Source organism: Python bivittatus, unplaced genomic scaffold (assembly GCF_059951505.1).
Source record: "Python bivittatus isolate LINGU-HERP-01145 unplaced genomic scaffold, Pbiv_v1 ctg000120_np1212, whole genome shotgun sequence".
Taxonomy (NCBI): domain Eukaryota; kingdom Metazoa; phylum Chordata; class Lepidosauria; order Squamata; family Pythonidae; genus Python; species Python bivittatus.
In genome coordinates this window covers 3883019-3985358 of record NW_028277037.1, presented here as the reverse complement: position 1 = coordinate 3985358, position 102340 = coordinate 3883019, and the positions used below count along the sequence as shown (strand labels likewise).

The 102340-nt window shown below is 38.9% G+C and overlaps 2 protein-coding genes across 3 annotated transcripts; one reads left to right on the top strand and one right to left on the bottom strand.

Moving 5' to 3' along the window:
* Positions 1-8021: 8021 nt before the first annotated feature.
* Positions 8022-62820, bottom strand: UPF2 (UPF2 regulator of nonsense mediated mRNA decay). Of its 2 annotated transcripts, XM_088134858.1 has the most exons (23): positions 62742-62820; positions 54410-54789; positions 53174-53953; positions 43041-43201; positions 42644-42841; positions 41096-41245; positions 39785-39847; positions 37737-37840; positions 37023-37108; positions 34850-34958; positions 33235-33348; positions 32772-32888; positions 32003-32188; positions 30629-30832; positions 28923-29198; positions 27231-27414; positions 23054-23193; positions 21670-21774; positions 17824-17922; positions 16188-16355; positions 14246-14387; positions 13423-13543; positions 8022-9317 (listed from the first exon to the last, which is right to left on the bottom strand). In XM_088134858.1, the coding sequence occupies exons 2-23, from the start codon at positions 54769-54771 to the stop codon at positions 9308-9310; spliced, it is 3879 nt and encodes a 1292-aa protein (XP_087990984.1). In that variant the 5' UTR covers positions 54772-54789; positions 62742-62820; the 3' UTR covers positions 8022-9307. The 2 variants fall into 2 exon arrangements, with proteins under 2 accessions (XP_087990984.1, XP_087990985.1); XM_088134859.1 differs by lacking the exon at positions 39785-39847.
* Positions 62821-66000: 3180 nt separating this feature from the next.
* On the top strand, positions 66001-100325 carry DHTKD1 (dehydrogenase E1 and transketolase domain containing 1). Its single transcript, XM_088134857.1, has 17 exons — positions 66001-66234; positions 68723-68878; positions 69265-69476; positions 71150-71344; positions 73259-73528; positions 74824-74995; positions 77579-77777; positions 86142-86454; positions 88096-88180; positions 90479-90618; positions 91597-91747; positions 93035-93141; positions 94490-94654; positions 95044-95126; positions 97063-97232; positions 97528-97613; positions 98550-100325. The coding sequence occupies exons 1-17, from the start codon at positions 66036-66038 to the stop codon at positions 98649-98651; spliced, it is 2805 nt and encodes a 934-aa protein (XP_087990983.1). The 5' UTR covers positions 66001-66035; the 3' UTR covers positions 98652-100325.
* The last annotated feature ends 2015 nt before the right edge of the window (positions 100326-102340 follow it).

Genomic DNA, 102340 nt, shown 5'->3' with positions numbered 1-102340 from the left:
GCCTGAAGGTGGTTTTGAAGATCGACTTGGCATTTAGAACCATGTGTTTGGGTTTTTTTATTATTAATTTATAATTAATTAAATGTATATCTCCCCTCTTATAACATGTGAACTCAAGGCATACTGTTTCCTCTTCCTATTTTTCCCCACTGCATTTTAAAAAATATATTTTATTAAGAATTTTAATTGCAGTAGTAAAAACTAATACAAATTAAACTTAGAGAAGGAAAAGAATGGAAAGAAAGGATAGAAAGTGCAGGAAAAAAGAAGAAAAGAAGAACAGAAAGAATATAATAAAGAAAAAGAAAATAAATATATAAAGAAGTGACTTTTAACCTTCATCACAAGTATAAACAAATTTAATAAAATTTAATAACACTCTCTCTCTCTCTCTCTCTCTCTCTCTATATATATATATATATATATATATAAAACTATCTATCTATATAATTTTTATTAAGAATTTTTATTATAATAGTAAAATCTAATGCAAAGTAAACTTAAAGAAAGAAAAGAGAATAGAGAGGAGTAACAAGTGCGAGAAAAAGAAAGAAAAAAGAGAAGAAAAACAAAAGTAAGAATATAATAAAGAGAAAAGAAATATATAAAGAAGTGACTTCCAACCTTCATCACAACAAGTATAAACAAATTTAGTAGCTCTTCACCCTCTCTAAAGTTACAAACATTTATCTCTTCCTCCCATATCCCATCTCTTATCTATAAACAAATCCATAAAAACTTCATCTTTTCAGTCCTGGTGTCCACAGAAAGTCCATAAAGAGTAGCTAGAAGTAGCAACATATCTTATTTTAACTTTGATCAAATAAACCAACTTTATGTTCCTTCCTTTTAATTATAAGTTTTAATCTTTAGTTTGTTCAAATATTGTCATAGGATTTGATTTCTCTTCATTTCCTCTTTGTCCTATCACAGAGTTTTTCAAGGTTTTAACAAGCCTCTTTTCTAAATCCAGTAGGAACAAAAATTACCCAGGTCACTCTCTTGGTTTGTCATTTGTATTTCCCTTTTAAATTTTAAAACCTCAGCCAATTTCTTTTGTAGATCCAGTGAAACATCCTTTTCTAAATCATTCTCTTGGCCTGTCAGTTGTAAATCCACTTTCAATACCATCTCTATCTTGTCAGCTAAAATTTGTTCTACATCTGATATTTCTTCAATAACATCTTTTGGGCATAGTCTATCCATAGAAGCAGACATCATTACTGACATTGTTGATATTGTAGCTACTATTTTCTGATTCCATTTTTCAAAAGTCTCCTTCAGTATTTTTCAGTTTTGCACCAACTTGCAGGCCTGTATATATTTCCTCTACCTAAAATCTTTAGTCCCCTCTAGTGTCCAGTTTTTGAAATCATGAAATTCTTTATCTATGTTATATCTTTTAAAAACCAAAACAGGATCTGTTTCCCATGAGAAGCTGTTTGTACTTCATAATTAATTCCAAAATCTTATTGTAAAAGTTTCAATATTCCAATTTTATCTAGATCCTTAGTCCATTTATAACTTTCTAGGATCAAAATCCTATGTAGCTTTTTGCTGTCTATTTAAGATTCTTTAAATTCTTAAGATTAAAATTTTCTTTCTTTCAGCATTAAAGGCAAACCCACCCGGTGTTTTCAAACTTGTCATTCCAAAGGTTTCTTATAGCTTAGAAATTGCTCATTAACTTTTGTAGCTCCAATAAGAAAAAATTCTCCATGTCATTCTCTTGGTGTATTGTTATATTTCCATTTTAATTTTTAGAACTTCAGCCAGTTTCTTTTGTATATCCAGTAAAATATCCTTTTCCAGATCATTCTCTTGGTCTGTCATTTGTAGTTCCACATTCTGTACTTTCTCTCTTATCAGATAAAATTTGTTCCACTTCTGTCATTCCTTCGTTAACATCTTTTACTCTATCCATACAAGCAGACATCATTACTGACAGTGTTGATATAGTAATTATTAACTTCTGGCTCCATTCTTCAAAGATCTCCTTTAATATTTCCAATGTCATAAGATTTTGTGTCATTTTGTAAGTCCCAGTATTAACTGACATCAGGCATGTACAGTGGTACCTTGGTTCACGAACTTAATTCATTCCGTGACTCTGGTTGTGACCCGAATTGGTCGCGACCCGAATCAAATTTTCCCATAAGGTTCAATATAAATACAGTTAATCCGTTCTGACCCCTCCGAATTTGGTCGCCAACTGATTTTGGTTGCGACCCAAATCAAATTTTCCCATAAGGTTCAATGTAATTACGGTTAATCCGTTCTGAACCATATGTATTTTTTTTTTTAAACCACAAAAATATGACACAAAGTACAGTACGAAGAGAGAGAACGCTAACCTTGCTCGACGCGACTTCTGGCATGGAGGACAGGAAGGCAGGTGGGGAGGCGGTTATTGCTTGGAGGGAGAGTCCCCCTCCCTACAGGAAGCCACGACCATGTGTCACGGGAGGGAAAATGGCCGCGGATCCTGTTTGTCACCCGATCCGGCGTTCGCGAACGGAAGCAAAATTTTGCGAACGGTGCTGTTCGTGACCCAAATTGGTCATGAACAGAAGCATTTGTGACCCGAGGTACCACTGTATTCTTTTTCTCTTCTGCTTAAAATCTTTAGTTCCCTGTAGTGTCCAGTTTCTAAAATTATCACTTATCTTTTGTTATGAAGTGCAATAACCAGATTAGCCAAAATAAGTCAATTTCCCATAATAAATTGTTTATTTTTAATTGTTAGTTCCAAAATTTTATAGTAAAAGTAAATTTTTCAAATTTATCTGGACCCTTAATCCATTTATAACTTTCTTAGATCAAAATCTTATTTAGCTTTTTGCTGTTTATTTCAAATTGTTTTAACTTCTTAAGCTTATAATTAATTTTTCTTTTGTTCAGAGTTGAAGATAAATTTACCCGATGAAGACTTTAAACTTGTCATTCCGAAGGTCTCTAATAGCTTTAAGATAGTTAATAGGCAATTTGTGAAAGTGATTAGAAAGTGAGGTTTGCGAACTTAGTGTCTCTTACCTTAAAAGACTTTACCTTGGTTGCAAACAAGATGGCTGATCCTGTCATCTCTCAGCACTCAAATCCATGGAAAACTGCTGTCCTGCGGTCTCCTCATGAGGAGCAGCCATCTGGAGCACATGTGGGTGATCTCCTATCCTCTCCTTATCTGGAAAGATTCCAAGGAACTGGTCTACTCACTGATTCCTTGGTCTTTGCTGTGGTCAGTGGCTCCACTTTTGCATAGCTGTCTTTGGTTCACCATATCTCCCCCAGAAGCCCCCCACAGCAACAATCCTTGAAGCTTCGTTCAAGTTGAGTTTCACGTGTGGTGACTACATGACACAAGCAACTCCCTGTAATTTTCTTGATAACAATATGGAATTGGTTTGCAATTGCTTTCGTCTACAATTTTGTTTCAACTTCTCAGTCCAACCTATTGATCTGGGATTTCTTTTGTTGCCTATAAAACTATTTGCAGGTACCCATGAACCCATCAGGAGTTAAGCTGGACTTGTGGGAGATTTTAACTTAATGCTCTGCATCATACTGCATTTGTAATTGAGAAAGCATTTTTCTACCTTTGGAGATTATCTAAAGACCAGCGGACCCAGAATGCTCTGAGCATTTCTGCTGGCATTATTCAAATTGAATGGCCTATATTTTAAGGAAAATGGAGATAGGATGGGTGATTATTTGAAGGGCTCTTCGTAAAAGGGTTTTTCTTAGGCTTAATTATATATTTATTTCTGTTTTACCATTGCTCGCAGGAATTAATTACCTTGAATAACCTCCTCTGCATTAGTGAATAAAGAACTGAGATAAGATGCAGAAGCAAAAGTATGAAAAACAATAATATGAGTGGTTGTGAAAAGAGAAGGAAAAAATGAGAATACAGTGAAAGGGAGAAGAAGGGAGAAGGGACAAAACATCAGAGTTTTAGTTTTAAAACTATTGTCTAGATTGTCTCCCATCTCTCATTAGTTCTCAGCACTATGAATTTTATGATACAGAAATAGCATCTGGCTATCATTTCTCTATCAAGGCTGCCCCTTGGTGGCTAGATGCTGGAACATCTGAGTGGAAGAAGAATGGACTTCTTGCATTCCCAGTTTCAGCTATATCTGTCCCTCTCTGCTGAAAGAAGAGGCAATTTTTTAGGTCTCCAGCTTGGGACTGGATTTACAGTTTGGTGAGGGGGGAATGGAAAAATTATCTCATCGGAAGGCATCCCTTTTTAACACCTCCATACAAAGTGGGAGCCAACGTCATAGCATAACTTCTGTGTAAATGATGTTTGGAAAAGCCATTCTCTTGTCTAAAAAGGCCATCAATCACTGCTTCCTTCCTTCATTAGTGTAAACTGAGATCTGAGAAGTGGGAAAGGGAAGCCTTAGCAAAAATCACAACCTTTTTAACTTCGGTCAGTGTGAACTCCCTTCAACAGAAGCTATTGCAGTTTAGAATTCCTGCCCTTACATAGCAACTTTCTGGGCTGTTATGTTATGGACTAGATCTTTGAATTCAGTTGCTCTACACTTTGACATTCTTCTTCTACAAATTCATTAGGCCATCTTCCCCTGGTGAAAAATACAGTCAACCTAAAACTCAAAGTTGTTAGATTAAGTCATCTGGATATCTTTTTTTTCCCATGCTGACATGATGCTGATATTAGGATTGGTTAAACCAGTAACATCACTGCTAGAGCAGAGAAATGTGGGAATTGATGCAGCGCAGAAACTTCTTGTGCGTATGTGGGCCAAGAAGCATTTGCAAGAAACACAAGACTATTTCCCACAGCACTTGAGGAACAGTCAAAAAACCATGTGAATCTGCTGATAAATGCAAAGGCAGGACACATTGGTTTGAAATACCAAGTCATGATTGGATTCAGACATGATCAAGTAATAACCATCTCCTGCTGTAAATATTGCATCATTGGCAGTACACAATCTTCAATGAATGTATCAGTTCTCTTTCGATCAAACTCTATAGTGATGCCCCAAGATCCCTAGAAACATTATGTGAGGGGCGGGGCAGGGGGAGATTGGATACCCTTGATTCAGTGTTGCTCTTGTTTTCACTGTAAAGTTGCTAATAAGGCCCCAAACAGTGACAGACTTGTTATTTCTGCAGTTGGCCAAGTGAACAAATACTCTACGCCTTCTTAACCTCCCAGGTTGGTACAGCTTTCAACAACCTGGGCTCCCTAAGCAGCTGTCTCAGCATCTGAAAATGATTCACTTTTACAAAGGAGAAGAACCTAATAAAAACATCTCTAAGTGCTTCCAGCTAAGCATTTCAGCCATAGGTATCCATTCTATGATGAGTGGAGAAAAATTCCAAAAAGACTAGGACACTCTTAGCTGGCTAAAGGAGACATCTGGAAGCTGTTATCTTTGCACTGGTGTGATAAAGAACCACTGGAAGGATGTCCATATTTCTGCATCTACGATATTCATTTCTTGAGTCTTCAAACAACTGCAGATAAATGACAAGCATGCATTCAAATGTGAAGAACTATTAAAGGTTGGGTCAGCTTCTGTACACTTAGGGACATGTCTCATTGAGACATACAATTTGACCAGGGATGTATAAACTTTACATGCTACTGTATTTCACTCCTTTATACATGTATACACTCCTTGAATGCAGCCTAAGTATGTAGGTCCAGAAATATTTCAGTAAATGAAGCTGTACTGATTTCCAACAATGGTAATTAACTTTGGGGCCTCCAAAAGTAGTTTCCAGCTACTATCACTGCTATCTTGCATGGTAAATAACAAGGGAAAGAGTGGGAAGACACTAATTTACCAATTTGCACAGCTCTTCCCATTTTTCTTTGAAACAAAAGGTCTTACATAAGGTATAGACCATTCAAAACTAACAATTGTTATCTATACCACAAAGCTAAACTCGTTTATCATGGAGAAGCAGCTTTTAAATCCTACTTAAAGAAGCTAAATGTGAAAACATGTATCTTGTGATTAGACCATGACTTTTTTTAATTAGGCATTAACATTGACAATTGACAGTAACCTCAGTGTTCTGAGTGCCAATCTTTATATAACAAGTGTAATTAAATCATCACTATCCATGCACAAAATCAGGAGTTTGGTAATACATAAGTTATTTGCTTTTCTGACTAGCAAAAAGTATTAAAAGGCATCAGCTTTCGCGAGCTGCAGTTCATCAGATTCATTCTGAAAACTTATGCCATTTAATGGCATTTGTTAATCTGAAAACTCCTGATTTTTTGCTTCCATAGATAAATGGGGCTCTTTTCCTACAATATTCATGCACATAGATCAGAAAAGAGTACTCTATGGTTGCAGCAGCAGGGTTTTTTTTTTTTTGGAGGGGGGAGGAGGGGAGAGACATATAATCCCAATGAAACAGCCCACGTAATAGTCAGTATGCTCAGAGGACAGACCATGGCTATCATTAACAGCAGGGTGACATATTTAGAATGATACAATTTTGATTTTTTTTATAGTCCTATCAATTTCCTTTAAAAAGATCATTCCTATTAAACACTCCAATCAGACCTACTCTTTCCACTTCTTCTAATAATCACTCCATGCTGTAACCAAGCTGTTTCAATCGGTTTAGGGGGAGGAAGGGCCCATGCAACCGTACTTTTCCAAAACATAGGATTCCTTTGTACATACCAATTACCTTGTCATCTTTATTCCATAGCTATCCCCACTGAACTGGTGAGTTGGCTATTAAAAGGAATGATTTGCAGGGAGGGCGGGCAAGGGCTGAGTTCTTACGGATTTTCAAGATTGTCTTTGCTAAATTTACACATGTATTATCCAGATGGGAAAATCCCTCAAGTGCAGAGGTTCTACGTAGCCACTCTGAAGACTTCTGCCACACCTCTGCTGCTTTTCCAGGTCTCAGCACACCCAATACTTCTGTTAACTGTAAATGGGCCGTGTTTGAACTTGGCCTCAAGAATGCCTTCATGCAACACTTAATTTAAAAGTTACTCTGGGGACAGAGAGCAAAAGGGCGAGTTATGAAACACGAGCCAAACACTATTTGTTGCCAAAGCCAAGTTCACAAAGACAGCTCAGAATAATGTTTTGCACATTATGATTGGTTAGCTGCTCAGCTGGTTTAAACAAAGGGAATAATATATTCAGCAAAGATCAGTTCTGGGGATTGTTCCACCTGCTTTTAATAGACGCTTGGAATTTGTAGAACCTAGAAAGCAAGGCCTCATGTGGCGTTCCTAACGGGAAGGATCTTGGAGGCCTGCCTTTGCAATGAGAACCACCTGCCAAGTGTGATCCTAGCACTTGCTCTGTCTGACGGCCACACTAGATGAAATTAAGTGAGCTAGGCCTAAAGGCAGGACTACCCTATTGTATACCAGCAGGAAGTACAGTACTGAATCATTCTTTCCATTCATTGGAAACTGAACATTTCATTTTTCAATAGAATCACATTTCCAAGTATTGAATTATAGCAGCAAAATCAGTATTTGTTCAAACTCTACAACACTTTGGATTCAAAGGCAAAAAGGAGCAGCTGCTCCTTTTCCCCCAAGAGTCATGGGAATGTCCAAATTCAAGTGAAGCCCGCACATCATAACACTGGGTCCTAACAAAGAGGATCCAAAAATCAAAAGAGTGCAACGCAATGCAAATGTGTCAGAATAATTTATTGGAAAACAACTATGCAATAGCTTTGACAAAAAGGCAACTCTCCATTAGTACTGCTTTCCCTCTTAAGTTAGTAATTAGTTTGCCTGAATGGCTCTTATGATGAAATAAGTACCATAAAATGTATCTGTGCCCTTCACATTGACTTATCACAGACAGCTTTTATGTCCAAGTTTTTAAAAGAGGCAGTGGGAAGATGGGAGGTTTAGCTCAGAAACATCAAGTGCAGAACAGTTTGCTCTCCTCTGCTCAAAGAAACACCCATCGCTTTTATGCAATAGATCACTGCATGTTAAGCCCCCGCCCTCAAATGGGACACAGAAAGACAAAGAGCCATTCTAAATTACAACACTTTATTGCAGCATCGGCAAAGATCAGATTTCTGAAGCTGGTGAAGATCGGGTGGCATTTCTGACTGTGTGTGTAATATGCAAATGTGAAATGTTACAAGTTGTACAATCTCATTTAAAATTCTACATGCAGAACTCAACAGCGGTAAAAAGAATTTTAAAATAGCTAGGAAAAAAATTTAGTAGCATACAGATGTGTTCTTAAACTGAATGTACTATACTACATGAAAGCAAACAAAAAAAAAAAGAAAAGAAAATATCCCCCACAACTATACTAACAAACAAGATTGTCAGAAACTGACCAAGAAACTTTATTTCAATTTAGAAAAATAAAAATTCTACTTCTGCCAACTATTTTTTTTCCTTTTTTTTTTTTTTAATATGTAGACACAGAGGCTTATCAACCCATGAAAGTCAACAGAACATTCAGCTCCACTTCTTGGCATCTGTCTGTCATGCTGACTGGCACATTTTGGTTTTCAATGATGCTTTAAAGAGCTCCTCTAGATCCTTGTTCTTAGGCTGGTGTCAGGCTGTTCAAAGCAACTTTTGGTCAACGCTCTCTACCTTCCCATCTACCTGTGACCTTCAGTAGATCGTCCCACTTCCTTGTATCTGGCTCCTTTCTTGTTCTTTTCCCCCTCCCCCTCTCTAACACACACACATTATGGAACAGACTGGTTTCCTCTTAGAACATAGTCTTCTAGTAAGATATCTTGTGTTTTGGTAAATAGTTGCTGTTTCGCTTATCCTGTGTGTTGGGGCTTACTAGACAATAATTACCTCTTGCTCTATCACTTCTCTAGTGCAGATCTGGAGCCCCCCAATGAACATTCTCCTGGCACACCATGCTTCATTCAGTGAAAATGCCACTCTTACTAGGTTTGATTTTCCCCATACTTAGCCACCAAAACTGTCTCTGTTCCAGCATAATCCATCTTATTTAAGTTGCTCTTTGTTGTAACTGAACTGCTCACCGGTCAAGTTAACCATCTCATTTATTTACTTCCATTCTCATGAGAAGATTAACCCTCACATGGTTCTGTAACAAGATGCTTTTTGTTTGTTTGACAGGCCATGACTGGAAGCTTCCACTATTTCTGTTTTTAATAGAGGCTGGTGTATCTGCTCTATGGCCCCAGCCTGTCGATTCTGAACTCTCTAGACTGACATGCTCAGATGTGTCCGCTGCTCTCGTTTAATTGCTGGAGGACTCCACTAATCCACAACATTGGAGATACAGGACCTAATGAAATGACGCTTGCTGCTGGATCAACGTCTCCTGGCAAAGAAAAGAACAAAGGAAAAATGTCTGAGTAGTGAAGAACTAAGTTACATTAGTGCTTAGGGTTGTCAGTAAAGGTAGTCCTCGGGTTACGATGGTAATTGGGACTGAAATTTCTGTTGCTAAGTGATGCAGTCATAAAGTACAACGTGCTATCCTGGCAGTCCTGGTTACCATCATTACCCTAGGACCATGTGGTTGCTAAGTGAGGATCTCACTATGGGAAGAGAAGGGAGTCCCAGGCAAGCAGGCCAGTGGGTGAGAGCTGCGGGTGAAAGCTATGGGCAGGCGGGCAGATACTACGGCCAGGAGCTACAGAGCGTGGGTGGGCAAAAAAGCGGCAGGAGTGACTCCCCCCCAGCTTCCCCATTGACTTTGTGGGTATGGGGGAAGTTTGTAGGAAGCCAGCAGGGAAGGTTGCAAAGGCAATCATGTGACCATAGGATGTTGGGACCGTCGTAAGCGCAAGCCAGTTGCCAAGCACCCGAATCGTGATCATGTGACTGCAGGGGTGCTGTAATGGACGCAACTCCAAGGAGTTGTTGAAAGTCCCCCTTGAGCGCCATCATGACTTTGAATGGTTGCTGAACAAGCGGTGGAAACCTGAGAACTACCTGTACTGCAACTGGGCTCTTTAGAAGACCCCTATTGTTTTATTTCCTCCCCAAACAAGTATAAAGTCATCAAACATGAAAATCAACTATAATCAAGATTATACTGCAGTTCAATAAATGTTATTTAATACTGCTCCCAGTTGTAACCGTTAGGGCTAGAAATATGGAAAAATGTAAGGGGTTCAGAGTACAAAGTATCCTATTTCAAGGAGTCAGAAAGAAGGATAATTTTGCTGTTTTAAACTTTTCACCAAAACTAGCAGAAACAAAGCATCCAATATAAATCTGCACCGTTCATGCAGGGCACTCAATACAGTTTATTTTCAACAGAATTTTTAGATACAACAGAAATAGGTAAATGGCATGTTGTTTTGGGGAGGTGTCCAACACGCAGAGACATTTCTATATGCACACCTCTTGTAGTTATCTTAATCTGGCTGATGCTTATGCTTTGATATGGTCAATTGACTAATCAATAAAGTATACTGATACTGATACTGTATCAGTTATCTCAACACAACTGAGATTGCACAAGAGGCAAGCTAAAAGCCCCCCAAGTCATCTCCTAGCTGCTGCTCCCTCCACTGTTACAAGAGGATCACAGAGAAATACCAAAAAGGTTTGGTAACCACAGAATCTCTCAATGCAGAAGCTAGACTAGGCTCTATGGTGGCTGTTCTTTTCAGAAAGACCACCTTTCAGGAATCAACAGCAACTACAAATGCAATTCTAATAAAGCTGGAGGTAACGAAGAAGTAGGTAAGCAGACATTTGCCTGATTTACTGCAGAGAACAGTCGAAGTGAAAATCATAATCATGGGATCTTACGGAAAGTTTTTGTCTCTAAGCAAGTAAATCTTATTTTTAAATGTGAACTGGAACCAATCTGGTAATACCTGGGGGCCTAAAAGTTGATTTCTTAAATAAAAGCATTGATTTCACTTGGCTACTCTACCTGTGCCACTGATTCCTAGAGTAACTGCCTTCATATTCTATACTTGAACCTTCCTGATCCAAAACCCACTTTTCTTTTTGTATTCCGTGACTAATATCAGCTTTGGAGCTGTCTGTTCCCTCTCTCACACCTTATCATATTAAAAAAATAGAAATGGCAATGTAATTGAGAAGCAAGTGTTCTACTTTCTTTCTGCACTGCATTATCCTGTGAGCAGTTAACTTCTTCCACATTTTCTTAGAAGTTCTGTCTTTTTCTTATGAAAGATCCAATGGACAGCAACTTTCCTCCCTCCTTTTCACTCATATTATTTGATACCACCGTTGTTCCCTTAATGAAGGACTACTGATCTCCAACTGCCTAGGACCAGGGAATTCCAGGGCTGTAGACTGACTAGGAAGTCAAGAAAGCATTGTAGAAGAATGCAGTGGCCAAACTACTCCTGTATTGCCGCTAAGAAACCTGCATGGTTGTATCCATGGTCTACCTGGTATCAATCTCGAAAAGAGACTTGGCCTTTTTTTTTTTAGTCATAAGGCAATAGATTCACAAGTATACACTTTTAGGAGAAATTTCTGGACACAACTGACTATATATGCCTTTTATTTTTCCTAAAGAGGACTGGGAAGAAATATGTATGGGTGAAGCAGTATAAATCTCATTAGGTGGCTTAGACAGTTTCTAAGCTCCATCCCACCATCAGCAAGAATACAAATGTAGATTTTAAAAATTATTCCTAGTGTTGGAAATAACAAGAACTGATTTAACCACAATATCCTAAGTTTCCTCTGATCCTAGCAGTTAGAGTTAAAAGAGCCCACAACTGAATTTCACAGATGCCTTGGATGAACCGCTTTTTCATCAAGTACTCATTCAATCTAAGTTCATGTAATTTTGAATAACTTTTCTCCCTCGGGTAAGGCCAATTTCTGGGAAGTGGAGGATGAAATATTGAAATGTTTCTAGTGCCCATTCAAAAGCAGTTGATCAGTTAAGAGATTAGGCAATATGAAGCCTCCTCATCTCCAGTGGTAATTCATCAGCTATAGGTTTTTGGAGGTAATGCTTTTCTTCTCAATAGCTAAGCAAGAGGGACCTCCCCCTTTCTTTTCTTTACTAGTAGGAGAGGGAGAGAAAGTCTGCATAAGGTGTTCTGAAAACTCTGCTCAGGTTTGTATACTGCCTGCCTATCTAGGCATATTTTAACACACTTGATATTTATTTTTATCTTTCTCCTAATAACCTAAAAGCTGGAGTAAGATACATTAGTTCAAAAGGCTTTTCATCCAAAGAACACTAACGTGCCCCTGTGGTTAGATTCTTGTAAATTACAGGAATTAGAGGTAGGCAAGAATATTGTAACAGAGGCCTTCACTATTAGAAGAGAATATATGTAGCTCAGGGATGAACTGTGGAGTCCTTGGGGTTCTCTGAGCTTGGCTGTTTTCTTGCAAATGTTTCGTTACCGGGCTAGGTAACGAAACATTTGCAAGAAAACAACCAAGCTCAGAGACCCCAAGGACTCCACAGAGGCCTTCACTGTCAGAACAAAAGGGCAAACATATAGTAGTGGTGATATTTCTGAAATATTTTTATATGATCATGCCTCTAGCTGGAAACATGAATTATAGTATATATGTGCATATCTGCTCAGAGCCTGTATGGTAAGATTACTTTAAGGCTGAAACATTTCTGCCTGTTCTCATTCCTATCACACTTTAACCAACAGAATGTCACAGCAAATGCAAGGGATCTGCTTTTAAAACTAGAGGTGCAGGACAGATCCCCTGTAGGAAGTCTTCCAACCAAAGAAAATGGGAGAACCTGAAGAACTTGTAGATCTTGGAAGGAGCTACAGTGTGACTTACATGTCAAGAATGGCTTCCACCTTGTTCCAATGAAGAAGACACAAATCCCCCCTAGTCCTGAGCCCACTGTCATGGCTACTTCTAAAAGTAAAAGCTCACATAAACTTCTAAATTATTTCAGATAATTTTTACATTGTTTTCACTCTGAAAAGCAGAACATTTTTTTTTCTCCCAGTCTCGTATTGCCCCTATTCATTTCAGTAATGTTTCCCAAAAAAAAATAAATAAATAAAATTTCAACCTGTTAGTGATTTCTGCTCTAAGGTTTTCAAGACAGACCATTTGGTTCCAGCAAAAATGTCTTCTTGCTTAAGGATATAATCCCCTTATAGATTAAAAGACTTTTCAGTTCCAAAATCAGGAGTGGTGGGAAAACTGAAAACCATGCAATAATCCTACCTTGTTCCCGGAATTCTGTGAAGGAATGGTTGGATGAAGGCCGCGCTCGAGGATATAAGCATTCTCTTAGCCCCCAACAGGAGCGTGGGAAGTTTAAGATGACACTGGCACCACCTTAAGGAATTCACGGTGTTTTGGGTTGCTGGCTTGGGAACTTAGGTTCAGTTTGGAGAGATTTCTGTCTTGAGGTGGAAGCTAATAAACGCAACAGAACTGTATCTGCACTGTCTTGGGGAGTTCTTTGGGCTGAACCTGACAATTCTTACCTTCCACCAGTTTTAAAGATGAGGTCAGCATTAGGTGCTCCTTTTGGATGCTGGTAACGAGGTCGCCGTTCTCGGTTCGTATTTGCTGGAGCTGGCCGCTGAGCCAAGGACTGCATCATTTCTGCGGATTAGATTTTTAAGAAATAAATTGAAGGGTGACGGAGTGCATAGTTCATTCTAAATTGATAAGAATGTCAGAGAGATTTACAGCAAGACTCTTAAGTTCCCAAATTCCTTCATTTTTCAGTGAAAGAATCCTCAAAAATGTCATTCTGTGAACAATTAAGACTTCTTGGACAGGAATTTGCAATATTTGGGAGGGGACTAATATCTCAGCTGTATTTGAAACAATTATGACTAATAAATGATTTTCAAGTTGGATCAGCAAAAGGTAATTTTGAAAATGAAAACAAAGCATGCCTGTAAGTTAGGCACATGCTTTTACTGTTTAGCAGAGCCTAAAAGAATAAATTTCTTATTGAATGGGCAAATGGTGTTCCACAGTACTTGCTAGAAATTTTAGCTGTTTGGGCAGCCAACAGCAGGTACATTTGTAAATCTCTATGGTGAAGGGCACACAAGGACTTTAAAAATACCTTTCAATAATGCCCATTCCAAATTACAAGAGACATCTGTTTGATTTTTATTTGAAGGACATCTTTTGATCATATTGATCCTTAGGTGTTATTTTTCTTGTGTATTTTGGAGCAGCCATATGTACATTTGTATGCAGGAACAAAACCAACCCAAGTGCATTAGAGTGTGGGAAGGTGATTCTCTGAACTGCTTCCTATATATAAAAGACTTAAAAGTAGCTTCATACCCTGATAGTCCTCCTGTTCTTGCCGTTCATTGATGTCCAATGTTAGTTTTTTCATTCGCATGCGTTCCTCTTGCTCAGCTTGTTGTTGATTCCAGTGATTTGCAGCCAGTTGGGAAGACATCGGTACATTCAGGATTTTAAACTGAAAGAGCAGAAGTCAGTCTATGAGCCCAAAGAAAGGAAGACAACCCTGACTAAACATTGCCTACAAGGGCAAGTGAAGAGATCCAAGTATTATTCTTTAATTTCCACCACTACTTGTCATCGTACAGGTGCAAGGTATTTTGAGAACCATATTTTGAATGAAGATGTGTGGATAAGAATGCAAAATCAGGCCATTTAATTCTACTGAATTACATGAAACAGAGGCTCATCTGGGAAAACCTATTAACATTTGCTTTACTCTGATAGATGAGTAAATGTATATTAAGGGGGACTTACAGCCACATCCCAAAACATAATTTTTTGGAAGTTAATCCCACTAATTTTTATATGTAAATAAAGTTACAACTTCTCCATTGAAAAGCTATGCATGGCCAGGAAAACAAAGTGTGTCACTATTTTCTTGTTGTCTAAAATATTAGGTATCCACATAATACAATTAATCTGAAATGTTTCATATTGTCATTGTCTTGCAAAAGAAGGACCAACTCATGTAAAATCACTGCCCAGAGTCATTGAGAGTTGGGCAGCATACAAGTTGTTGTGGTTGTTGTTATTATGGTTGGTTGCACAGTCATCCATTATCATCATCATCATCATCATCACCACCACCATCATCATGAAATCACAGCTGCCAGTGTCTTAGCTGGTGTTGGCCTTCATTTGCATTGAGTTCTTCCCAAGAACCTAGGTGTCGTAATGTATCGGCGTAGTATACGTGCGGATCCAAGCAGGGTGGCCTCTTGTAATTGACAGATGGAAATACTGTCAATGTGCAGATTTTCTAAGTGCCGTCCAAGGCTTTTTGGTATGGCACCCAGTGTGCCGATAACCACTGGGAATACCACTGCTGGCTTATTATTATTGTTGGTTGCACAGTCAGCCAGATGTTTAGACTGGATTTGGCATTTTTATCCACCTACTGAGTCCTTCCCAAGGACCTGGGATAGGCAGATGTTGTTTGATGGTGTTAAAGGTATCGTCGCGGGACATAAGTTGTTCCTAGTAAAATTGCCTTTTGCAATTGACTGGTTGTGATTTTGTTAATGCCGATGATCTTCAAGTGGTGCTCCAGATGTTTTGGGATTGCATACCCAAGGTGCCTATCGCTACTGGTACTATCTTTGCTTTCTTTTGCCATAGTCATTCTACTTCTATTTGCAAGTCTTTATATTTTGTGATTTTCTCTAGTCCTTTCTCTCTTATCTCCTTTAGCATAGCTCTCATCCTCGTCAGAGCATGCAAGCCCCACAACCACGTCAAGGTAGCAGGAGCTGAATTTTGAAGCATCTAAGCAACATTTGCTCTTAATCTAACCTAACATGCAAACTGCTACAACATAATTAAGGCAGTTATGCTGCTTTAATAGCAATTTCATCATTTTCACATCCCAAGAGCATTAGAAGAATATCTCTATTAAGGAAAAAAATAATAGACATGCTCCTGCTTGAAGCTTAAATCAATAAACAAGTGGGGGGAGGGGACCTGCAACTTTTAAAAAGCTTTCACCAGGCTAGTGAAATAAATGAACAGGTTAGCAGGCATTCTAAGGTAAGCAGCCTGCCACCACAGTTCTTTGCACCGTTTCTTCCATTTCAAAAGGGGAAATTACAACAATCAGCATCTTTGAAAGAAGAAAGAGACTGCTTTCTGCTCACTGGGGTTCCTGCAGTGCCCCCATGTCCTTAGTGTCACTTCCTGAATCCTGCTATCAGTATTTTGGATAAAGAAAATGAGGAATAAAAAGAGCAACATTAATTTAATTGAGGTCTATCCTTACCTGCTGCTTGTTGCCTTTCCGAGTTAACATGACAAAAGGCATTGTGTCTCCAGACTCAGATTCCCCCTCCCCACCCCCGAGCGGTGGTCCTTTCTTCAGCTGACTTTTGAGATGCAAAGGAATGGCAACATCTAACTGATGCACTTTCACCGACTCTCCACTTCTTTGCTGCAAGTGCAAAAGAAAACACAGCTTGCTGAAAGGTCTGAGTACCAAGAGAAGGTAATCAGAGTGAAGGATTACAGCATTCAGTTCAAAGCTACTTTACACCCTATTTTGTTTAGATCTGTGTTTTTCAAACTTGGCAACTTTAAGATATGTGGACTTCAACTGCCAGAATTCCCTAGCCAGCACAGCATTCTGGGAGTTGAAGTCCACACAACTTAAAGCTGCCAAGTTTGAAAAACACTGGTTTATATCTGTGTTTCTCTGTATATCTAGAAGTGTGAGGGTGGCAAACATAGGGAGGCAAACAACTGTATTCACATCAAGAACATGCATAAGGGAGCCATGATTTAGGAGAGCTACATGCCAAGCATTCAAATCCGAGACTGCGCTTTACAAAATTTGCGAAAAAACAACACATTACTCCGATTTCTTTCTACTAGTGTCTTGAGACTCACCAGACTCAATATGTTCAGTCCTCATAAACAGCATAAAACATTTTTCATTTTTAAAGGAAGAAGGCAATTTGGGCTAACTTTCAGAGTTTCATTCTTGCTGGCTTATTGCTAAGCACAATTCGAAGAGCTGGAGTTTAACTACAGAATTGTACTTTACTTGAGACCAAAGTAATGAAGCACATCGTCCTTTATCACAGTATTTGAATGGACCTTAATATCTAGAAAGGAGGCTTTTTTCTTAATGCCCCCCTCCAGCCCCCTGAGTGGCAACTGTTAAGTGAGCCTGCTAAGATGTTATCATTTACAAAAAGTTCACCTAAGACTATTTTGCTGAAGCAGGGGGGTCTACAGTAGGGGAGTCAAAAAAAAGGCAAGATGATAGCCACAACCATGTAATCAAAACCCCACCCTTTTTGTGTGTCTGTCGCAATACACGTAGAAAAGGGTGGGGCTTCAATTGCATGGTTGTGGTCACCAACTTGACTTGTTTGACCCTTTCCCTGTAGGAACCCCTGTTCAAGAAAAGCAAAACATTTCTATTGTACAAATTAGAAAGTTTTCCTCACGTTCTTGTGGGGGAACAGAGAGCCTGCTGATCCCTAGTACAGTGGTTGGTTGGGTCAACCACAGTTGACGGAGTACTAGGATTCAGAGTCAGCACACTAAGATGTATCATGTATATCTCATTACCAGCTGAAAACAAAAGTTTTAGTGGCTAGTAGCAACAAGTCACTAAAATTGTGGGTGTGCAAAATTCTTTGCTTTGCACTATCTGAGCATGAAATTTCACCTGCCCACCAGTACTTGGAGTGCACACTGCTGGCTTGAGTACGAAATGGCACGCTCTAAATATCTTGGAAGTTTTTGAGCTTGAACAGCTCTGTTTCAAGCATGAGACACATTCAAAATACTTGAAACAGCCCATTTCACACCTGAAACAACAGTTTCACAAGAAGTAGGGAGTTTTGTAAAACAGAACACTGTGCACACTTGTACTAAAAATTAATCCATACCTGTAAGTTTTCCAGCATCATTTTATCCAACGCCTGAATAAAATCTTCATCTTCAGCACATGGGACACGTTTCAGTCCACCTCCTTTAATCATTACCTCCTGATATAAAAAACAGCATCATTATGTGCTTTCAGTTGATGTATATTTTCTGCCAGTGGGGAGTGGCAAACAGACTGGATTCCTCCCATAAAGAAATTATCTGGCCCCATTCACAGGGCTATAATGCTTTCAAAATGTATCCAAGAATGCATTTTAATGCTTTGGTTTCTCAAGTAATGATTCAATTATGTGTCTCACAACTAAAGGTGTTCTCTACTACATGTTTCTTACTGTTTTTTAGAACAGTAAACAAGCAGGAAAAGGTTACATGTGTGACAAAATGATATCATTCCCAAGTAAACCTCTAATAGGGGAACTAGTCATTGCTAATCCAGATCAGCGTATGTGAGTGACAAGGAATAAGAATGTCCGAAAAAAATATTCTATACATTTGAAACAAAGATATGCATTTTGCTCAGTGTGAAAAGGGAGCATTTTTACATTCTTTTTAAAAAAGTGGCAGGAGTTAACAAAGGATATTACAGTTAATACAGTTCGTTAGAAAGAAATTGCTGAACATAACAGACAGCTTTTTCTTCCAGTTTTGAGCTGGAAGAAAAAAATCAGCACTGGGGAATGATTTCATTTCCAGTGTTAGTCATAGACTATATCTAATTATTTAAAAAAATCCAATTCAGGCACACCACTGTACCTTCTATCAGAATCCACACCTTGAATATACTTTGTTCTCCTGAAATCCCCAATTATTAGATATATCAATAGAAGAGAATATATGTAGCTCAGGGTCGAAGTGTGAACAATCAACAACATCTTCAAAGGAATAAAGTTCACAAGGGAAGAAGAAAACAATAACACACTACCCTTCCTGGATATCCACATCAGCAGAGGAAATGATGGCAAATTAGAAACACAAGTCTATCAAAAAACAACCCATGCTAACCAAGTGCTCCATTGCTAAAGTAACAACTCAACCTCCCACAAGAGGAGCTGTGTAAGAACATTATTCAGACGAGCGCAAATGCATTGCAGCAACCGAAAACAGCAGAAAAAGGAAACAGACCACCTATACAACATCTTCCAACAAAACGGATACCCACGCAACTTTATCAAAAGGTGCCTGACCACTCAATCCACTACTGCACAACCAACACAAGCTATGAAAAGGATAACACTGCCATACATCAGAAATGTCTCAGAAACCACCAACAGACTATTACAACCACATGGCATCACCGTAGCATACAAGCCAACTAAAGCCCCCCAAAACAACCTAAGTATATAAACAGAGAGCAAACCCCATTCCTTTCTAGCACTGTAGATGTTACCTACAGTGGGGCAAAAAAGTATTTAGTCAGCCACCAATTGTGCAAGTTCTCCCACTTAAAAAGATGAGAGAGGCCTATAATTTTCATCATAGGTATACCTCAACTATGAGAGACAAAATGAGAAAAAAAATCCAGAAAATCACATTGTCTGATTTTTAAAGAATTTATTTGCAAATCATGGTGGAAAATAAGTATTTGGTCAATATCAAAAGTTCATCTCAATACTTTGTTATATATCCTTTGTTGGCAATGACAGAGGTCAAACGTTTTCTGTAAGTTTTCACAAGGTTTTCACACACTGTTGCTGGTATTTTGGCCCATTCCTCCATGCAGATCTCTAGAGCAGTGATGTTTTGGGGCTGTCGCTGAGCAACACAGACTTTCAACTCCCTCCAAAGGTTTTCCACGGGGTTGAGATCTGGAGACTGGCTAGGCCACTCCAGGACCTTGAAATGCTTCTTACGAAGCCACTCCTTTGTTGCCCGGGCGGTGTGTTTGGGATCGTCATGCTGAAAGACCCAGCCACGTTTCATCTTCAGTGCCCTTGCTGATGGAAGGAGGTGTTCACTCAAAATCTCACGATACATGGCCCCATTCATTCTTTCCTTTACACGGATCAGTCATCCTGGTCCCTTTGCAGAAAAACAGCCCCAAAGCATGATGTTTCTACCCCCATGCTTCACAGTAGGTATGGTGTTCTTTGGATGCAACTCAGCATTCTCTCTCCTCCAAACATGACGAGTTGAGTTTAGACCAAAACATTCTACTTTGGTTTCATCTGACCATATGACATCCTCCCAATCCTCTTCTGGATCATCCAAATGCTCTCTAGCAAACTTCAGATGGGCCCGGACATGTACTGGCTTAAGCAGGGGGACATGTCTGGCACTGCAGGATTTGAGTCCCTGGCGGCATAGTGTGTTACTGATGGTAGCCTTTGTTACTTTGGTCCCAGCTCTCTGCAGGTCATTCACTAGGTCCCCCCGTGTGGTTCTGGGATTTTTGCTCACCATTCTTGTGATCATTTTGACCCCACAGGGTGAGAACTTGCGTGGAGCCCCAGATCAAGGGAGATTATCAGTGGTCTTGTATGTCTTCCATTTTCTAATTATTGCTTCCACAGTTGATTTCTTCACACCAAGCTGCTTGCCTATTGCAGATTCAGTCTTCCCAGCCTGGTGCAGGTCTACAATTTTGTTTCTGGTGTCCTTCAACAACTCTATGGTCTTGGCCATAGTGGAGTTTGGAGTGTGACTGTTTGAGGTTGTGGACAGGTGTCTTTTATACTGATAACAAGGTCAAACAGGTGCCATTACTACAGGTAACAAGTGGAGGACAGAGGAGCCTCTTAAAGAAGTAGTTACAGGTCTGTGAGAGCCGGACGTCTTGCTTGTTTGTAGGTGACCAAATACTTATTTTCCACCATGATTTGCAAATACATTCTTTAAAAATCAGACAATGTGATTTTCTGGATTTTTTTTCTCATTTTGTCTCTCATAGTTGAGGTATACCTATGAAGAAAATTACAGGCCTCTCTCATCTTTTTAAGTGGGAGAACTTGCACAATTGGTCGCTGACTAAATAGTTTTTTGCCCCACTGTAGATGGGTAACGAAATGTCTGCAAAACAACCAAGCTCAGAGAACCCCAAGGTCCGCATAGTATTAGATATATGGATGGGGACCAGAAGACATTGTACTAATGCTCCAGGTGTTTTCACCTAGCTGTCAATGCAAGAACAGAATGCTGCCCTGGATAAGCCTCTGAATTAAATTTGCAGCACTCTTTCTATCTCAATGTAATTTAGTTCCTTAGATTCAGTTGTCTTCCCCAGCTTATGTCAGGCCAACCCTTCCTTCTTTGAACAATAGTTTGTAGCAGGAAGCATTAGAAAAACACCACTGTTCAGCTCATTGTTTTGAGATAAGCTTTCTTTTGACATATAGCATAACTCATACAAACATTCCAGCTTCTATGGTCAGTTCCTTTAAATGTCATTTTAAGGCAATGTGACCACTTCTGTTAAGTACTGTTTCTTTCTTTTTACTCTTCCAATCAAGATATCTCTTCCATGTGAAAACAGCACCATCCATTCTAATGAGGGCACCTTATCTGCATAGGGTAAGCTAAGGAGAGAGTTTACTGGAATCTTATCTCCCCAACTCAGAGACAATATTGGAAATAAAATATTAATAGGTGCTGTTCTACCACAGCAGCACATGGTTGATGTGAAAGTGGTCTGTGGCTTTGCTTCCTGATGTTTGTCTGGAGATTAGCGATTATGGCACTCTACCTACCAACAGATGCTGTACTCAAACTAAAACTGTTGCTAAGGTATTATGTGTTTGCAGCTGTTTTTCATATAAATGAGAAACCAAAGGAAACTCATTTTTCCCCAGTAGACTAACTTTGTCTATATGCAGTCTTTTTAGCACTAAATGTTGTTAAAGAAAAATACATACCGTGTTCTCTTCATCAGTTTCATTCTCCTTATTAGAGTCGGTGAGATAATCAGTATTTTCTTCTTCTTCCTCTTCTCCTTCATCATCATCATTCTCTGAGCCCTCCTGAAAGATCAAGAGCTTTAATGCACAGCCCTAAGTCTTGCTTTAACGTGAGTTATACAAATTACAATCTTCAAAGCTTTTGTGTACAAACATACTTGTATGAACTTAATTTTAAGATATTTTAGCAATCATGTCACTGTTACTTCAAAATTCACTCTGAACTTAATTATCCAGTCCAGTTGTTCAGAAAAGGACAATGTTCCCACCGAACATGATTAAAAATTATCCAGCTATCTGTCTGCTTTTCTTAAGAAGATGACGGAATGATGGTGGAATCCAGTATCTGCTGGAGTGGGCAGCTATAATATAATGAAACAAGTAAATAAAAATAAACTACTTTATGTGAAACAGAACTATCCAAGATAGATAAGGCTGACCCTGGGTCAGGGGTCATCCACAGGGTTCCACCACAGCCAAACTATGCAGATAATGGGATCTGTGAAAAATAAGTACAATGATGGACATACAAAAGCCTGTCCATCATTTCACACTTGTGTAAAATATGCCAACTCTCTGTCCTCTGAAACTACTTTTCCATGGTTAATATGCAAAACCATGGACAAAGAAGGCCACCTCTACTTTATATCAAAAAGTATTATATTGCTAATATTATTTATCTATGTTTACAGCAGAGGTAGGCAATTTAAAACTTTCCCACATGTCTAGGGCCACATTTTACAGAATCTTTTGCTGGTAGGGGCTGATGGAAGTTATTCTCCAAAACGTATAGAGGCAAATGCTCTAAAGCAGGCAAAATGGAAGAGTTCTAACTATGACAAGACTATTGGCATTCATAAAGACATTCCTGGGCTTGAACATCATGTCTTTATCTTCTACTCTCTATCACTCCTAACAGAAAATCAGAACAGATGGGATTCTAGTGAAATCTGCATACACGGTTCACAAAATCATGAATATTCTCAACTGGATTTCAGCAACTCTATCCCTCTACTTAATAAATTATCATAGCTGAGAGAAGAGAGTCCACAGGGTATGGTTAAAAATGTCAAGATGGCAGCCACCATGGTGCAAACAAATTTCCACCTTTTTTCTAAGTGCACCTGGACTTTTTTTAACCATATTCTGTGGACACTCTTGGCAGGGATGAGCTTGGACTGCTCCTTCTTGCTTGCCCAAATTATATACATCTCCTCAGTTGTGGTGAATAGCAGGCCTTAAACATGAGCTATTTGTTTGTGAATTTTGAGCAATTGGCTAACAGCTGTATTTCCCACTCTTCCAAACTGTATTTGATAAAGTTAAGAGGAGAGAGAATCACCTCTTCCTCTGGTTCATTTATTTCACTTTCATTTCCAGATTGTTCTTCGATCTCTACTCCACCTTCCTCTTCTTCTTCATCCTCCTCCAGGTTCTCTCCCTCAGTCATCGAATCCTTAGAGTCTTTGTCATTCATAAGACCTAAGGGGGAAGGAACAAGAAACAATTATGAAGGCAGGCACTGGGAAAAATCCAAACATTATGGTCTAATGCTTAATTATAAGGAGCACCACTGGAATCAATGGGACTTACCCTGAGATACACCAAGTTGCAAACTTTTTTATGTTGAAATCACTATTATAAAATAGAATACCCCCAAAAGCCTTTGGGCCTTCCTCATATTAATTTCTAGAGCACTTCTGAGGACGTACCATTTAATCCTAATGCTTCTCTGGGTTATAAACCAGCCTTTCAACCATATACAGTGGTACCTCGGGTCACGAACTTAATTCGTTCCGCAACTCTGGTCGCGACCCGAATCAAATTTTCCCATAAGGTTCAATGTAAATACGGTTAATCTGTTCTGACCCCTCTGAATTTGGTCACCAACCGATTTTGGCCGCATCCCAAATCAAATTTTCCCATAAGGTTCAATGTAATTATGGTTAATCCGTTCTGAACCATATGTATTTTTTTTTAAAACCACAAAAATATGAAACAAAATACAGTACAGTGCAGTACGAAGAGAGAGAACGCTAACCTTGCTCAATGCGACTTCTGGCGTGGAGGACAGGAAGGCGGGTGGGGAGGCGGTTATTGCTTGGAGGGAGAGTCCCCCTCCCTACAGGAAGCCACGACCATGTGTCACGGCAGGGAAAATGGCCACGGATCCTGTTCGTCACCCAATGCGGAGTTCACGGACGGAAGCAAAATTTTGCGAACGGTGCTGTTCGTGACCCGAATTGGTCGTGAACAGAAGCGTTCGTGACCCGAGGTACCACTGTAGTTATTTAGAGTCTGTCACCTGTGAAAAGCATGAGCCTCAGTGCCAACCATTCTCTCTCAGTGGGAAACTCTGCTTGACCACCAATCCCCCAAAAGTTCTGGATTCAGGAGAAAGAAGACTTAAGGATGATTCCTCTGCTTAAATTAAATTCTCAGCCAGTTTTTAAGCCCAGAAAAATGAGCAAAACTGAGAAGAATAGGTACAAATTTACTTTTTGAACACTTATCCAGCTGGACAGTTTCTACTTTTCCCACTTCTAAGTAGGAAAATTTTAAGTAATTTTAAGGAGAGCATATTTGAAAAATTGTTATAAACCTTAGATCAGCAATTTAAAATGTTCATATTTAAGTTTTTTTAAAAAATATTTTAATACTGAAACGTAGCTTTCAGGTTCTAACTACAATTGATACTGGCATCTATTTCTGAAACCAGAGGTAACATCTCTGATCCGTTTTGTTGAACAAGATTATATTTCTTTTTGGCATCAGGTTATTTCACAACCTGCTCTCCCATTTTCCATCTTTCCTTAATACTTTCACAAGACAGTGTAATAATGACTTTGATCACCTTGAGGAAATTATTTTTTAATACTTCTGCTGCTGTCGCTAACATGTGCAGCACCTGCTTGGTTGAAGTGTGGAAGAGATGTCAAGAGGAACTAGCAGACAAATGGTTTGTGGGAGTTGGCAAATGCCATCTTTCCTAAAACAGCCCATGTAGTATTCTGTCGTGCTTTATTTTCGGAATGTAATTTTAGATTCAGCTTCACAGTTCAATTTCTCCAGTATTATACCTAGGAATATAGTTCCTTTCCAAATGTCACACTGATTCTAAGACTCCAAATTTCCCAGACTTGTCTTTCAAGTAGAGATCTGCCCCTTTTTTTACTGTTTTTATTCTTCTAGATGGTAGCTTGCATTGCTGTGCAACCATGCCATTTGCAAATAGTATCTCCATTCCACTTCTCCTTATACCCTATCTATGTGCACTAGCACACATGAAAAATCACAAAAATCCATGTACAGCACCTGTACCAGCTCATGCCATTTGTGGGCAACTTGACCTCAATGAGACCATCACTAGTGCTCAGTCCCTTCTCCCTCTGGTCCAACCTGCACAACTGTCCAGAAGGAGAGGACAAGGCAAGTGAAGGGTCTCACTCCTTTTCCATGCTGCTCTCACTGTTTCCACACTTGGAGAGCCCACAACAGTATGGAGGAAAATGAAGGCTCAAGGCTTGTAAGATTAGCAGATGATCCCTGCTGGAATATGGGCCTCAGCAGAAGCCAAATATTGCTACCAATAAAGGATTTGTGACGCAACTGAACAATTGTAATTGCAATTCAATTACCCAAAGATCTGCTGTGTATCAGTAGCACTTCAGTGAATTTTTTAAAAAAGTACCTAAAGCCTATAAGATGGGATGAAAAACCAGTAACTTTAGAGCAAGAATTTCATGTATATTTTTACTTATATCTGTTGCAAGGATGGTTGGAAGTCAATTCTTTTCTTTTTCTTGCTTTCTGCACTTTAGATCTTTATTCTTTTTCTAATTTTTTTCTTTTTTCTTTTTTTCTTTTTCAATATTCTTGTAAATTTTTACATGTTTCTTTTAAAATTTAATAAATTTATTATAAAAAAAATAAGATGGGATGAAAAACCTGAGGATCTCAAGATATTGTTGAATTGAGCTCCCGTTAGCCTTCAATACAGGCTATAGTGACTAGGTGTTGATTGGAGCTGATCATCAACAACATCACATTATTCAATATTGCTGTAAGCAAAGATGCATTTACAACTATAGATTAAATGTACATTAATTAAACAAAAGAATGGAATTCAGTGAGAGAAAATCCATAGAATGATAGCAAGATGGAACATCTGCTCATTCATAACAACTTAGCAATGTACGAAGGTTATATGATAATTTTAGGGGACCAAACTGAGAAGACATGTTCTAGAGAGGAAAGGCAGTTGGATTTCACTTGTTGGACTATTCAAACAATGAAATCATGCCAGTCAAAACCCAAAGTTTACAAAATGACAACCTTAAAAGTGAATCGCTAGAGAGTCTAAACTCAGATAAATGCCACTTTTTTTTTTTTTTTACAGATAACATTAAAGAAAAAAACCTCTTTGCTACTTTACTATAGCTAACAGGTATCCAATAAATTTTTCCTTTGGAATAGGCTTTGCCCCCCCCATCCCAAAATAAAACTTGGAAACTATAAAATCCAAGTTGCATGTTCAGTGCATAAATCCAATTAGAGCATCCATGACAAATGATCATCTAGCTTCCTCTTAACCATATTAAGAATCCATCACCTCCTACGTAATCTGTGTGTGTGTTTGGAGAGGGCAAATGAATAGGCAACAACAACAACAAAGGAAATGAATTACTAGGAATTGTTTTCCTACAACCAGAATTTGCCTTCCAGTAACTTAAATCCACCATTTTGCATCCTGCATTAAGGAAAAACAGAGAGAAATATTGATGTTATATGTGATACCCTTTCAGTATCACATATTATCATAATCTCCTCAACTTTCTTGATTCATTGCACCAACAGTATTCCCACAATCTATTAAGGTAGTTCCTCAATGAAAAAAATAAGGTAAAACCAAGATATCAAAGTTGGTTCTAGATGAATCCAATCTGATTTCTGGTGACTACCACATCATTTTCAGCATGCTAATGGATTAATTGCTTTCTAATGTAATCTAGAATCTTCCCAAGTGTTATGCCAAGATGAATGGTCTCCTCCTTTTGGAAAATAAGGACATTGTTTGCTCTCCTCCAGTCACTTCATTAGTTCTTCAGGATTTCTCAAAGGAACTACATAAAGGTTTGCTCAGTTTCTCTGGTTCTGGAGATTCAAGCTTATTCAAAGTAAACAAATATTCCCTAACATGTTTCTTTCAGTCTCAACTTTTAGTTCTGGCCTTCTTCACAATCCCATAGTGGAATATACATCTTCTTGATGAAGAAGCTGGCCCAGAACAGGAAATTGGATTGGGGGTCATTATTTATCAAATTGGTACACTGAAAGATCCATATAGCTTCATAGCTGCTTATAGCATCAGCTATTAAGCACTTTTTCCCCAAGGAAACATAGGAAAATTCAAACCCACTTACCCAGAGGCATCTTAAAATTATAAACAGTGCTATAAAAATGTAAAATACCAAAGCGGGAATTTCAAGCTCCTTTTGTGCTTGATGTAGCAGTCTTACCTAGTTTGATTAAGAATTCCCTTTCCAGTTCTTGTACCTGCCTAACAGATTCTTCCAGAGAATTGCAGAGTTTTATTTTTGGTCTCAGCAGTTCTAATGTATCACTGATCATATAGTCAATGTCTATAGGGAACAGGTGATCTTTTGTCCAAACGTCCAGACTTTTCTTCCACCAAACATACCTCTGAAAAAACAAAGATCACTACATAGTAAATACACAGCTTCTCTACTTAGTCCAATCACTTAGGAGCTCATTTCAGCAAGTTAGTTAATTTTTAAAAAATCTTGTTATAACCTGATATAAAACAACTGATCACATCAAACTTATTCTGTAAGTAAGTGGCCATTTATTAAGAACAAGAACTATGCAAAATACTTTCCACTTCCCTTTTCTGAATAAGCAAAAAGCAACATGTCACAAATTTATATATTTATGAATAAATATTAATTAATAGAATTAAAACAGTGGCATAGTTCTTCCCATTCACACATTCCCCTTGTCTGTATGATACTCCTGACCTTTTTGAATCCTAACAGCGTGTCATGGGCACGCTCACAATGTGCCTGCCATGGAGGAGAGATTTCCCATTCACAAAACGTTTGCCATGGTGGGCACTGCTCATCCCAAAACTTATATTTATCAGAACACAGATTGCCAACGAGGTTCCCTGGCAGCCTTATCTTTTTCTTCTTTTTTAATAGCACACAGGTACTCTTCCATATGCCAGTTTCCCATTTAATGTTTTAAATTAAAAAGATCTGGACAAACATTCAAACTGTTTAGGTGGGGCATGACATCTAGCATCTTATTGCCTTGGAAAATATTCATCTTATTTTAACCAGCCTGTTTCCTGAGAAGAGTATAATCATCAAAGTTCAGGTTTTTGGATTTTATAGAGGTGTATACATCCACCTGCTTCCAATTGTTTGTATCCAATTCCATTGGGAATAGCAGGCTCCCTCCAGAATGTTATCTACAGGATTCTAGGAGCAGGCCTCCTCAATAGCTGCCCCCATGTTTTGAACAGGATTCTTCCCACCCCCGAGATTTGTTTTGCCCCAACATTACTGGGATGTTAGGAAAGCAATCAAAACCTGGTTATTACAAACTACATTTGTGTTGTTAAACCATTGTAACGTAAATGGCATGTGACATTAGATTTTCTTTATATATTTGACTTCTACTATACCCTTGCGGGTTTCTCTCAACATACAACCTTACTTTCTTGATTTGCATCCCTGGAAATGCAAAAGTGAAGAAGAAAGAGAAGATGATAGCCCGCTTTCACCATTATTGAAACAATTATACTATTCTTTCCTCAAATATTCAGTGTTCCAATTCTCTTACTTCTTTCATCTCTTCATTAAACTGTGGTTTCTAGGTCCTTTACCAATTTATTTTCCTTATCACTCCCTACATCTAAGATACTCTTTCTGCTGATACCAAGTCAATAGGAAATCTTATAAGGGTTGGAACGAAACCAAAAGACTGTCTATTTTACTGAATGCTCTCTTATTTCCTTGGCGTATTCCATTTTCTTTCTCCCTCCCTTCCTCTCTCTTCATTCTGACTAACTGATTCAACTGTGCAATTCTATCTAGGTCATTCTTGTCGATTTTATTCAGCATGGTACGTAGAACAATGTATAACTTGTAAAGACAAAGTTGATCGCAAGGTTAAACTTATCCTACCTGAAAATAGGCCAAGAAGCAGTCCAGTTTCCGCTTGCTAGATCCCCTGTCAAAATACTGTCCACAGGTGTCAAGGATGGTGCAAACTAATCTAATTCGAAAAAGGTGCTCTGGAGGATCAAGGAGACTTGCTGTGCCATCAGAGTTCACACCAAATGACGTAAAGGAGTACAGAGTTCGAAATATTACTGCTGACTCTACCATTCTGTAATTGTACAGCTCACCGAGGAACTTAGCACTGCTGATCCTCCGTTGATTAAATTTTGGCTGATTAACCTTCAGATGAACAAAAAGCAACTGCAAGGTTAACATTCTCTTTTTCTGTTACTGGGTGAGTTTAAAAAATAATAAAGACAAAAATCAATACTGCTTAGATAAAGACTTACAATCTTTTCTTCAGTAGACTAGAACTGCCTTCTCTTTAAATCTCTATATCATGAAAAATGCAGTGCTTTGTAAGCAACAAATCGTAATAGAAAATAGGGAATAAGATGTGAATCCTGGCTTGAAATACTTGGAGCTGTTGTCCCAAAAGATTTGCAGAGCCTGAGGGTGGGGTAGACGGGTGTATATTACAGATTTTCATGACAAACCAGCCTGACAAGGCATACTGAAGTTTAGTATGCAAAAGTCCTTTTTTGTGTGTGTGCCTTAGAGTCAGTGTGGACTCCTTACAACAGCTTGGACAACTTCCTGCAGTTTTCTTGGCAAGATTTCAGAAGCGGTTAGCCCTTGCCTTCTTCCTAGGGCTGAGAGGGAGTGACTGGCCCAAGGTCACCCAACTGGTTTTGTACCTAAGGCAGATCTAGAACTCATGGTTTCCCAGTTTCTAGCCTGATGCCTTAACCACTACATCAAACTGGCTCTTGCAAAAGTCCTTATAAGGAAGATTCTCCAGCACTCAAGCAGCTAACGTGTATCTCTATCAGTCAACCTGAAACTAGAAATCTAAACTCAGTATCTCACATGTCAACTAACTGAATCCTGGACATAAAGCTGGAAGTCTTAACTAGTAAATTATGTTAGAGAAAACACTAACATAGTACAGCCATGACAATTTGTTGCCCAAGAAAAGGCTATTTTTCAGTGGAGAAGTATTTCAGTGGAAAAGAATTTAACACTCACATGTTAAACCCACATTTTAGCAATATGTACACAACTATAATGTGCCTGCCCTAATCTGCAAACATACTGCTCTCAATCTCCTCTGTTTGGAAAAATGAACTTCTATTCAGCTTCACTTGAACAGACCCCAAATGTATGTACCAACCAAAAACAGTGGTTTAAAAAAGAACTCTAGTCAACTGGTAAACAAGACAAATAGAAAGCTACAGTTTGTCCGAAACTGTAATTGAACTGGCATGAGTTCCAAATGAGGACACTGCTAAGTGAAACCATAACAGGTGGGATAAAACTTTTTTTTTCCTTATCACATAGGAGCCACCAGGGAGGATGCAAGATCAAGGCTTTTCTGATTTTCTGTTTATTCACATAGCAGAAAATTATGTTTTAGCACTACAAGAGAATGTGGCCGAGATGCTACTTCACACCAAGAATGAAGTTATTTAGAACTAGTTTAAATCTCTCCTTTTGAAAAGCACTTATATATATCATTTATTATGAGAACACAGTACTACAAAAAAACCCCACATAAATATACTTCAGCTTTATTCCTGTAGTTAGAGCAACTTTTTAAAGTACTTTACCTCCATTCCTAGTCGAATATCCTCCAGAACACCGTCCACAACGTGAATTCCAACATCCTCTTGGTAAAGTACCAATCCAGCTAGAAGATTGGCTACACAGTGAATGCTATTATATTTCACATTCCAAATGTTGATCATACAGCATATAACATAATCTTTCACTTCATGGTCATGCCAAGGCAATTTGCGCATCTGTCTCAGGACCTAAGCAAAATTTTAAAGAACCTTAACTAACTCAGAGAATAAAAAAAAAAGATTGGATATACAAATCATTAAGTTGGTTGTTAGAATAAAACTTAAATTTAATGGACCATCTGGGGGGAAGAGGCATCCATTAAATCCAAGCTAATGTAATTAAATAAGCTGTGCAACCACATAGCTGAAATTTTTTTTACATTATTTATGTCACTTTACATCATGATATAAAATTGCTACAAATGAAATAAATTGCATCAGTGGTCCTGAACTGTCCAGGGGTGAAGTGTGAAGTAAAATTTTGTCTGTTGTACCCAAAATCTGCTGAATGGAGGTCCAGAGAATTAAGATTTGAGCATTTTCAATAATATTCCAAAATGACCACACTGTTTTAGGTATTTGTTGGACTATAGGCAAATCCTGCTATCCGCAGACAGCCAATTCAACCCTCAAACTTTAATTCAAAAACTTTTCAAGAGAAGTGTAAGATTTTTTAAAAATGTGATTGCCCTCAGTGAACAGTGGTTATTACAAGCTTGTGAACAGCCACTTATTTGTGGCAGGTAAGGACTATCCACAAAAGGAGCTGTTTAAGGTGCCACAGACAAATAATGTAACAAACAAGCAGGCTTACCAAATGGTGCAGGCTAGTATGAATGTAAGCTTATCTGGAGAGCCAGTTTAAGAACTGCTGCCTTAACTTACTTGTTGAATAAGCACATTGCTCCAGAGAATATAAATATTAAAATTAATGCAGAAACTGTGCAGGAGAACTTAATTATCTATAAGAAATCTGAGAAATATTATTTGATTCAGAATCAAATGCTGATTCAATGTTGTCATTTGAAGCTCTACTCAACATTTAGGTTAGTCATTGTTTACTTTTATATATCTGGTTTCCACCTTCAATCTTCATTTTCAGAGTGGACCAACATCCTTTAATGATTACAAAATAGTGAGAAATAAAAAATTAAAAATAATCGATTTAGCCAACTGCCCAGTTTCACCCACCCCCTGAATAAGGGCTAATCTCCTACCTTCATACTTCATAGTATGAGGTATGAGGGTGGGAGATGGTCAGTGTGGTCCCACCCTAAGGGCTAATCACCCACCCTCCCCAGAATAAGGGCTAATCTCTCTCCATATTGATAATGACCACAGAGGAAGAAAACAAGGAACCTTTTCAGTAGTGACTTTGGAGAGATCTTTATAGAGGAGTTTCCGAATATATTCCTGGAGAGGAGGGCGTTTCTTTTTCACAGTTTTCTCTGCTGGAGGAGGGTTACAGTAATAGTAGGCATTTTCTACCATTGTGACATAGCGCGCATCAAGATGCATTGCTTGTTTCTTCCGCATCATTTGTTCCTAAAAACAAGAGATGAAATAATTCAGGGCAGACAAGCAATGATTTTAATTAGACTGGTTTTGATAAGCCTCATGGCCATCCCTCTCTAACCAACTGAGATGCTTAAAAAAAAAATATATACATATTACCAATTTACTATGAGATATTAATTCTTTAACCTGCACCCTGCCAACTGTCAATAAGAGCGCCACTCTTATGTACTCAACCAGAGGGACTGATAATATAGGAAGGTGAGACACCTGCAATTTCTCTCTGAGATTACTTACTTCTTGTGCCCTCAAAACACAGCTTATAGCCAGCTATCCAATCGTAACATTTCATTCTAGCCCTGGAATCCGTTTCTGTGCTTACCAGGATGATGAAGTGCTTCCAATAATATGAAGTACAGTAGGTGTTACAAATAAAGACCTGCACCTGAAGAGACCTCATTTGTGGGGCTGTCCCTCTTCAACTTCCCTAAGTAAATCCTAAGTACCTATACACTCCATGAGGAATATCTGTACCATGCCTAGTTTTTCACTCCCCAAGAATATTTACCATAGAGCAAGGCTTTTAAACATGTCTTTAAAATATAATTCTTACCAAAAGAACACTGGTTCTCAAATGGGAGTCTGGAGATCTGAAGAGGAATCTACCGCAAGTCTCTAACAAAGTACATGCCATTTCAATGTGGTGATGAGAGAAGTCGGACAAAAGCATCTGCAAAAGTTTGCATCACAGTTTAAAGGTATTTGGGAGCAAAACATTCATGCATTGTGAGGTGTTCGTCACACACTGTATTTCTTTTAGTTGCCAGGAAAACTTATTCTGGGTCACATGTAAAGCATGGTGCTACCATGTATTTACATATTTCTATTCCAACTCATAATGCTAAATCTTAATATTAAAAAAACCACAGACACAGAAATGGTTACATGATGAAGCATCATTACAAACAATTCTAATTATGCGTACCCTCTTTTGCCATTTTAAAAGTCTATCTGGAAGGATAATAACCTCTAGTTAGTCATGAAAAAGGGACATGATCTGATAAATAAACACTAACCTTTAAGCAATGCAGTGTGTCACTTTTGGAGAACATTTTAAACTTAGTTAGCTCGCCAATGAATCGCACTGTCTTGTTCTTCGTTTCAATGTTGATCTGGTCCTTCTTTCTCACCTGAAGACAGGATTATGGTTTATTTTCTAGATGTGGCAATGTACATTTTGTTACAAACAGCCACAAGTTCAATCCACCTAATTTGAACTGCATCAAATGTGAGCATTCTTGTTTGTAGAACAAGCTTTGAGCTAGGGGCTGCCTTTGCAATGGAGGACCAGAACTATAGTAGCAAAATATTTCTGTCTCTCCATTCATGCTCAGATAAAGTTAGTTCCCTGGCACTACCATATAAATAGTGTTTAAAGGCTGAATAGCCAGGATCCAAAAAATGCTGTGCACAGAGGCTCACCTTTAAAAGCACCCTGTGATTTGACAGAGGAACTGCTGTTTAAAACCAGGAGTGTACAAAATAGCCCTTGGGGTCAAAGCAAATAGTTGCATCCCCAAAGAAAGCTAACAGATTGTCTTTAGGAAAAAAAACATTCAAAGTTTAATTACAAGATTCAACACTCCTTCATGCCTGAAAACCAGAAATTAAAACCATTGCTTTTACTTTTTCTGTTTCCAATACATTTCATAGAAAGCTAGTACAATTTTCACTTGGATTTGATCTGTCGAAACATAACAAAACATGGTCTACAGCAATAATACAGAAGATGTTATGCTCTGACACTCACAATACAGAAACCAAAACAAACTCGTGCCCCCTGGCTTATTCATTACTGACAGAGATCAGATCTGACTCTGATAAAAAAAACGTTAGCGATGGAGCATTGCTACTATCAGTAAAATGTCTCACCGCTGGATAAAAAAATAGATGGTTACAACAATAAAGGCTGTAAGCAGCCTTTACAAAATGTTTTTGAAGTATATAAATATATGGTGGGCATGACAGCTTATTGCAATGCACTCTGATTTTATGTAGCAGTTTACAGATGTTGTTTGTTTATACAGTACTGCTTCTGACTTATAACAAACAAAAAGAATTCACAGCCAATTGATCGTTATCTTTTGGAATACTAGTTGGATTCCCCTTTCCCCCATTTTGGTCTTTCATTTATGGGTACCATATAAGAAAATACTTGAGAAGATTACAAATTTAAAAAGCAATTGCTGCTTGAGTCTTTTATGGCTTAGCCCAATGAACATGCTGAAAAAGCAAGTATCTAAAAATTTAAACTGCTTGCCAGTTCTGCTTATGAGAAACCCAAAGGATCTGCAGTTTTTCAATTGCTGTTCTCATCATTTACGCAAAGACTGCAATTTAAGAAACAGGGCCATGTGGCAGTCGCTATGGTGGGTAGCCAGGTTTGGGAACTCTTTGAAAATCAGTAATTTCAAAGAAGTCTTTTCACATGAAAGGTTCAGAAATAAGTTTGCTCATTAATATATGCACGGTCAAACTTCAGGGTTATATAATAATAGTTTGTACTTTAATTTATGAAGCATAAAAAATATTCTGCTATAGCATGGCCTTATACTGTAAGTTTCACTGCTATTATCCTAGATGTTTTGAAGTGTGGGCAACTCAATCTACGCAAAACCAACAGAAACATACATGGAATCTGAAGTCACCCTTCAGCATGGAACAGAGATCCTCTGCTACATCAGACATACAGGGATGCAATGTGCCAACCAGTCTTGCATAAAAAGGCAGCAAATCTAGCCTGCAAATAAAGGACAATGCGTGTGTAAAGTAGTATTTCAAAGAACAATTAGGAATCCCCAACTGTTTTTTAATCTCATTTTAATGTATTTGCAATCTAAATTCCAAACTAGATGTTTTATCTGCACATGGAGGTTGGCCCAGATTCTGAGTATATGGAGCTACAGGAGTAGGAAGAGAAGAAAATGGCATAATCCCTAGCACCAAAAAACTTTGTGTTCCAATAGCACAGAACCAAGATTACTTTCTAACCTACTGAATCCTGTCTTGTCAAATTCAGTTTCTGAGTCAGTCAGATTCTAATTTAATAAGAAACATATATTACCACCTATCTATCCAAGTGAACAGGGAAAGGGTTGAGCCCTGTGGCCCTCCACGAAGCAGAGTTCTAGAGCTGGACCTCTTCCCCCCACCAACACCAACTGGAACTGGCCTCACAGCAGGAGGAAAATCACTGAAGGATCGTGCCCCCAATTTCCAATCCCCTAAGGTAGCCCAAAAGGATACCATGATCAATGCTATTGGAAGGCACTGAGAGATCAAGGAGGGCTAGGATGGATGGACTATCTCCATCCAGGTCATCCACAAGCGCAATCAATGCCATTTCAATAATAAATAACATTTCCATGAAGTGTATGAAAGATAGTTCAAATATATGTAGGCCTAAGCCCTTTCAGTGTATTAAGATAGTGGCAAGAACATAGAGCTTTTCAGGTGTTTTTCCAGCCCATTTCTTGTCAGTTAGCCACCATGGCCTATGAAGCTGAATAATGAGCACTCCACTCCAACAACTAGAAGGCCACAATTTGCCATCCCTGTATTCATATGCAATATAGTGAAAACCAATGAATTGAAGTATATGGCATAATACATTTCTGTTTTCAGCATACAGAACACCACACACAGTTCTTAATACAGTATTTCAACATGAATATTAGGGTACTTATTTATATTACTGGTAAGTTATCAAGAAAGTGCAACAATTGTGTTTTGTAATATTAAGGAGTGATTAAGAACATAATATTCTTAATCACTTTCATTAAATAACCATTACTTGAATATTATTCTCCAAAAACCTCAAGGCAATATACATAACACACCTCCAACTTTATTCCCACAACAACCATTTTGAGTAACTTAGGCTGAGAAACAAACAGTGATTCAAAGTCACCCAGTATATTTCCATGGCTGAGAACAGACTGAAATCTGAATTTTTCCTGTCTAAAAGCTAGACACCACATTACACTGGCTCTTAGCATCTTGGTGAGATTCTGAATTAATCTTGTATTAAGAATGAGTTAACTATATTTTTTTCCAAGTCATTTATTATAGCCCAAGTCCCAGGACTAATATATAAGAAAATACAATCAAAACCACTACAAAACAAGAAAAGATTAATGTTTGAACAGGAGCTACATTACAAACTGCCCAGATTTTCCAATGAGTTATTCCAAAGATTTCACCAAGAATGACTTCAAGAACACATCCAGTTATTTTGCATGGCAACTATACAGAAATGGTTTGCCAATGCCATTTTCTAGGAATGTTTTTATTTTGTAATTTATCCTACACTCCTGGAATTCTATGGTGGTGCTAAGCACTAATCTAGTCTGATCTGATTTAGCTTCCAATTCCAAACAAATTCAGGCAGACACTGCTGAGACAAATAGTTATACAGAGGAACCCCTTGTTATCTGTGGCAATCCCCATCTTTTAATCATGGGTATTAATACCATGGAGGAGGAGGAGGAGGAGGAGGAGGAGGAAGAGGAGGAGGATTAACATAGTCAATAGACATGCGCATATGTGTAAACAAAGAATAAGGCCAAACCTGTGGATACACAACAACATTTATATGTATACTGAAGTCTATTCCTTGTCTAGCAATTGTGGAAATCCAAAACCGTGTATGACCAGGGCGGTCTGTATATCATTCTTAAAAATTAATGCTTTTAAAATCTGAAGAGGTTTATGAGAAAAATTTGCTGTCTATCCCAAATTCATTCCACACTTCTCTTCAGATATTAGACCCAACTTTAAATACAACATTTAAATCAAGGCTTACCTCTGCCGAGGAACTATGAAAAGAGCCCGAACTAATTTCCTTCTGTTAGCCTTCGTGTTCATATTCATGCAAAAATCCATCGCTGCCTATAGAAGGAAGACTAGACTTGAAATCTGAATTTGAAGCAAGGAACCAAGAAAACTAATAATAAATTTGCTTCTTAATATGCAGGTTGCTATCATATTCCAGTTACATGTTGGAGAATAATAGGTTCTTCCCATCAACAAGAGATTTCTGGCTGAGGTCAAGCCTATAGTATCATTTTGTTCAGCCATTAATAATCCAAACAAATTTTAGTTCCATTTTATCCACCTAAATTTCACATTCAGACATCAGAAAACTCTTAAAATCATTGTTAGGACATCTTTTAACAAGCTGTCAAGTTTCCTGCATTTGGGGGAAATCAAAGGGGTCAGAATGCAATAGATGAATCTCAAACACCTTGATAATTAAGAGTATTTAATTTAAATCCAGTCACTTGTTGTATATGCAGGCAGTGAACATAGACAAACTCACACATTTGATTATCAGTTCACTGGCATGTGGACATTTATAAAAGTGGAACTTAGTCAATATTCATCTCATTTTTATTATACTATATATATTTCTATCCTTATCTTTATACTTCGTTATTGTCAACAGAGCAAATATACATCAACAAGAAAATTTTATTACATAGAGTCGGAAAGTAGAAGTATTAGATGCCAATTTTACCTTGTCTATTAGATCTCTATTTACACAATTTGGGAGCTGTTGAAGAAAAGCATCTACTATAAGTTTTAGGTGTGATCCAGTACTGGCTTCTTCATCTTCTTGTTCTAGTCAAGTATTAAAAAAGAAATAAGCCAAAAGCAGATAAACAACTAAAATATAACATTTTATAAATCTCTCTTCAAGAATTACATAATCACCACAGGCAGGTGAATCATGGTTTTTCAGTGGGAAAAAAGTAGTTAATACCTAGTGCAGCCTTAAAAGGGGGTACAGAAAACAAAATAGAGAAATGGATTTGAAATTAGTACAGTAAAAGAGAACAGAGAATTAATGCAGTGACCCCTAAGAACAGACACAAGGCAAAACACACGCATAAATGTGACTAGAAAGGAACTGATAGATGAAGACAAAGTGACCATGGATTCATTTTTGTTTCTGTTTTCTTCCTAGAAGAAATCAAATATACAACATGAATATTTTAGGGAATCCATTTCCATCTAGAAGGTAACAGACTTGTAGATTCCTTATTAAATCTCCAGTTTAGTGTCTTCATCCATTTGTTGGTTAATGTTCTACAAGGAGAATACCCTCCTAGTATGGAGCCTGTCACCAGTCCCCTACAGGGTTCTTGCAAGGTAATTCAAGCTAAGAACTGTAAAGCACTTTGCACTTTAGAAGGGCTACATGAAACAATAATAAGAACATTATTATTATTATTTTCCTTAAAGCTGACTCCACCATGGATATTAGCCTTGATTTCTTTCTCTTTACTTGAACTCCAATTGTATGTACTTAGGCTATTTTGTATATGATTTGTCCGACTAATAAACCTTTTACTTTGAAATGTAGTTGGCATATTTCAACAACTTAAGGTTATCCTAACAGCAGAAGTATTTATAACTAAGGAAGAGTGAATGTTTTTGTTTCAGTCTCTTGTTTAGATAGCAATTTGCACTCTCGGTACACTAGCCACAGACCTGACTTTCACTGAGATATCTGTATAATACATTGAATTCTCCAGCTAGCATACATTTATACCAAGGGGAGATGGCTAGATGCTTGTTTCAGGAAGTATTACTTTATTCCATATTCTCAGACAGATCTAACTCTCTCCCCCTTGCACTGATTCTATTGATACATAATGTAGTCATATCAAGTTACACTTCCATTTGCCAACTAATGAAATAAAACAATACACGCACTTCAGTATTTAAACTGCATGTTGACACAGGAAAGTGTGTTTGCAAATTCTGACTTTGTTTTAGGACATGATCCCTTTCTTTTTAACCCCCTAATTTCTTATTCCTAGACCTGAGGAAAGGGAAGGGTTTTACTCCCTAAATTCCTCAAGGGTTCAGAGATACTCTGCAGCCTGTAGTGGTCCTATTGTTTTAGATCAAAGTATTCATACAGCCTATATTGACTGAACTATTGTGAAAATATTTTCATAACTCAAGAGAAAGCCACTGGATTTTAAATGACTGCAAAGATGGATGAACTCAAATTAAACAACTGTAATTAAAAGGCAAGTTAAATATAGTTAGTATCACTGGTTTTCATTTCTTTCTGATGAGCTCTGAGAAATTTATTGGATGAGCAACTGTTCCTGAAACTGAAGAACACTTTTCCTACATTTTGGCTAATTTGTTATAATTTGTGTGTTTTAATTTAATTATGATACTAGCTTCTGGATACTAGCTCAGAGAAATACATTTATACATGTACATAAAACTTAAATTAAAAGTTCTCCTCAACCAGAAAACCTAAAAGTTTAAGCTCACTACGGAGCTGAAACTCATCAAGAGGACCTGAATTTTTTTTTCTCTATCATCTACTCTGCTGAGGAAACTAGTGCAAACAATATCCATCTTAAATAATTTATCTTTTTGTTTCTAGAAAAGTCCTATTGAGTGCATTTCTGCAACTTTTCTGGTTACAAGTAATTTGACATTAGCCTTTCTTCCTGGAACTTCTATCTAGTCCCTACCCCTTACAAGCTTATCTACTTCAAAACACTTTCTTCTTCTTAGTACCACCTCAAAACTCACTTCTTGCAGCTTGCTTTCCGTCACTATTTTCAGCTCCGGTGCTATCTGCTCCCTGTTTCTTGCCTAATCATGTTAAAAATAGAAAAATATTTGAATATACCCATAACACATTACACGGAAGTAAACCTTTATTATGAGCAATTTAATAAGTAATTGCCTGTTTGCCTTTTTGTATACATTAACTTGTATCCAAGATTATCTTACTTATTATTACAACAGTATGCAGTGAATATTTTAAACCATTTGGGGCATTAAGAATATATTCTATGCCATTACAAACTAGGTAAAAATATACAGGGCCATAGAGCACGTCCATAAAGTGAATCTCATATGAGAAAAAAATTACAATAATTGATCTTATAATGGAAAAGGGAAATGTTTACACCTTTTACTCAACTTTAGTACTTGTTTACAATTGTAAAGGAAATGCACTAAACAGAAGGGAACAAGATAATACTTCTCATGTTCATAGAAATGACTCATCTTTCTCACATGCAGACACATGTCACATTACTGCACCTTTAACCATACAAAGTGCTTTACAAGCCATCTCATTCACCCTAACAACCCTGTGAGGTAGGTGACAATGTATTTCATGTTCATCTTTGAAAGAATGTGACTGAAGCAAGGCTAGAAAGGGAGCCCACAATTACTAATCCTCCAACTGCCATAGGTTCATCAAGGGGTGGCACTTGTCTTGATTAAAAATGTTAAGGATATTATTGAATAGGTCGCTATGCCTAGAATGTCACATATACTTCAACATGCAAGCATTATATGTGATGTATACACATAAAGAAACCTAATGCTCAATCCATTGGGTTTGAGCAGTTATCTTAATATGAAAATATGATATTGTTTCAATAAAAGCAAACAAATGGTATTTGTTTTCCTTAGCAATATATTGTTTGAAATTGGAAACAATTATTGGCCACAATTCTCAGTGGAAAAATGATTCACTGCTCTATAATACAATCATTAAACAGATGTCTGCTCCCACACAAAAGCAGCAGAGGAGATGCTACCTTTTCATTATTAACTATAACCCTTGCCAAGAGGATTTTTTCTACTCCCACATGCAGTACAACTGTTACGTTGTTGCATCACTGACTGTATATATTAGGAGTACTAAATAGCAGCTTACAAATGAAACTACTATTGTTCAGGGTTCAAAAGTTCCCCCAAATTAGCTGCATTATGGTAACACATCCACACGGCTATGCATATCATTAAAAAGGTGTCCATACTGTTTAATTCCATTTATACAAATTAATAAGAAATTAATAACATGCTTTTCCACATCATTTTTACCTTGTTCATCAAGAATCTTTTTTGTGAGATCTTCTGCTTCATCCCCACAATCTAAATCAAGGGTATCATCATTAATATCCAAATTTTCTAGATCCAGTTCTAGATCTTCAGTGCCAGATATATCTTTATTTTCCTTAGTTTCTTTTAGTTCTATTTCAAAAAGAGTAAAATAAATGTATTACTTTGCCCTTCAAATGGCTTATACTGAACTTTTGTATTTTTCTGATGAAAGTATAAAGCAGAGAGATATAGATGAAATAATGAAATCATTTATCTGGCCCTAGACATTTTCATTTTTTAAAGAGGTTTAAAGCACTCTTACCCTATTCCTGTCAGAAAATAAAAAGTTGGTACTATTTTAAAATAAAAATAGAAAATTGGCAATGATCATATTTACACATGGCATTAAGCTATATTGTGGTTTGTTTAAATCCATTCGAAACTATCCATGCTTCGGTATATGCCACAAACCAGTTTGAGATAATGGTCTATCACTGGCTTATGGAATCTGGCTTGTTCACAAAGTGTCTTATTATCTTGTATATCTTTATTTATTTTCAATTTGTTTCCACATATTATTCAACTGGCCTACCAAGAAACAGAAGCAAGAGGAAACAATGGGTAGGAAATTCAACCCCTTTAAAAATTCACTTTCATTCAGAGGAATTCCTTTTGGATTTGAGGCTGAATCGCTGGAGAACTTCAGCTCATCTATGAATGTAATTAGCTAATAGTCAATCACAGCAATAAAAAAAAACTGCTTTATTTTATTCAGTGATGACCGAACATTACTGCTTCCTAGACCATCGCTACACAGAATGGCCACTGTCCAGTATACTGAGAATACTCCATACCTCCTCTTGGAAAACTAGCATTTACTCTAGTAGAAGCTAAAAATAGGTATAAATTAACAAATATAGTTATAACTCTCTACTCAAAATAAAGTTTGAAAAAAAGGACAACACTATACTGAGAAGGCTTGGAAAAGTCCTATTCACTAAGCTTATGGATGCCTCCAAGCAACATGGGCTAGCTATAGTAATAGAATACAGTAGTAGCCACTGCATAAAAAGTTACTGATGTAGTAGGAAAGGAACAGGAAATACTTCAGTAAGGTATTCTGTTGTCATCTCTTCAAAGAGATTAGGAAAGAGTTTGTTTTATTTTGGCTCAAAATATTCCAGGATTTGCCAAGAATTGCTTCAGCATTTTTCATAACCCATTTCCACAGTAAGTTCCATAGTAGCAAGCAGGTGCCATGACCTACAAAGGCTGTTAGAACATTGAAACAAGCCATGGTTTGCTTCTTTGTCTGCGAGCCACTATTAAAATAAGTACGGCCTCTTATTGTACCGTGAACCACTATTAATGTAACTATGTTTCATCACTGTATGCTAATATAGCCATAATTAATGTTATTGTTAAAAGCTAGAAGACATGCACGTACTGCTAAGCTAGCATAGCCATTCTAACCCTAACTACAGCTCAGAATCAAAGTCTACCCCCCTTTCCATGACATTATCTCAAAAATAAAGCCAAATACTGTACCTCTAGAGTCATCTCTACCAGAATCTTTGTTTTGAGAACATTTTTCATTATCTTTGAACAAGATAGCTGGCACAAATGCTTTTAAATCAATAAGGTTCTCATAGAAGTTTCTGGCATCTTCATCTTCCCAGATTCCCCCCTCTAAATCATATTCGCCAGGTTTGCCAGGAGTAAAAATATCAATGCCAGGACCATGTTCTGTAATTTAAACATATAAAAGCATTAAATAATTCAATGAAGCAGAAATTTCAGTTATAATCTTGCCCCCAAATTCCTACTTCAATGTTAAAGATATAAATTGGGTCAAAATCAGTGGGGATGTAAGAGTCAGCAAGGGTTGACTATTGAAAGAAAGGTAGCAATCTTTGTCAGTTTTCAAACTACAGAATTTACATACCTTCTGGCACTGGTTTGTCTTGGGGAAGATCTGGCATATTTTCATCTAGGAGATCAGCTAAAGACTGAGAGTTTGCCAATAACTTCTGATAAGACATAGCAAATTCTTCATATTGTTTATGCCGATCTTCACTCAATTCCCCTTTAGAATGTAGAATACGCCTAGAAGAGCATGTGCAGTCCGGAAAAAAGCAAGATGAAAAGACTTTGCCAACATTCCCTTCAAATCCATTTAATTCCAAATCTAATTGTAAATAAGCTATCAGAACTACAATTTTTAATTCCTTTAACAAGAAAAAAACTAGAATAAAATGCATGAAAAATATTGACCAATAAATATTCAGTTATAAAATACTGAACATACACCAAAACATACTCACTCCTTATAGAACAGACATCTTTTCCCATTTCTTACATTCTTAATTCTCTCTCTCTCTCTCTCTCTATATATATATATATATATATATATGTAAAAGCACTTTATACAATTTAATTATTAATATATACAACAGTTCACAAGAAGAAAAAAAGCAAACTAGTAAATGCAGCCCAAATCACTAAATAGTTCTCTAAACATAACTCCTAGAAGTAAAACGCTAGTTCAGATATAGAGAAATGAATTCTTCAGACCACTGATAAGAGGAAAAGTATCCTTCTAGTCTTGTAATATTGCAACATAAAAGCATACAATACCCATTTGTTTTGTCCTCCAGCTTGTTTCAAACCTATTGATAAGTTATTGAAAAGAACAAAAACACCTTCCAAAACTAGAACCAAATGAATGTATGAAATAACTTACATTATAAAGGCAGTTACTATACACATGACATTATTGTACAAACGTTATACTTTGAATACTAATTTTTTTAAAAAATACAGTAAGCTGAACCCACTAATCTCTTCCTTAAAAGGCACATAAATATCCTAGTAAATGAGGATATTTAATTTGTTAAATTAATCATAATTTCAATTGTATAGAATATAATCTAAATTTGTCTTGCATTGACATTTTGAATGGCCAATTCCCCTTCAGGGAAGGGACAACAGGTAGATGTCCCACCTTGCTGTGACCAGTTGGCATAGCACTTTGTCAACAAAGTTGCTCAGATTTGCCAGTCCTGACTCTTCATGGGCAGAATCAATTGTGGTGACCAGGACATCTGGCCAAGTTATCTGGGACTACTTCTGGCCTGTGAACTCTAATGAAATGGACAAAGTACTGTTTTGGTTATCCCCACCCACTTGTGGGCCTGATCCTTGCCCCTCAAGGCTCCTTAGGGGCTCTGGAGATGTTGTGCCAGACTGGATCCAGGAGGTAATCAATGCCTCATTGCAGGAAGGGTTAACACCAATTCTTGAAAGAGGCTGTGGTATGCTTCTCCTTCAATCCATCCATATTTGATAACTATCATCCAGTCTCTAACCTCCCTCTTTTGGGGGAAGTTTACAAAGATCAAGATCAGTGGCCATCAACAGAGCACGCTATAGAAAGCTGTCTTTCTTAACCCTTTTCAGTCAGGGTTCAGCTCTGAGCACAGAACCAACATAGTACAGGTTATTCCTATGGATTATCTTTGTTATGACCTAGATGGGGGAACATCCATCCTGATTCTTTTGTACCTCTCAGTACCTCACAAGGATTGTGGTATTTTTTACATTCAAGTGAGACTATACTTTGTTACAGCCAAGAGATTTCATCTGGATTTAAAAAAATAAATAAATCTTCCATCTTTGTTCCAAAATATAACAGATTGTCACATAAATACAACTACAACATTTTATAACGTCCCAATTTGGTTTCTGTACAACTGAGGAATTCTTCTAAAGTAAAGAATACTTGGCATCTGGATGCTCTCTTAGTAAATGATAATAAATTTAAAAAGCAAATGGCTATTGAATGTCAATATTTAAAAATGAATGAGATTCAGCATCCTTTTATATTGCATGAATGATACATATGACAGGGAAAATGTTTTCTTAACCTACACATAGTAAGAAGACAATGCATTCTTAAGCCTCACTGTGTCTACTCACTAAGCAGCAGGTAAACATATTTATACTTAGAACTTCATTTGGTTTGAATTAGAACAAAGCTAAGACCAGCACAAGAAAGGAGGCACCACAAAGATTATTCTATCAATAATTGAGGCATAGAAGGACACAAGGAAGAGCAATGCAAGGTGCTAAGAGTTAACAGTGGAGTGAAATAAAATAATGCAAAAGGGTTCAATAATATGACAAAATAATTATTTTGTACAGCTCCCTAACAAGGCCAGTGGTTTGAGGTGTGGCAAGAAAAGTCAAGAGAAAAAGTTTACATAAGTCAATACAGGAGATGTACAAACAAGTCCTCCTTCAAGAATAAGGAACACATTTTTATAATGCCATAATAGCAGAAGCAGCAACATATGGTGACAGGATGAATGAGTATTAACAAGAGTAATCAAATATCAGTTGAAAAGTAACTGAAAGCACGAATAAAGAATATAGGCTGGTTGTGGAAGAAAAACTGGAGGAGGGAGTACTGTAGGCGGGTTATAAATCTAACAAAATAAAAATACACATTGATTGTGATCAACCAAGAGTAAGCTAAGGGCAATAAATTCAGTCTTTATCATACAAAGTTGAATGATAATGCTTTTGATTCAGCATTTTTGGAAAAATCGTTCTGAAAGGAGGGGGAATGCCTTCAGAAAAATACAGGAAGTAGGATTCAAGAAAGGAAACAAATTTGTAAAAATTGCCTACAACTTTCTGTTGCTGGAAGCTCCTGTTAGATGAGTCCTTCCTGTGAACAGAAGGATTTCTTGCTTTTACAGAACGGTACAGACGCGGTGGCGCAGTGGCTTAATGACGCTGAAAGTTGCCGGCCAGAAATGGCTGACGCTTCGGCGGTTCGAGTCCAGCCTTCGCGCTAAACAGGGTGAGCTCCTGTTTCCTCCCCAGTTCCTGTCAACCCAACAGGTTGAAAACTCATGTGAGTAGATAAATGGGTACTCTCACTCCGGTGGGAGGAAAAATGCTGGCGGCGCCTTGCAAAAAGGGAGTTGGGAGCAGTTGCCGGTAAGTGCGAAAAACTGCGCGCGCCTGAAAAGGGCGCAAAGCAACGGAAACCCCGCCTCCTGCGCTCGCCAGCTGGGCTCTGCTCTAGGAAGGAGGCTCTGGCAAACCACTTCCGAAACAATTGCCTTGAAAACTGCAAGGACTCGTCCAAGCAGTCACTGCAGGGTCAGTAATGACTGAGCGCAGACAAAACAAAAAACAAAAAAAACAGCACTACTAGACATTAAAAGCCATAACTGAGATATCTAAACAGAGGTAATTCAGAGTTATGGATCTAGCATGTTAAAAGATCTGGGATGGAAAATTATAGCAGGGCATCGATCAGGAAATACAGAAAAGGATGAATTAAGAAAATACAAAGGCAGTATTTAGAGAAAAAAGAATATGAGAACATAGAGCTGCAGTCAATGGGATTATAAGAATAAAATGGGTATCAATTTGTTGTCCTTAATGGGATGCTAATCATCTACTACTCCCTCCATTTACTTGTAGGCTTAGCCCTTGTAAGTCACAGAAGACAAACATTCGAAGTTTCCAGACCCGAAAGAAAGAGACAGGACAAGGGCTGAAGCCGGTATATTGGCTGCAGACATCAAAGGCCTTCTAGTGCTTCGGATTAATAAGAAGTGCCTCAACAACAGATCCAGTGACATGCAGCTGATTTGAAAGGATAGCTACTAATTCAACTCCTCAATTTGCCTCTTGAAATTCTATGCTTCAGAAAGCAACCACACTATATTTCCATGCACGATACTTCTATCCAATCAGCAGCAAAACTCTCCCTTCTACAGAACTTCTCATCAAAAGAAAATGTCGCAGAAGATGAAAAGCAAGTCTTCTCTTCACAAAGTTCAGTGCATTCCACTCAGAGTTGGCAGGCACCCTCAATCAAAACTGTGGTGTAAGACATATCTACATCAGGTAGTCAATGCCAATGTTTTAATAAACCTGTAGCAATTCTTAATGATTCTTGTTCAGTGAATTTTAAAAGTGTGCATATTAAAAAGGTCTATAATGCCAATGGAGTTATTCTAAAATTTAGAACATTATATTTGGTTTATTATAATTTATTATAATTAAATTTTAACTAATCTGCTTTTAAAAGGAGCAAAATATTCAAGCAGATTTCAAACCAGATTCAAATAGCAATGAAGAAGAAATATAAGATGGTGCCTTTGTGCAAAAATACTACAAGTCTGTCTACAGTAGCTTATTATAGGAAAATACGAATGAACTCACTGTGAAGAAGCTAAGTTGACAGATGTTGCCTAAATGTCAGCAAAACTTAACAAAAAAGTATTCTGTTAGCAAGTACAAAAGGAAAATCTCTTCAAAAACATAATTGTTCATCTTCAGTATTAAAATACACAAGGCTCCATATGTAGGACATAGGCCTTGAAATAAGAGCAGAGGCTGCTGGTTTCATGTTTTGTGTCATAAAATTAGTGAATATGTTTTAATATAACAAAGGCTCAAGCTACATCTTATTTATGAGGGTGATAATACAAACACAAAACTGGTAAGTTATAAATCTCAAGGAAATCTAATAGATATACTGCAAAAAGCGAAAACCATCTTGTTAAACTAAAAAGAATCCTACATACTTATTAAAACTATATTTTTACTACGCCAGTTGAGGATATATAAAATGTGTATAGTGTGTTACAATATGTTTAAAGCAAAAAGCGGAAAGGCAAATAAATGTAACTGATGTTAAGCCACGTCCAAATCATGTTACATGAGTATTAGAATGGCAGACAAACTTGCTTTTATTATCTATGAAAGTGTACTTCTGTAAAACAATTCATTATAAATGAGGAACAGCAACTGGAATCAAACATCAGAACAAAAAATGACTTCCGGGTAAGGAATGGCGAACTGAAGACAGCTCTGCAAAAGCGGACCCAATGACCATGGCAAAGACCAAGAAACCAGTGAGTAGACCAGAGGAGAGGATGGGAGATCACCCACATGTGCTCCAGATGGCTGCTCCTTGTGAGGAGACCACAGGACAGCAGTTTTCCGCGGGTTTGAGCACTGGGAGACAACGGGATTAGCTATCTTGCTAACAATTGCGGTGGAGACTTTTAAAGGATGCTAAATTCGCAAACCTCACTTTCTAATCCCTTTCAGATTATTATTTCAGATTATTATCATTAACTACTTTTAAGCTATTAAGAGATCTTTGGAATGACAGGTTGGAGAGTGCTGGGTGAGTCTGCCTTCAATCCTGAATGAAAGAACATTTTAATCAAAAGCTTAAGAATTTAAAGAATCTGAAATCAGCAGCAAAAAGCTAAGATTTTGGTCTTAGAAAGGTATAAACAGACTAAGGGTCCAGATAAAATTGGAATATTGAAATTTTTACAATAAGATTTTGGAATTAATTATAAAGAAGAGTTTCTCGTGGGAAATAGATCCTGCTTTGGTTTTTACAACACATAATAAAAATAAGTAATTTCATGATTTCAAAAACTGGGCACTAGAGGGGACTAAAGATTTTAGGTAGACAGAAGATATATAGGCCTGCAAGATGGTGCAAAACTGAAAAATACTGAAGGAGACTTTTGAAGAATGGAATCAGAAAATAGTAGTGACAGTATCAACAATGTCAGTAATAATGTCTGCTTCTATGGATAGACTATGTCCAAAAGATGTTATTGAAGAAATGTCAGATGTAGAACAAATTTTAGCTGACAAGATAGAGATGGTATTGAAAGTGGATTTACAACTGATAGGCCAAGAGAATGATTTAGAAAAGGATGTTTCACTGGATCTACAAAAGAAATTGGCTGAGGTTTTAAGATTTAAAAGGGAAATACAAATGACAAACTAAGAGAGTGAAGAGGGTAATTTTTTCCTATTGGATTTACAAAAGAGGCTTGTTAAAGCCTTGAAGAACTCCATGCAATGGGACAAAGAAGAAATGAAGAGAAATCAAATCCTACGTCAATATTTGAACAAACTAAAGATTAATACTGTTAGAAATAAAAGGAAGGAATATGAAATTGGTTTATTTCATCAAAGTTAAAACAAGATATGTTGTTACTTCTGGCAACCCTTTATGGACTCTCTGCTGACACGAGGACTGAAAAGATGCAATTTTTATGGATTTGTTTATAGATCAGAGATGGGATATGGGAGGGAGATAAATGTTTGTAACTTTAAAGAGAGTGAAGAGTCATTAAATGTGTTTACATTTGTTGTGATGAAGGTTGGAAGCTACTTCTTTATATAGTTCTTTTCTCTTTCCTTATCATATTTCTGCTTTTCTCTTTCTTTCTCTTTCTTCTAGCACTTTTTATTCCTATCCTCTCTTTAAGTTTAGTTAGTATTAGATTTTACTATTATAATCAAAATTTTTAATTATATATATCAGAACAAAAAATAAAACAATTGTGATTTTTTAAAAATGGTTACTATTTTTTGAAATAAACCAGCATTAAGATACAGCAGTGATTCCAACCAGGAATGACCGGGCAGGCATATATTTTGATGGGTATTGAAGCTAAGCATATTAAAATGCTAACGACAGGCAGCCACTGTGAGGAGAATAAATAAATGAATCATAATTTACATTTACTTCACAAAAACTTGGTATTTGTGAGTAGCATGACTGAAGATGAAATGGATTGTACTGCAGGTATGAATAGATAGGTTACGGTTACATAATTAATCGATGAAGCTCAAAATAGTAAAAATCAGAGCAAATGTTCTGGTTTCAAGGATAACTAATATAAAAACACTTTACTGCATCAAAATATTAGTTACTAAAGTTTGCAAGTTTGGCCAGCCTTGGCATCCATAGACTGTGTCAGAGGATTTGAAGAGATGGCTGGTGTGGGCCTTCCGGGCTGTGTGGCCGTGTTCTGGAAGTTTTGTTTCCTAACGTTTCACCAGCATCTGTGACCGGCATCTTCAGAGGGCAGGAGCACAGACAGGAGCAGTTCTTTCTGTGCCCAGGATGATGTGACCCTTCCAGAACATGGCCACACAGCCTGGAAGACCCACACCAGCCATCATATTCCAGCTGTGAAAGCCTTCGACAATAGATTTGAAGAGAGTTAATCAGAAGTAGCAGTTTATTCAAATCTCCCTTGAATAAAAACTTCTGTGACTTCATGAACATGACCATATAGATTCTAAGCAATGATATAGATGTGCTTTGCCACCAAAACAATTTAACTACCCATTCTAGCCCTCAGCCCTGGGAGTCTCCCATCCAAATACTAACCAGACCCAAACCTACTTAATTTCCAGCTCAGGCAAAACTAGTGCTGCTATCTGTCAGGAGGGATGATATTCACAGTCAAGAGGATTTGAGAGAAGACAGAATCTTCCTCAAGTCCACACTACCCTTAGACCCTAAACTTTAGAGATATATCAGAGATACTCTAATGATTTCTAAAAAACATCTAACAATCATTAGATTAATTTAAAACCTGATGCCAAGCATTTGATATTTACCAATATTATAGAGAGCGAATGTTTTTAATTGTGACAATCTTTTGATTCCAATTTTACAAGTTTTAGAAACAATTAATTTATTTATTTTCTGCCTTTTAATATTATTTTTGCTTATTCATAGGCTATTCAATGCATCGTGATAAGGCTGCTAACTGCTATCTACTGCCTATCTAACAACGTCATAAAATTCAAGCAACTTGTATTCAACCAGATAAACTCTCATTATTTGAATATTTTCTCAGAAGTAAAGTCACACTTTTCTAAGACTACCGTATCCCAAAATATTGTTTCAGTCCAAATGCTTAACTGCAAGGAACTTAAAAACTTTTTTTTTTTGGTGCCTTCAAGTCAGCATTGACTCCTGGTGATTGCCTGCACCACTCCCTGCAGTTTTCTTGGCAATATTTCTGAAGTGGTTTTCCATTGCCTCCTTCCTAGGGCTGAGAGAGAAGGACTGGCCCAAGGTCACCCAGCTGGCTTTGTACCTAAGGCAGGACTAGAATTCATGATCTCCTGGTTTCCAGACTGGTGCCTTAACCACTAGACCAAACTGGCTCTCTAAAAACAATTATTCCAATAAATTATTTTGTTTCTGTAGATCATGCAGGCACCATTTCCACAGTTAAGGTATAGAACAGTCCAAAGACATCAAAATATGACTATATGTTTGAATGGTACTAACTGGAACAAAAGCAGTAACAGAAGCCATGTCATAAACAAGGGTGCGCTACCAGTTCAATGATTTTACAACTATTAATTAGTTGTAACATACATAAAAGAGAAAAATAGCCTGGTTGGAGCATTTGGGGAGAAGGTACTACCTGTGATGAGCTATGAGACAAATAAATATTCATCTCTTGGAGAATATCCATAAAGTACAATATCACATAACTACCTTGTCACAAATAGGACAATATTCTTGGATCCTCATTTCTTAATTTTATAAGCTGCTTTGATGCTCCTGTCTGAAACATATCCTACACACCTCCTTCCTGTAAGTATATGTAAATAACTGCTGATCTTAAACAACACAAGGCAAGTTTTCACAGTAGGTTGCCTTTATGGCTACAGAACATAGTCTGAATCGCTTTTACTCTCACAATATTTTTCTACCAAACATACATCTGCCTTCTACTCATTATGCTAGGCTTCCATAAAGGAGCACATATTCACCAAGGAGAAAAGAATCAGGCTGTTTTTACACAATTAACTAAGCTTTATTGTACTTTGCCTTAGCAAATCATTCTAAACCTAGGCTAAGGGAAGAGGTGAGAGCCTTGAGTTGTGCAAAATAAAAGAAGGATACAAAACTAACAATAAAGAAATAAATTGAGTTCGGGCTGGGTTCTGACAATACAGAAGCCATGGTTAGACCAGGTAAATTAAGATATATTTTCAGACTGTGATTAAGGTGGAAAACCTGAGCTTGTCCTTAGTTTACCTGGTCCAACCACGCTTCCTGTATTACCTAGGCTCCCAGCTAGCTTATGCAACATCTATCATTCAGGAAAACAAGGAAAGATAAAGGAGTAGTGAAAAGGTAGAACTGCTCCACTTAAATTTCACACTTGGTGTACATGGGGGACTTTTTAAAAACAAAAGGGCTGAGAAAAGGATTAGTTTTCCTCACTCTGTGCATGGCAACCCCATTTGAGCCACTGTACTCCGGCTTTCGTCTGTCTGCTTGAGAAAAGCCAGACTAGTCTCAAAAGTTGATGGAGTAACAGCCAGACAGATGGGGGCCAACAAACCATGACATGAAGTTGTTTGCCATACCATTAGGTTCAGCAACCTTGGGTAAATCTCTTATCTGTCAACAAGAGTAACATACTTAGGATTTGTAATAGAAACTACATCAGTTACAAATTCATCTGTACAGGTAGTCCTCACTTAACAACCGCGTGTTTAGCGATGGTTCGAAGTTACAACAGCCTCAGAAAAAGTGCTTTACGATTTGTACTCACACTTACAACTGTCGCAAACCATCGCACCACCCCCTGCAGTCACATTATGACTTGTGACCTTTTTTACAACAGTCGTTAAACAAATCACTTGGTCATTAAGCAAATTCCAGCAAAAAAAGTCCATTGGGGAAGCCGGATTCACTTACCCGTGTGAGTTGCTTAATGACCATCGTAAAAATAGTCATAAAATCAGGTCTGGTCATGTGGCAACTCACTTAATGACCGCCCCACTTAGCAACCAATTTTCCAATTCCTAATGTGGTTGTTAAGCAAGGACTATCTGTATGGAATCAGGATCTGCAATTAAAAAAAAAAGAAACTAAAACACCCTAAGTTAATACTGACTATACATGTGGCTCCACTTCAGGACAGTAATATATAAATGGATATAAACACAGTTGTACAGTAAAGGCAAGATTACAGTCTTGCATCAACTTACTTAGGAGCAAGCAACATTACATTCAATGGGACTTACTGCTGAGAAGACACAGACAGGCTTCTGCCCTTAGTGCATTTCTCTACCCACCTGTTACCTGAAATGCAGGACTTGACAATAACACTGACTTTGGTAAATAAAAAGAATTCTTTCCCACTCCATTTTTAAACTCTGGCAAATCATTAAGATCATTTAAAATTTCACCTGTTTTGTCTTTCAATATTTTGCAGTTCCCTGTGGTCCCTTTTCAGATGTTTGGTCAAAGATGTAAAGTATTCTTTCAGCAGATTTTGGAAAGGTTGTTGTTTCTCTGGGCTAATTATCTCACTGGGAGGAAAGCTCAAGTTAAATTTATCTGCCGCACTTTTAACCTTTCTTGGTACCAAACCAGCAATATCATCTCCACAATGCCGGCAGAAACTAATCACCACTGAAACGTGGGTATGAGATTCACGATCAGCATTAATAATGTTTTTTAGCTGTTCATAGATTAAAGATAAGCCTTCCTTATCTGTGAAAATCCCAACTATCGTCAATTCTGCAATGAACCGCAAGTCCGTTCTCAGTTTTGTAATGTTAGGCGTCTTCTCTTCTTTCCTTGCTTCAAAATGTTTCTTCCAGACTTGAAGCAGCGATGGAGCAAAGTCAGCATATCGCTGATGAAACAACGAACACAGATGCACAGCACAGTTTACATCAGATATTTTCAGTTTTGCTTCTACAATCGATGCAACGGCCTCTGCAATATACTTGCTTAAATTGAGGCCGTTGAAGTCATGGGACAAGGAGTCTCTCTGCTGCTCAGTGATAGTCTTTAATTTCTTAACAAAGGCAGTGTTCTTCTTGAGGCTTGAATCCAGCCTGCTAAAGAAGTTCTCTTCTGGACGGTTGTCTGAGGCATTCTGGTTTTTGCTTCGCAGTTCCTTTCTTGCCTGGTGGCGCTCCCAAGCTTCCTGGTGCAGTTGATGTGCTTCTTCTTTTTCTCTAAAAAGTACGTAAACAGGCAAAGTTATATTTTAAGTCAGGATTCAGCCCTAAGAAACCCTTCACTAAAGAGCAACAGGGTCACCAGGAGTGAGCAATACATTTGTTAACAAAAAATAATTTTAAATCACGCATTCATCAAAACTAAAAATGGCAGGCACTGTCTTGGAAAATCAACTGTTTATTCATACAGGAAGGAAGGCTTTTTCTAAGATGATCTCTAGTACAACATATATATTATCATTTAAAACTGAGCTGTCTCTTTAAAGATGTTTAACATATATACACTACCTTTTCAGATTGAATGGTGAAAAAAAAATTAATATTAAAATAGAATGTTTGAACAATGGGGGGGGTGCAGGAGAGAAGAAGATCTGTGCTTTCCTAAACATTTCTCCCAGCATCTTTCGCCCTTTCCTCCAAAAATACAGGCACCAGAAATACACAAAATCTTACTTCAGTTGAGCAGCTGCTTCTTCTTGCTGCTGCTTCATCTCTTCCTCTTGCTTCTTTTTCTCTTCCTCTTCAAGTTTTTGCTTTTCCTCTTCCTCCTTTCTCTTTTGTTCTTCTTCAGGTTTTATTTTCTCATCATCTTTTTTCTTCCATTCCTTGTCATCCTTTTTCCGCTTCTCCTCCTCTACTTTTTTCTTTTTATCTTCAGGTGGCTTTAACATATCTCTCTTCATGCCAAGCCTGACATCGTCCTTGGGTCTGTCCCGGCTGCTCACTGACCGCCTCTCACCAAACTCCTTTTCTTTGTTACTTAACGATGTTTCTTTTTCTTCCATGCTTGCTGACTTCTTACGCTCAGCTGGCATTATGTTATCCAGGAAGATCTGAAAGATTATTAGCATCAAAGTGTCATTACATTCAGCTTTCATTTGTTTTTCAAAACTACATCTACCAATACATTCCCATCCCCAGCCTCCAAAGCTACATGCTGTCAGATAGCTTTTCATATCCATAAACTGTATATTAATACACACACACATATATACATGCGTGCCTCTTTCAATCTGACACGCTGCAGGTGTGTTAAAAATTCCATTGAAATCCGACACATCAAGAGGGCAACTATGATTTTTTTTAAAAAAGTTGCTCAGAGTTGAAGTAAAGACTGAAATCTGCAAACACTGGCAAGAGCTTAAGCAAATGCGCTAGCACATTGTATTGTTCTCTGAAATAGATACAACATTCAACTCCTATATTTTATTTCAGGCCAAGAATAGAATGAATTATTTAACAGTAAGCAGTTAATAGAGAGGTAAAAGCTGCAAGTTCAATAAACACTTGTTTAAAAATTTTCAAAGATTTGAATTCCAAAACTCAAGCGTTTAAGCACACATTCACTATTCAGATAATGTAGACTTCATTAATTCCATTACAGTCAAAGGCCAACAACATAAATTGCAAGAAGTTAGACGTCCAAGCAGTATTACAACACAGCAGTACATTATAAATAATACAATACATAATAACATGGTAAGATAAAAGCAGCGAGCGATGATGTAGTACAGTTGGAGGCAGACCTGGATTACCAGTTTTGGTGGTGTCCGCTTATTTTTCCTGCACTACACAAGCCGCTGCACAAAATTTAGCTGCATTAGAGACAATAATAGCATGCAACATGTCTAAAAATGAAAAGTTTTTTTATTGTTTGCCTTCAAGTCAGACTTGACTCCTAGCAACTATATGGATGAGTCCACAGAGTTTTCCTGGCAGCATTTTCAGAAGTGGTTTGCCCTTGCTTTCTTCCCGGGGCTGACAGAGTGACCAACCCAAGGTCACCTAGCTGGCTTTCATGTCAACAGCAGAACTAGAACCAGAACTCCGGTTTCTCTTTTTTTAGTCCAGCAGATTAACCATTAGATCAAATTGGCTCAGGTTTTACTATAGACAGAATGGGCTTATTACACAGTACTGTACAGCACAACATGCTAAATTGTTTTTAAACACTGGCTGGCACACTTCTCAAAAATTGACCAAGTAAATCTGCCTTCCAGCAGAACAGATGGGAGAACATTAAATCAAGCTTGCAAGAAAGCTCTGCAATGATTAGGCAGTTCTAAGGTGGCAGGTTATTTAGCTGGCTGCAAAACTCAGATTCACCATCCAGGACCTAAGTCGTTAAAGGCTGAAGTTACTCATTTTACTGTTCAGCCCCATGGACACACTATTTAAGAAACACCCTATGTGTTCGGCTGTTGGTATCAGCTTAAATGAAAAGTAAAACTTTTTCCCAGCTCATTAGCAAGCTTTATTAAAATGAAAGTAGGAGTGTGCAAGTATTTTAGCAAATGAACTACTTTCCCTTCAGAACTAAAATATATCTGTGTACATAAGGGTAGGGACTTTCCAAGTCTTTTTCTCATAGGCTTCTGATGCGGAGTCAGTGGTCTTTTCGCAGATATGAAGGGATGGGGTTTACATCTGTGGGTTGTTTAAATAACAGTCACTTGAATCCTTATCAGTCTGAGAACCACCATTAAACTAAACTTGACTGTGGCCCACAAACTGCAAAAGCTCTGAGAGAGACAAGCAGTTTATCCAAGAGTCTTGTTTCAGGCCAAATGGAATTTATCAAGATTAAAGAAACAGACCTATTAGCCAGAAATTAAATATTACTGGCCAAACAGAGTCTCTATTTGAGGACTGTCTGTATGCCCATGCAACATCATTGCTATATGAGCTGCACTGGTTCCCAGTAGGCTTCCAGGTGCAATTCAAGATGCTGGTTGCCACCTTTAAAGCCCTACATGGCATGGTGCCAGGTTACTTGTGGGACCATCTATCTCTGGTGGTTTCTGCCCTTTCCAATATATCTGGCAGGGTGGGCATGCTTCAGGTCCCCTTGGTGCAAAAGTACCAAGTACCTGGTTTTGGTGGTCCTTCAGAAGTGTGCCTTCTGTGTCATGGCACCTGCCTTATGGAATAGCCTCCCCCAGAGATACAGATGGCTCTAGCTTTGTTGGTCTTCAGTAAAACCAGCTCTCCAAACCTCTCCAGATAAAGGAGAGGACCAGAGATTTCCCACAAGTGCTCCAGGCAGTTGCTCCTTGTGCGGAGACAGCAAGATAGTGGTCTCTAGCGGGTTTTGAGCACTGGGAGACAAGGGAATATCCATCTTGCTCAAGCCGCAGTTGGCACCTTTAAAGGACAATAAATTTGCATACTTCCTTTTCTAATCGCATTTGAAAATTGCTTATTAATTATTTTTCCGCTATTAGAAACCTTTGGAGTGACAAGTCTCAAAATACTGGGTGAGTCTGCCTTCAATCCTTAATGAAATAAAATTTTAACTACAAGCTTAAGAACTTTAAAAAAAAAATTAAAAACAGACAGCAAAAGGTTGATTAAAACTTTGATTTTAGAAAGCTACAAATGGACTAAGAGTCCAGATAAATTTGAAATAAGATTTTGAAATTAAGTAAAGAATCCTTTTCATGGGAAAGTGCGTTTGTTTTGAATTTTTTTAAAAAACAAATTTTTAAAAATTGGACACTAGAGGGAACTAAAGATTTCAATTAAAGCAAAAGAACACATAAACTTGACTAACAGTTACAGAATAGTATAAAATATTCTAACACTGGAAATACTGAAGGACACTTTTGAAAAATGGAATCAGAAATTGATATTAATGTCAACAGTGATATCTATGTATGGATAGACTGGGTCTAAAAGATGCTATGGAAGAGGAATAAGCTTTACCTGACAAGACAGAGACTGAGTTGAAAGTGGATTTACAAATGGCAGGCTACAAGAATGACATAGAAAAAGATGTTGCACTGGACATACAAAAGAAACTGGCTTGTTTTAATAATTAAAAGGGACATACAAACAATAAACCAAGAGAGTGATTATACAGATATTTTTTTCTATATTGGATTTACAAAAGAGACATGTTAAAGCTTTGATGAATCTCATGAGAAGGGACAAAGAAGAAATGAAATCAATTTCCACAACTTTATTTGAATGGATTAAAGATTAAGATTGTTAGAAGTAAAAGAAAGGAATATAAAGTTGGTTTATTTGATCAAGATTAAAATAGACACATTATTTATGGTAACTCTTAATGGACTTTCACTGACACCTGGACTGAAATGACTATGCTTTATGGATTTTTTAAATAGATAACAGACGGGATATGGGAAGAAGAGATCATTTGTTGTAATTTAAGAGGAGGTGAAAAGTTACTAAAATTGTTTATACTTGTGATGAAGGTTGGAAGTCACTTCTTCATATATTTTTCTTTTTCTTTACTACATTTTTTTTCTTTCTACCCTGTCTTTCCTATTTTTTCCCTTCATACCCTTTACTCCTTCTATTTTTCTATCTTTCTTTTAGTTTGTATTAGTTTTTACTATTGTAATTATAATCTTTAATAAAATTATTTGAAAAAAATAAATATAACAAAGTAGGGCATAAAGCCTAGAAGGTGCTAAGGACCCCGGGGCATACTGAGAAATGTTGAATAAAAATGAACAAACTTTTAAAACAAAACTTCCATTTTCCAGTAAGACCTAATACGAGGTTGGGGTTATGCATCCGACCCAAGATGAACTGGTGTGCTCCAAAACATAACATTCAAAACTAGTTGGCAGCTATGGGATACAGGAAGCAACCACTGGATATTCAGTCTAAAACTGAAATGATATGTGGTAATGACCTTGAGAGATGAGGGGAAGAGATGCTGCCTAAGGAATAATCAGATAAAAGGGGGAGAAGCCCGCAGCTAATTAATGGGAAGGGAAAGAAACTTAGAAAGGATCTGCTCTAATTTATCAGGCTGTAAAAAGAGATGGCGGGAGAAGCCTCTTTTTACTTAGACTTGCTGTAGTCTGTACTTTCAGACTTGCAAGATTCTGTTAATGCAGCCTTACAATAAAGTTGAATTAGCTCATTTTGTTGTTTCCTGTCTGGTCTACCTGGGAGGCTGACAAAAACACACTATATGAGGAATGCAGACAAACATGTAAAATTTACTTAAATAATTCAAACTCTCAAAAAAGCATACCTTGGCTATCTCAAAGAAAGCTAACTTAGATCACACATCACTGGTACTTACGTGGGAGAATACCAGGAAATCCCAAGACTGTAAACTGGTCTGGGGAAATGAAAAACAGCCCAGAAGTCAATGGTGGCAAGCCACATCTATACTGTCAAGCTTGACTCAAGGGACACTTGACCTTTTTCCCCAAATATATGTAATTCACCCATTAAAACCCAATTTTTCACCAACTTTATTGTGATCAGTGAACTCTTATTTTAAATTTAATCTTTCTCTGAAATAAGATTTTCTTTTTCATGACCAATATATTGGCTCTTCTATTTCCATTTACTTTTCACTAAAGAATTACAATTACAGAAATCAGTCCTTCCTACCTATTCTTACTTGCTCAATGTAGTCCCAGGGCAGGAAGCTAAAATGGGAAGTTGAAGAGATATGCTGGAAGAAGGCAATGGCAAACCACTTTGGTAATGTTGTCAAGAAAACTACATATACAAGGTCACCAGGAATTAACTTTGAATCTAGAGTAACTTTACCATTTTTAAAGAGAGATTCGGGGATAGAGAACCTTGACATTCTTCAGCGCAGGTGAGTATTTCTGGTGTTTGTAACTACATAACACAGAAACAAAGTTAACCTAATGATCTGATTTTGACAGTTTGCCAAGACAGTTTAACCATGCTTTATTGAATAATCCATAATTTTCTGGGTTTGCACCTAACACTAAGTCATCCATGGTTTGGTTTGGAAACTATGAACATATTATAACTTAGCATAATGAATGAAAACAGCAAAGAATATCTGATGGGTAAAATATGTTTAGTGAAGATGAATGGAAGACAGGTGGCAAGATATTCTCTTTTTCACACTATAGATACATAAAAGTTTTTAGAAGTGTATTAATAAAACTTCCAATATTCTAAATTATGGATATGGAATTATTAGGACTTCTTCCCATCCCTCAAAGTAGCAATTATGCTCAATATAACAACAGGGTGAACAAAAACAAATATGATACAATGAAATTTCAAGAGACGAGTCAGGGATTAATATTGGAAGCCATCTCAGAACATCTTTAGAAAAATTTCCTAATTTTCAAGTGTCATTTTCTCAGAATTTCTAGACATAGGAATCTAAATTCAGTTTATATTCTACATAGGTTTTAAGTTTCTACATTTGTTACAGAAATTGATTTGAATGAGTTTTGAATTTCTTCTTCTTTATCTCAAAGATTATGCATCATCAAGTCAATGTAGATTGTCTGCAAAAAGTGAGTCCTCATCATATATAATATAAGAACACTCTGCCACCCTCCTTTGGATTACAATCCTCTGCTTTCAGAGTCAGAAAGTAAACTACACATGATGGTGATGGCATCAAGGTATTGCTTACTAACCATTATGTATATTCAACAGAGCTACATATGTTAGTGTAAATGGAAACCTATATTTTAAACTGTATTGCCATGTCATATGACAGATGTTTGCTGTTCTTTGAAGCTGCAGAAACACAGACCACTTCAGTTAGGAGTAGGCACACCCTGCCTAAAAGCCACATTTAAATGCGAAATTTTGCCTTTGTTGGTTACCAAGCAAGGAAAACAGGCCTAGTATCACTTTCAAAACCTAAGTTATTTCTGTGGTCCAGCTATAAAAGCACTGACACATTTATAGCCTTATAACAGCAATAGCAATTGTTAAAATTAATTTCACTGTGCTTTTCCATTAGTTTTTAAAGCAAACATTTTTCAAATTCTGTCATTTGACCAACTGACCAAGTATTTTCTGACTACAGTACTGTGACCTATCCCTGCTATATATTAGAAAATGGAGTTCTTATCCTAAACGCATGGGCTGAATCTTCTTCGGTTCCCTGATGATTCTATAACAATCCTGTCAGATTGTACTGTATATACTTATTAAACTGGTAACTACAGCAATATTACATAGATCCTGAAATGCTTCTTTTAGATGTAAGTTATGAGTAGCTCTTGCAAGGCCAAACAGGAGTTTGTGACACTTCGGAGTGATCTCAGAAACACACTGAAATTGGACACTCACCTACTCTCTTGAGCACAGAATTGCCACTTCTAAGACTGAAAGAATATATGACTAATTGCATTAAGGAAAGGCTGATACAACCCCAAAACCACGTGAAATGCAAACAGGAATTGACTATGCTTCAGAATACATTGAACAAACCAGATGTTTTCAAGTGTTTATAAAAATAAAAATCTTTATTACAGTCACAGACCAGCATATACAGAATAACGCTTTTTAAAAAGTAAAATTAGCACCCGTGTCAATAACTGTTATTGGCTATTTGTGGGCAGAATTTACATATAATGTAACAAGTCACTACTTTTAAAGAGATAGAGTTATCTTGATCAATTAATACGTAATGTAAATAGAAATTATCAGAATGTACTGGAAACTTAGCTAAAAGAGGAGTAATTGGCTGGTGAAGCGAATCCCTACAAAACTGATAATCAAGAAGAATATGGGCCATGGTTTCTATTGCACCCATGCCACAGGGACACTAATATGTTTCAAAAGGAAGTCTCTTATATTTCCCTTCCAAAACAGCTATGGGGAGGCATTAAAACGGCTGGAGTTAAAGCTCTCCTGAATTTAGGGGTCAAAATTTTGTATAGGTTTGAAGCTGGTTGGGGAGCTAAAATTCTCTTATTTATAAATATGTTCTATGGGAGGGCAGCAGTTTCTACTTGACCTTCAAGGGTGTCTGTCTGTCTGGCTGTCTATATCTATCTATCCATATAGACATAGATATACATACAAATCCCAAATTGATGGCCAAGGAAAAGGGTGCTCAGGTGCATCAGAGAAAGGAAAAAAACAACGTGGGTTGTACCGCTAATGTTTTAAAGTCAAGGCTTACAAACCTGCCACCAAAAGGTCTAAACAAAAACAAAAATCACGAACTGTTGAACGGCCCCAAGAAGTAAAGGCTACGGGAAGACCGGACCAAAACAAAGGGACAAAACCGAATCAGCCAAGCAGAACCCTTCGCTTCCTAAGACACGCTTTTAGCCCTCCCTCAGATCCGACGACCTGAACGCCTCCCCTGCCTCTCACGCGCCTCCGACAGAGGCTCTTCCTTCCCCCGCAGCCCTTCCAGAGCAGCCAAAGTTGCACGAACGGCCCAGCCCCGGCTGAAGCCCCCCAGGCCACCCAGCCTGACCCCAACGGAGCAGAAGGCGGCCGCCCTGCCCTCTCTTTTCTCACCCCTCTCAATTCAGGCGGACGAGGACGAGGAAGCGGGGCTGGAGGGCAGCGGGGCGCCAGCGCCAGCACCCCCACTGGCCCTGCGGCTCCAGCGACCCCTCCCCAACCAACCACGCCGACCTGCCAGCGACCCTCCCCCCGTTCACTCCTCCTCATCGCGTTGCATTGAAGCTGCGGGTGGGTTTCAGCGCCCTCTAGAGCAGCTCAAAGCGGGGGGGGGGGCGCCTCCTCTCCTGCCTCCCCGCAACAACACCCTTGCGAGGTAGGCCGGCTGAGAGTGAGAACGCGGCCAGGCCAAAGCCACCCCCGGAGCGTCCGCGACGGAAGGGAGTCGTGAAGAGGGGTCTGTCCACGCGCCCGCCCGCCCCTGCGCTCCTCCGGGTCTCCCAAGGCGGCCAGGGCCTCCTGCCCGTTCCCTGCCGCCGCCCAGCGCCCCCCAGGCCCCGCCCCCGCCCCCCAACCTCTCCCCCTGCTCCTCCCCAGGCCGCTCTCCCGACGGGGGAGAAGGAGCGGAGGAAGCCGAGGGGGCGGTTACCTCGGCCCGCTGTAAACATCGGTTCCAGCTTCTGCAGCTCCAGCTCCGTCAGGCTCTTCTCTCCCCCCTCACTTTCTTCCAGGGCGAGGACCCCGCCCCCCAGGCTGCCCCGGAGGGTGCCTGCTCGCACCCCGGCTGCCCCACCCCCCTCCTCGAGCCCCCCGCCTTCAGAGGGGAAGAGTCAGGAAAAGGGCAGCGTTCGGCACTCCGCTAAAAGGAGCAGAAACCTCCCCCGCAGTGGGCGGTTAGGACCGTGGCTGCAGGTCTGTCAGGCACTGGTTTGGACAGCCATCACACTCGTGGGTCCTGAAGGCAGAGAGAGAGCAGGGCAACCCCGTGCTTTGGTTACCAGGGGAGGCGGAAGTGGCCGAGGAGGCGTGACTTTCCTGTGGGGGGGTGGAGCTAAGCCTCCAAGCTCCAGCTTTTGAAAGCAGTTTCACTTGCTTCGAATTTGCTGATAGGATGAGAAAAGGCGCGGGCTGTCCATCTGGGAATATTAGAAGGGAGTTGCAAGAATTTAATCGCTGCTCTGCTCTCAACCCTTTCAGGGAGGGGGGAATGAATGCATTATGTTCAAGCTTTGAGCTTAATCGTGCTTGTCGAAGTAAGACATGTTTAAAACAGAATTTACTCCCAACCCTAGTTAGAGACTCAAGCAACATGCATTTTTAGTGTTTAACTATATAAAGTTTGGAAAGCAATTTATGTCAGACTTTCCCGATGGGTATTTTTTTGTTTGCACTGTTCCAAAGCCATTTATCCAAATAAATGAATGAGCTGGCTGGTCTTAGGTAAACCAAACTTCATATGTTCATGGATTTCAGCAAGCTTAGAGGAATCTACTTTTGCATAAGGATCAGGCTGCATGTAGTTACTCCCGTCTTGGTTTTAGTGAAACCCAATTGGAATTGTGCTTGTCTATACATTTTTTATTGCTGTAACAAAGCCTCTCTGTGACAATAAGTGGGTGGTACATTCAACTAGAGTATGATGAAAGAAATGAGAAATGTGGATGTTATTAAAGGTAAGATATAGTTGTAGTCAGTGCATAAACAATTGTTTGTCTCAAAGTGGAACTGGCTTGTAATTCTGATACACGTTCTACTTCTTTGCCAGGTCTCTACTTCTAGTATTTATTTTTATTTAGTTAGTTTTTTGAATTTAAAAGCCACCCAACTCCAGTGGACTCGGGCAGTGTACAAAACTGGAAAAAAAACATAACAGGTAAAAACCCTAAACCAGATGGACAGCCCAGACTGAAATAAAACAAGACAGGGACCAAAGACAAACAATAATACATCAACCTGGTGCCAAAGCCAGGTTTTCAGAGCTTCTGAGATACACCAGTCTTCGGGGCTGGCTTTTCTTTTCCAGAAACTGGAAAACTTGATATGCAAAACTCCCTGGGAACATTGCCTTAAAAAGCTTAATTAAATGGAATATTCTGCCAGTGGGCTCAGCTGATTATGATGTTCCATTGGAGGAGCAAAGCAGTGATCTCATTGCCATTTGCAATTCTTGCTCTACAACGATCCTATCAAAAATGCAAACTAAATCATATATTGATTTTGGGTATAAAGAAAATCATGGTAAGTTTTTTTTTTCCCCAGTTAAAAGTGTGTTGTGTTAAGCTCTGATGTGTTTTTTTTCTGAGGCCCAGTATAATGTCTGAACCTGGCTACTGTGGTATAGTCACCACCTGAAGCTTAATTTAATTTGCAAATATGTACAGCTACAAGCCTGATCCACACAGCACTGTAAGTTATAATGGGATTTATTGGGTTGGTTTGACATCTTAACTGAACTCAGCAAATTTGACTAATTGAGCATATCACACAGTTATGCAAACTATGACGTATGTTGCATAAACATGTCATCAAACATGTTCTTTGATGCAAGTTCGAGATTGGTGTCATAATTCATACTAAGGCATAATAGGATTTGCTGTTATGCTTTTTTTGTAAATCATAGTTTGATGAAGCTGTTCACACAACATGTCTAATAGGGTCTTTTACAAGCCTAGCATGTGCAAACTGAGCAACTTGGTCATTGCCAAGTCAGTATATCAACAAAGTTTAATAGAGTAATAATCTACTCTCTGAAAAGAAGATGGATTATTTCAGTTCTCACCAATGACATTGGGCAGTTTACAGAAGGTTAAAACAATGTTGAATGTTGTTTTAATATAATATAGAACAAGATAGAAATGAAGACAGAAAAATCCCCCCCAAAAAACCCTGACATGCTCTAATACTGCTACCAGTTACAATTAAATTTACAATTAAATTGTAATTGGTACCAATAATGTAATGTGAATGTAAATTAATTAGCTACAAAATCTGGATGACTGTAGATGGCTGAAAAGGGAACTACACATATATCTTTGCTGCCTTCAAATAGTTCTCTGGATTCTTAGACCCAGAATCTGGTAGGCCTTGGCACACTATCTCTTTGTTTTTCTCTTTTTATACCCTTTTTAGCAGAAGCATACAAGCAGAAATGGGTGAAATAACTAAGCTATCTTCCAGTGGTTCACGTGTCTCCAACCTCGGTGATGCTATGGATTTTTGTATACTTTTGCAGGAATTCTCAGCCACACATGGAGCTGGGATGCTAAGCCATAATGGCTGCTATAGGTTTCAGCAGAATAGCCTTGCTTTTCCTAGTTTTCTGCCAGCAGCGCTGAATGTGTTAGGCAGACTGGCCCACTGGAAATGGGAGCCCAGCTAATAAAGCACAGCTAAGGAAACCATGATGCGCCATATTGTGGTTCAACCTCAGTGTGATGAAAAACAAAAACTTGTATTCAGAGCTTCAAGGAAGCTCCTGGAATCTTCTCAGCAATTGTATTAAGTGTGCAAGTGTGGGGTCTGCTCCCTGTTTATAGACACTATCTTGGGCAAGCTACTGTATATAAACAGGAAGAAAACCCCACACTCGCTTGCCCCGGTGATGCTACCTAGCCAGGTAACAAAATGTCTGCAGGCAAACCACCAAGCTCAGAGAGCACCCAGGACTCCACAGTCCAACCCTGAGCTACAGACATTCTCTTCCACTGGAAACAGCAAAATGTGCAGAGGGAAACACTCGCTGGACGAGCCACGCGGGTTGCAACGCTACGTCCTGCAGCCGGGGCCGTCAGCTCGCAGCGCCTTTTGCTCGGACTGCCTCTAGACACGCAGAGCCCCCCCTTGTGGGCGGTCCTTTCCTCCCCCCTCTCCGCGTGCCCCAATCAGCGCCGGGGGCGTCGTCGGAGGCCGAGCCCCGCTTTTGGCTCGGGAGCAGCCCGGCGGGATGGCGGCGATGGTTGCTGCGCGCTGGCGGGCTTGGCTGCGCGGCGGGGCTCGCTCGGGGCGGTGGGGGCCGCTGCTCGCCCGGGCCCCACCGCGGCGCGGGTACCACACCGAGCGCGGCGTTTACGGCTACAAGCCGAGCCGCAAGGCGGAGGAGCGGGGCGACGGCGCGGAGCGAGCGGAGCCCTCGCGGCCAGCAGGTCGGCGGGGACCCGGGCGGCGCAAGCTGCGCGGGGATGGAGAAGCGGGTGGGGGGCTCCTTCCATGGGCGGGGGGGGGGCCTTGCATGCACACAAGGGGGGGACCGCAGGAAGAGGGGCGTGCAATAATTCCCAAAGTGGTGGTGGTGGTGGTGGTGGTGATGATGATGATGATGATGATGGCGGCGCTGGTGGGAGAGTTGCTGGTTAGCTTTCCATAAGAGGTAGCTGGAAATCCCCAAAGCCTTCCGTGGATGCTGCTTTGTTCACCTGAGCATTAGCTTTTTTTTTTTTTTTAATCCAGCCTATATCAAGTTTAGCTTCAGAGGCGTGTTAGTGAAAGTGGCTTGAACCCGCACCGAGAACAGGCGCAGTCTTGGCAGATCCTGGTCGCGTTGCTTCCCTGGCGCTGGATCAGCGCTTTCCTCCTCCTGCCGAGAAGGGGACAAGCTAGCTCGTGGCCAGGCTTAAAAACAAGAAGAAAGGGAAATGTTTGGTTTCCTAACTCTTGAGTAAGCCTGCGTGGGATTTTTGTGCCTACAGCAATAACAGCCTCCTTGGGGTTATCCCACATTTTCTGATGTGGTGTAAAAAGGCTTTTTCTAGCTTTCTGCTAAATCTCATTAGGATGAAGACAGGATTAAATCCAGCTTCTCTCCAAACCAGTGTTTCTCAACCTTGGCAACTTGAAGACGTGGGGACTTCAACTCCCAGAATTCCCCAGCCAGCCATGCTGGCTGGGGAATTCTGGGAGTTGAAGTCCCCACGTCTTCAAGTTGCCAAGGTTGGAAATATTACTCTAAACACACTCTTGTCTCCCCCTCCCTCTCCCCCCCCTCTTGTTCTGGACACCCACAGCTCATGGAAAGGTCCAGTGGACTGGGTATTAATCCAACCCAGGCAGAATACTGTAGGCATAAGAAGCTACAAGGTTACTAATACATCTGAGACATAATATCCAAATATGGATCGCCAATATAATGAAAGAAATAGTATCGGAGTGGAATCGAACAGCCTTTAACAAAAGTCCACTTACGTGATGTGCTAGATTACAGTTGTCCAGCAATGATGCTGAGCAAGAAAAAGTCCAACAAGAAGTTTAAAGTTTCTTGAAAGGACAGGGAAGATTTTGGATTGAAAAAGGCTGAGATAGGGCATTATCCAGCTCCTAAAATTAGGCATAGGCAACCGGTTGAGATGGGTTATAAATGCTGTAAACAAATAAATATTCAGATTAAAATATTGAAGCATCCTCTTGAAGATATCTGAGTCAGCGAAGGGCCCTCTGTCAGTAGACATTCAAACAACCAGAGGGAGGGGGCCGTAAACAATATGGTGAGGGTGAAAAGCTTTGCCTGTTTAATATTCTGCTTCTTTTTTATTTTTACATCCTGGTCCATCGTTTTTAGAATTTTGAGGCAATACAGAGCAGGTCTTCCTCTTCATCTAAGATTAATTTGAGAAGAACCCTTCAAAACACTTTTTACTCACAGGGAGGGTTGTGCTAATCTCATGTGAGCATTTTGTGTGTGCAGGGATTAAAGAAACTTTAGTGCAATGTTGTCTGGACAGTTGGTGTAAAATATCATTCATAGATTGACACGGATAAGATGATCCCAACATTCTTTCTCAAATGCATTCTAGAGTGTTCAGAAAACTTTACTATGTTGTAAGACTTCCAACTTGTTTTTCCAGCAAGTCTTGGCATGTATGTCTTTGAATCTATGGAACTGCATCTTTCATTGAAGTACTGTGGTACCTCGGTTCACAAACTTAATTCGTTCCGCGACTCTGGTCGCGAACCGAATTGGTCGTGAACCGAATCAAATTTTCCCATAAGGTTCAATGTAAATACAGTTAATCCGTTCTGACCGAATTTGGTCGCCAACCGATTTTTGATCGCGTCCCGAATCAAATTTCCCCATAAGGTTCAATGTAATTACGGTTAATCCGTTCTGAACCATTTTTTTTTTTTAAACTGCAAAAATATGACACAAAGTACAGTACGGAGAGAGAGAACGCTAACCTTGCTCGACGCGACTTCTGGCGTGGAGGACAGGAAGGCGGGTGGGGAGGCGGATATTGCTTGGAGGGAGAGTCCCCCTCCCTACAGGAAGCCGCGACCACGTGTCACGGGAGGGAAAATGGCTGCGGATCCTGTTTGTAACCCGATCTGGCGTTCGCGAACGGAGGCAAAATTTTGCAAACAGAGCTGTTCGTGAACCGAATTGTTCGTGAACAGAAGCGTACCACTGTAAATGAAAAACCGGGCCTGGTTCAGGTTCCCTGGGAATCCTTGGATTTCTGTGTTCTAGGACTGAGATTTCACTCCTCAAGTTTTCAACACAAATTACCATGGACTCTACATGCTATTATATTTTTACTTACATCAGACCTATAGAAGAAACTTGGATTCCTCCTACACTTCCTCACCATATGTAATCATTTGCAAACAAGCTAAATTTATACTTGTTCTCTTAATTTATAGCTGACCATGGACTAGTTCGCTTAGTGACGGCATATCATGAACATGGGCACAAAGCTGCCAAAATCAATCCACTATTTACTGGCCAGGCTGTGATGGATGTGGTGCCTGAAATTCAGGTTCTGACGGAAACCTTACAAGGGCCTTTCAATACGGCAGGTAATGTTGAATAATAACTAGGTAGGTCTTTTTACAGTTGTATCCAATTCATGTCAATTCAGAAATAGCTCTTAGTACTTGAAGATCATAGAATGCAGAAGTTAAGCAGAGCTGGCCCTGACTAGTACATGGATGAAAGTTCACCAGGAAATCCTAAAGCTGAAAACTAGACTGGGAAGTCAACAACAACAACAAAAAATCCCAAAACAGGGTAATACCAAACTATATTCCATATTGTTGGCAAGAATAGGTCCATAGAATCCACAAGAGTCAAACTCAACTGAAAAATACTTTTGTTTTGCAAGGAGAACATTTGTGTTATTGCTGGAATCTTGGATCGTTGCTGGAGAGAGGTACACTATCATTCCCATTCTTTTTCATTTCAGGGCTTTTGAACATGGGAAAGGATGAAGCTTCTCTTGAAGATGTCCTATCTTACCTGGAGCATATCTTCTGTGGACATATTTCTATAGAGACTGGCCAGCTGTCAAGCATACAAGAAAAGGAATGGATTGCTAAACGGTTTGAGGAACTGAAACAAGAAGCTTTTACTACCGAAGAGAAAAAATATTTGTCCAAGCTCATGCTAGAATCTCAGGTGCATTGAATACATGTTGGCGTACGCGTGTGAGAAAATCATTATCTTTACGGATTAAAGAAGCAAAACCAAGGCTAATTTATGAAAATGGATGGTTGTTCAGCTACATGACTGAAATGCTAAATGCAACTGATATTTTGAAGGGATTGTTTTCCCCTCGACTGAATTCTAATTGACAGCATCATTTTGCAAATTAGAATATGAAGATACCTGATTCTGTTTGTGCTGAATATGATTAGAATACCTGTATCTGTTTGTGGTGAACGCAATCCCTTGTCGGAGGCAGTGTTTTAAAAGTGGGCTGGAGCTAGTGTCTGTCCTCCCCTGATTTGCAAAGTTGTATGCATTCAACTACAGGCTAATAGAGACAGTAAAGTGTTTTCAAGAGAGTCATTGCTTTGACTTTGGAGCCTAATTGAAAGAGAAAATATCCGTTGCTCAAATTGCACAGATGAGTGTAGGAATAAAAAAAAAAATCCTTGTGTTTATAGAACAAAGTAAATAATCCATGCTGATCCCAGTCTTATTACAGAAATACAAAAGATAAGCCCTAAAAGTTTGTTTGAGGTTCATATTAGCCCACTGTGTATTCATACTGCCCACACTGGTGAATGAGTGAACAGAGTGCAAAGTCCAATGAATAAATATCTCCGTAACCAGGAGGAATTGAGGACGTTGGTCCGTTTTTGCAAAACACCTGATCTCTACAGAGGATGCTAAGGCTGATGTATTGATAACATTTGTTGTCTGTAACCAGACTAGTACAAATGTGAAACACCATGTAAATGCATAGGATTGAACTTAAAGGTGGGGGGGGGAGTCAAGATTGTGAGCTGTGCATGCGTGTTCCTTAACTACTCCTAGACTTTTTCTATCCTATTTTTTTTTCTTTTATTTTCTAATCACTTTGGACTGAAGACAGCTGAATAGGCTGTATATATTCATTTTTGACAGCGAATATTACACCTTGTGGAACAAGTAAAAGAATTGTTTCCATTTCTGTATTGGCTATCCATCTGCCATTGCTGGGGGTGAAAAAGGATAGCCAACTTAAGGAAGAGCGAGGGTATTTCAGATATAAGCAGTAAAACATTTTGTGCACACTGTTTTTTCAGAACGTAGTCATATAGCTGTGGCCTAATGGATACAGAAGATAATTGATCTCTTAATTTTGATTAAACAACTACTGAAAGTACATTATTAGTTGTGTGCCAAACCTCTTAAACCATTGTCTCAAGTTTGAAATGGTTGTTTTCAGCTCAAAACACTTCCAGAATGATCTAAACAGCCCATTTTGAGCATGGCACAACTGTTTTGAACTTGACAGGAGATATTTTGAAGTCAAAGCAGTTCATAATGAAAAGGTTTTGCATAGCCCAAACTGCTATGGTCATTTATTCTGGATTTAAGCATGTCTTTCTCTGTTTTCCAGTACAAATCCCCCTTTCCCTTTTATGGTTCATTTTGAACCGTTTTGTATTGGCAGTAATCAAAATTATCCACCCAGTTTGGAAACTTGGTTTTGACCTAGGTTTGTGTATCCTGACTAAGAGTAACTTTGATTAGTGTTCCCTGCGGTTATTCCTTATGCAGATCTAATGGTACATTAGAGTCTTTGGTAACCAGTAGCGAAGCAAGTTGAATAAATAACTCCAACATTTTATGCTTCACAGGAATTTGATCGTTTTTTAGCTACCAAGTTTGCCACAGTGAAACGCTACGGCGGCGAGGGTGCAGAAAGCATGATGGGATTCTTTCATGAACTGTTAAAGATGTGCTCGTATAGTGGGGTGACAGACATCATCTTGGGAATGCCTCATCGAGGTAGACTTAATCTTCTCACGGGTCTTCTTCACTTTCCGCCTGAGGTAAGGAATGGGTTTTTAGAAAATGTCCTCCAGAGTGGCTAATTTTGATACAGAATGATAGCTGACAGTAAAAGCTGCATGAACGATAATCGTGCTGGCATGATGATTCTCTGAGAAGCCCTTGGAGCTGATTTTGGCCATCCAAATCTCATTTTACAAATATTTCACCCCCCAAATAATCCATTCTCTGGCCTTGTGTGCAGAAGTTACTTAGAAGTTCCTACAGCTCAGGCACGTGTTTTCATATCTTGTAGATTCAAGGCCTGGTCGCAAGATGAAGGGCCCTTCCCCAGGCCCCCAGCAGTGTTCTTTCCTTCTCTGTCCCTGAGAGGGGAAGACAGTGTGGCCCTTTCTTCAACCCCTCTGCAACTCTGGTCCTTTCAGTGCACCTCTGCAAGCAAGGCCAATAAAATTGCTCTCTGCACAGAAGTGAATGCACACGGCTTCCTGTGCAGCCATGGGTTCTTGTAGATTGAGAAGAAGCGGTGCCTGCCGTAGGAGAGGACTTAGGTCCTTCTTGAAGCAACTGTTTGGACTTCTTCCTTTTGACTCAGCACTCCCGATGCAAAATGAAAGATCTTGTGGAATAATTTCCACAAGGTCGCTATTTCTACCACAGCAGAAAGAAAAGTAAAAGTGAGGTGCTAGGTGAGGATCTGTTTTCTTTGGCAGTTAAAACACAAATGGCTGGGGAGGCACAGGCCTTCATGGCTGGATGGGAGAGGGGGCAGTCCTGCAATGGCTTCTCTATGCAAAGCAGAATAGTCCCATAAGACTTGTTCTGTTTTCCTCAGGAAAACCTGACTTTCCTGCTGGATCACTTTGATCTGGCCACAGTATTCTTCAATGGCAGGTTAGCCCCAAGACAGAGGACGCATCCTCCACAAATGACAAACAGGCAATCTTGGTGTCAGAAAATACCAAGAATGGTGTGTGAATGAGCTCTAGGTCACTTACTAGTTAAATAAAAATATAGCAAAATTGTAACATGGGTAACTAAACTCTAGTATAACTATTAGAATTAGCATATTTGGGTTCTAGAAATAATTCTCCATAACCTCAACTCTCTTGGTTGAGATCATAGGATTGCAGAAAAGCACCTTTTACAAGGTCAAAGTATTTCCTAACCCAACCCAGTATTGCTTACTCTGACTGGTAGCAACTCTGCAAGTCTCCTGCAGAAGTTTTTCATCTTTTTATTTGGAGAAGCCAAGGACTCACCCCACGGCCTTTGCTATGTAAAGCATATGTTCTACCCTATGCTCTACCTTGAGCTGTGCTCCCAAAAGTCAAAATATTTGAGAACAGCTTACTGTGTGACATGATGGGTAGAGAATTCATGCAAACTCTCTTTATTCAGCATCTTCAGTTTTTTGGAGCTTCTAGAGCATCATGAGAAAAGGAAGTGGAGTTGGAATTTAGATCTGCTTCCCCAATAGGCTTTAAAGCTTATGTTTGGGGCCAATCATAGCTTCTTAGTTCTGGTTTGTACATCATGTCTGCATGTCACAACGTGTTTAGCTGTGCTTCCATGAGTTCTCTGAACCCACCTCTTATGGTTAGCAAGTTATGATTTATGGACAGCCTGTGGTATATATTTGGGAATAAATTGCATAATGAAGATGTTGTGAGATAGTGTTCAATAAGTGTGAACACTGTTAGGCTGGGTCATGTGATAGCTACAGCTTTCACAGGGTAGAGTTACAGTGGAGCCATGCAGATATGATATGTCGGTTCTTAGAAAAGATACCAGCTGTTTCAGAGGAAGCTTAGAAGCAAAGAGAGCAATGCCTCAAAATGTAGACAGAGGTAGAAAGGCAGCTAGTTGGCCAAATGTTTGGAAACTGCTGCATTAATAATTTTATTCAAAATTGCAAAAGTGATTACATGTAATTTTCTTACCTTTCTGGGAAGCTGATGTTCCGTAAAATGCAAGGCTTGAGTGAATTCCCGGAGAACTCCCCTGCAATTGGAGATGTCCTCTCCCACCTCACGGCATCTGTGGATCTGGACTTTGGGTTTCACCGCCCGATTCATGTCATCTTGTTGCCGAATCCTTCCCATCTAGAAGCCATTAACCCTGTGGCAGTTGGCAAAACAAGAGGGAGACAACAATCTTTGCTTGATGGAGATTACTCCCTATCTAGTTCTGCACAGCCAGGAGATAAAGTCATCTGCCTGCAGGTATCTTGAGAATCAGCAGAAAATGGGGAGCATGGAAAGTCAGAAAGCTAGATGGGAGATTATGAAATAAAGCTTCTGAGCCAAGCAACGCCCTAAAGGTGTATGAGGCAGAGACATTGTGAAAGCTAGACGCAGCATGGTATTGTCTGTTCTCAGATGAGAGGCTAAGCAAAGGATGCCAGATGAATTAAATGAATTATACTGCTTTGCTGACAATCAACTTTTAAAACAATTATGGAGGCTATTTTAGTGTCTGTGCTTCTCCAGAAGTTCTGAATTGTTAAGAATAGTTTGAAAGTAGTTGCAGTCTCCTGGAAGGGGCTAGATAGCCATCAGCCTAGAGAGGCTTTATCTATGGCTTTCCTACTTTAAAGAAGGGTGAGAGAGCCTATAGGCCCCCCTCCCATTCCAAACTGCAGTTCCAGGGAATGGAAACCTATCTTCCTCCCCATGTTGTTCTTCTGCAGCTGGTATTTGGAGACATGCTGCCCCCCATTTGGAGTAACCTTGAACCTTCAATATTAGCAGCCCATGACAGAGCTGTCCTCCTTGGATTTCTTCTGTCCCCCTTTTAAAGCCATCCAAGTTAATGCTCATTTCTCTATCTTATTTAATTAATTAATTAATTAATTAATGCCCGCTACCCTATCTTACCCTATTAGTGAATCCAGATGGTTTATTATGCTCTGTGTGAATAAATACTTTCTTTTGTCTAAAGCTTCTTCCAAAGGTTCATTAAATGCCATTGCTTCTAGCATTTTGAGAGAGTTCTTCTTGTCTGCATTCTTCATGCCATGTGCGGTTTTATACATGTTGATCATGTCACCCCTTGTTCATCTTTTTTCCAAACTAAAGAGGCCCAAATGTTCTAACCTTTTCTCATTAGAAATCTATTCAGCCCCCCTGATTTTTTTTTCTGTATTTTTTCAACTCTATTTTATTCTTTTTCAAATGTGGTGACCAGATTTGTACCCAGTCATCCAAATGCAGACATACCTTAGATTTGTCTAAGGACATTAATATACTGGCCATTTTATTTTCAATTCCTTTCCATTCCCTTGCATGGAATTTCTTTTTTTCACAGCTGTCACACATTAAATTCACATCTGCACTTCACCCCTCGGTTATACAGTTGGTCTGTTATACAGAGAAGTTTCCCTTTTGACTTTGAGCTCCTTAAGAAAATACAGCAGTATCACGTTTTTGTTTTCCCACATGAGTAAAGTTGAGTCTCCTTGGAAGAAGGCAGGGTCCAATCAGTTTTGTTATCGATGCCATTTTTCTTTGTGATACAGGTTCACGGAGATGCCTCTTTCTCTGGCCAAGGCATTGTTCCGGAAACATTTACCCTTTCCAATCTGCCCCATTTTAGAATAGGTGGAAGCATTCATCTCATTGTTAATAACCAACTGGGCTACACTACACCAGCAGAGCGAGGAAGATCATCTTTGTACTGTAGTGATATTGGTATGTATCACAGGATTTTGAGGATAACTGCTATAAAATGTTAACAAATTTAGAGATTTGAAATGTGACTCAGACACTGAACAAGTGTGATGGAATGGACTTATGAAGGCCAGGCTCAGGGAGATAAGCATGTTCTTAGCCCCCAGCAGGAGTGTGGGAGGTTCAAGAAGATGAGGCTGGCACCTCCCTAAGGAATTCACGGTGTTGTGGCTGGCTGGCTTGGGAACTAGGGTTGAATCTGGGGAGATTGATATCAGGTTCAGCCCGAAGAACTCCAAAAGACAATGCAAATACAGTTCTGTTGCGTTTATTAGCTTCCACCTCCAGACAGAAATCTCCCCAGACTGGACCCGAGTTCTCAAGCCAGCCAGCCACAACACCGTGAATTCCTTAGGGAGGTGCCAGCCTCATCTTCTTGAACTTCCCACACTCCTGCTGGGGGCTAAGAACACGCTTATCTCCCTGAACCTGGCCTTCGTAAGTCCATTCCATCACAACAAGTATGCTTAACTGGATGCTGAATCTAAACAGGACAATTGATATGCAACAGCAGGAATACCAATGAAAGACTTATATTAAATGGACTGTGAATATCACCCTTGAAGAAAACTGCTACAAGATGTTTTACTATTTTATATCATCAACTGGCATGTTACTCCAGTGCTGATGGCCAAAATCTATAATTTGTTTTCTAAAAAAGACTGCAAATGCAATCATTAGGTTGGATGGTTCTTTTATATCTAGAGGCAATGTTATAAAGCTCAACAATTCAAAAAGATGATTTATTATAGAATGAAACAAATCTTAAAGGTGGAATTATTTTTCCTAACAGCTGTTTTTCTGTTAAACATCACTAAGCCTTATATTCCTACAAAGTACAGAGAATTGGCTCTACCGGAGTCCACCTTCCTTTGACTCTCAGAGAGAGATACAGATGTTACATTATGTCATGCCCCCATGTATGAGGTTTAACATTTACATCCCCTCTGTAGAGGAGGGGGAAATTTCTCAATTTTTGCCCAGCATGCAACAGTGTTGTACACAAAAAAATGTGTTTTCAGAGACCAAAGAGAATTGGCTCTGTATATGATACTAATTGCTAAGATACTTTTATCTTTCTTTTTGTAATCACACATACTTCTCCTTTTAGAAGAATGGCAAATTAAAATGTGGCAGTATCCATACCTTTGACAATAATTTTGTCAAAAATAACTTTTTATTTGAAAAAATAATACACAATTGGACTTGGAAGCCATTCACGGATTATAATTCTACACTCGTATGGCATCTACAATTTGGCTTTCTCTTAATATAAAGTTTTAATACATTAGCTCTTGCTTAACTTGTTAAATAAGGATGGGACTTTTTAGATCAGATAGAAACTCTGGTTATTCTTTACTCTGGCTTATGTTTCATCTATTGGCTGTCTTTTGTTAATTACTGAATATTATCTTGATTTTAATGATGATTTTGATAACTTTTATATGCAATACTAATCTGATGTTATTTCAAATTTTTCACTCAATTTTATATAGTAGGAATAGTGCCCTTTGACTGTGACTATCCTGTTTCGGTATACTTGCAAAATTATATGGATTTCGGGATCCAAACCCATAATCCAAAATCCTGCATCCTAAAATGATATGAACTACAAAAACCTTACAGTAAATTTGTTGTTTGTTGTTCAGTCGGTCAGTTGTGTCCAACTCTTCGTGACCCCATGAACCATATTGCGCCAGGCCTTCCTGTCCTTCACTGCCTCCCTGAGTTTGCTCAGTTTCATGCTCATTACAGTAAATAGACCAATATATTTAAAGGAGATCTTCAGTAAATCCCAATCTGTAATCTAGATTGGGAAGTCAAAAAAAGGATCCTAGAAGATGGCAGTGGCAATCCACTTGCATGTTGCTGCTGAAAAAATTACATGGAAGTGCTTACAGTAGGAAGCTGCAACATTCAGCTCATTATTTTAGTTTGCTACTTAGGCTTGGAAGCTAAGCAGGCGCAACCCTGGTTAGTACTGGATGGGAGGCCCACATGGACCTCCCAAGTCTGCTGGCAGTTGAAAAAACATCACAGAAGAATCTCTTTTTTGACTGTTGCTGATAAAACTATGACGGTATCTTTGTAGCCACTTCCCAGGAGCTGAGCTCAACTTGAGGTTATCTTTACTTAATATATTTGAAGTGATTTGATCAAATTATCATCCAACCCTGTTCAGTGTTTGGTGCATGTGATACTTTATGCTTTGATGAAGGACAAGATATACTTTCCCCATCTTCCTTCAAAACCTGCAATGGGTCCATGTCCACCCCCATGTTTGAAGGCAGTAGTCCTAGGATTACAGAGCTCTGTCCAATGAATTGTTCCTGCTTGTTTCTCACCATCTGATGCCTGAGTCACCTGCCTCGTTCTGCCTAACAATGCAACCATCTTGTAGCTCACCTACTCAACCTCCCTGTTTTTTGCAGTCCCAAGTAGGCAGCAAAAACTGGAGGTCTATAAGGCCATACGTTCCTAGAGAATTCTGTTTCATCTAGTCATCTTTTGTGTGACTCCACCCTATTCTCTGTCCCATTTTAGGTAAGATAGTTAACTCTGCTGTTATCCATGTGAATGGGGATGACCCTGAAGAAGTGATCAGAGCTGCACGACTGGCTGTGGAGTACCAGCGACACTTCCGGAAGGATGTGATTGTGGATTTACTGTGCTACCGGCAGTGGGGTCACAATGAACTCGATGAGCCTTTTTTTACAAACCCCACCATGTATAAATTAATCAGGTAGTGCTTAAATTCCAACAGGAAGAGTTGTTGACAGTGGAACCAGTACCCAAAGAGGTGGTAGGTTCATCTTCTCCAGATGTGTTCGAGCAGAAGGTAGATACCCCTGTCTGTTGGGGATGCTTTAATTTGAATTCCTGCATTGAGGTGGAAGTAAGACTTGATGATCTCAGTGGCCTATTCCAACCCTTTCAAGGCCATCTAATCCTTGCCTCTTTTATTTATTTATTTATTTATTTATTTATTTATTTATTTATTTATTTGTTGGATTTCTCCCCCACCCATCTCCCCCACAATAGGGGACTCTGGGCGGCTTACAAAGACATTAAAACTATAAATATATATAAAATACATACTATATATAAAATTAAAACAATACTAAAAAAGGAAAAATCCAAGATGGAAAATCGGGTCGGGGACAGCCGGCCACTTTGGGGCTAGCCATCTCCTGCTTGAGATATTCTCTCCCCACCCCAGGCCAAGTGACAGAGCCAGGTCTTCAAGGTCCTTCGGAAGGCCAGGAGTGAGGGGGCCAATTGCACCTCCGGGGGCAGAATGTTCCAAAGAGCGGGGGCTACCGCAGAGTAGGCCCACCTTCTGGACCCCGCTAGACGGAGTTCTTTTACTGAGGGGGTCTGAAGCATGCCCCCTCTGTGTGAATGGGTGGGACGGGTGGAAGTCATAGGGGAAAGGCGGTCCCTTAGGTAACCGCATGGCTACCTTGCAAACCCAGGAATTGCACAAGTCCTTTGAAAGAAGGTCCCCACCTGTGCTGGATCTGAAGCACCTTTGCCCACTTTGCTGGCTGGGGAACTCTGGGAGTTGAGGTCTGCACATCTTAAAGTTGAGAAACCCTGCTCTAGAACACACACTCCAGTTCCTTATTGCAAAATGATAGGAAAATTATGGTTCCAGTCCTGCCAGGCTGTTTGGCAGCTGCCTAAAAATGAAAGTGATCCTTTTCCAAGGACAGTTCTTAGAGTCCTTGTTGGCTAGATCAATAGCGATGAAGAAGATGCAGTTACAAGAATGCCAGCAACTAGATAGACCAGACCAGGAAATGAATTCCACAGGAAGGTTAAAACTACATTTATTGAGATTATCTATAAGAACAAAATCTTGATCTCCCTCTGCCTGAACCAATTGAAGCTATTTTTTTGCTGCTTATGTTCCTACTATCCTACGAAGAGGGCCTTCTCTGTAATGGGGTTTAATCTCTAATGGTCCGTTGCCTACAACAGATGGCAGCACCCAGCTGAACTTGAACTTAATTCATAATTGGGTAGGAGAAATCCCAGACCCATAGGCTACACTGGGAAGTCAAGACAACATCTGGAAAGAAGGGAGCGAAAAGCTGCTTCTACAGTCAGGACCAGAAATATTGGAACAAGAACAACTCTTTTGGCATTTGGCATCTATGCACCACCACATTGAAGTTGAAAGGAAACACACCCAGATGGGAGTGAAGTCAGGACTTTCAGCTGTAATTCAAGGGGTTTGACAAAAGTGGGGCACTAACCATTCAGGAAGTACAGCCAGTGGCATACACACACCCCCATCATTGGTGGCTCATAAATAATGGAGCAAATGGCTGACAAGCAGCTGCATGGCCAGGTGTGGCCTGTTTCCTGGATATCCCATGACCAATCAAGCAGATAAAAGACCTGGAGGTGGTTCTGAGTGTTACATTTGCATTTGGTAGCTGTTCACTGGAACGCTCAACATGAGGTCCAAAGAGGTGTCCATGCGAGTGAAGGAGGCCATCATTAGGCTGAGAAAATAAAATAAACCCATTAGAGAGATAGCAAGAACATTGGAAGTGGCCAATACAACAGTTTGGAACATCCTGAAAAAGAAGGAATTAACTGGGAAGCTCAGCAACAGCAAAAGGCCTGGAAGACCACGGAAGACAACTAAAGTGGATGACTGCAGAATTCTGCTCATGGTGAAGAGGAACCCTTTCACAACATCTAGCCAGGTCAAGAACGCTCTTGAGGAGGTAGGCATGTCATTGTCAACATCTACAGTCGAGACAGTTTTATGAATGTAAATACAGAGGGTTCACAACAAGGTGCAAACCATTGGTAACGCTCAAGCACAGAAAGGCCAGATTACACTTTGCCAGCAAAGACCTAAAAAAGCCTGCCCAGTTCTGGAATAAGATTCTTTGGACTGACGAAACCAAGATTAACTTGCACCAGAATGATGGGAAGAGAAAAGTAGGGAGAAGGAAAGGAACAGCTCATGATCCAAAGCATTCCACATCATCTGTCAAAGATGGTGGAGGCAGTGTTATGGCATGGGCATATATGGCTGCTAATGGAACTGGGTCACTGGTGTTTCTTGGTGACCTGACTTCTGATAAAAGCAGCAGGATGAATTCTGAAGTGTATAGGGCTATACTTTCTGCTCAGATTCAGCCAAATGCTGCCAAACTGATAGGATGCCACTTCATATTGCAGATGGATAATGACCCAAAACATACAGCAAAAGCTACCCAAGAGTTTCTCAAGGCAAAGAAGTGGGATGTTCTTCAATGGCCAAGTCAGTCACCTGATCTCAACCCAATGCTTTTCACTTACTGAAGACAAGACTGAAGGCAGAAAGACCTACAAACAAGCAGCAGCTGAAGGCAGCTGCAGTAAAGGCCTGGCAAAGCATCTTGGCATTTGGTCATGCCCATGGGTTCCAGACTTCAGGCCGTCATTGACTGCAAAGGATTTTCATCCAGGTATTAAAGGTGATCATTATGTTTGTCAGAATGTTGGTTTGTTCCATTACTGTTTTTTTAAAGTTTTTTATTTTTTACAACAAACACAAACATACATAAACAAACAACAACATAAAAAACATAAAAACCATCTTCCATCTTAAACCGTGTGTCAGCCAGTTACCAATCATTTGTGCCATCCTTTCATAGTCTTCACTCACCATTTATATAGATTCTCATATTATCTATCCAACATATATTTATATATTTATCAGTTATCAATTATTAATCATTTGTGACTAATCTATAACGCCAGCTTTCATTATAAGATTTGTATCATTTTTGTCCATTGATTATATATATATATATATATAGTAATTTATATCAGTTTATCGAGTTTCTATTATATAATTTCCTAATCTATTACATTACTATATCTTTTCGTCCAACCATTGATAAAACAAATCCCATATCATATAAAATTGTTTGTCTTCTTGCTCTCTGATTTCAAATGTCAATTTACTCATCTCAGCACATTCCATTATTTTCTTAATAACTTCCTCCTGCATAGGTACTTTTTCATTCTTCCAATTCTTAGCAAATACAATTCTAGCCGCTGTCAAAACATTTACAATCAGATATTTCAATTCTTTACTGTATGTTTCCGGTATAATTCCCAGTAAAAATGTCTCTGGTTTAAAGTCTATATGTTGTTTTGTCATTTTTTCCAACCATGTGTGGATTTTAATCCAATATCTTTTGGCTTCTGAACATGTCCACCACATATGGTAATATGAGCCGGGTATCTGATGACACTTCCAACATTTATTGGACTTGTTCTTATACATTCTCGCGATCCTCGCTGGGGGTAAATGCCACCTGTAAAACATCTTATACAAGTTTTCTTTATATGCAGTTGACATTGTCATTTTATAGTTTTGAGACCATAGTTTTTGCCACTTCTCTAAATCAATTCCATATCCAAAATTTTTCCCCCATGCAATCATTGTTTCTTTGACCTGTTCTTCCTCCATTTTAAATTCTAGTAAATGTCCATAAAGTTTTTTAATCACCTTTTCATCAGTACCCATCAAAATTTTATCTAGAACAGTCAGCTTATCATAGATACCTTCTGCTTTAAAATCTTTATCAAATCTAGATTGTATTTGCAAATATGAAAACCAATTCATTTTTATACCTTGTTCTTTCAATGCTTGCATAGTTTTAAGTTCACCCTTTTCATTCAATATCTCTGTATATCTAACTGTTTGTTCCTTTTTATATGTTATTGGATAAGAGAAGGCTTCGATAGTGGATATCCATCGTGGAACTTTTAAATAATATTGTCTTCTTGTCTTCTCCCAGTTTAAAAACAATGCCTCTCGAATATAATGCCTTCTAAAATAGCCCTGTGTTTTCGTTCCCTTATACCATAGGAAAGCATGCCAGCCCAACAACAGGTCATGTCCCTCTAAGGTCAATAATCTATTATTTCTTAAAGTTATCCAATCCTTTACCCACATCAAATTTGTCGCCTGGTAATATAATTCCCAGTTAGGCAAGGCAAACCCACCTCTTACTCTTGCGTCTTGTAGTAGTTTAAGCTTTATTCTTGCTCTTTTACCCTGCCAAATGTATTTCAATACAATTTTATTTAAGTCATCAAAGAACTCTTTCCCTAGACGAATAGGAATTGTCTGGAATAAATATAATATCCTAGGCAATATATTCATCTTAATGGTGGATATTCTCCCAATCATTGATAATTTTAGGTTCTCCCATTTTGTCAAATCTGTTGCGATCTGTCGTTTGAGTTTAACATAATTATCCTCCTTCAATGTACTACATCTTGGTGTAATATATATCCCTAGGTATTTAACCCTGTTTGTGACCTGTATTTCTAGGACTTCTTCCAGTTCTTTCTTTCGCCTTGCTAACATATTCTTTGTTAATATCTTTGTTTTATCTTTATTTATTTTTAAACCTGCTACTTTTCCATATTCTTCTATCTTTTCAATTAATTTGGATGCTGTTTCCAATGGATCCTCTAGTATAAATACTAGGTCATCCGCAAAAGCTTGCAATTTGTACTCTTCCTTTTTGATTTTCATTCCTTTTATTTCTTTCTCTTCTCTTATATTCCTATTCAACACTTCTGTTAAAACAAACAACAGGGGCGATAGTGGACAGCCTTGTCTCGTCCCTTTTGTTATGTCTATCTGTTCTGTTAGATCTCCGTTTATCATGATCTTTGCAGTCTGCTTATGGTATATCGTTTCAATGGCTTGAGTAAATTTTTTGCCAAAGCCCATTTGTGCCAATTGCAATAACATAAATCGCCAACTCACATTGTCAAAGGCTTTTTGTGCATCTAAAAATATCAAGGCCATTTGCTTTTCAGGATGTGCCTCATAATATTCCAGAGTGTCCAGAATTACTCTCATATTGTCTTTAATTTGTCTCTTTGGCAGAAATCCGTTTTGATCGGCATGAATAAAATTATTTAAATATCTTTTCAGTCTCTCTGCCAAAATTGAAGCAAAAATTTTATAATCTGAATTTAATAGAGATATAGGTCTATAATTTTTAACGTGTTGCGGGTCAGTGTCCTCCTTCGGTATAAGTGTAATATATGCTTCAGTCCATGTTTTAGGTATCCTCTTCTTTGTCATAACTTCATTCATAACTTCCAATAGTTGGAGGCTCAATATTTCCTGGAAGGTTTTGTAGAATTCCACTGGCAGCCCATCTGGACCTGGAGCTTTCCCAACATTCTGCTTTTTTAAAGCTTCTGTTAGTTCCATCATAGTTATATTCCCCTCTAACATTATTTCAATGTCTTTAGGTATCTGGGGTAATTTCGCTTTCTGTAAATATTGTCTTACTTCTTCTTCTTGAATATTCTCTTGGTAGTACAATTTTCCATAGTAATCTTGTATAATTTTTTTCTTGTCCTCATTACCAAAGCAGATCTGTCCTTCTTCATTTATCAATTGATTAATCCTTTTTGATTCTCTCTCCTTTCTCAGTTTATAAGCTAGCCATCTGCCTGGTTTATTTGCATCTTCAAAGTAGTTGTGTTTAGCACTTCTGATTTTTTGTGCTAGTTCCTCCTTTTCCATTAATCCCATTTTATGTTTAATTAAATCCATTTTAGTTTTAATGTCTTTTTTTTGCGGGGATTTCTGTAACTCTTCTTCCAGTTTTTTATGGTCATCCTCCAATAGTTTAAAGGTCTTTTCCTGCATTATATTTCTTTTCCTTGTATAATCTATTATTAAACCTCTTGTATAGGCCTTCATTGTGTCCCAAAGATTCTGTAATGATGTATCCTCTTTTTTATTTTCATTAAAAAAGAAGGTAAGTTCTTTCTCTATTTTCTGTTTAAAATCTTTTTCTTTTAGTATCCTATTATTTAAAGTCCATCTAGATCTCTTCCGTTGTCCTTTCCAAATAACTACCATTGGATTGTGGTCGGCCCAAGTACTTGTTTGTATTTCAATTTCTCGAATGTTGGCAAATAAGTCCGCTGACATCCATACCATATCAATTCTAGACCAAGATGCATGTCTGTTTGAATAAAAAGTGTATTGTTTGTTTGCCGGATTTCTTTCTCTCCATGCATCTTTCAAATTTATTTCTTCTGTCATTCGAAGGAAGGATTTTGGCAGTGTCTTCCTAGTTCTCTTTGTCAATTTCTGTGTTTTGTAATCCAATTGATCATTAATTATTCCATTGAAATCTCCCATCATACAAATATTAGCATAGTCCAATTCAACTATTTTCATATGTAATTTCCTATAAAATTCTTCTTGGTTGTCATTGGGAGCATAAATTGCAATTAAAAGAGTTTTAACATTATTATCTATTATTTCAACCATCATCATCTGCATAAATTTGTTCTGCCAGCATTGTATCTCTAATATATAAGACCACACCTCTTTTTTTACATTGTGTCAAAGAAGTGAATAATTTACCTAATTTTTTTTGCTGCAGCAAGTATTCATGTTGTTTTTTGATGTGTACTTCTTGCAGACAAATTATATCAAACTTTAACTTCTCTAATTTATGGAATACTTTCCTTCTTTTAGTAGCTAAATTGAGTCCATTTATATTGATTGTAATCAATTTTCTTTCCTCCATGTTAGGCTTTGTACGAGGGTTTAATTGCTGTAGTAGATCTTACTTCTCGTTGCTCTCTGGGAACACCATCTCCCACACTTTCTTCTTTTTCTTTTTCAATTACTGCCACACATTCTTCTTGAAACTCAATTAACGATTCTTCCTTTTGTGTGTCGTCTTCTTTTCCTCTGAAAAATTCTGAATAAAATAGCTCTGCTTTTTGGACTGTGTCAACTCTTTGTCTTTGTTCCTGCCAGGTAAACTGGAGACCTTCTGGAATCCACCATCTGTAGTTTACTCCTCTTTTGAGTAGCTCTTTAGTCAAGAATGAATATTGCCTTCTTATGTCTCTTACTTTTCTTGGCACCTGCTTCAGGACTACAATTTCTTTGTACTTTAGTGTTTTCTCTCTTGCCACCTGAAGTATCTGTGCCTTAATAGTTTTTTTGGTAAATCTTATATGTACTTCTCTTGGTAGTTTATTTCTCATTGCATATCTTGTGTAAACACGAAAAATTTCATCCATCCCGTCCATCATCTTCTCTTTAGTTATCTCCAATGCTTCTGCCAATATTTCTGTCATTGTTTCCGCAAGATTTTCACCTTTTTCTTCCTCTATATTTTGAAATCTCAAATAGTATTCTGATTTATCAATTTCCCATCCTAGTAATTCACTCCTGCCTTTTTCGACTTCACTCAATCGGGTATCGATATCTCCAATTTTCTTATCTCTTTGTATGTCTTCATCTTCAATTGTCTTGAATCTCTCCTCATATTTTATCATCATCTGTTATATACTTTCATCTGTCTTTTCAATTCTATGCTCAATATTCTCTGTCCTCTTTCCAATCTTCTGGATTTCTTGCATAATTGCCTGCAATGTCACTTCCTTCTCTTTTTCATATTGTATCATTGGTTTGTTCCATTACTTATGAGCCACCAATGATGGGTGTGTGTGTATGCCACTGGCTGTACTTCCTGAATGGTTAGTGCCCCACTTCTGTCAAACCCCTTGAATTACAGCTGAAAGTCCTGACTTCACTCCCATCTGGGTGTGTTTCCTTTCAACTTCAATGTTGTGGTGTACAGAGGCCAAATGCCAAAACAGTTATCCTTGTTCCAATATTCCTGGCCCTGACTGTATATCGTTTGTCAGAAAACCTCATGAGCGTGTCCATTAAATCAGCCTTGACTGAAAGGAGGGTTTTTTTAATTTTCTTATATCATTGGTTTTTAACTGTAATTTTATTTGTTGAGCTTTATTTTTCCTAAGTACATGCACCTCTTAAGAAATGTTTTAGACATTATCATGCAGTTTTAAAATATATTTAATGGTAAGTGTTCTATACAAACAAGAACAACTGAAGATAGGGAGCTTTGCCATAATCCAGTGTTTCTCAACCTTGGCAGCTTTAAGATGTGTGGACTTCAACTCCCAGAATTCCCCAGCCAGCTGGCTAAATTTGAGAAACGCCGCCGTAGTCAAATAAAAGTCCTTTTCATGCATTTTTGCATCTTGTTTTGCTTGACAGATCCCGGAAGAGCATCCCAGACACTTACGCAGAAGACCTTGTAGCCAAGGGCCTTACAACTGGGGAGGAGGTATCTGAGATAAAAGCTTCCTATTACTCTAAGCTGAATGAGCATCTCGCCAGCATGGCTTTGTATGCGCCTCCGTGCCCCAATCTTCAGGCTCACTGGACTGGCATGGTGGAGCCCACACCAAGGATCACAAGGTGGGATACAAGCGTTCCAGTACCACTCCTTCAGTTTGTCGGGGTCAAGTCGGTGGAGGTGCCTGAAGAATTACATCTGCACAGCCACATCCTGAAGACCCACGCTCAGGTCTGAGATCCTCAAATACAACTCTAGAAATGCAGAAGATTATGTAGGGCCATCCATGGGGAGGGGTCAAAAAAGTCAAGATGACAGCTGCAACCGCTTTCTTGACCTCTTTGATACACAGACATATGTGGATCCCCTTGATGTTGTGACAACCGAAAATACATCCTTGTGAGCTGGTTCAAATTTGGCCTCTCTTGTGAATCCAACCCACGATTGTAGGGAAGCTGAAATTAATTGCCTTTTTTCCTAAACCAAACTTCAAAATTGATATGGGTTTTGTTTGTGATAGCCTTCAGGATTGGGCAGCATACAAATAAAGCAAATGAAATGAAATCATTAAACATTTCCTTTTAAGAAGAGATGAGTGGTGTTTATGATGGAAGATGATGTGCTCAGTTTAAGCATGGAGAGCTGAAATAGAATAGACAGATGGGGTATAAATCAAATCAACCAATAGATAAACACTAGCTAAAGATTTTTGTAAATGATGTTTTATTTGCTTAGGACATATAAAGCTAATAAAATGGCAATAACATAAATTATAATGTAAGATTGATTCATCTGTTCAAGTATTGGATTCAAAGGCAAAAACATGTTTTGTAAAACTTGCTATTAAGTCAAGTTTAGGAAAATATGTGTTTGGTTTCAGGAGTTGCCAGTGTGTGCACTAAAAAACATTTTTGCCTTTGAACTTGGAGTATTGTATAGTCCTAAAGTTTATGGTTTTGCAGATATTTTATTAGGCATCATATTTATGATGAAAAATATCATTAAAAAATAAAATTAGTTTTTATTTTAGAAAATTAGTCTTCTAAACTAACAATATAAATCGCAATCACGTGACCGCAGGGCATGGTGCAATAGTTTGCAACAGTCATATGTGTGAGTAAAGGTCATAAAGCATTTTTCCCCAAGGCCATCATAACTCTGAACCTCCATTGAGCAAATGGTCATTAAGTGAGGACTACCTGTATTGTTAGTTTAGAAAACTTATTTTCTGAACATCCCTAAGGGGGCTATTCAGGGGTCAAAGGAAAATGTGTAGACATAATGCTGAAATATTGCAAGGCACCACAGAAGCATTATGTTTTACTGTGGTGCCTTGCAATATTTCAGCATCCCATTTTTATTAAAAGAATGTAGAAAAAATCAGTCATGCACAGCAAAGAGCACCAAGGCTACCAGATTGCTACCTGATCCTAAATCGCTTTTTAATCCCCCTTCCTTCAAGACAGTCTTTCCCTTCCTTACCTTATTCCTACAATAGGCTGAGAAGGAGTGAGTGCCCAAAAGTCTTTGAATGAAATTCACAGTAATGTGATTTTACCTTGGAAGTGTTCAGACATAGCTACTGCACTATACTAGTTATCATAGGTGTCCATAGAAGCCATGATGGCATCACATACATCATGACATCATTGTGCAAATGACACAAATTACATAATTTGTGTCATTTGCACAATGAGGTTATGGTGTATATGATGTCACTTGTTCCTTCTTCCCCCCACCCTGTGGACATACATGCTATTGTTTATGACCAAGATCCAAAAACCAAGCAGAAACCACATAGATCTTTCAGAAGTTGAAGTAACAAAATAATGATTTTTGTTTGGTTCTGTTCTGTTCTGTTCTGTTCTGCAGTCAAGAGTGCTGAAGATGGAAGAAGGGGTAAAGTTAGACTGGGCCACTGCTGAAGCATTAGCTTTTGGTTCTCTACTGTGTCAAGGTAAGTATAAGAGTTGCATCTGCTATTAAGCCAGGAAAATAAATATAAACAAAAAAATATATGAAAAAGAGAAGTCAGGTTGGCAAAGTAGTTCATGATTACATTGTTGAATTAATGGGAGGGGGCAGGTGACATCTTCATGCCATTTGCGAAGTATTTAGACACATTTCTAATCCTTTGGAAAGTACCTTTCTAGTTCTGGTGTCCTGCCAAATTCAGCTGGTAGAACGGGCACCAGTTTTAGGCATTTTACCAGAACCAGGGACTCAAGTTTCAAAAAATTTGGGTTCAGTTCTGATCCAGTTTTGCCAGTATTCTTTCAACTTTTTGGTAGCTGGCCAACAGTTTAACCCAGCTACATATATTTAATATGAATTATTAAAAAGCACGTTCCTTATGAGGAACGGTTGGAAGCAGTGGGTATGTTTAGTCTAGAGGGAAGACAATAGGGACACATGATGGCAGTGTTCAGCTATGCAAACTATGCAGAAGACAGGGCGGAATTGTTCTGAGTTGCGCCAGAAGAAAGAACAAGAAACAATGGGTTTAAATCTCAAGGAAGTAGGTTTTGGTTGGACATCAGGAGAAATTTCCTAACAATTAGAGCTGTTCAGCAGTGGATCAGATTGCCTCAGGCTGTGGTAGATTCTTCTTCACTGGAGGTGTTTGAAGAGCAGCTGGATGGCCATCTGTGGGAGATGCTCTTCAAATGGATTCCTGCCCTGGGCATGGGTCAGATTAGAGGCTCTTCAAAGTTCCCTCCAAATCTTCCATTCTGTCATTCTGTGCAGCCTGTCAGATTGAGCATGTACATAGCCCACCAGATGCTCAAAATGTTGTTTGCGTGAGCCAATCTGTCTAGGATAAAATTACCTTTAAAATTACCTGATCCTTTGGGATTGGACAATAGAAGCAAGCAAGAATGTATGGCGTAGGCAGACAGATGGGAAATTCTTCATACAGGTGATCCTCGCTTAATGACCACTCCTTCAGCGACCATTCAAACTTGCCAAGGTGCTGAATGAGTGGTACTTATGACTGGTTCTCATACTTACATTGCTTGCAGAGTCCTCATAGTCACGTAATTGCCATTTGCACCCAGCTCTCGGTTATAACGTTGCAGTGTCCCATGGTCATGTGATCACCATTTGCGACCTTCTTGCAAAGTCAATGGGGAAGCTGGCAGGAGGTCACAAATGGTGACCATGTGACGTCCTCACTTAACAGCCAGCAGCAATTTGCTTAACAACAGCAACTGGAAGTCCCGCCATTTAAATGGTATAGTCACATGACATTGCCTTTTATGACTGCGTTGCTTAGCAATGGAAATTCCAGTCCCAATTATTGTTGTTAAGTGAGGACTACCTGTATTGTGTTAGTAGCTGAAAATCCCTAACCTTGAAAAGAGTTATATATCATTTTATGGACACTGTACTTTCTCCAAGGAGACCTGAATAGCAAGATTTTGATTCATTTTACTTTATTGTCAAAATAGCCCTGGGCAGGAGGCTAGATTGGGATGATTATGATTTGTCTAAAGACTAACATTGGCTCCCAGCCATTTGATACGGAGTGAACATGTGAGCTTGGCTCCAGAAACTATTTTATAAAACTTAAAATTAATCCTTGCTTAACAATGGTAATTAGAATCAGAATTTCCATCATTAAGCGATGCGGTCGTAAAGTGCAATGTCATGTGACAGCAACACTTAGCAACAGCAGTCCCCGGTCACCATCGTTAAGTGAGGAACGCATGGGTCATTAAGTGAGGACCTCACGTGATCATGACTTCTGACCTCCTGCCAGCTTTCCCCCTTGTGGGAAGTAGGCAGGAAAAGTCGCAAATTGTGATCACATGACTGTAGGACACTGTGACGGTCAGAAATCTGGGCTGGTTGCCAAGTACCCGGATCGCAATCACATGACTGCAGGGGTGCTGCGATGGCCGGAACTTCGAGGACTGGTCGTAACTACCACTTGTTAATGCGATTGCAAGTTTGAATGGGGGTTGAACGAGTAGTTGTTGAACAAGGACCACCTATATTAATTTGGCATTAAAAATGACTCCCCTCCCCAATAAATAGGAGAATGCATGCAAAAAGAGATATTTAGAACCACCCGATGGTAGAAGAAATAAACAAGAAACTTATTTAACAAGAAGGAGAAGAAAAAATAGACCTTGAGATCTGCAAAGAAGTCAGCCTTGATTTGAGGAAAGTCCTTAGGAAGAGAAGTCTTCCTGATTCTGAATCTTTCAAATTGTTATCAAGTTATACCATAGATTTGCTTTATACCAAGGTTTTAACATTCGTCTGAGTGGGCAAGATGTCGGCCGAGGAACGTTCAGTCAGCGGCATGCCATGCTGGTTTGTCAAGAGACAGGTGAAACGTACATCCCTTTGAATCACATGTCACCAGATCAGAAGGGCTTCCTTGAGGTGAGTAGGAAGGTTGAACCAAGATGACTTCACAACCTTGTGCCTTACTGATACTTCACACAGAGACCTTTCTGGGAGTAAAACTCCCTGAACCTAGTAGGATCTATTTCCAAGTAGTCACGTGCTAGCTTGCACTGTGAGAGCATGTCTGAATATTGTATTGTAATCTGCTTTTCATACTCCTCACAGAACTTGCATTCCACAAAGTTTCAGATCATACACACACACGCACACACAAATACTCAATCCTCATTATCCGTGGGGGTTACATTCTTTAAAACCTGCACAGAAATGGAAAGCAGTTATTGAAGCATGGATCCTAGTGAGAACACGTGAACTGTTATCAGAACAATGCGGAGACTTGTTAACACAACAAACATTGCAAGAAGAAGAATGCGGTTTCCCTTGGTGTAGCTTGTGTTGACCCAGCATGGTAAGGCTCCCAGACTTTTTTTTCCTACTGTGTATGGCTGCATATAGCCGCATTAAGACCGTGTTTGACAAAAAATGGGTTACACTTTTATAGAAGTGTATAAGCGAATCCGTGGAAAGAGAATGCACAGATAATGAATATTGAGTATGTGTGTGTGTGTGTGCACGTGCATACACATACACTCCGCAATTTTAAATCGATGAATGTGTCAGGTTCTAGATTGGGACACCAATTTGTATTTGTTAAAAATTGAGAATGACATATCATACATATAAGTTTTAAGTCTCATATGGACCTTGCAGATAAAGGTATATCTGATTAGATTCTCAAACTGTTTCTGTGGTATCCCTTCCTTCCTTCCTTCCTTCCTTCCTTCCTTCCTTCCTTCCTTCCTTCCTTCCGTCCGTCCATCCATCCATCCATCCATCCATCCATCCATCCATTAGCTTCTACAGTTATTTTGTTTTAAAAGTGTGTGTGTGCAAACAGGCATACTTTCTGAAAATACGCCATTTTCCATTCTGCTGTCTTACATTCTCTATTAGGTGAGCAACAGTCCCCTATCAGAAGAAGCAGTGCTTGGCTTTGAATATGGAATGAGTATTGACAGCCCAAATTTGTTGCCCATTTGGGAGGCACAGTTTGGGGATTTCTTCAATGGAGCTCAGATAATATTTGATACATTTATCTCTGGAGGTGAGACTCGGATGTCTATGTTGGATAGAAAATACAACTCTTGAAGCTGACTCTAATATGATCCTTCTCATATCCCATAACTTCAGGCTCAGTTATTTTTATTTTACCATTTTATTTAATTCTGTTCAAATGATGTTTATATTTTTAGTCCTTGCGGGCTTCCTTAGCATTTTAAAGGTGGGGTTTAAATCCTAGATATATTGAACAGAATTGCTTGGTCCTCATTTCTAAGGAGTAAGCTTCTGTGATAAAGTTAGACTTACTCCAAGCAGACATGCCTAGGAATAAGAAATAGTAGAGATACCTAGAGATATTTTAAAGAGGTGCTATATTAATGTTCCTGTATGCTCCAAAGCACATCTTTTGAATCATTTTCAAAACAGACACAGCCCTAATGCGTAGTTTATCAACCATTCATAATTCACCACTGACTGTGAACTGTTCCAGTGGGAAAATATTTAAATGGAAGCAGAGGACGATAAGAAAACTCTGTTCTGGGTCAACCTTTGGCAGTTTTACTCACAGGAAGCTCAGTAGATATTGCAGCTAAACGACAGATGTGCAAATTCTTCAGCAGGAGAGATACATTTCAGCAAGTGTGTGCAGAGAGTAAAGAGTTCCATTTGTGTAGGTATTGTGTGTAATTAAAGGACGTTCAGCTTTGAAAATTATTATTGCTGTGTTCTGGAGGTATTTCTGAAGAATAGTGCCTAATTTTTGAATAAATTGAGCAAACCGCCCAGAGTTGTTGGGAGTCTAAATCTAAATAAATAAATCAACTATTGGGAAGAGAAAAGTTTCATTGAATGAATATAAAAATGTCTTAACCTATCTCAGAAATGGGTTTCTGCGGAAGAACAGCTCTTAGGCTATTTAGTTGTTGCCTAAAGCTAGAAGTTATCCTCTTCCAGGCACGATTCTCACAGGTTTCGTGAGATGTATGGGACGGAGTTCCAAGAATTCCAGCAATTGAACTATTTCCCATTTAGAGTCAACCTTTCCTCATGTATGTTAGGACAGAGACTTTCTGATTTTTTTTCTCATGTTCCAGCAAGGCGCAGGTCTTTTCGCTGATAATGGAGAAGCTGGCAGCAGGCTACTTACTTAGTAGTCATCTGAATTGTTATTAGCCTGGGAATCTTCTTTTTCAACAGCAGACAGCTATCTCATTGCCTTGATTAGCGAGATTTCGTTTGGGCTGATAGCGAATGACAGAAATATCAGTATGTTATTCTGCAGACTATGATAATGTATCATTATTGATATTTCATATATTCTTCTTTGCAGGGGAAGCCAAATGGCTACTGCAGAGTGGGCTAGTAGTTCTCCTTCCACATGGCTATGATGGTGCAGGACCAGAACACTCTTCTTGCCGAATTGAACGATTCTTACAGGTAGCCAGGTGCAGTGAAGTCCAAGACAGCTTCCCCAAGCCAGACATCTTCCAGACGTGTTAAATTACAGCTTCCTTGGTTCCCCAGTCACCGTAGCCATGGTGGCTTTGAAATGATGGGAACTGCAATCCATTAGCTGTGCTTCTGTCCTACAAGCAGGGATTGTGAAATCACGTTCTGAGAGCATATCCTACTACGCACTGTAGCACAGGCTTCTCCAATCTGGGGCTTCACAGTTGCAGTGCCCATCATCCTGCAGCCAACATGGCCATTAGCCTGGTGGATGGAGATAGTTGCTTAGCCCAGGTGGAACAACCAATAGACAAAAACGTGCTGGAGAAGTTGCATAAATGCACCATCCAAATAGTTCGTGGTGGAAAGAGTCATTGTTGTCTGGTAAAGCAAAGTCTGGAAAATTGAAATCTGTTCCAAGTATGACCTTGGCAAAAAGGTCTCCAGTAGATTCCACTGAATGAGAAACTAGTGCTCTGTACAGTATTTTTCAAACTTGGCAACTTTAAGATGTGTGAATTTAACTCCCAGAATTCCCCAGCCAGTTGAAGTCCACACATCTTAAAGTTGCCAAGTTTGAAGAACACTGCTCTAATGTATACCATTACCTTTATTCCTTATATGATTTTGCCTCTGGGCAAAGAGGATGATCAGAACAATGTATACAGACCACCAAAGCTCTCAGAGAGAAAGATAAACAGATGTTACATTATGTGATGCCTCTGTGTACAAGATTTTACATGACTGTATATACCCTCTGGGTACCTTCTATATATCTCTTCCTGCAACACTGCTGAATGCCAGGACCTGAATGTGCTGTAAATAGTCATTTAAAGTGCAGTCCATGAGTTCAAATCCTGGTAGAGGGTTTGAACGCCATGTAATAAGATCTGGTTATGTGCATCTGATGATTGCTAATCAGGATGAAATCAGCCACTTACTGCCTCCTGTGTAACTGGCAAAGACAGTAAAAGTGCATTTTGATAGCTCTAGATCCATCCCCAGGCTTATGAGGCCCCACAATTTGACTAATATGTTAGAGGTTATGATACTGTATTGCCAAAAAAATAATGCTTAATTCCCTTGAATTTACAGAAATTGGTTTATCTGTAAATACAGATAAAAATCTAAGAGTTTCATCCAAAGTTTATGATATTTTTCTTTAGATTTATGTCTCATCCTTTTAAAAAACAAAAAACAAAACACCTTAAATATCTCCCATGCCTGCTTTGTGAAAAATACCTTTATATTCTGAACCCCATGAAGGATGTGTTTGAAGAATTGGTCAGCTGGTTAGGATTATTATTTGTTTTGAATGTTGTATTTTTTTTCACAGATGTGTGATAGCTCAGAAGAGGGGATTGATGGCGACCACATAAATATGTCTGTTGTCCATCCAACCACCCCAGCACAATACTTCCACTTACTTCGGAGGCAGATGGTTCGAAACTTCCGGAAACCACTCATTGTGGTTTCTCCCAAAACTCTCCTTCGGTTACCTGTGCGTATAAAGACTTCCTGGTTTGGTTGACACCATTCATCTTTCATTTCTTTTATGCTAAAGAGGTTGTCTTTGCACGACAGTATGGTGTTTTTTATTTGTTCCTCTAATCCAGTGTTTCTCAACCATGGCAACTTTAAGATGTGTGGACTTCAACTCCCAGAATTCCCCAGCCGGCCAGATAGGGCTGGCTGTAGACAACTTGGAAACAGCTACTAAAATCCCAGCTAATATGGGATGATAATGATTATATACAATCATCATCATATGCATAATTTGGTAGATTAATGTTTGGCAAACCAGTTTTAATTGGCTAGCATTTTCAGGGTTTGTTTCTAAACTCTTAAAATACTGTACCTGCATATTTTCCCCTCTTATCCATTTCCTAGACTGCTGTGTCAAGTTTACTAGAAATGGCTCCAGGGGCAACTTTCAGACCCGTCATTGGTGATTCAGCAGTGGATCCTAAAAGGTAACTTGGTTCCTTAAGTGTGTAGTATTTACTATTTCAAAAATAGAGATAAATCTAGTAAATAATAAAACGTGGTCTCAGCACTTGGCAGCACCTGGCTTATCCTGTCTGGACTTGAAACTAAGCAAGATCAGGCCTGGTTTTGTATTTGGATGGGAGACGACTAGGAAACCTCAGGATGTAAACTACAGTGGAAAATCAGTGGAAGAAGACAGTGGCAAAGCATTTGTGTCTTTTGCTAAGAAAACTGCATGGTAGCCCCCATGTAATCCCCAGGAATCAAGCTGAACTTGCAGCTTTATAGACTGTGAAGTCAAAAACCACCCCAGAAGAAGGCAGTGAGTATCCATTTCTGTGTTATTGCCATGAAAACTGCAGGAAGTCAACAGGAGTCAAGCTTGACCTTCGGGAGATTTGACTTAATAAAACAGGTTGCCTTATAACACAGTATAAAGAACAGTCTGAGCAAGAATTAGAGATTCAGTGTGGATTAAAGAGCCAACTGATTATGTGCCATCAAGTCGGTGTGGACTCTTACTGACCACACAGATAGACCTTCTCCAGGATGCTCGGTTCCCAACCTGGTCTTTCAAGTCTTCCAAAAGTGCACCCATCACTGCTGTAGTTGACTCCATCAATCTTGCTGTTGGTCGTTCTTGTATTTATGAGATTTGCATTTATGAGATTTAGAGGCCAAGAACAATGAAAGAAAATCTCAAGCATCCACACTCCCTCTACAAAAGCATCACCTACAGGCTTCCACAAGCACCTTACCCCAAGGCCTAGGAGAACAGCCATGTTCTTAAAGACTTCCGGAACATTGTCAGGGTGGGAGCTACGTGGATCTCTGGGGGGATATCATTCCAGAGGGCAGGTGCCAGGAGAAAGAAGGCAGATTTCCTGGGTCCCAATAGATGGCGCTGTTTGACTGAAGGGACCCAATGTGTACTGATTCTCCCCGATCTTATCAAATGGGCAGAAACCGTGGGAGACAGGCAATCTCTTAGATACCCTGGCCCCATGCCATGAAAAGCTTTATAGGTGATAACGAGGACCTAGAATCGCATCTGGAACCCCAGAGGCAACTAGTACAGCTTGGCAACAGCCCTTTGATGAACAGGCAAGCCAGCTATCTGTTTGCTAGATAATGGAAGAACATGCAGATGTTCTGAACCTGAAATGTTTTCCAAACTATCATCCTTTTTCCCAGGCCTGAGAAGACCATAAGGGGGTACCTTAACCAGAGGCAACCATCAGAGCAGGGGTTGGCTTTCAAGTGGCTGATGTCCATGCGTTGCTGTTGTTTTTACTGCACCATTTATAACTTGTATGAGACATAAGCCACCTGGGGGCTTTGACAAGGCAGCTTAGGAAAAGGCATATTCGGAGAGTAAGTTTAACTCAAAAGGCCAGCTAGGTTAGGATTAGGGTTAGATTTTTAGCGTAAAAGCAAAATCATTGGTTACTTCTCATATTTAGGTTGTGCTTCACTTCCAGGGTTTAATCTCCTGGTTTAAAATCTGCGGGGTAGGTTAGCTTGAGATACGCTGACTTGCTCGAAGCCTTCCAGCAAACTGTGAATGAAAGAGGTGTGTGTGTTGAATTTGCAGTCATATCAAACATTAGCCATCAGAAGCATCCATGGGGGGAGCAGGAGGGGACACATGATGAAAGCAGAATTATGACAGATGACCCTGCTGTCATCATTTTGATGAAAGGCACTGGATCTTGCAAAGACCTTTGCTAGGCCCTGTACCATTCTGATTTTCCTTTTAGTTCAAATATAATTGATGAGAGAGATGCACGTAAGGAAACAAACATCTGAAACAAGATTTAATACATTTTAAGGAACGGTTCCAGAACAATTAAAGTTTGTATTATTCCTGTTGCCTTGGCTCTATGTGTTCGAACTTATTCCATTCTTCCTTCTCTCTAGTGTCAGCAAGGTGGTTTTCTGTTCTGGGAAACATTATTATACTTTGGCCAAACACCGGGAGCTGCTTGAAGAAAAGAAACAGAATATTGCAATTCTAAGATTAGAAGAACTGTGTCCTTTCCCACTTGAAGCTCTGCAGCAGGAGATGAATAAGTTCACTAATGCCAAAGGTTGGTGGGCTCTAGCTTTTGGAAAATAATTGGTTAAAACCTGGTTTTAGAGAGAAGGAGTTTTCTTTTTTTGAGATTTTTAGCCCATGCTCTCTTTCTGAAGAGAACAAAGAGGGCCCAACCACAGGATTTCTTTAGACATTGACAATGTCCCACTTTGTCCATATTTTGGACAAGGACAATAATACTTCCTGCTGCTAATAACTGAAAAACCAAAAAGGTGAAGAACATGATCCGTTGAGGACTAGACATAACAAGTGAAGGGAGCTTACACAATGCCTTTCTTATCATGCAGCTTTCATCTGGAGTCAGGAAGAACCTCAGAACATGGGCCCGTGGACATTTGTGGCACCAAGATTTGAAAAGCAACTGGCTTGTAAGGTAAAATTCCAGGATTTGTTGAAATTGTCAGGAAGTGAGAAGTCACTGGAACATAGGCATGAGAAGTCAGTGATATGAAGGCATACGGCTCTATGCTTTTGTGGAAACTTAAAGATGTTGACCTCTAGTTTGGGAGATGTCCTCCGTTATACTGCCTCAGATTCCTTGATGGGAATAAGATGGAAGACACAATAATGAGTTCAGATTAGTGTAATATCTATAGGCATGTCTAGGACTTGTATCTAGTCTTAGTTACTTAATTAAACTAACATTGGTCCAAGAACTGTGATAAATGTGAGTAAGCTCCCATTAGCGTAGTTCCTAGGTTTTTTATGCAATACAGTATATAGAAAGCTTGGAGAATTTTGGTTCCATTAAAAGAGATTTCTAACTCTGAAAGAGATGGAAAGGTTCCACTGGCCTTTAGACCAGTGTTTGGGCACTGATAGAAAAAGACTGACTTAAAAATTTGAGGAGAGGACCATTCTATTATAATCTTGTTCCTCCTTAGGAATGTCCTGAACCAAGACAAAGCGGAAAGTAAAAGAAAGGTGTATCTTATTAACTTTATATAAGCTTTTTTTTACAGTACAGTGTTGCAATCCTGCACTCAGTTTGGCTGTTGTGCTGTTCCATGCACAGCTACTCAAGAGTCAGAGAACCTGAAAACAGGGGATCACTTCTGCATTACAGGCAATGCAACTATAAAGTTGATGTTTTGCACCAACTGTAGCTTGAGGGTCTTGGAAGAGATATTCAGATGCTGTGATATGACTAAACCTGCAAACGTCAGAATTATGATGCGTGTCTCATTGGCTGCTTAGAGTGTGATCTGAGTAGCCGGGCTGCAGAATTGCAACCTGAATCATTAGCATCCTTTCAGTCCCAGTTGACAAAAGGCCAGTCTCTAATGCTGCCTCTCTGGCTTTATCACAGCTCAATCTTGTAAGTCGACCAGCCTTACCAGCTCCTGCCGTAGGCATTGGAGTTCTGCATCAGAAGCAGCAGCAAGATCTTCTTACTGAAACATTTGCTTGAGACTTACCTACAGTGGGACTTTTGAGGTTACAACAAGGCCTAGAAAGCAAGAATCTGAAATTCAGTTTGCTTTTGAGGTATGCTGCTGAAATTAATTTGGCCTGAGCCAGAGTTAAAATGGAGTTTCCTATTCCTTTTACTGCAGATGTAATCATCTGCATAAAATTCTGCCATAGCAAATTGATGGGATTTAAATGTGTTTACATTTATCTGGTTCACAGTGTGTGGTACAGACCAACATTTTAAATCAATACAATGATTGTTATAGAAGTTCTTAAATCGTATTACAACACAGCTACAGTGATCTCCTGCTTGCTTGCATGTAGCATTACAAATAAAACTGCAGGATTTTGTATTTTCCATTAGCAATTACCATAAAAAATGTCCCAGGATGAACTTCCCAAATTAAAGAAGCTTTTCTGGGACTGCAAAATAAAATATTTATCACAATTGATTTCCCTTTCATAACAATGTTAGGTATTTATAAACCATAATAAATCAGGGAATGTTTAAATAATGACAGATTATTGTACGTATAGTTCTTATTTCTAAAACAAACCCTGTTGTACAGTATGTGTGTACTTTTAACCATCTTCTAAGAGTTACATAGGCCTGCTTTCCATATCATTTTGGGCTCTGGGCAGCGGAATAACTTTGCTAAACAATTCCCTCCCAGAAAAATAAATTTCCAGGTTCTGTGTGCTAGCCTGGAATTTATTCTATTACATACTAAATATGAAGCCGTGCATCCTCCATCAATGGTACAAAGTATTAATGCTTTCAGGATCATCTCTGCTAGTTCAACCTAGGAACTAAGCCTTAGATTTGAAATTGATTATGAAAGATTTTTTGTCATCTAGTTGATGTTGACTCTAAGCAACCATGTATACAGATTTTCTCCAGGAAGATTTGAAATAGTTGAAAAATAAATTGAAAACTGCAATTCTTTAATAAATTATATTATTATATAGGTTCTGTTCTCACACCTATAAACTAGGGGAGACAGATGATGCTTGAGACAAAGAATTAGACTGATATTCTCTATTGCGGAAAAATAGAAGAGTGTAAAATATCATTTCTCCTCTTTTATTTGGTTTGCTTTGAATGTCTTAATTGCATTTTCTGTATCTGCAACCAAAAAATTTTAGGAATTGTGACACTGGTTCCTTTCCAAATCTTTTCCTGTTCCCAAAGTAACATTTATAACACTATTCAAATGCATTTTATGTTTCTTGCTTTCCTTGAAAGATGTGATCATGGAAATCCTTGTATTTTTGCTGCTTTGGGGCTAAAAGGAATTCTTCAAGGATGATTTAAGTTCAGATAACAGGGGAGGGGCATCAGGACAGAATAAAATTTCTGCGCAGACTAAATTGCTGCTTTGATAGAATTCTCAAGGTGAAAATTGCCACCAAGTCCAACTCCTGCTTAATAAAAGGATCCAAATTAAAGCATCCTTGACAAATGGCTCTGTTTTCTGCTTGAAGAACTGGTTTTATATGAAACTGTTTTTGTTAGGATGTTTTTGAGAGGGAAGGAAAGTGATGTCCTTGAGTATCCAGGTACACCACTGTAATAAAACTGAAATATCAAGGTCACTTGAAGTCTGGAATCTTTTTGTTATTTTAATAATAAAAAGTGCAACAGCTGATTTTTGTGTCTGATGAGCGAAAACTTGTCCTACAGCAGATTGTGTCCATTTTTTGTCCTATGAGCGTAAAATGTGTTGTAGAGAGTAAGGGAGACATGTTCGACAGAAATACACAAGAACCATTACCTAGGCAAAGAGGGCTCAAACATCCTTTAAGTTCTGGGAAGAAGATAATATTCAGAAGTGATTCAGGCAAAAGCCTCCCTGATTCACTGGGGTACAAAAAGGAAGGGCGGTACAGCACAGTCAGGCTTGCAAGATTCTGTTATTAGAATCTCAATAAAGGGTGTTTCTAGTCTTCCTGTAGAATTGATGTTCTGGTCTGGTCTACCTAGTGGGGCTGATATGTGATTGACCATATCATGTTTTGATGGGGATTATTCCCTCCCAAATTAATAATATGTACAGACAGTCCCGTACTTACGAACAGGTACGTTCTGAGAGGCTGTTCGTAAGTCCAACAGGCAAAAGAACCGTGTGTTCGCATCTTACATAAGCGGCAGCATTGAGATAGGTGCTTGCTGAGATGGCATAGGCTCGTCCTCTGTACTTCTACCTTCCTGAAGAAGTGGTCCAGTAACTTTGGGTGATGGTCTTCCTCTTCTCATAAATGACGCTGTAGCGCTGGATTGCATCATGGGCAGCTGCAGACACATTAGGGTCCTGCATCTCAAACAGTGATAGCGCTTCCTCAATTAAGCTGAACCCCTCTGCCATCAGCTTGGTTTGGAACTCTCTTTTCTTCAATATCTCCATCTTCATGAGCATCGCAATGGATTGCTGCTTCTTCACACTACCCCCCTCCCCTTCAGGACTCTTGCACTTAATTGCAGACATTTGCAGTCTGCAATTTGCAGTCGCCCCACACCAAACACAACTGACCATGTGAGAAGTCCGGATCGGAAATCGGAACTGGAAGTCAGGAGATGGCGGGAAAGGGTTAGTTTGCCATCTAACTAACTAACTAGCTTTCTCCCGGCTTCTGGCCCAACTTCTGGGTCCATCTTGTTTGTATCGGCTGAAGTTTGCAGCTTGAAAGTTGGTATGTAGGGTACCTTAAAGAATGGAAACCATTGATGGACTATTTGCAAAATGCAGGCGGGGCGAAGCTTACATGGGGATTTGAAGATTAGATTATAAATGTAATGGGATATGTTTAGACAAAGAATTATTCCTACTTAATGCATTAAAAACTAGTACCTATGGCACTCTTATTATTCTTCAGACCAGAGATAGATTGGAAGCTATCCATTTTTCATGTCTTTTTCTTTTTTCTTTATCTCACTTTTTCTTTTCCTTTTCTTTATCATTTGTATTTTCAATTTTCTTTTTCATTTCTAACTTTTAACTTTGTAATCTTAAAAATTCAATAAAATACTATTAAAAAAAGAAAGAAAGTTCGTATGTAGGGGACCTTCTGTACCTGGTTTCTGCAAAGTCCAGATAGTGGCCATTTCAGGTTTGAGTGACACAGTCACAAAACTTGGCTAAAGACTAGAGCCTATTAACAAATGGGATAAATGCCTTCAATAAATAGCTACATCCATTTGAGACCGGGTAAAACTGTGGTGCCCAAGCAATCTTAAGCGAGATTTTTATCCCTGCGTGTAAAAAAAACCCAGGCTTTTGGATGTGTCCAGCAGCTAGTCTAAAAACATACTGGTGGGAAAGCAGGAAGATTTGCAGTGCTGGCATTGCAAGTTTGCTTCTAAAGCAGGAAGTCAGATTGATGGTCCCCTTTCCCTTCCTGAATTTATTTACTTACTGCCTCCCCTGCCCTCCCCTGGCAAAGCACAAAGAACAACCAGAAGGCAACCTTCCTTTGCAGTATTGCCGATTTACATTAAGGCTCAGTGTTTTACCTTTTCAGAGGTTGTAAATATCAAGAAGGTAAAGGCAATGTCATTCTGTCTGCTGAGCTTGCAGCCGATGGCAGAAAAGTTAAGCTGCTAGGTAGTTTTGTTTTCTCAATCTCGAGAATAGATAATGTTGGGTCGGGAGAAGTAAGGAGAAGCTTAATCCCATGTAGGAAGGCAGG

Excerpts from the sequence above, each read along its gene's own strand:
- UPF2 (XM_088134858.1), bottom strand. The coding sequence starts at position 54,771 with ATGCCAGCTGAGCGTAAGAAGTCAGCAAGCATGGAAGAAAAAGAAACA. Across the intron at positions 41,246-42,643 it reads TGGTAGAGATGACTCTAGAG|AACTAAAAGAAACTAAGGAA; the intron begins GTACAGTATTTG and ends TTTTTGAAATAG. Across the intron at positions 16,356-17,823 it reads TGATGCTGGAAAACTTACAG|CAAAGAAGTGGAGAGTCGGT; the intron begins GTATGGATTAAT and ends TTGCACTTGCAG.
- DHTKD1 (XM_088134857.1), top strand. The coding sequence starts at position 66,036 with ATGGCGGCGATGGTTGCTGCGCGCTGGCGGGCTTGGCTGCGCGGCGGG. Across the intron at positions 88,181-90,478 it reads TGGTTCTCTACTGTGTCAAG|GTTTTAACATTCGTCTGAGT; the intron begins GTAAGTATAAGA and ends CTTTATACCAAG. Across the intron at positions 93,142-94,489 it reads GAATTGAACGATTCTTACAG|ATGTGTGATAGCTCAGAAGA; the intron begins GTAGCCAGGTGC and ends TTTTTTTCACAG.